The following is a 144,179-nucleotide window of genomic DNA, read 5'->3' as shown; positions in this document are numbered from 1 at the left end:
AAACTTTGTCTCTGTAACTCCTTCCACAGGTATTTTTTATTTTAACCACTACTTGAGATTTTGTACCATCTAATCACACTTCTAGACAGACGCAAACATATATACATATATGCATGGATACACATCACTCTTGGTGCTGTAAGAAAATTCATGATAATTCATTTTCTTCATTTAAAAAGACTCTGGGGTAATGATCTGAAAGCAGAACCAAACTGAGGTTGACTGATTAAACAGATGTTTGCAATGAAAAGCAAATATCTAGCGCTAGACATTAAGCATATTTTTTTAAAAAAATGGGAAATTTTGATAGCTTGTGGTCGAAGAAAGACTTAGAAGAGGGATGTCTAATTGGAATCTGATTTTATCTTCAAATGTGGAAATCATTTATAAAATACAAAGTGAAAGTAATTGTATGGTGAGTGCAAATGTACTTCCATCACGTTTCCCTAATCAAATCATTGCCTTCCTTCACTCTAATTTCCTCTACATCTCTCATTAATGAGTTATTTTAAAGCACTGAACTTCATACAATTTCATTCACAAATATTGTAGAAGCTACTAAAAATTATGAGTTCAAAATATATCTTAAATGGCAAGTAGTCATGATGCCATATTATAATTTTAAGAACAGTGATTTCTGTTTCTTGTCATCCTATAATTTTATTTACATAAAAAATGAAGGGAACATTTTAAACACAAGCATTAATTCTTTCCATATAGTAACATGTGAAGCCAAGTTGCGAAGGTCTAGTCAATGAAGCCATTGGTATTCATACAGGTCACAAAACTCCACATGCAGGTGGTACAGACAGCAAGGCAGTTTCCACAATCCATGTCTGTTGCTAAGAGTGGTTGTCACTGTTGACCTTGTGAAACAAGCTATATTTCCCAAGGCTTTCAGCAGTACTGCCTATCATAATTGTGGCTTCCTGAAAGAAGAAGGAGCAGAGCAGCTCCCAGATGCAGGAATTGTGATTGATGAGGCATAGCCAGCAGGCTCTTTTCCATGTTGTGACATTACTTGATCATGTATGATCTTCACAAGTGCATCGTATTGTCCTGCTCATGTTATGTGGGGTATTTCCTCACACTTTCCTCTAACTTGCTCTTCACATTCTTTTTACAAACATTTACAGATCATTCCAATCTGCCAGAAAGTAAATAAAGGCTGCTCTCCTTCAAATGGGGAGGATGCTGCCCATCTTGTCCCTGGTGTAACTGGTCCATGGAAGAGAAACTTGTGGCTCTGCCTCAGAACCACAACCTGTATCTGTCAGGTGAGAAGTGGTTTCCAAATGTATTCTGCATCTTCTGCATGCACTTACACTGGACATAACTTGTTTATAATTGTGCTGTACGATTGTCTGTTTTCTGTGATTCTACTTAGGGCCATCTCCCATGATTGCCTCATTTCTATGTAAATGATAAGCCATGTCCTTTCCCTTCCTACTTACTGCTATCCCTAGTAATAATTTGTTTATAGGTATATTTTAATTATGTATATGAGTGTGTGTGTGTGTGTGTGTGTGTGTGTGTGTCAGTATATATCCACATATGCGTGTGAGTATTCACAAAGGGCAGAAAAGGGTGTCTAGTCACTGGAACTGGATTTACAGGTTGTAAGCTGTCTGACATGAGTGTGTGGGTCCTCTAATAATACAGCAAGTGCTTTAACTACTTAACCATTCTGCCATTCTCCCAACTAATTTCTTATACCATTATCACCATCATTGATTTTGAAGAAGATTCAAGCATGGCTCAAACACTCATATGAGCTAATAACGCCTCTAAGATTTTTAATATTTTTATTCATAAGAATTTTATTAACTTGCTTTTCATTTAAAGAAAGAAGCCAATCCTCTTTCACCTTTCAAATAACAGCCCAAATCTAACAAACTTGCTGTGTCATTTGGAGCACTAGTAACACACTTTGGTGGAATAAAACAATTATAGTACAAAAAGGCAATGTTAAAATTAAAAAAATAGAAAATTAAAGATATGAATACTTTCTAGTTCATCTAGAAACACTTTCTTATAAAAATAAATGTATATAATCAAAAAGAAAGTCTTAAAATATGTCTGTATACCATATTTGCATTATAAATTGGCAAAGTATTTCACTCAAAAGATATAATATTTAGACAGATTTGTGGTTTTGAAGTTGGCACTTAAATATTTTACTTACCACTTCGAAAGTATATTAACAGAGCACCATATGCAGTGTTAGACAGTTCTTACTTAATCTACTGAGCTAACCGTTCACCCTAGGCCATTCTGCTCCATTTCACAGCGTTGCTGGGTGCAGTTTTCTCTCCATTCAGGAAGTTCATCAGACTTGGCTGGAGCTTACTGATGATCCCTGCTTCCTTTAACGGCTGAAGCAGTGTGTAGAGATGATAGAATATTAAAACTGAGGTGCAAGCAAAAAACAAACAAACAAACTTGCAAACTAAATCCAAGACTACATGAGGAACATTATCTGCCATGATTAAGTAGCTTTCATTCCAGGAATGCAGGAGTGGTTCAATATACAAAAATCCATCAAAGTAATCAAAACATTAAAAAACTAAAAGAAGAAACAAAACAAAACAAAACACAAAACTAGAGAGGATCCTGGATGGCTTGCTTCTTCCGATGGAAAAATTTCTCTTCCTTCTTATAATGCCTCCCTATTCCTTTTTTTTTTTTTTACTTAATTTTTAAAATTAGGCATTATCTTCATTTATATTTCAAATGCTATCCCAAAAGTCCCCCATACCCTCCCTCCCCACTCCCCTCCCCACCCACTCCCACTTCTTGGCCCTGGTGTTCCCCTGTACTGAGGCATATAAAGTTTGCAAGACCAAGGGGCATCTCTTCCCAATGATGGCCGACTAGGACATCTTCTCCTACATTTGCAGCTAGAGACACAAGCTCTGGGGGTACTGGTTAGTTCATATTGTTGTTCCACCTATAGGGTTGCAGACCCCTTTAGCTCCTTGGGTACTTTCTCTAGCTCCTCCATTGGGGGCCCCGTGTTCCATCCAATAGCTGACTGTGAGCATCCACTTCTGTGTTTGCCAGGCACCGGCATAGCCTCAAAAGAGTCAGCTATATCAGGGTCCTTTCAACAAATTCTTGCTAGCTTATTCGATGGTGTCTGTGTTTGGAGGCTGATTATGGGATGAATGCCTGGGAGGGGCAGTCTCTAGATGCTCCATCCTTTCATCTCAGCTCCAAACTTTGTCTCTGTCACTCCTTCCATGGGTGTTTTGCTCCCAATTCTAAGAAGGGGCAAAGTGTCCACACTTTGGTCTTCCTTCTACTTCAGTTTAATGTGTTTTGCAACTTGTAACTTGGGTATTCTAAGTTTCTGGGCTAATATCCAGTTATCAGTGAGTCCATATCATGTGAGTTCTTTTGTGATTGTGTTACTTCACTCAGGATGATACCCTCCAGGTCCATCCATTTGCCTAGGAATTTCATGAATTCATTCTTTTTAATAGCTGAGTAGTACTCCATTGTGTAAATGTACCACATTTTCTGTATCCATTCCTCTGTTGAGGGACATCTGGGTTCTTTCCAGCTTCTGGCTATTATAAATAAGGCTGCTATGAACATAGTGGAGCATGTGTCCTTCTTACCAGTTGGAACATCTTCTGGATATATGCCCAGGAGGGATATTGAGGGATCCTTCGGTAGTACTATGTCCAATTTTCTGAGGAACTGCCAGACTGATTTCCAGAGTGGTTGTACAAGCTTGCAATCCCACCAACAATAGAGGAGTGTTCCTCTTTCTCTACATCCTCGCCAGCATCTGCTATCACCTGAATTTTTTTATCTTAGCCATTCTGACTGGTGTGAAGTGGAATCTCAGGGTTGTTTTGACTTGCATTTCCCTGATGATTAAGGATGCTGAACATTTTTTCAGGTGCTTCTCAGCCATTTGGTATTCCTCAGGTGAGAATTCTTTGTTTAGCCCTGAGCCCCATATTTTAATGGGGTTATTTGATTTTCTGGAGTCCACCTTCTTGAGTTCTTTATATATATTGGATATTAGTCCCTTATCTGATTTAGGATTGGTAAAGATCCTTTCCCAATCTGTTGGTGGCCTTTTTCTCTTATTGACAGTGTCTTTTGCCTTACAGGAGCTTTGCAATTTTATGAGGTCCCATTTGTCGATTCTCGATCTTATAGCACAAGCTATTGCTGTTCTATTCAGGAAAATTTCCCCTGTGCCCATATGGTCAAGGCTTTTCCCCACTTTCTCCTCTATAAGTTTCAGTATCTCTGGTTTTATGTGGAGTTCCTTGATCCACTTAGATTTGACCTTAGTACAAGGAGATAAGAATGGATCTATTCGAATTCTTCTACAAGATAACCATTAATTGTGCCAGCACCATTTGTTGAAAATGAGGACTTTTTTTCCACTGGATGGTTTTAGCTCCCTTTTCAAAGATCAAGTCACCATAGGTGTGTGGGTTCATTTCCGGGTCTTCAATTCTATTCCATTGGTCTACTTGTCTGTCGCTATACCAGCACCATGCAGTTTTTATCACAGTTGCTCTGTAGTACAGCTTTAGGTCAGGCATGGTGATTCCACCAGAGATTCTTTTATCATTGAGAAGAGTTTTTGCTATCCTAGGTTTTTTGTTATTCCAGATGAATTTGCAAATTGTCCTTTTTAATTAATTCGTTGGAGAATTGAGTTGGAATTTTGATGGGTATTGCATTGAATCTGTAGATTGCTTTTGGCTAGATAGCCATTTTTAGTATAGTGATCCTGCCAATCCATGAACATGGGAGATCTTTCCATCTTCTGAGATCTTCTTTGATTTCTTTTTTCAGAGACTGGAAGTTCTTATCATACAGATCTTTCACTTCCTTAAATAGAGTCACGCCAAGGTATTTTATATTATTTGTGACTATTGTGAAGGGTGTTGTTTCCTTAATTTCTTTCTCAGCCTTTTATCCTTTGTGTAGAGAAAGGCCATCGACTTGTTTGAGTTAATTTTATATCCAGCTACTTCAATGAAGCTGTTTATCAGGTTTAGGAGTTCTCTTGTGGAATTTTTAGGGTCACTTATATATACTATCATATCATCTGCAAAAAGTGATATTTTGACTTCTTCCTTTCCAATTTGTATCCCCTTGATCGCCTTTTGTTGTCGAATTGCTCTGGCTAGGACTTCAAATACTATGTTGACTAGGTAGGGAGAAAGTGGACATCCTTGTCTAGTCCCTGATTTTAGTAGAATTGCTTCCAGCTTCTCACCTTTTAGTTTGAGGTTGGCTACTGGTTTGCTGTAGATTGCTTTTATCATGTTTAGGTGTGGGCCTTGAATTCCTGATCTTTCCAAGACTTTTATCATGAATGGTGTTGGATTTTGTGAAATGCTTTCTCCGCATCTAACGAGATGATCATGTTTTTTTTTTTTTTCTTTGAGTTTGCTTATATAGTGGATTACGTTGATGGATTTCCATATATTAAACCATCACTGCATCCCTGGAATGAAACTTACTTGGTCAGGGTGGATGATAGTTTTGATGTGTTCTTGGATTCGGTTAGCAAGAATTTTATTGAGGATTTTTGCATTGATATTCATAAGGGAAATTGGTCTGAAGTTTCTGTGGTTTAGGTATCAGAGTAATTGTGGCTTCATAGAATGATTTGGATAGAGATCCTTCTGTTTCTATTTTGTCGAATAGTTTGAGAATAACTGGAATTGGATCTTCTTTGAAGGTCTGATAGAATTCTGCACTAAACCCATCTGGTCCTGGGCTTTTTTTGGTTGGTAGACTATTAATGTTTGCTTCTATTTCTTTATGGGATATAGGAATGTTTCGGTCATTAGTCTGATCCTGATTTAACTTTGGTACCTGGTATCTGTCTAGAAATTTGTCCATTTCATCCAGGTTTTCCAGTCTTGTTGAGTATAGTCTTTTGCAGAAGGATCTGATGGTGTTTTGGATTTCTTCAAGATCTCCCTTTTCATTTCTGATTTTGTTAATTAGGATGCTGTCTCTGTGCCCTCTAGTGAGTTTGGCTAATGGTTTCTAGCAGAAGATTGCCTAGTTGGCCATCACTGGCAAGAGAGGCCCCTTGGTATTGCAAACTTTATATGCCCCAGTACAGGGAAATGCCAGGGCCAAGAAGCAGGAGTGGGTGAGTAGGGGAGCAAGGTGGATGGAGGGTATAGGGAACTTTCAGGATAGCATTTGAAATGTATATAAATAAAATATTTAATAAAAAAAATAATAATAGAAAAAAGAAATTCCTCACTGATATCTTAGTAGTTCCTTCAATAAATTTCTATGTTCGAGTCAGCTCACAGACCTTTTAACTACATTGTAAGCATACCAGAACTCTCCCAGGCTATATGTGTATGAAGGACATTTAAAGTGCAGCTTTGAAAATGTAGCTAAGTGACGTCATCAAGCTGGCACAATGGAGCTGTCCAGAACTCACCTACTTGCAGAAACATTAAACTGAAAATCCACCCATGTTAAAAATAACAAAACAAAACACCTTCATAATAGTTGAAGAATCCAAGGGAGAACAAACCGTTCTTAGATATGTCACAGAAGTAAGAAAAGATTAAAGAAAGCAAGTTTCACCTTGTCCATGTGAATTTCCCATAGGCCTCAGCTACATGATATAGAGTCAACCTTTTCTTTCTCTTTCTTTCTTCCTTCCTTCCTTCCTTTCTTTCTTTCTTTCTTTCTTTCTTTCTTTCTTTCTTTCTTTCTTTCTTTCTTTCTTTTTTATTTTTTTGAGAACAAATAGTGAATTTATCACCAGAACCTGCTATAAATCTTCCAAGTTGAGTTTTCTACCAATAAAACTGAATCTAAGACTGACACCCATGGCCTCAGGTTCTAGATGAGTATTTGTAAATCAAGCCTATAGGTTCACCCAATGCCAGAGGTGCTTGACTGATACCAAGCTACAAGTTACCCAAGATTAACTACTGGCATGTTCCAGGTTCAAGGCCTACCACACTGAAGGCTATTTCCCATAGACTAAGCTGCCTCACATGGGCTCAAAGACAACATCTGTTGACTAAGTTATCGTAAATTCCTATTCATACCTGCCCCTGTAGACTCAGCCTTTAGGTTTGACCCAGTAAACAGTTGACCCCTGAGCACCTAGTTAGGATAAGATAGAGGGAATGTATCGAAAGAAAAACTACAGAAATCAATGTATAGTGATTAAATAACACATTCTCAAATAAGCAACAGATCATTGAAGATATCAGCTATATATAACAAATTTATAGTCAAGATTATACTTACTAAATGAGAAAAACATGAGAGCATTTCCTTTGAAATCTGGGCCAAAAGAAGGGGATCTGTTATCTTCACTATTACTCAATAGCACTAAAATTGTAGTCAGAGAACTAAGATAAATAAATCAAAGGGAAACAAATAGGGAAGGAAGAATTTACATTGCCCCAAGTTGCAGACAATGTAACCTAATACTTAAAGGTTCTAAGGACCTATAGAAACAGAACAAAACAAAACAACCCCCAAAAACCTCTTAGATCTTTTATACACTTATAGTAAAGTAGCAGAATACAAAATTAACATACAAAACCAGTTTTCCTATATCCCAATAATACATTTGCCAAGGACCTATACACATACGTTCATGCAGAATCTCTTGGCCTTTCTTGAGGGATTGTTTGGTTTGTTATTGCCTTACATTTGCATTCTTGGCTTTGCTAATGGCAGTCTTTGCTTTTACTTTGTCTGTGACAGACATTTCCCCAGAATCAAAGAAAGAAAGCTCAGACTATGCTCCTTTCTTGTTTTTCTCTGAGGATCATGGGAATGGAACGGGTCACTACTTCTCTGTTTGTTAATGGCAATGGGGTTGAGTCAACACAAGGCCCTGGTCTGGGTACACCAGCCAATTTCCAGATGGTCTTTTTGAAAGAACAATTAGTTCTATGAACAGTTTGTCCACCAACGTGTTCCAAACCACAGCTAGATGATAATCATATGGTTAGGAAGGCCTTGCATGATCTGTTGGTTCCAATACCTGATAGGAACACTCAAAAGTGAGCCAAGCAAGGATGAAAAACTGAGTCAGGTTACCAATTTGATGAGAGCCCTGGGCATTAGAGGAATTAGATCTCTGGGTTAGGATATGGGAAAATGCTTGGTGCCAGTTATTATATCAGAATTTCCTGGGTATGTACTCAATCAGCTCTCTATACTGTAACTGCAGTTACTACCAACCATGATCACTTGGTTATGTAAAAATGTGCTGGGTTAGATATTAAGAACTGCTTGCCGAAGCTGTGTTTCCTCTGTCTTGATACAGTTCATGGGTTAGCAGGAAACCATGGAGATTGAGGAGGAGAAGGAAGGGGAAGAAGTGCAATGTGCACATTATTGTTCAATGTAGGAAGTTCTTCAAAGGGATTGTACTCGAGAAAATGAGAAAATGAATGTAAACCTTTTCAGCTGTAAAAAAAAAAAAAAAAAAAAAAAAAAAAAATAGAAGTATGAATAAAGGTGGCCTGAGTTGTCACAGGGCCAGCATGTGTAATCTGCACTTCTTGGTGAAGGTTTTCTTCCTCTGATTTCACATATCTTCCTTTGGATTCTGAGTCCCACTTGGCATTTGGTTTCTAGCCTGTATTTTATAAAAACAGGTAATACATAAACATATGACTATGAAAATAAAGGATACACACAGTCAAAATATTTTTAAAAGTAATTTGTTTTAATTTTATTTCCTTTTCTTTCTTTTCACTTTTTTCCTTTCTTTTCTTTCTTTCTTACTTTTTTTTTTTTTTTTTTTGTGGTGCTAGGGATTGAACACAGAGCATCACACATTCAGGCAAGTGCTCTGCCACTAAGCCACACCTCCAACCCCTGTGTCAGTTTCTATAAAGTGTGAAAATTCCATGTCATCCCATTTTATTATTTACTTATTCATTTTGGTTAATATTTTTGCATAGACACCAATCTCCAAACTCAGTAGCTTTTGCTTTCCCAGAGGTGTTGAATGAGTGTGAATGGCCAAGTCAAGGGTTTCAGCTAGAAGGTTCTGGAAGTGTTATAGCTACTAGGGGAAAATCTTCCCCAACAGAGGCTTTATAGCTCTGTGAGAAAACTCTTCCCCAGTGGAGGCATCAGAGCTCTGAATGGAAGCTTTCTCAGATGGAAGTTTTATAGCTCTGAGGGGGAAGGTGCACTGGAAGCCATGAGCCAAGGAATACCACAAGGTAACGCTGCACAACAAACCTCACACAAAGGATTTATTGGGAGAACCCCAAGAAGATGGTTGTCTCTGGTTGGGTGAGAAGCAGCAGGAAATTGGGTAAGATGCAGGTTTATATAGGTTTTTTTTTTTTTTTTTTGCAGTGGAGGATTTTTTCTAGAATGGTGATTTCAAGAATAAGGACTGGCAAGATTTCAAGTCCCGAGCTTGAAGCACGTCCAGGGATTGGTGGAATCTTCTGCTCAGGAATTGGTGGGTTTTCATGGTGAGGCATTGGTGGCTTTCATGCTCAGGGATTGGTGGGTTTGGGTAATGTTTTTTTTTTTTTTTTTTTTTTCATGCAGAAGTGGGCTGAGACCTTTTACCCTCCATATTCACCTGCTCCAGCTTGAGTGTGTGTGAGTGTTCAGTTGTGTTTGTCATTTCCCTTGGTGCGCTGTAGACTGTTCTTCATAGTACCTATACAGTTGCAAAAGACTGACACCACTCCTGTGGATATTGTCCAAATCTTTGCATCCATTATACTTGTCAAAATCCCATTGATCAAATCAAGTGATCTGATTAAGTTGAGTTGATATAAAAGGTTACCCTCTTTCCACAGTTGAAGGCCTTATACAATTATTTGGTAAATGGCACAGGAAGAAGTGAAGACTTATTTACCATCCTGAGTTAGGTTCTACGCTCATTCATGGAGAACACCATAGTACACAAAGCAGGAAAGATCATTGATTTGGAAATTGAAGAAATCTGATGTCTTCCATTTATTTGCTCTCTCTTCTACTCTAAAACGGTGTTGTATAACAGTCTCCTCTCAATTGGAATATCCTTTCATGGAAGGGATGGGGAGGCTCCAGAGACTTGGCAAGTAAACAAACTTCACATGTCTGAGAAAGCTGAAGTTTACAAGATATCCTTTGAGGTTAAGGAAGCAATAAACAGTCACTGGGGAAGGAGACAGACCTGCCAAATTGCTAGGAGGAGATTCTCAGCCTTGTTAAGCTGTCTGTGAGCCACGCAAAGTGCTTCAGGGATGGGTTCTCATCAGGTGGGCTTTTTGGTGATGCAGTTGCTTTTGAGTCTTCTGCTCCTGTAAGAAATTTCTCATTGGCACTCCTGTTGAGATGCTAAACATCATGTTTAGAGGATACATTTTCTGTGTTTGGCTTGTAAAAATAAAATTGTTTTTAGCTTGCATAAGCCATAAGGAAGTTGCTCCTACCTTAAATGTACCCTGTCATCAGGAATACTAACATGGACAACTTCCTGTTACAGTTGGGCTATTCTCTGTCTCTTCTCTCTGTCTCTGTCTCTCTCTCTGTCTTTCTCACTCTTTCCTTCTTTCTTCCTTTACATATTTTTTTTTATTAGTCTGTCATAGCTCAACTGTAGCCTCCCTTACCACTGCTTCTCTTAGGTCTTCCCTGTATCCACTCCTCCTTCAAGGAAAGGGCAAGCCTCCCAGGGTTATGAACCAAACAAGGCTTATAGAGTTCCAATAAGACTAGGCATCTCTCCTCATATCAAGGCTGGATGAAGCAACCCAGTATGAGGTAAAGGATGCCAAATGTAGGCAAAAGTATCAGAAAACAGTCCCCGTTCCCTCTGTTAGGAGTTCCACAAAACACCATCTATACCACTGTAACATATATGTAGAGGGCCTAGGTTAGAGCCATAGAGGTTACACCCTAATTGTTGGTTCAGTCTCAGTGAGGTCCTATGATGAATCCAGGTTAGTTTATTCTGTGGGTCTTCTTGTGACATTCTTGACTCCCTCTGGCTCCTACAAGCCTTCTTTCCCTTCTTCGCTAGGATTCACAGTTCTACCTTATGTTTGATCATGGATCTATACATCTGTACCAGTTGCTGGATGCAGCTTCTCTGATGATGATTATGCCAGGTACCTGTCTATGAATATAGCAGAATATAATTTCTTTACTTTGATTATTTATTTATTTATTTATTTATTTATTTATTTATTTATTATTTATTTATTTATTGTGCCAGTGCTAGGTCTCTGGGCCATCTGTCCTCTGGTTTCTGGTCCTCCAGGCCATGTCAAGGGTGAGCTGCCTCTTGTGAAATGGATCTCAAGCTGATCCAGTTATTGATTGGCTAGCCACTTTCACAATTTCTGTACCACCTTTACCCCAGGACATCATGTTGGCAGGGAAAATGGTAGGTCAAGGTTTTATGTCTGGGTTGGAGGCCAATCCCTCCACTGAAGTCTTGCCTCATAACAGGAGATGAGCCCCTGCCATGTCCCAGAGATTTTATGCAATCCTAAATTCATACTACCACTATACCCAAATGTTGTGTGAGACTAATGAGACAAAGTCTTATGTTTACTCTCCATAAGCAGAGAACTCATGAAAGCCCCAAGTAACGAGTCTACCATATCCCCCATTACTAGGAGTCTTTGGTAGGATCATCTTAACAGATGATCGTAGGTTTCTACCTTTCCTCCAATTGTCCTCCAATTTCAGTCATCTCTCTCATCTTTCTCCCTCCATCCTCCTCACAACCTGATTACTTCCGTTCCTGTCCCCTACCCACCCCTAGTCCACCTGGTGCACTTGGTCTATTCTAAAATAATTGTTGATTGTTTCTAAACATTTCATTGCTTCGCTATTTCTATAAGGTAATGAGTCACAGGATTAAGCAGGCTCGCTAAGTTCTGCTTTTGTATGAAATGCTTGCGTGGGTGGCTGAGGCAGGTTGTCTGTTACAAAATCACGTCTTGCCTGTACCTAGGCAGGATATGAGTTAATTTGGCTACCTGAAATGTTACAAATTTGTTGTTTTGGCCTTTGTAATCCTTGAGTTAATAATAGCCAGGGCCTTACCTAGAAAATTCTCTCTGGTTTGGTCCTGGCCAGTCTCTTCTAAAATAAAAAGCCTCTAATTTACTCAGACCAAATTTAAGTCATAAGCAAAGTTGAGTCATACTGATGAATCTCTGAATGACAACAGTAGTAACTCATCACACTGAACTTTGGTGACCTCATTGCTTTGGTCTGTCACGGGTTCTCTGCTTGTGGTGAATAGATGTATACGTGTTGACTCATTAATAATGCTCACACAACCTATGGGTTTAGTGGTATATGCATTGAAGACTGCACAAAATTCTTGAGACCTGGAAGGGGCTATGTGAGCCCTAGATCTCTTCTTTTGTAAATTGGTTTTTTCTTTATATATTTTTTTCATCCTGCTTCACAAGGCTCTTGTTTATCATGCTTATAATCTCTGTCATTAAAGAACCTCCAATCTGTTATTGTTCCTTGACATGAATCAGATACCTACAGGGACTCCTTTAATTCTACAAAAGGGAAACAAAGGAGAGCTGCTTCTGCCATCACACCTCCCAGGAGCAATTCCTTCAATTATTTTCAAAACATGTTCATTGAAATTCCTGATATGAGCGTTTCTGACAGAACAGGAGTCTAAATTGGGCTAAGATAGATTTGTGGATTTCTAATGAAAAGTTGCATAACTAAAAATAAACATGAATTACAGACACACCACGATGATCTCTGAACCTCTGAAGACTGAATTCTAAAATACCAGGATGGTTCATGCTGGCAGTGCATGAGGTGAGGTGTTGGAAGCCAAACTGACATTAGATGGAAATAGATCACAGTAGAATTATCAAATTGAAAACATCACTCTTTAGAAGGAATATTTGAAATACTGAAGAGTATAGGCTCTTGAACTATGAAAAGATGTTATTTTCTAAGTTATTTGGAATGGAACAATGGTGTCAAATGAAAGTTTATTTAAGGTGAAAATAACAAAAACTGGGTAGCTCCCCCATCCCCAGCCTCCAACTCTGTCTATTTCTACCTTATGTCTTTGAGACAGGTTCTCTCTGAACTTAGGCTGATTGTAGCCTCCAGTGGACACAGGTTACTGGGCTCCTGAAAGGAAAGCTGGGGATGGATGGGAAGGACGGTAAGAGAAATAACGAGCCAAGACAAAGTTCTCTGATCTCTTACACGCGTTCTCGCGACCGGCCAGGAAGAACGCAACAAACCGGAATCTTCTGCGGCAAAGCTTTATTGCTTACATCTTCAGGAGCCAGAGAGCAAGAGAGCAAGAGAGCAAGAGAGCAAGAGAGCAAGAGAGCAAGAGAGCAAGAGAGCAAGAGAGAGAATGGCGAAACCCCGTCCCTTTTAAGGAGAATTATCCTCCGCCTAGGACGTTGCTGTGGCCGCCAGCAGCTCGCAACGTGAACGGTTCGACTGAGAAGGCCACTCGAGCTGTAAGAGAGGAATCTAGTCGGGGCGAAAAAAGAAACGGAGCTAAGACAAATTCATTCTGATCAAAGCTCAAATTTTATTGTTGGGACACTAGTTATGAAGGAAGGGGGAGGGGACCCGATTCCCGCCGAATAATCTCGGGTCCAGTAGAAAGGTGCATGTGTGTGGCTCCTCAGGTTCCAGCAGTGGGCGTGGCAGAACGAATGAGCAGGAAGCTCCACCCCGAGCAAGCAGGTTTCAGGCTGGGGGAGGGGAGACTACAGGACGTGTCACTCCCTGATTGGCTGCAGCCCATCGGCCGAGTTGTCGTCACAGGGAAGGCAGAGCACATGGAGTGGAGAACTACCCTTGACACATGCGCAGATTATTTGTTTACCACTTAGAACACAGGATGTCAGCGCCATCTTGCAACAGCGAATGTGAGGGCGGCTCCCCACACTGATCAAGGCTCAATGTTTAATTCTAAGGTCTGAAATTTAAATGGGGGGGGCCATCCCCCACTTTGCCAGTATCTTGTCCATTTGTCAGGAACTCCTCAGGAAGACAAGCTTAGCTACTCAGCAGGTAGTGGCTTCTTGCTGGAGGCTGCAGATGTGGCAGAACAATAGACTTCACCTCGGTCAGAAGACTCCATCCTAGGTGAGCTAGCCGACCGTGGTAAAACAAGGTCTGCACTAACCTGCTCAAGGCTGGGGGGAGGGCACAGCTGATGGCCAGCAATCTCCGGCAATTCTTTTCTGTTTCTTGAGTCTCACAGTCCTAGGGTTACAAGTGTAGTTCACCACACCCAGCCTTTTATGTGGCTGCTGGTATCCAGGCTCAGTATGCTATGCTCACACAGCAAATGCTTTCACCCACTAAACCAAGTAAAGTTACCCAAAGTCAGAAAGAACAAAACCATATGTTCACTTTCATATGTAGATTCAGCCTGTAATGTATACATGTATGTTTATGAGTGGGTATGTATAATGCTTATAAAACTAGAAAGGACATAAAGAAAAGGATTAAAAAGATCCTAGGAAAATGGGGAGGGTAAAAAGGCACATGTGATATAAATCAGAGTAGAGACTGGGGGCAAGGGCGGGGCGGGGGTGGAGAGTGGTGTTTACCAGGGGGAGGTCTGAGAGGTCAGGAGGATGAGGAAGGTGTAGTGGGAGAAGAGTGTACTAAAACGTACTGTTGGAAAATGTCATAATGATATCTAATGTCTTATATGTAATTCTAAAAATGAAAAGTGTGCAATTGATACAAACAGAGAAATGGGTCATTATTAATCTCTCTGATGCCTGCAAACTTTTCTCCTCCTCATCTCTGAAAGGAGGGACCTGATGGAGACCTTCAACTTAGGTACTCTCTGCATACATAATGTCTGTCTGTGAGTTTATACACCTGCTCCCATCTGCTGCTGGAGGAAGCCTCTTTGATGGTGACTAGACAAGGCACTGATCTATGAGTGTAGAAGGATATCATCAGGAATCATTTTGTTATTCTATTTATTTATGTATTTATTTATTGCCAGTCAATTGAAGTGCAAGCATGGGGCTTTCATGGGTCTGCACCAGGTCCTCCATGTCTGCTTTAGGACTACTAGCGTGGTATTTTTGTGGAACTCCTAATTGTGGGAGTGGGTGTATCTATGACTTTTGTCTGCTCTTGGCTTGCTTTTTCTCCTGGTGGGTTACCTTGTCCAGCTTTTGTCTTGTTGTATCTTGTTTTGTAGTATTTGGATGTAATCTCTTGGAAGTGCTCTCTTTCCTGAGAGGAAATGGAGGGGGAGTGGGTCATGGGAGAGCAGAGCTGAGGGGGAGCTTTGAGGAGTGGAAGGAGAAGAAACTGTGGTCAGAACTATCATATGAAAAAAGGTCTGTTTTCAACAAAACTGTAAGAAAAAAAAGAAGAAAGTAAACCTGTTTCTTAAATAACAAATGGGTAATTGAATAAATCATGGCACAGTCACAGCATGGCCATCATGATCATTTAAAATATGAACGACACGAGTGTAAATATTTATTACCTTGTATAGTACAGGTGTCGAGTTATCAGACTGGATGCTGGTTAATAAGATTCTAGAACTTTCTGATAGTGTCAGACATAGCTCCCTCAAGTTGTCCAGGTGCTATAGCCAAGGGAAATTTGCTAGGGGCTAACAGCAAGACAGCTGTCATTTTCAAACACCAGGGAAACTTCAATATCTTATTAACTGAAATGGTTTACTGTGCCTTCTGGTAGAACACCATCTTGTATGTGAACTCAAAATGACAGGATACAAAATTGCGAATGTAATGCTATCTCATTAAATTATATGCATACAGAGAAAAACTACTGAAAATGACATCATGCTTTCTTCTTTATTTCTGCCCACAGGGTAGGCTATGTGTTCTTTCACTAGGGGAGTCATTAAGTTAACTCCAGAGAAACTACAAAAATTATTTTCTAATATCTCCTTATTGCTTTTCCTTCTGCTTTTGAAATTCCTGTCATTAACTTTTACTACCTCAGTCTCATCAATGATAATTCAGTTTCCATCTCTTCGTCTTTCTTCTAATAGTTGTGTGCTACCTCTTCTTGTTTAATCAAGACAGTTTCTAACATTCTTAGAATTCACCAGTTGTGCTTTTATCAACTTAAGTTTTAAATCTGATAATTCTAATTTTGCTTTTAATTATGCATTTCAAAATTATGATTTTTTGCATTCTGAATTTATTTCTTTACATGCACATAAATATCATACTTACTATAAAATGTTTGGACCTTCATTCTAGGAATTTCTATTTTATTTTGAATGATATATTCTTCCATTTTTATGGCACTCCTTAAGTCTCTATTTTGAGTTGTGAGTCTTCAACTCTCTAGGAGGTTAGCAACTTTTCTGACAACATAGTTTGAGCTTAATAAGAAGAAAAGTGAGGCACTGCAGGTAGCAGAGCTCCTTGAATCTCTAATCTGGCTGGTTCTTCCTTTGCCTTTTAGTTTATCACCATTTTGCTTTTTTATTTTTGTGAGATTTTTGTTTTGAGGAACAGCACTTACAATGTGTCATTTTTTAGTGTCTCTTCATTAATTTAATGCTTACAAAATATTTGTCACCCTTAGATAATTTCTAACATTTTCTGTAACTACAATGACAAATATTCCCAATCCTTTAATCGTCTTGGGGTTTTGGGCCACCATTTATTGATTCCAGCTTTGGCCAGCAGTTGGAGATGGATAACTGAAGGTTCTTTTGAGCATTGGTTTGCCAAAGCGGCATCAATTATATTTTATTCCCTAATAGCACATAATTAGAAAAAAATTAATAGGGCTCAGAATGTATAATTACTGCTTCATTTGAACACTATATGCTTGTTTTTGAGAGATGAACACAACTAATCAATGGCCTTCAGTACTTCCTGTCTTGTTCTACTGGGTTGACACAACAGTGGAAAATGTTTCAGTGCAGAAATAATGTGAAATATACCAATTACTGTGGGGAGGAGAAAGCTGGGCATTTGAGTACAAATAAGAGCCTTTTAAAATACCAAGAATTCTGATTATATGGGAAGATTAGAACTCCGAGTTACAGTATTTGTAAGAAACTGTCTCCCAAAATGGCTACATTGTTTTGCATTCCTAAAAGTAACAGATGAGAGTCATTGCTGCTTCATCTCCTTGGGAGAATTTGATGTTTCAATGGCTTTCAGTGGTTAGTGGTATCTCTGTTTTCATTTCATGTACTCTAATGATTGATGACAATCAGATGCTTTCTATGCTCATTTACCATTTATATATGATTGAACATATATGTTTGTGCCTAAAGCCCCAATTATATAAACATAATACTTAAATGTATGTCATAGCTGTTTTCTCATTGTTTGGAGAAACAAGAAAGGAAGGGATTATTCTGGCTTCGGTTTTTGGGGCTACATTCCTTGATGGAAAACATAGCCATAAGGACTGGTGAAATTGCATCCCCTCTCAGAGATCAGAAAGTACTACTCACACTCAGCTCACTTTCGTTCATTCTAGGACTCCACTCATTGAATGGTACTGGCCACCTTTAGTGTGGATCTTCTTACCTCATTTAACTAGGACCCCACTCAAGGAATGGTCCTGGCCACCTTTAGTGTGGATCTTTTTACCTCATTTAACTAGGACCCCACTCAAGGAATGGTACTGGCCACCTTTAGTGTGGATCGTCTTACCTCATTTAACTTAATCTAAACATTCAGTTCTTCCTAGGCATGCTCAGAGGCCTGTCCTCTTTATTTATTCCAGACTGTGCCATGTTGGCAATCAATATTAACCATCAGAACAAACTAAGAGTTGTGAAAACTTTATCTTCAATGAGGCTTAACACTGAATCACTTATAATGGCCAAAGAATGGTTACCTGTTAAATTCTAGTGATAAGGCAATTTTTAGAGAGGAAAAAATATGGGCATTGTATGTATGTACTTCTTCATGAAAAATATGTAAAAGATGGTAAGTAAAAAAACTACAAAACAATGCATCATGGATTATCATAGGGTATTGTGGGATGAACCAATTTATCTTAAAAAGTAATTAGAATGAAAATTTCTGTCCCAAAGATTTTATTGAAAATATTTTAAACAAATGCCTTCAATATATAAAAATAATTTCTTTTAAACATGAACATATACATTATTCAGGTCTGAAATTTGCACTATCCCATTTTTATATAATGAGGTTGTGAGAGCATCAGTTAAAATTCACATCAAGGATTTAAAAGAGCTGTCTCCCCACAAAGAAGGAATTGTACTTCCTTTCGGTCATTGTTCTTGAAAAGATAAATAAAAATCACATGAATTTTACTTTTCTGTCCTACATAAAACAACCTGAGTCATAAAGACCATTCCTCTATTGGTAAAACATTATGGAAGTGTTGGCTGATTTGGTGTGAGTCATGACATCCTTGGGCACAGAAATCATATGTGAATGAGACAGCTAGGAAGACCATTTAACTTGGGGCTTTCCAGCTGCTGTTGTAGCAAAGTCCTATCAAAAAAGAGGATTGAAATTATATATATATAATTGATTGAAATTATATATATATATAATTTCATGGTTTTGAATTGTTCTAGACTTCTGGTACTTTACCAGCTATCACTGGTCTTGTGGCTTGTAACTGCACCTAGATGTCCATCTTTATCACCACAGCATCCTTCTTTCCATGTCTGCATCTCTGTTACTCCTAAGACATGAGCTTTGCCATCTGCTAATTTAGTGTGAGCTAGTGTTAACTTTGTAATATCTTTAGGGTCTCTATTTCAGAGGAGATAGAACTTAATATCCCTTTGTGAGGGAGCAAAATTCAATTTGTAACTTTCATACACTTCAAAAAAGGCTAAGCAACTTACTGATAAGGTAAGGACCTTAAGATTTATTGTTCATGGAAAAAGAGCAGGCTGACATGAAAACATGGCCCTAAGTGTGTATAAAAGTAGCACTTTATACTTACATGATTGTGGCGAGCATATCCAGAGTTAACTTTGGCTGATGTCTTACTTGTGATTAATCATGAATGAATCTGCTGACACCTTTGTTTTCAATTCCTGCCAAGTTTCTCCACTTACTTATACGTCCTTGAGATAGTGTCCAAGCTTGAAGGAAATAGCCTTATTCAAATGTACTGTGTACCGTGAACTTGCCATGTACGCATTTGTGGTCATTGTTCATGGAATTGTTCATGCTTTCTGCTGTTTGCCTTTAAGAGACATTGGGGGGAAAAAACACTCACTGCTGTCATGGTACTGACCACCAGCCCTCTCATATCTGTCTTTTGCATCTTCTTTCTGTCTTTCCTATGATCATCCTCACCCCTCCCCAACCCCATCAAGATTTTCATGTTGACTGAGCAGCAGGCTCGAGGATCTATTATCTGTATCATTTTATTCTGTACGTATGTTTATATCTCTGTAGATGCCATTTAAGATCATTATTCAAATTACTTAAGGGGATGCACATCGTATATGGGAATAAAGAATAAAATTTTATACAATTTTCATATTAAAATATCTTCTACTGCAAATGTTATCTTACTGACACAAATTTTCAATTATCAAAGGAAAAAAATGTTCACTAAAGAACAATTGAAGGACCAAGAGCTAGAAAGGTTTTTACACTGTTTTAAAGTATCTTCACTCTAATTAACTCAAACAATGTGGGCAAGTTATTAGTGGCTTGTGACACTTGTCACTTAAAAAAACAATCTATAAACACCATTTGTATAGATTGCAAGGAAGAGGGAGAAGGAGGAGAAGAAAGAGGAGAAAGAGGAGGAAGGGAACGGGGAGGAGGGAGGGTAGAAGAAGCAAAAGAGGAGCAGCAGTAATAATATCGGACCAACTTCTTTTCAGGTCCTGGAAACAGCCAGTCATATGCAGGAGGGATCAGAAAAAGTTGAATTTGTAGGCTATTTTTTTAAAAAAATGTTATTTGAGAAGTTTGTACATGCATATTATATATATCAGTTACATCCATCTCTTTTCTAATGTTTCCCATGTTCTGCCTTGAATTCATGAACTGTTCTATAATTATTTTAAACATATATTATACATAATGAGGTACATATATAATGTGCACACAAAGATAGAGATACTAGCTAGATGAGAGATAGATAGATGATAGATAGATAGATAGATAGATAGATAGATAGATAGATAGATAGATGTCTATTAAGTTCATTTAGCACTGCCCAATTTTCATGAGGTTAGTGCTGATGATTTAGGATTAAGGACTCCTAGAATAATTTCTTTCCTGTCATTTATGCTGCTATTGAGCCTCTATTGGAACATTGTCAGATGTCTAGCAGAGCAGTCTTCTGTTTATTGACTGACATTCTTTGTCTCCAGGAGCCTTTACTGGTAGTATTGCATTCTATGAGCTGGATATGTGAGAGGGATCTAGAAGCAAGACAGAGATAACTTGTATTTAGTCATCTAAGAGTTAGCATTTTAAATTTTCTCTTGATTATTAATGTATACATGCATGCACCTACTTGTTTGTGTATATACCACATATGTGCAGAGCCAGCAAAAGTCACAAGCAGCCATTGGATCTCCTAGAACTAGAGTACAGGAAGTTGTGAGCTGCCCCATGTGGGGGCTGGGAACCACACCCAGGTCTTTTGCAAGAGCAGCAAGTGCTCTTAACTTCTGAGCCATCCATCTCTCCAACTCTAAGATGTACTAGGTATTAACCAGGCTGCTGGGTACATGCAGTTCTGAGTTCTCCAGCTTAAGAGCAATGAGCAATGGCTATGTTGATCTCCCCATTCACTGACCTTAGATCAGGGCCAACAAACTTCCAAACTGTGCTCAATTGATGAGATCCACTTCAGGGCATTGGGAGTTGAACTATTTCTTACAGTGCCTGTGCCAGACCTTGTAATTTGCACTTATCAGCTTGTCTGACTGTCTTACTCTCAATAGCTACATCCTGGGGCTGTCTCTTGCCTTGGGGCTGTGCCAGGCTATCTCCAGATCTCTTAAGGCTTGGATGTTTTTTGTTTTCAGATGTCAAGGGCAGCTCAAAATTTTAAAAATTAAAGTATAATTACATAATTTTTATCCCCCACCTTACCCATTTACTCCCCCCAATTGTTCACTATCAAATAATGTTCTTTTTTCCTTTAGTTGTAATTGTACACACATGCACACACACAATGTGTGTGTGTGTGTGTGTGTGTGTGTGTGTGTGTGTGTGTGTGTGTGTGTGTGTGTATGTATGTATGTATAATATGTATGCTGAAGGCTTCTGGTTGGCATCACTGAATGCAGTTGGTGTTTTGAAGGGGGAGATCTTCACAGCCCTGAGATCCTTCACTTTTCCAGTTCTATCACAGCAGATCTTTACAATCATTTGCAGAGAGAGTAGTGGAAAGTTTGACGCTCAGCTATGTCCATTGTATTATGGTACTCAGATTAAGGCAATCAATATCACCCCCATCTGTGACTACAGCCAGTCAGCACCCAGGCTTTTCTTTCTCACATGGCTTTGCCTTAGATCAGTTGGTGGAGGAGGAGCAAAACACTTTACTGAAGCAGCACTGATGAGTATATTCTGTTATTTTAACCTGAGGCTCAGACAATGAAGATTTATGTTAAATATTTTTCCACTTTAACTTCTGACTGCTGTGCTTCCCTCTATGGAGTGGGAATCAAAAATAATGCATAATAAAATTGACATTTGACAGAGAGGGGTAGTCCGTCTAGTATTATTTTGGGGATTCTTGGAACTGTGGTCTTATTTCACATCAAGGGACCAATGACATCAAGCTCTCAGAATAGCTTTAGTTTTGCTAGGAATAATTTTGGTCTTTTGCCTCAGAAATGGTTCATAATTAATTTAAAAAATTCCAAGATTCATAGTCTATTGCATTGGAGAATTTTTCAGTAAATACCTCATACTGTCACAAATACATCTTTCTGTCCCCAGAACCCGGGAATACATTATTTCAGTAAATACCTCATACTGCCCCAAATACATCTTTCTGTCCCCAGAAACTGGGAATATACATTCATGGCAAAAGAGAATGGAGAGGTGATTAAAATTTGGAAAATTATCCTGGATTCTCTGGCTAGATTTTGTATAACCACACAGGTTCTGATGAGACAAATTAAGAAAACAAAACAAAGCAAAACAAAAATGTAGAGTAGATAGATGTGTGACAGATGCTGAGGTTGGACAAAGAAAGAGACTTATGAGCCAAGAAATGGAGATGGTGTCTGATTGGGAGTGATCATGAGACTCCAAAAAAGAATGCAATTTTGTTGGCAATTTGCTTTTACCCCAACAAGATCTATTTTTGACCCTTCTCTACCATACCAATAAATAAACAAAAAGTGGGTCATTTTGAGTTGCTTTGTTACTGCAGCAATAGAAAACCGAGCACCATATGAAAATAGAGGGGCAATCAGAACTTTTTTAGTGCTAATGTGATGCACATCTTGTGATGATAAATGGCTGCTCTCAGGAGCTGAAGCCTGGAGGACGACCTTCCTTCCTTGCCCTCCCTTCAGTTGCCCATGGTACATGAAAACACGTCTGATCTGATGATCATTTGTTTTAGCTGACCTCATATTGGCAGAACAGACCCACCCCACCCCCAAAAAAGACTCAGCCCTCTTTTGTTCCTGTTTCAACATTCCTTTTGAGAGCAGAAATTAAACAGTACAGTTCTCCAATAACCATAGGGGCAACAAAGAGCAAAAGGTCACACAGCAATATGGAAAATCGGTGTGTTGATCAAAATAAGTCAGCAACTTCATAAAGAAAACGGCCTCATAGCTCTGCTGTCAACCTGTCCACCCAGGACTCTGAAGTGTAGGCCTGTGCACAATTGGGCTGTGATCTTCAATGCTCAGAGTAGGACCAGCAGCCAAAGTCAGTCAAAGAATACAAAATAATTTTTCCTTTTATTGAAATTATACTTTTTTCATATGATATATTCTGATTATGGTTTCCCCTCTCTCTGTCCCTCCTAGTTGTCCCCCCACATCTTCTGCTCTCTAGATCCACTCCTTTCTGTCTCTCCTTAGAAAACAAACAGGCTTCTTGGGGAATATGATATGATTATATGATATGATAAAATTATAGAACAAAAATTAACATATTGGGATACTACAAAACAAACAGTGAAAAGAGCCCAAGAAAAGTCACAAGAAACACATAAAGGTGCAGAGACCCACTCATTCATACACTCAGAAATCTCATAAAAATACTAAACTGGAAACCATAATACATATGCAAAGGGCAAAAAAGAGAAAAAATAAAAATATATAAATAAGAAATAAGATTTAAAAAGGAGCCCTGAATGACATTGTGAGGCTAGGAACCTCCAAAGATATTGAGTTTGGTTTCTTTTGGCCATCTGCAGCTGGGCAAGTTTGTTTCCTCAGTGAGATTCCCTGGGAGAAAATTAAATTTTCATTTGCAAGTGTTTTTCAGTTGGAGACCGTTTCTGGGTTAGGGATAAGGGCTTGTCTGTTTTTCCTTTCAGTTACAGTACTCCATCTGAATCCATGCCGTTGCTATGCATGCTTCTTCAGTCTCTGAGAGTTTATATGAATGCTAACCTTGGTGAGTGAGAGGTACAGTACGGTGTCCTCCAGTCCCTCTGGCTCTTACACTCTTCCTGCCTCCTCTTCTATGGGGTTCCCTGAGTCATGTGAGAGATTTGATGGAGATATCTTATTTAGTGCTGATTGTTCCAGGTTTGACACTACCCACTTTATTGGTTGCCTATCAACCTCTAAATAATTATATAAACAGGTGTTGTGATCTAGAGGTGCGATTGGGTCTTGTAGCTGCAAAGCCATTTGTTTTCCAGAAAGAACACATTAAAACATATGCCATATTCTGTATAAAACCACAGTGTCCTTGTGATTCTTATCTGTTACTCTGAGATGAAAAATCTTATTTTACTCAGATTATGTTCTTTTTAGAAGGATAGTAGTGCACAAAGATAGAACTAGGCAGTCTATACCGTCTGGCTTAACAGAAATTGGACATTGGTTCAGGTTGTTATAATTTTTCACAGATATGCATCCTAGTCATGTTATGATTGAAAACTCATGGGTTCTCTTTTTTAACTTACTATTAGGTACTTTCTAACTTGCAAAAATATTTCCAAAGTAATTCAAATAGGTCCATGTAGGATTGATTCACTTACCAGTTCTCTGTCTGCCTGTCTGCCTGTCTGCCTGTCTGCCTGTCTGCCTGCCTGCCTGCTTGCCTGCCTGCCTGCCTGCCTGCCTGTCTTTGTGTGTGTGTGTAGAAACTCATTTATACCTTTTGTATTTTATTTATTAATATATAACTAATATAATATATATTTTTCTTCCTTCTGAACTACTCCAGCATGAGATTGACATTCTATTCCCTTTACTTACCTATGTTGACTGCATTATATGAGTCTTAAAAACAAAAAATAGTCCTTACAGAACTATTTTTGATTGTCTGTCTATTGCTATACAGCAGGCCAATTTAAACTCACTGGTATAAAACAAGTTACTCTGTACCTCTTGTGGGCTCTGTGAATTAGGAATTTGGAATGAAGACACTGAAGTGAGCTGCTTCTGCTTCAGGCTACCTAGAAAAAGACACCAACATCAGGTGTTTCAAATACCTGGACTTCATTAATATTTGTGGTCTTCTTCCTTCAAATAGTTGATGTCTGGACTAAGATCAGGGCTGGGTCTGGCCTTTATGTCAGAGCATGTACCTTCTCCATGTGTCTTTGGTTTCCCCTGGTATAGAATCCTCAGTGTCATTGAGTTTCTACCATACCACCCAGGGCAGCAAGCACAAGATCTTCTGTGAATAAGCAAAAACTTCAGTTTATTATTACTATTACTACTACTACTACTACTACTACTATTATTATTATTATTATTATTATTATATTATTATTTGACAGCCTCTGAATATAAATATAACTTGTCACATGTGACTTACATAGTCATTTTAAGAATAAAGCCTGTGATACTAAGAATACAATTAATCCTGAATTAAGGTATCTTTGCATGTAAGTAAGTGTGGGCACATGACTGACCACTGCAGTGTCATGGTAGCTCAAATGAAGAATCTTGAGGGTTATGTGGGCTTTGACAACCTCCCAAATCACATATGCAGAGAACCAGTAAAAAGAGGGTTTGAATTCACACTTAAGGTGTAGTAGGTGAATCTAGATTGGCAATGTCATAATTAATCAACTCAGTGTTCTTCACAGATTTGTATTATTTACACTATCCAGTGCCTTCTCATAGAATCAAAAAGACTGTACATGCTGAACAGTCCAATTTTAATCCAGGGAAGCAGTGCTCAGTTGCTGCTAATGATAGTTGGTCCACCAGGATTTGGAGATGTAGCAAGAGTCTCTCCTTAAACTCTGAATTTTAGATGGGGTAATGAATGGGTTTGGGGTAAAACAGGGAATTAAATACTAACTACTACAGCAGATATATTAGTTTTTAAGCTCTACCATATGTCTACAGTACAGTAAATAAGTTCCAGAGTTCTTTAGACTTCAGTGTGCTAAGAAATCAGTATAATATATGCTTAGGGAATGATTTGGCAATCAAAATATAAAGCAGATTTAATTAACTCTACAATGCTTGAGAAAACAATAAACATTTACAAGCTTTTACAATAATACTAAATCTATGAGTTTCCAAGGAAGGTGTTTAACATTTTTACATTTTTTTCATTTCTATCTGGTACATTCTCAATTCTAGGTTTTATTTCATCATTGTATTTTAATTCTCCTAACTAATTTCTCTATGAATTGATAGATGCCATTCAACATATATTTTAAAACGCAATACCATTGTCTCTCTAGTCTCTTTTTAACTAACTTCTCTATTTTCTCCTGAGCATGCTAGTGATGATAGGCCACATTAAGAAGCATCACTTCTCACGCTGAGCAAGGCCAGGGAAGACAAACTATTCTAGAACATGATTTGGGAGAAGTGAAGGAGATCATCGTTTTATGGCATCATGCCATCATCTAAACGCACAGCTGATATCTCACAGGTGAAGATGTAAGAAACCATGGCATCTCAGCAGCTGAAAACAAACTTTTGATGGTCATTGCAACTCTTCTTTTATGTTTGTGTGTTTGCTTTTAGTTTGTTCTTTTTCTTTTGCTCATTCCATATACCCACAGAAGTTCAACAGAGGCTCATGTTAGTGACCAAGGGACATGGAATGATCGAGCCTCTGCCATCTCAACGAGAACTAGGAATGGGGAACTATGGGTGAATCTTCTTGTCGACTCTGTCCAGAAGTTACATTACAACACACACACTCCACATTTCAGAAAAAAGAATGGCTGTTATTTTATCTTCTTCTTCTTCTTCTTCTTATTATTTTGCTTTTACCTGCAGAAACTGGTTGTCAGATAGGTTTATTTGTGATTAAATAGCCACTCAGGATTTGTTATCAATGTTGAGGTTTTAGGCTTGTATTTTGTATGTACACTTGTGTGCGAGTGTGTCTGTGTTAGTATATATATGGGTACATCTGAATAGAAGCTGGAGGTGGACAATGGATATCTTCCTCTGTTGCTCGACATGAGAGTCTCTCACTGAGTCTTGAGCTACTGATTCAGTCACTCCGACTAGCTAGCAAGTTCCCAAAATCCTTCGGTCTGGATTACAGATGTGAGTTCCACCATAGTTTGCTTCTTTCTGTGAGTGCTACCGATCTCAATTCAGGAACTCGCATTTGGGTGGCAAGCGCTTCGATGACTGAGCAATTTCCTCAGCTCCTCGGCTTGATTTCTTTTCAGTTTCAATTTAAATTTTTTACTTATTCACTTTACATCCTGCCTACTGCCCTCTTCAGGTCACTCCCTCCCACAATTCTTCTCCCAATCTCTCCTCCCCTTCTCTTCTGAGTGGGTGAGGGCCCCCCTGTAGTAGCCCCCAACCCTGGCACTTCAAGTCTCTACAAGGCTAGAAGCTTCCTCTCTCAAAAGGCAGCCCAGCTAGAAGAACTTATCCCATGTACAAGTAATAGCTTTTGGGATAACCACATTGCCAGACTCCAATTGTTCAGAACCCACATGAAGACCAAACTGCACACCTGCTACTTATGAGTGGGGAGGCATAGATCCAGCCTGTGTATATTCTTTGGTAGGTGGTTCAGACTCTGAGAGTCCCAAGGGTCCAGGTTAGTTGATGCTGTTGTTCTTCCTGTGGAGTTCTTATTCCTTTCAGGGCTCACAATCCTTCCTCCTATTTTTCCATAAGAGTCCCCAAGCCATCCACTGTTTGGCTATGGATATCTGCATCTGTCAGAGTCAGCTGCTGGGTGGAGCCTCTTGGAGGACAGCCTGTGCTAGAATCCTGTCTGCAAGCGTAACAGAGAATCATGAATGATGTCATGGGATTGGTGCTTGCTCAAGTTTCTCTGGTTATTCACTGGCCACTCCCTCAGTCTCTGCCCCATTCCCCAGCCCTGCATCTCTTGTAGAGAGGATAAATTTTGGGTGGAAATTTTGTGGGAGGGTTGGTGTCCCTATGGATCCATTGGAGTTCCTGCCTGGCTATAGGAGGTGGCCTCTTTATGTTCCATATCCCCACTGCTGTGAGGCACAGCTAAGGTTACCCCCATTCATTCTTGGCCACCTCCCTTGTCCTAGGTCTCTCTCCCTCTCTCTTTCTGGAAATGCTTCCACTTCCCCACCACCATCAGTTACAGATTTCCACTCATTCTCATGGCTAACTGACCATCTCTGCTGTCCCTCCACACACCTGATCCTGCATCTCCCCCCCCCCAAATTCCCTTCCTATCTCCTCTCCCAACCAGGTCCCTCCCTTCAACTTCCTCTAATGTCTGTTTTATTCCCCTTCTAAGTGAGATTCAAGCATCCTTGCTTGTGCCTTCCTTCAGGTTTAGATTCCTTGGGTCTGTGGAGTGTAGCATGGGTATCCTATATTTTATGACTAATATCTACCTTTAAGTGAGCACATATCAGGCACATCCTTTTGGAACTGTGTTACCTCATTCAAGATGATATTTTCAAGATTCATCCATTTGCCTGCAAAATTCATGATGTCTTTGTTTTAATAGTTGAATAGTATTCCATTGTACAGATGTACCACATTTTCTTTATCTATTCTTCAGTTGAAGGACATCTAAGTTGTTTCAAGTTTCTGGCTATTATGAACAAAGCTGTTATGAATATAGTTGAGTAAGTATTTTTTGTGGGAAGTTGGAACATCTTTTGGGTATATTCCCAGGAGTGGTATAGCTGGGTCTTGAGGTAGATCTATCTATTCCCAGTTTTCTATGAAACTGCCAAATTGATTTCCAAAGTGGCTGTACAAGTTTGCACTCCCACCAGCAATGGAGGAGTATTCTCCGTACTCCACATCCTCACCTACATGTGCTATCTTTTGAGTTTTTGATCTTAGCCATGCTGATGGGTGTAAGATGGAACCTCCCAGTTGTTTTGATTTACATTTCCCTGGTAACTAAGGACTCTGAGCATTTCTTTAAGAATCCTGTTGAGATTTCTGTTTAGCTTTATACCTGTTTTTTTTTTAAATATGTTTATTATTTAAATGCATTTTATACATCAAACATATTAATAATATTATTTTGAGAATCAAATAATACATAAAAAATTTGTTCAACTTATATTTTCATATCCTAAAAGTGTCATTTCATAGCTGAGGATCCTATATCTAATGTCAAATACTAAATTGTTCCAAAACATACAGAATATGCTTAGGGAGCTAAGCATAATAAAAGAGCATAAAATATTAAAAATGAATCATTAAGAAATATATTCAAAAGCCCTTATATGATACCACATGACATAGTGAGAGTATTTAAAACACATTTTACATCTGTTATAGCCGGGTTTTAATTGGGTTATTTGAGTTGTTGGTGTCTACCTTCTTGAGTCTAGGCTTGATTTTTAAATTCAACTGTTTAGTATAACATTTTTTAAATTTATTATTTTTTCTTTTTTTTTTTTCTTTTTTTTTTTTTTTGAGAAAGGGTTTCTCTGTATCGCCCTGGCTGTCCTGGAACTCACTCTGTAGTCCAGGCTGGCCTCGAACTCAGAAATCTGGCTGCCTCTGCCTCCCAAGTGCTGGGATTAAAATTGTGTGCCACCATGCCCGGCTCTTAAAATTTCTTTATGACATTATTTGTGTATATAACATTTAATAGTCACTCACTGCTTCCAACTATGTACAATGCTGGTTTAAGTATATCCTCAGAACCTCTATATTAACCACCAAGCTCATCTTTGTTATGTGCATGATTACAAACTTAACTCTTGTGACTTTGAAGGAATTTAGGATTTATATGGAAACAATGAATGATACAAGAGAGGCTCACAAATTTAGCTAAAAATGGCCAAACATGCCTCACATGAGTAAATCCAGACCAGGGAGGCCTTTGTCATCCACGCTGTCAGCCTATGTACACAGCAGAATTAACTATCTGTTCTCACAAAGAAGGCAAAAATGAATTTTCATATCTAGTTAAAAAATGCATGCCATTTGGATAAAATCTAGATTACACAAGCAAAGAGACCAAAACAAACAAACAAACAAACAAAACCCTTACTCTTATCTTTTAACAATACTTATTTTCTCAGTCATTATTCTTTTAGGCATGATTTTATTTCATTTAAATCATTTTTGGTTTGTTTGAGGAAAGGTCTTACTATATAACTGAAGCTGATCTTGAACCTCCAACCCTCTTGCCTCTATCTCCCAAGTGACGTGGTTACAGGTATGCACCACAGTGACTACATAAAAGTCATTTATATACATGGAGAAATTTCACAGTATGGTTTTAAGTTTTTATTAAAAGTGTTCCTTAAAGCTTTAAAAAAAAGATATCAGTGACCTCATACTGTGCTATCATCTGCTGTGACCATAATTTATTATTGGATATTTAAGATCTGTCATTGTTTGCTATTATAAATAATGTTGTGATAAACATCCTTCTATATAAATCTCTGAATGACTTTCTGCATACCATCTGTCCCCTGGAGCCCCTTGATTGGTGACATCTACCTTCACTATCTGACAGTGGACATGTGGAGCTAAGGCTGTTGCAGCCAGAACTTGTCAAGAAGACAAATAGGGATGCATCGACCTGACTCACATGCATAAACAGACTGGGGACAACTCTGATCTTGCAGGCCATTTGTTTGGTTAGAAGTCGGATGCTTACAGTATATTCCAAAAGAACAAAGGTGACCTTAGAGGAAACCAGCCATTTGGAATCCAATTAATCAAGCGTCAGGGCAGTTTGGCATCCAAGAGCTAGAATCATCACAATCTGACAGCTTCTCATGGAGGAGTAGCATTCAGATAAGGATATGGAAGAGGTGTTACCTTGTGGACGATCTCTTGGGAACAACAGAGAATTTCAACTTTCAAAGCTAAGCAGATTTGAGCGTTGCAGAAGTCCTTTGTAGAAAGGGAAGGAAAAAAAAAACCTACCTAAAATGTCATATTTACTGAAGATTGAAAAAGCAACCCTTTGTCAGGCTGAAACACCATGCCACTAGAGTACTTGAAATTTGAGATCATGTGCCTTCAGTGACTCTGATCCTAACAAAATTTAACAGTCGGGGAGGTCACTTATTTTGTCAGCATATTACAGTCAACAGACTCAAAATCTATATTTAAAAAGAACCGATCTAATTTTCAGCCACCCAGGCAACACACACAGATGCTTAGCACTCATCTTCATTAGCCTCAGAGGAGAAACTTCTTACCTTTGACCTAGAATTTATTTAATCTTTTAGGACAGAGCCGGAGACTCCCAATCTAAATTCCAGGTATTTAATATGCTCGGCTGCTGCTCTCTGCTTCCTGGTGATAATTTTATTAGTAGCTCTTAACACCTATTGTACTAAATTGCCATATTAATATTAATATCAGAGTGTGAAGAATTCAACTGATAAATGGTATGCAAATTAGCTTAATGCAGACTTTAATGGGTTAGAGCACTAAAAAGTTCTTGGAGACAAAGTAACCAAAGAGCTAAAGGATCAACTTGTCCTCACTGAAAGGAAAAAGTTACAAGGAAAAGAGAAATACTTTAAAGTACGTGTGAGTCATTTTTAATCAAAATAATAATTATTGCTGGCCCGATCTTTGATTATACTACGGACAACAAATAGGAAATACTTTTAAAAGGTTTGTCCTTATTTTTAATGATCCGTATACATGTGTGTCTCTGTGCAAGTTTGTACACGTGAATATAGGTGCCCGAAGGAGTCCCAGAAGAGGGTGAGTTGGATCTAGGCATTTGCAAAAAGAAGAGTTGGTCAGGGTTATGATAGAAACCATGCATCCCCAAACCAAAGAATATCAAGGACTGCTGGCAATTACTGGAAGCCAGAAGAGGAAGGATTCCTCATGCCCAGCCATTCTTGAAAGCATCTTGCTTTCAATACTAAACAGGAAGTGCTCTGAGCTCGCGGAAGGAAGGGGGAAATGCGTTGACATGGATCAGTATTTTCAGGACCCTCTTAGAAACCCCACCACCAACAGCAGAGCTGACATTCCACAGCACATGCCAGGCCCTTACTCTTAGGTCGTAGAGAAGTGGCCTCCAAAGCAGCAGTGTTGATGAGGATGACTCTAAGTCGACCCCAATGGAGCGCGGTTTTTCCAAGGAAACAGAAACAGAAAGTCTTTTTCAGAAGCCTTTGCTGGTTTAGCTGAATGCTCCTGACCACAGCTTCCAGCTAACTTTGAAACACTTCTGACCACAGCTGTAGCACTTCCACTCTCTGAGCAGCTGCTCCTCACCACAGGTCCCGGTGTAACACCACAAGTGATTGCAGCTGGCTTCTGTTCTCTACTGTCCAAGGCAGCCAGTCACTTTCTTTTTATGAAAACTGATCTTTCTCTCCACAGAGAATGGCTGTGTTCAGTGGTTTCTTGCAGTACCTGCTTACTCTTAACTGTAGGTGGCCCCTGCCTCACAAATGACTCCTTTGGTGGCTTTGGTAGTGGCTTGGAGGTGGGGAAGAGATTTTTTTTAGTATCTTCCTTTTTTTTCACCCAGAAGAGAGGTGTAAGACCCCCTTTTGGGGACCCCCACTCTAGTCTCGGGAGAGAGAGAGCACAAAAAGAAACACGAGAATCCTTTCTTGCTGTAAACACAGGAGGCAGTTTAATGGCAGAGCTCCAGGTGGAAACATATCTCATGCAGGAGACAGTGGATTCCACCCCGAGGCTCGAAAGCTAGGGGTTTTTATGGGGTAAGGGGTTTAGGGGTGTGGAATTCAGCATAGTGACACACTATTGGCTTATTCAAACATCAGCAGAAAAATTACATGTACGTGCAGGATGTCAGAGTTTTGTGAGCTATTGACTCAGTTCAGATAGCCCTGTTATGTCTTCACATTCCTCTTTATCTCTATGGTCAAGCTGTTCCCAGGAATGTTTTAACTATGGGGCATGCCCCGGTTTGTTTTTCTTTTTTTCTCAGCCCCAGGCAGCCTCTAGGCTCACAAACAACCAGCAATTTCTGAGTACTTTATATGACTTACAGGTCTTGAAATTTCACCTTTCTTTCAGAGGAAGGGATTAAATGACCACTATGAATGTTGTATGTAGATTCCTGGGGGACCATCTCCCCTCCCCCATGGGGTTCCTTTCCTCTCTGAGATCTGTTTTGTAGGGGAGAGCAGCCAAGTCAGCTTTGGAGAAAGCTTCTTGACTCTTACTTTGGGATGTGGTCCTATTTAACAGATCTTATTCTTGAATTGTCTCAGGAAGCCTGAGGGTAGGAGGCATACAAGCTTTCTCTACTCTCAGTGCCAGAAGTCCATGGGTGGCTTGCGTGGGAGGATGATGGACCAGTGAATCCTAGAGGAGATGCCAACTCAACTCTAATTACACTAGGAAAATATGTTTTCTCAGGGCCTTTCCTGCTCATTTTTTTCTCATTTTGTATTACAAGATCTTTATGATGTTGTCAAGGATTTAGGATTAACGAGAGGAGGAAGGGCTGCATTTAATATGCAAAATGCAGGAAGATTTCTACCAGGTGGCTGTGGCTCGTGGCCTGAAGTGGGTGTCCACCCCCCACTCCCCTGCATTGGAGACTTACAGAAGCAGCGTCTACACATCCCTGTGTAGGGTGAGGAAGGAGAAGGAAGACCCTAAGGTTTTGACATCAACTATAAGATCAGGGTCAGCTGTGTTGTGTGTGATTCATCTCAAAACTAGGCATTCTTAAAAGAATGCGGTGGTTGCCAGCAGTACCTCCTAGGACCCGGATCAGTCCCTGCTACACTGTGCAAACTGAGAAGTGGTTTGTGAAATGAATACACGAAAGTTGGGTATTTGTGACGTTTATTATGGACTCTCTGGCTTTCTGTCTGTTCTGTTGAAAAAATGCTATGGATTTTTATTACTTTTAATTGTGACAATAGTGTTTCTCACTGGCTTCAAAGGTCCTCTGATGTCTCTATGTACTTTGTGCAATGTGAGACAGTTTGCTCAATTGATAAAGGCATTTTGACTCAGAAATGTGACACAGGACAACAGATGCTGGCATTAGATAGGGGATGATCAAACGGCAGAGGGGGTGGAAGAGTAACAGTATGACAACGAACGACACAAGAGAATTTTGCCCAGCAATTTATGACTATGCCAGTTTACTCTACGTATAATGACTTACAAATTTTTTTAGATTATACAAAGTAATAGTTTTTTATTATGACATCCCTGAACATATGTATCATTATACTGCATTCCCATCCAGTTTCCTCACTTCTTGTGCATTGTTTTTGAATAGTAAATTCACTTATCACTAGGCACGCTAATCTGGGCACCTCCCAGGGTTCAGTATTTCCACCTTTATGTTTGCACACCTCACCGCTCCCAGCGTACAGATGTTTACTGTTTTCTCACGCATCGATGACCCTATCTTTACACAGTAGAGTTGGTTTTCATCCTTGGAGCACTGTGGGGGCAACAGGCAGACACAGTTGGAAGTGTGGGCTTCAAGGGAAGAGACAGTGTGAGGCACCACAGACAATCATTTGGAGCCCGGTGTTACTTAACCCTTCTCCATAGGACTCGGTTCCTTGATGGCGATTAGTAGAAAGCTGAAACTAGAGTGAAGTCCCAAAGTACCCAACAGTTGCTGCATGGTGAGATAAAAATTTGAGGCAGTAGAATACTCTCTCCTAACCTAGCAAGATTCCAGAACTGGGCCCCTGTGATCCCTGATGGGCCTTATGGCCCACATCCAACCAGGATGTGAGCTATCTCTCTCATTCACTATGTTCACACCATTCGTCCAAGGCCTGTGATTGGTCCTTTTCTCTGGGCACTTCTTATTAACATTACAGTTTTTATTTATTAGCTATGAACACTGAAACAATACGTTATGCCATGCATTTTGCATACTTTATTGAATCCTTACAAGTCCATGACCTATCCTGCAGCGTTTGTCAGGGATCAAACAGTAGATGTTAGGGACAGGTATTTTATTAAGTGACCCACAAACTTCAGCATGTTGACATAACCCTACATAATATTTACTCATTTTATACTAGAATATTACTTGGTTGTAATATTCTGTGGCCTGTAATTTTAATAAGCAGTTAATTTGGGTGATTCTCCTATGAGGGCTGCTTTTGGATGCACCTTATTTCTGCATAATTCACACAAATCTTGTGTTCAGGAAATGGCCTTCCTGCTTTATTTTGTGTGTGTGCCTGTGTCTGTGTCTCTGGTTGTGTGTGTATGTGTGTGTGTAGGTGACAGAGGCAGTCATCAGATGTCTTCTTGGATTACTCTCTACCTTATCTTACAGAGGCAGAATGTCTTGTTGAACTTGGAATGTGCCTACTTTAGTTAGTCTGTAGCCAACTGGAGAAGGTAAGAGTTCTGGGAAAATATCATTCATTGTCAGAAAGGATGCAGCTGGAGAAGACCAAAGGATTGTTCTACCTTGCTTAAGAAGCCAGTTCTTTCCTGATTTGCTATGGTTCCATCACCACTATTTTTGTGTCATTGTGCACCGAGCCTGTTTATTTTCAACACCTAAGGGACATTCCCATCCCGTCTAACAATGATTCCTTTAACACTTGGCCCTCACACTTTCACCATTACAAAATCCATCTCAGTTCTCACACAGCTCTGTATTAAAGTGAGTCATGCAAGAACTGTCTAATGTGAGTTCTCTAAGGACGGTGAACAATCTGAAAGGAACAAAGAGCCCTTTATGTTCAATCCCCTCACCAGACTGTACGAGAACTTCCATAGGTGGGATGCTAAATGGTTTGTTGCTGAATGAATTTCCCCTTCCTGTTGGTTGGTTGGTAGTGGATATTTCTGTAATTCAGACAGAACATTTTATATCCATAAAAATAGGCTCCCTAAGGGAGCCATTTCTTTTCTAAATTTTGAAAAGAGAATGCCCAATTACTTTGATATTCCACTTTGTATTCTTTTTTTCCCCCTTAAATTCATCTTTGATAGAGAAGGGAAAGAGTAGCAAAGGGCAGAATGTAATCACCAGCATAGTTTAAGCAAGATGGCATTCAATTCAACTTAACATTACTAGGGCCACAACTTGCTGTGAATGGGTTGGGTATGAAATACATTTCTAAATTTCTCTTTCTTTGTAAGTGTACTGGTGTATGCTCCTTAATCGTTCTACTTCTAGCATAGTTCTCTGTGATGCTGACTTTGGAGAGATTAAAGACTAGTGGAGACATAATCAGCTATTTTCTGATTGGATTTGAGTCTTCATCCACAGGAGGTACAACATGTCTGGTGCTCTAAGACTGGTTAAAAACCTATAGTCAGGGAGCTCACAGGCTCTAGGAGCTGTGTGTGTGTGTGTGTGTGTGTGTGTGTGTGAGAGAGAGAGAGAGAGAGAGAGAGAGAGAGAGTGTGTGTGTGTGAGTGTGTGTGTGAGTTTGTGTGTGAGTGTGTGTGTGAGTTTGTGTGTGAGTGTGTGTGTGTGTGAGTTTGTGTGTGAGTGTGTGTGTGAGTTTGTGTGTGAGTGTGTGTGTGAGTGTGTGTTAGAGTGTGTGTGTTTGTGTATGAGTGTGTGTGTATGTGAGTGTGTGTGTGAGTTTGTGTGTGAGTATGTATGTGAGTGTGTGTGTGTGTGTGTGTGTGAGTGTGTGTGTGAGTGAGTGTGTGTCTGTGTGTGAGTGTGTGTGTGTGTGAGAGTGTGTCTCTGTGTGTGTGTGTGAGTGGGTGTGTGTGTGTGTGTGTGAGTGGGTGTGTGTGTGTGTTGCCCCTGCTGTTATTGTTCTGTTAAGCGGACATATTGTCAAAGTGCCTTTTACATATTGATGTTTACACCTATAGATTAATGCTACTTTCAACCTTGGTTCAAAAACTTTTTTTTCCCTTTGGCTATGGGCAATCAATGTAGAGACTAATAGTTGGTGAAAGTGCAGAGAGTAGGAGACTCTGAATCCCCAGCCCTAAATAGGACATTTATATAATCCCACCCATCCAGAAGGCTCAGGGACCATCGAAGAGGAGAGGATGCTAAAGGATTCAAAAACCAGAGGATGGAGAGGAATGCTGTGAGATGACTGTCTTCTGAGAATGACATGGCTACTTATGCACTCAGAGCAGCAGTAGGTACCCATGGAAGACCTGCGTGAAACAAGCCAGTCAAGAGGAAGAGGGGCTCATGAGATACAGAGCTATTGAAAAGTGATGCCTGCTGGGGAAATGGAATCATTTTTCTTCTTGGGTGTGGCTATTGGTACGCTGTCGATGCTCAGGTGGATGGCCCCAGAACCAGTAAGTATACTCCGGAGTATTTAAGGATATTGATGGTGATGATGGTGACGAGGAGGAGGAAGAGGAGGAAGAGGAGGAGGAGGAGGAAAAAGAAACACAGAGGCAGGAGAGGGAAGTGCTGGGAGTATTATAAGGGGAGTAGGGATGGGAGGTTTGGCTTGGATATGATGACAGTACATGTATATATTACAAAGTTGTCAAAGGATAAATAAAATGATAAATATAATACTTTTTGTGGCTAATAATTTCTTTAAAGAAAGTGTTTTTTAGTTACTTGACTATGTGCAAAACCCAAATTATTCTTTTAATTATATAAGTAAATATTTTATTAAGAATTACTAATATGTTAAGTTGATAACCACAAAAATTTCACCAATTTGAGCAATACTGAAAAAAGTGTTAGAACTTTTTAGTATTTCTTTTAAAAATGAACTTGTGTTTGGAGAATCTGTGGGCACTTACTGAAGAGACATGTAAAACATTGGTGAAGTTGTGTTGCAGCAATTATCTCTAAGTCATACAGATTTGGAAAGAATAATTCATGAAAAAAATAGCAAAACAAAATCTTTTAAAAGGGAGAATTCCATAAAGGCCTTCTGTATTGCAAGGAAGAAAGCAAGATGACTCTAAACATCTCTGTACATCCTGACTTACTCAGCAAAGTGAGAGGCCATTTAAAAAAAATTATCTGGCTGTCCAAAATACTTTAATTAATAATTGATTGATTGATTAATTTTGTATGACAGATTTTTGAGACAGAGTAAGCCCTTGGGAGCCCTGGTCTGGAAATCACTGTGTAGCCCTGGCTGGTCCTGAACTCATCAAATCCACCTGAATGTGCTTTTCCAGTCCTAGGATCGCAGGTTTGAGCTCCCATGTTGAGCTCTCTCTCTATTAATGACAATAATATCTTTGTACTACAGTTTCCAGTGAAATATGTTCGTATGGAAATAGAGGAAGGATCCTGGATAACACTTACAGGTTTTTCTCTACCACAAAATACTACTTCTGAGAGAGGAGCTAGGTGGTTGATGTTTTTGGCCAAATAGCTAAAATATAGATTCTAGAGATTTTATCTATATGAGATCTCACAGTAACTAGAGCTGGGTGACATGTGAGACAAGCTCCTGCTTTCTGTCTCTTGTGTGGAATTGCCCTGTTTAGCTGTGGCATGGAGGTTGAAGACTGAGGTATTTTATTCTACATGAAGGCTCCATCAGATGGCCTGTGCTCTATGAGGCCACATCTTTGCTCCATTATGGGAAGAGCTTGTGGCCTGGCAAAGATGATGATTTTGGTCCTCAGTTTTAAATGGATCAAGAAGAGTATGGACTTGGGTAAGATGGTTCTTCTTCTCTCAGAGATGAAGAGCCTTGGACCAGGATCTTGAAAAGGAATACTTACAAACCTGAGGTGGCTTTAGATGGAACAACCACACAGGTTTCCACTGGATGCTTTATTTCCAAGTTTCAGAATCACTTCTTGAAAATGTGTCACAAGAGGAATCTGGATGCCCATTTGATCTGTTAAATCTAATCTCTAACCATTTTTGTAAATTGTATGAAATGGCCCACTTTAGGGGCAGACGTTTTCCTGGCATAGATGCAGTGCTGTGAAGACTGCTTCCTTTCAGTTCACACATGATGCGAAGAGCACTCCACTTAGGGAGGATGGAGTTGTGATGCTGCATCTTACGGATGATTGATAGGTTATAAAGGAGTGACGATGACCAGTCTTGGCAAAGGTGTCAGTGGGTGAATAGCATATATGATAAAGTTGAAAATATTGTCACAAAAACACTTCTGGAAAGTAGGCTAATGCATAGTATCGGTTAACATTTTATACTTTAAAAATAGTGTTTATGGAGAGGATCTGGATGGAGTTTGGGGAAGGGAAGAATATGATATAAGAATGTTGTAAGGAATTGTCAATATATAAAGAAAGAAAACATCATTAAATATTATTTACTTTTAAGTTCCATTTTTTAAAACATATGTTAAAGAAATAATTTTAGATTAACAGAACCCTTTGTGATATATTTATCTGTCATAACACTGCTCATAATACAAATGTATCAGGGAGAAGTGAACCTAATTAAATATTGGATAAATGATTTATATTTAATATTTTCACACAGATTTTTATAGATATTTAACTTTATGTGACAATAATATCAGAACATGAAAAAGTTATATTTATGTCATGCTATATTAAATGAACATATCAATTTGTAAAACATTATATAAAATATGTTTCCATTTTATCTTTTATGTATGTTTATTGTACGTAGGGCAATACCTGAGATGTGTGAGGTACCAGGAACAATTTTTTTAGTGAAGTTGATTGTCTTTATAGTGGCCCAAATGAGAATATCAGTACAATATGGATAGTTCAATTACAAGCAATTTTGAGCAAATAGTCCTTTCTGGCCAATTGGAATTATTTACTCCCTAAGCTGTGCCCTGAGTATGGATGACATCTTTGGATGACAAATGACATTGTACACATGGGTCACATGTTTCTTGTGGACATCTTGTTAACCTCACAGATAGGAAGAGAAACAGTAGAAAGTAAAGATTGTTCCATAGGTGAAAACCAGTACTTGAGTCCAGTGGGACCCTGAACTTGGGCTCAGAATGTCTGATTGAGTAGTACTGCCAGTCCTCAAAAGTGCCAGTCACTGATAGAGGAATTAAAGAAATTTAAGGAAAATATTTTAGCATTTGGCATTACATTGAACCCCAATCTGACCTAAATAGCGCTCTTGGATCAATTGAGTATGAACAAAAGGAAAAATCAGATAATTCTCATGAAGATTCTTCAACTGGGCTATGGAGGGCACTACTTGAAGCTGCTGAGCAGAACGGTGTTCCTCTTACTGCTCTGCAGTGGTTCTCAATCTTCCTAATGCTGTGACCCTTTCATATAGTTCCTCACAGTGTGGTGATCTCCAACCCCCAAATTATTTCCCTTGCTACTTCATAACTGTAATTTTGCTACTGTTATAATCATAATGAAAATATCTCTGTTTCCTGAGGTCTTAGGCAACCCCTGTGAAAGGGTCATTTGACCCAGGAAAAGGTCATGACTCATACATTGAAAACTGCTGTCTTATTGGGATCTAAGGATAACACTGAGTACATGGGCATAGGAAAGGGCAGGAAAGATTTATTTTACCTGAATCGTTAAAGTAGTTACTTTTAGTTTATGGTTGGTTATCTTCCATCTTTTCTGTTTAGATCATGAAAATTTTAACAAAGTAAACACATTTTGATTAAAGTCAGGTTATATAAAGTCATTATACACACACACACACACATATATATATATATATGATGCATAAATGCAGAGGAAATATGCCATATGATCTGAGTAGAACAGAGTGAGAGCATTTCTAGCATTTGGCTTACCTGAACAGTTTTCCCAGTCATAGCAGGTGTTGTATCCACAGGACACTCTCTTTGTGCTATTCACTGCAAGTTTTAGCCTCTCAAGGCCCCATTCTAACTGTAGGCCTTCTTGGCAGGAACCAGAATGGACAAAGTGGGACTGGGTGTTGTTTAAACATTTTCCAGCCAAAAATTTGCAAGCGGATGAAGTGAAATACTGGCTGGATCCCCCATCAAATATACAGAGATCTTCTGAATAAGCACTGTCGGAGGATGGGAAGCAAGTGTTAGGTCGGAGGGCAGATAGAACATGCAGATGACATGTCCAGGCGACTGGCCACTCAGGTTTTCTCCACCAGGTTTTTGCACTGACAGTTTCTCTCCTTCCACCCGCCCCTCCCACTTCCATCTGGTATGCCTCTGCAACTCATCTTCTTGAACTTCTATCTTAATCTTGCAAATGCTTGCAAATCAATTCAAGTTGGAGTCTGATCAACTGAATAAACAATATTTTTCTTTGATTAACTGCAACCAAGTGACCTGTTTTATTTTCCCACCCCACTAAGTCCCTCTTCATTGTTGGCAATGGTATCAATTAAATTTCTAAACTCATAAGATTGTTTTCTTGCTAACACCCACCAGCATGGCATCCTTTTTATTTTCTACCGATATTAAGTGTAGTTTCAGGTTATCCTGATCAACATAGCCCAGGATCTTTTTGCAACTCCAAAATACTAATTAATTGCTGCAATGGTTCAGCACATGCCATACAATATTTATATTGCTATATAATGTTTTAAGTGTGTCCGAGCTGTGATTTGGAGCATGAGGCTTTAATTCATTCCTTGACTGACAAGCTTCATTTCCACAGATAAAAGAATGAATCCTGTTGCTATGTATGTAACACAAAGCCAGTTTTTCTCTAGGTGGAGGTGACAAATTTCTTTGAGTACTTTAAATTTGAGCTCTTCCTGTAATGTCTACTCCAGAGTTAACAGTCAGTGCACCAGTGTGTAAAGTTATTTCCAGAAAGTAGGGCTTATCCCCTAGAACAAAAGACTGCTTTCTCTATTCGGAAGAAATAAGCTGTGGGCTAGCTACCCCTAACACCTTTACTCTGTATAAAGGGAACAGATGGGTAGAGGAAGGGCTGGAGTGTGTAGCCCAGCACTGATGAACTCTTGAGGGGCGTGTGTATGTTTAAGACTTGGTATTGCACAGACCCAGAAAGATGATTCCTCTGTTAAAAGAACAGTGTGGATACAGTGAATAGTTTCTAGAAATCTTCTGGTGATCGGACCCCTAAAGGAAGAAATCATTTGTGGAAACATCCAAGGAGTCTGATATATGCTGGTGGGCTTACAGAGAAAAAAGGCCCACTGTGCTCACCAGATGATGGAGACCCAGTGCTTACAAGTGTTTGTTCATATTTGCACAGAGGGGTCTGGGGGCTAATGAGTGTTAAAAGTGACACATTCACAATGGTGTGTAGTCTGTTGACTTCCTCTTGCAACATCTCATTTTATTCAGAGAATGTTAACACGATAAAACAGAAGGTGAATTTCCAGGAAACAGAACTAAACAAAGCAAGGATATTTCCACTTGTGGGCTGTGTATTGTGTGGTGTGTTATGTTTGTGTGTGGGATGAGTATGTATATGTTTGTGTATTATGTGTGTGTGTATGTGTGGTATATGTTTGTGGGTGGTGTATTTGTATGGTGTGAATGGTATGTGTGTGTGTGTTGTATATATATGTTTATATAGTATGTGTGTGTATGTGGTGTGCGAGTGGTGTATGCATGTATATTTGTATGGTGTTTGTGCATGTATGGTGTGTGTTTGTGTGCGTGTGTGGTATATGTGTATGTGTGTGTGATATAGGTATGTTTGTATGTGTGTGTGTGGTGTAGCTGTGTGTGACATGTGTATATCTCTGTGTGTGGTGTATGTATGTGTGTGTGTGTATTCCATACTCAAAATACTTTCTTTATTACAACTTATTGGAGTTCCTACTTTCAACTATAGTCAGTAAGAAGGGAAGGTTTTGACAGAGTTGAGTTTGAAAGTTTTAAATGGACAAGAATAATTTTTAACACAAAAATTGGACTGCTTATATAGACAAATGCAATATGAGTGTAGGGAGTCAGGATAAGACATAATTAAAAACAACCCTTGCTCTCAGGAAGGGAATATGAGAAGGTTTGGAGGGAGAAAATGAAGTGGGAAATGACATAGTTATAATCTCAAAAATAAAATAATTAAAAAGAGCTTGCTCCCCAATAGGAAGAGTCTAATTCAACTGAATGTAGGAGTTTCAGCTATGTGAAAATTAATGTTGCATGTTTGTGTGTCAACATCAGCTTCTCCATCAAACTGGCCACACCAGATTGGTTTTCTCAATTTGCAAACCCACTTCAGAGTGTTTCATACCTACAGTCTTCTTCTGGGGACATACAAATACACTTGGATCCAGATTGTTTTTGTCCTGGTGGACAAAGGTCCTTTGATTTTGTCAGAATAGCTGAAACAGAAGAAAAGAGAGAGAGAGAAAAGCAGAGGTCTTTGAACTTGGGAGGACAGGGTGTGGTGAAGGGATACAGCGTATCCATTATCTGTTGGATTAGCGCATTCATCATGGCCTGTTTAAATAAGTTGTTGTGAAACATTCCATCTGAAAAATCCTTCCCAGCTCACTCCCTTCGCTGCTTTCCAAACTAAAACTGCTGTCCAGCTCAGAAAGCTAAAACAAAAACTGGAGATGGAGAGAGTTTTGGTCACTTGTCTTCTAGATCCTTATGGATCATTCGTGATTCTCTGAGGGCCCTGCTAGGCTCTGGGACTGACTGAGAAAACTGTGTCTCACAATCTGTACCTGGTGGGGAAAGACAGATGTTGGTCAGACAAACACAATAATACATAGAGAGTTGCTAACAATATTAGTGATTTTAAAAAGAATGTGTGCAATCAGAAAGAAAAATTGATGTTCCCAGGAAGGTTGGGAACAGTGACCTGTGTGTGGCAGGGAGGGGATGTGGGGACAGTTGGAAGCAGAGGGAACATCACATATGAAAACATTCTGAAAGGAGACAGCGTGTGACTTTCCTGGAACTGAGAGGAGGCCAGTGTGGCTGAGCTCAGAAGGACAAAAAGCACACAATGCAGTGTAGCTACAGTTGCACATGATGGGAATTAAGGCTGTTCCCCTTTATTTCCCAAGCAGTACATCTTTGATGGTTTCTAAGCAAGGAAGCACGTGGCAACAGCAGGTCTAGATTTTGAAAATGAGATAGGCTCCGACTTCTGCAGAAAACTCATTTTGGAAAGATATAGGGAAGAGGACTGTGGTACATAATCTATGGTGTTATTATAGTGATTTCAGGTACAAAGAAATGCTAATTTAAAACAAGGGCCAGATGTGAAAGAAGAGAAATGTAGATAAATTGTATTTGGGTATGTGGTGAACTAGAATGAAATATATTTGTATGTGTGTTAGTTGGGTTAATATTGTGGTAAGTTATGCTAGGAATCAAGTTTAATTCTTATTGTCTGGTTTACCTACAGAAAGGTACTGGGACCTTTTCTGAAAGAGAAAGTATCATAGGATGGTTCATTTCAGGAAGGGAAAGATGAACCAAGATCTCTTCCTACTCATACTGAGTTTGTGGTATCCTTAGCCAAGTAAAGTAGACTTAGAGGAATTTGGCTATTCCTGTTTAGAACTCTGAAGTAATATGTATAGTAAAACCTTTATGTCTGGATTTAAATGCAATTCACAGTAAAGCCTTTATGTCTGTCTTTGAGTGAAATATTTCAGCAAAGCATTTGCCATGTTTGGGTCAATCACTGGCGGCTGAGAAATTGTTGTGAGACGTTTGAACCTTGAAGAAATGCTGTCTCTAGATAATCTGTTCTCCGTGTTATGTGAGAACATGCAGCTGCACCAACCTTGGTCCTCAGACACTCCTGGCAAGCCTGGAGTTCTTACTTTTGATTATGGCTGGCCATGGTCAAAAGGGACTGAGATTCCTATGTGCCGTCTTCTCTCATGGGTAGCAAGGGCAAGATAACTTCAGAAGCTGGAACCTTTTCAAGCCCCAATTAACCTTGTATAATGTTTAACTATAGTAACTGGAGTGACTTAGATGAGTGTCAGTCTTTTCTTAGAAGTCTGAACCCCTCTGCTCCTTTGGAAAATGAAGGCTTAGCATCTTGGTGACCTTCTCTGTCTGCTGCTGCACCTATGCCCAACATCAATCAATAGAACTCAGCAAAGAAATCTGTGCTAAGGATTAAATTCATTAAATCTGTTAGGAAACTGTTAAGGCTACCACTGTGAGTTGAATTCCCTGGCATAAGACTGCAGAGAGAATGAGGTGATTTGGCAGACCTTAGTCTAAGACAAGAACCTGTGTATCCCGTCCCGCGGGATTCAGTTATTCGTGGGTGCGAGGGGGACCGCGAACCTGGAAGGAAATGGGAGGAAAAGAAAGAGAGCCGGAGGACCAAGTAGATTAAACCTATCAAGGTCTCATTTATTAAGCTGAGGTGCTTTCCTTATAAAGCATACATCGCGGAAAATAGGGGAGGGGTCGAGGGAGAGTTGTACAAAGAACAAGGGAAAGGACGACTGCTGACATGGGGGCTGAAGTCAGGCGCCAAGCAGCAGGCACTTTGCATCTTATCTCCAGAGCCTTGATCCTCCTCAACAGCCTTGGGAGTCAAGCTGGGCTCAGGCACAGCTCATGTCCTTGGATGTCATGGGAACTCGGAAAGAGATAGGGAAGAGGGGACTGTTATTCAAATTTTACAGTCTTAGGTGTTAGGAAGGGAATAAGGAGGAAGGGGGTGGCAACCAGCTCTTAGTTCAAGGCCCTTTGACTTGTTAAGGAGATTGTGAAGGGATCACTTTCTCACGGATGGTCTCTGACACCTGTGAAAAACAAGAAAACTGCTAGTGAGGTAGGCACTAAACAAAATGACTTGTTTACCAGGTGTTAATGGTGTGTGCCTTTAATTTCAGCACTCAGGAGGCAGAGGCAAGCACATTTTGGGTCTACAGAGTGAGTTCCAGGATAGCTAGGGCTATACAGAGAAACCCTGTCTAAAAAAAAAACCAAAAAAACAAACAAACAAAAAAAAAAAACAAAAACAAAAATAAAAATCAAAAGTCAAAACCAACCAACCAACCTACCAACCAACCAAACAAACAAAAAAAACCCACCAACTGTGATGGTCTGAATATCTTTGGCCCAAGGAGTGGCACTATTAGGAGGTGTGTCCTTGTTGGAGTAAGTGTGTCACTTTGGTGGTTGGCTTTGAGACCCTTTCCTAGCTTCCTGGAAGACAGTCTTCTCCTGGTTGCATTTGGAACAAGATGTAGAACTCTCTGCTTCTTCTACAGTACCATGTCTGACTGCACACTACCATGCTTACTGCTATAATGATAATGGACTGAACCTCTAAAATTGTAAGCCAATCCCAATTAAATGTTGGGCTTTATAAGAGTTGCTTTGGTCAAAGGGTCTCTTCACAGGAATGAAAACCTTAAGACACCAATCAAATCTAAAACCCAAACTGCCACCTTCAACAACAAATTAATGAGTCTTGGAACAGATGTAGAGAAAGTCAGCATAGTTGACACCTGCAGAAAGGTCAAAGAATACAAGGACACACATAAAGTCACCTAACGTCTGTGAGACATAGCTCTATGGGCATTAACTATGAGACGTGAGAAATTTGGTGGTGGTGGTGGGAGTAATGACTTGAAAGTCTGATTTTCAAGATGAATGAATGTAACAGCTGATCCATGTACATATTATATATGAGGATTTCATGGTTAGCAAAACAGGAAGGACGGAAGGAAGGAAGGAAGGAAGGAAGGAAGGAAGGAAGGAAGGGTGGGAGGGAGGAAAAGAACAAGGAAGGAGAAATCTCAATGAAAACAGGAAGGAAGAGACAGCATTATTTTGAAGAATCTAAAAGGGGTTTGGTTTGTTCGTAATTCAGGAGAAAGGGGACAGCAATTTGGACCAAGATACCAGACAAAACTGGAGAGAAGTAGATACATTCAAGACATTTAATTCATGTGCATAAAATAATATAACAATGGACTTAGAATTGAAAGTAAGGTCAATCTCTTAAACGGCAACATGGATTCAGGAAACCCGTATACCATACTCATCTCAACTGGGAAAAATAAGGAAGGATCCCCAAAGAAGTATGCTTGAGCGAAGATAAAGAGCTGAATAGTGTCCACATAAAGGAAGGGGACTAACATGGAAGAAGACAGAGTGCATCCTCTGTAAGGAGAAGCCTGGGTTGTCTTTGTTTCCAGTGAAGTCTATGCAGAGGATGTTTAGCATCCTCTAAATCTGACATCCCAACCATGTGGGATGAGTCAAACATCCCTGAGCTGGATCTGATTCATCAGCATCCACAGGACAAGAATGCCTCTGTGAACAAGCTAATTGTCAAGAGAGAAAATAAATAGCCATACGCTGATATTCCTTAAATTATGAAGCAGAACAGGGGATTGGGTTCACAGGGTCTCACTTAGCCTATTGCGGACAAGAGTTGAGAAAGCAAGGTTTTCATTAAAGACACAATGGAATACTGAAAACAATGGCAAATCTTTTTTCATTTGCTATTATTTCTGTCTCCCACCATCATCACTTTTGAACCCTCATTTCAACTGTGGAGATGTGACCAGGAACCTAGGTAGGGAGGGGTTGTAGCTCTAGTGTGATCAGTCGTAAGAATATCAGAAGAGATTGAAAGGAAATAAAACTGTAATTCATGTAATGTATGTTAAATAGCCCAAAGAGTTGTTTGTGAGCTTTGAAACCTGGGGCTGAGAACACAGCAGAACAGACCAGGACATGCCCGGGCAAGCCCATCGCCTCCCTAGCTCCCACCCCTCTGACCTAAGTTAAATGTTACAGGCTGCTGATGTTTAAATGGACCAATCATGTGAAACCGCGCCAATTCCTTCCCCAGCCCCACTCCTTTTCTATAAAAACCCCTAGCTTCCAAGCCTCGTGGTCGAATCCACTGTCTCCTGTTGTGTGAGATACGTTTCGACCCGGAGCTCCGCCATTAAAAAACCTCTTGTTGTTACATCAAGGTGTTGTGTTCTATTCGCGATTCTTGGGTGCACGCCGAATCGGGAGCTGAGTGGGGGTTTCCCCACTGAGTTCTTTCAAGATGGGTGAGGTCCACTGCAGCTCTGCAGATGTACGCTGATGTGGAAGAGGTTTCCATTGTTTCTTACATAATTGTTTTCTATCCGTTCTCACACAGGCTAGAGGAGGCTCAGAGCTATGCGTTGTCTGCAGTGAGAGATGGACTTTCACGTGCTGTGGAACACTGTCTAGCCCCTGCCAGTTTGAAGTGCTCATTGACCACACAGGGGCTTTTCATCCTCTTTGATCCTTTGTGAGGAACCTGGTGCTGGGACTGAGTACGACAGAAGGCCAAACTCAGGAGCAGCATAATGAGAATACTTTTTAATCTTTGAAATGCTGAGAGCGGGAGGATTTCCTGAGGTGTATGTAAGGGGTTGGTCCTAAAAGGAAGGAAGAACATGGCTGTAGAGGGAAGTAATGATAAAAACACCTTTTTACAAGGAAAGAGCAAAGAGTCTGTCTTTGCTAGTAAAAGTCTGAAAGTGTCTCTACCTTACTTGGACTTATTTATTTATTTACTTTTTAAATCTTTTTCTTTCTTTTGACTAGAATCTATTACTGTCACATAAGATATTGCATATCAGGTATTTTAGTTCCTTTATCTTTTTTTTTTGTTGTTGTTGTTGTTGTTTTTTTCGAGACAGGGTCTCTCTGCATAGCCCTGGCTGTCCTGGAACTCACTTTGTAGATCAGGCTGGCCTCGAACTCAGAAATCTGCCTGCCTCTGCCTCCCGAGTGCTGAGATTAAAAGCGTGTGCCACCACGCCTGGCTTACTTCCTTTATCTAGATGGAATCCATCTCATGTTTCTTTATTTCCTTATTATTTAAATTTCCAAAGACAGAGTTGGCTATGTACATATATGTGCATGTATGTATGTATGTATGTATCTAGCCACATATACTCTTATGAACAAAATGCTCCTCAGAATATCTTAACTTTGGAAGCCTGAAATGTCCAACCACACCTCTTCTGATATTCATATTACTTATTATTATTATGATTAGGAGCCTGTGATCCAAGATACAACATTCACCTGAAGTCCTCACTGGTTCCCACAGGATTTACTTAAGGTTAGTTGATAGGTTAACTTTCTCCATTTCCTTCAAATATTGTGAGATCCCAGAAGAGAAGAAAGGACAGGGCAGCAAGGCACATGGGGAGTTAGCAGAGCTGATGCATACACTTGGTCTAATTTCCCCTCTCTGTGTCTCTGTTCCTTTTCAAAGTGAAATTAGCCTAATAGCTTATCTCAGATGCATCCTCAAGAATTCCGATTAAAAGTGAGACAGTGTTCAAAAGTACAAATGTCAGATGCTTCCTCTCATTGGAAGAGAGTGGGCACACAAGAGGGTAGTGACCAGATGAAAGACAGATAATAATATATTTCTTTCATATGCAGGATTTAGATTTATCTATACCTATGAATATGAAAGAGGAATACATGGGAGGAAGAAGAACAAGAGGGAGAAAAAGAGAGAGAAGGGGGATAATGGGGGTGGAAAGTGGGGACAGATATGAACCAGAAACATTGATGCACATAAATGAGAATATTGTAATGAAAACCATTATTTTCTACATAAACTGCAAAAGTCAGTTTAAGGAAAGCTGAAAAATGTAAGGCTGGGGACATGCTCAGTTGGTAGAGTGCTCGCCACACAAGCGGGAGGATCTGAGTTGGGATGGCAAGGTATTCCTGTATTCCCAGCACTGGGGACGTGGAACCATGCAACTTGCAGATCCCTGGATCTCTCTGCTCAGTGAGCTAAATGGTAACCAAATAGATGAGCTACAGGTGTACTGAGAAATCCCTTCTTTAAAAAAAAATAATGAGGTGGGCAGTGATGGAAGAAAGCATCAGTTTCAACCTCCAGCCTCCATATATGTGGACATCCATGTGCGTGAACACCCACTTATGTACATTCATGTTGAAGTATACACCACAATAATCTCATAATCTCTCTCTCTGTCTCCAAAAAGTAATTAGATATTTTTTTACAAAGCCAGCTACCATTGTTATTATATAGATTCAATATATAAACTGTCAAAATGAAAAATAGACTTGCTTTTAAAACAAAGGTTTTAAACAGTCAAATTAAAGCAATTTCCAAAGCCCATTTTAAAATTAGTTGTGGATGAAACCAGTTAGAAGATTTAGGGAAATATGAAAATTTATACTGTTCTCTAGTGAGTTGTCTCAAAGATATGCCTATAGTTTCTTCTCTTCAAAACAATTGATTTCAGCTCCAGAGATGCAGTACTCACCAGGGGAGGGCTCTTAAAATTTTATATTGATTAAAAATTTTTAAAATTGGTACATAATGTATCTTCATAGTTGTGGTATTCCATAAGATATTTGGTACAAATTTGTGTGCAAATCAAGGTTAAAAGATCTATTTCTTTTGTAATAAAAAATACTTAAATTTCTCTCTAGCTGGGACAAATACCAGACACCAATTTCTTTCTGGTTCAATAACATCAATGTTAGGAAGGTGGGACTTGGGCAGAATTTAAAAGGATGTAAGTAGCATAAAAATACATCATTTAGAGGAGCTGATATAAGGAGAATCAGATGGCAGACTAAGAGAATTAGAAAACTTCAGATATAGGTAATGATTACAATGCCTAATTATAGGTTTCCCACTATTTTCTACTGGAACCATAACTTTCAGCTATTATCAGTTCTGTCTTGTTAGATGAGAGATCTTGGACTCCCTGTAACTCTTGAAGTTTTCTATTGGAAAGGGAAATTGAACACATCGTCTAAGATGTAAACACTTACTTGGCTAATAAGGTATTATCTCATCATCTGCACAGGGTAAACTAAGCTTCCCTTTTCATTCTAAAATCGATCTGAGCAGAGCAATGCTTTGGATGCTGAATTACGGATCCTGTGGAGCCAAACCTTTGGAATCACAGATTTGCTCACCTTGTTCACAGGTCAATGAATTTGAAATGGGAGGTGTCCAGGAGTCTTCCTTGCATGTATACCTTGATGGTCCAGCAACAACAAAGCCTCTGGGGCATGTCAGCTCAATGGATTCCCCAATCTGATACACTCTCTGAAATGGGGAGATGGTCAGGACATCCTGAACAACGGGCTTGAGGCACGAGGTCCCTGCAGGGAGAACAATATCTCAGATGTGCTCAGTGGAGCAGAAGGGTCAACAAATACACTCAGACGATGATGTGTGACCAAAGAAGTGATGCTAGTGACACTTACTGTGTTTGCTCAGCTGTGGTACCTCCTTTTAATCAGTGAAATTTGTAGTTAAAAATCTCTAGCTTCTCAGTAGCCCCACTAAAACAAATCCTTTAATCCTGATAACAAAGGATTATTTGCTGAGGAGCTGGCCCCACACTCACCTTTTGTTAAATCTTTTGAATATTTTTTCTGTCAAGAAATAATTTCCTTTATTTTTCTACCTCTTGAGTTTTCCATCCTTTTAAAGAATTTATTTATTTTTTATTTTATCTGTATGTGTATTTGCCCATGTGTGTGTGTGTGTGTGTGTGTGTGTGTGTGTGTGTGTGTGTGTGTGTGTGTGTGGTGTATCACAGGTGTGCCTGATATCATGCCTAAGGAGTCAGAAGAGGATGTCCATCTCCTGAAACTGTATATATAGATGGTTGTGAGCTGCCATGGGGTTCTTGGAATCAAAGTTGCATCCTCTGCATGAGTAGCAAGTGCTCTTAACTACTGAACCATCCCTCTACCTTCCTTTTGTGTTTTACTTAAGGGAAGTCACTACACTGTGAATGACAGACACAGATCATTTTAGTTGAGAGTGCTCGCAGCTCTACATAAGTGATTCCAGAGGTGTTTGAGGTACCTTTTCTGAGTCTTGTTTGAATCTGTTTTTACCTTCCAACAGCATGGATAGCCACAGAAAACACATATTTGACTCAGTCTTTTCTGGTGAAGGATGTAATTGAACCCTCCAAAAAATAGTGGTTTGTAGATTATGGTATCTTATACAAAATTCCAAATCTGAGTATTGCACTTTTGAGATTTATCCATTTGTTTCAATTTTTACATCACCCAAGGCAGATACCCATGATTAGATAAGTTTTCTGGCTCCATAAATTTCTTTTTAGAGGCATACTTTATAGTGTTATGTGTATGAGGTTAATATGCAAGGGCAGGAGAGCTGAAATCTGGTATTATGAAATATAACGTTAGCAAATGAGCCCCATTCACTGCTTCACTAAGTCTTTTCACCACTGTTGCTAACAAATCCGTAAGATGAACCGAACTGACTCTGCTCTATTTGTATTGGCATCCATTCTGCTCGGGAGTCATGCAAATGCTTGTGTTTGCCTCATGCTTACTTTGGCATTCCACATCTCCTTGACTCCAGGTTCTGTCTGGTAAACATCTCAAGTACTGGAATCCAACAGCTGTGAATCCAGTAAGACATGAAATTTCAACTTCCTCCCCAACTGAGTACAGTTTCTTCTCATTCTAGAATTAAAAGAGAAATAAGAAATCATGAATGTGATGAATTATCTCTGGATACCTTAGGCCTTCCTGGATTCTGCCCAGTGCATACTCTTGGTATCTACACAACTGTCTTCTTAAGATTCTGCTCCTAAATTCAGTCCCAATGTCTTTTCATTCCTCCTCCTCCTCTTTTTCCTCCTCCTCATTTTTGTTCTTGGATAACTTTTTAGCTTTTCATTCTCTGAATTCATTTTTCTGCCTTAAACTAATTATACTTTTTGTACTGGAATTTCCTTCTGCTTTTGAGTATGATAGTACATGCCTTTAATCACAGTATTTTGGAGGCAGAGGTAGTAGAACTCTATGTGTTTAAATCCAGCCAAGACTACACAATGGGACTAGTATGCCTTACACGTTACAGACAGGTTGCACTTTCTACCCGAGCTTTTTGTGCTTCTGGGGTCTGTGGAGAGCTGAGCAAGCCTTCTTGGGCTCTTGCACCCATGGACAAAACCAAAACCAAACAGATGGCAAAACTTCCTCCTTAGGGCTTGCTGTGTAAGCACATCGACCTGATTTTCAATCTTCCCCAGCAATGTAAAATCCAGATGTGGTGACAACATCTGTAACTTGAGCATTGGTGGTGGGCAGAGACAGGAGAATTTCTGGGGCTTTCTGGGCACTCAGTCTAGCCACTGAGTCTAGTCTAGTCTAGTCTAGTCTAGTCTAGTCTAGTCTAGTCTAGTCTAGTCTCAGTCCTGGTTGAGTGAGAGATCTTGTCTCAAAAACAATGAAGAAGAAAGCAACAGAAGAGGGCATTTAAAGTTGTCGTCAGGCCCCCATGCACACCTGTATATACACATGCACAAATGTGCACATAGATATAAAATACACAAACACACACACACACACACACACACACACACACACACACTCAACCAAACAAAACCCTATGTGATGATGCCTCCTGTTATGGGTTGACTGTGAGACATTCCTTGCAGGTTTATGTGTTTGAACACTTGTTTCCTATACAGTGGTACTGGGATGGGAGGTTCAGAAACCTTAAAGAAATGGAGTGTAGTGGGAGGAAGTGTGCTCCTGGGGTTCAGGCCTTAGACCTTATAGCCGGTTCACACTTTCCACCTGGGCTCTGTGTGCTTCCTAGTCTGTGGAGATGTGAGCAGGCCTCCTCAGGACCTTGCCACCACGGACAGGGTCTTCCCTCACTGTTGCTTATTCAGCTACAACATTCCCATCTGTAACCACGAGCCAAAATATATCCTCCCAGAGTTAATTCTGTAAGTAATTGTTTAAGGATTTAGTCATATTTGATTTTCTCCATTCACATGTTTGCTAGAACACGGGCCACAACAATGAGACATGACACAAATACCCAATGTTGCTAGAAAAGAAAAGCTTTATGCTCATAGTGTCATGTCTGTTCATTGCATGACCATCTTACATTTATAAGAAGCATGTGCCAATCCTAGAAGCTTATTAGTCATTATATATTTCCTAGATAATGGATAAGGCATTGTTTTATGGGGAGTCACTAAAAATTTCAAGATAAAAATTGGATCTTGCACTTCTTAAACTATTAGTTAAAACTAACTCACGCTATTATCCTTACCTCCTGTCATTTTGTTTCTGAAATAAGTCACTGCTTTGAACTCTTGTCTCCATTTTTCCCAGGAAGCAATAACTTATACAAATATGTTGCAATTATTGAGATCAGAGGGCAGAGAGATTCTCAAACACTTTTATTCCCCAAATTCCACAATTGTCTGTTAAACTACTACTTTGTTTGTTTGCTTGGTTTTATTTTTTTGAGACAGGATCTCACTGCATGGTCCTGCCTCGCCTGTAAATCACTATGAATATCAAGCTGGCCTTGAACTCACATAGATCCATTTGTCTCTGCCTTCTGAGTGTTGGGATTAAAGATGTACTCCATTACACCAGGTTTAAATAACTCTTCCTAATACATAAATTGATCTAGTCTATGGGACTTGATTACAACATCAGGGAATGGAGCAAGGGACATAATCTAATGTTATAAAAAGATCCATAAGCATAATGAATTTCTGTTTAAAGCCTCATTGGGTTTTTAAAATTAAATAACAAAAAATTTAAAAGTTTTAGTGTTCAGCTGGTATAAACATGTTAAACATTATTTAGTCAGCTGGATATGACAATATATAATTTTTGACATCGATCTTCTAAAGCAGGAACTAGAAAATATTTTTCTATAAAGGGCTTGCATTAGTCAGTTGCTGGTCATAAAAGCACCTGTCACAGTTGTTCATATTTTCTACTATTTCATGGGAGCAGTTATAAGTAATATGTAAACAAATTAATATGGCTGTGTTGTAATTTTTTTTTAAAGTAACAAACTAGATTGATCCCTGAGGCTGTACTTTGGTGATGCCTGTTCTAAAGGATCGCTCCCTGCTCTGTGACTTCCACAGTGTGGACATTTGTGGATATTAGCACAGTGTGGACATTTGTGGATATTAGCACAGTGTGGACATTTGTGGATATTAGCACAGTGTGGACATTTGTGGATATTAGCACAGTGTGGACATTTGTGGATATTAGCACAGTGTGGACATTTGTGGATATTAGCACAGTGTGGACATTTGTGGATATTAGCACAGTGTGGACATTTGTGGATATTAGCACAGTGTGGACATTTGTGGATATTAGCACAGTGTGGACATTTGTGGATATTAGCACAGTGTGGACATTTGTGGATATTGTCTTTTTGAGGCAGCACTTGAGAGCTTGTGAACCAGATTGTGGGAATGGAAGTGCCTGCTCTGTGTTTAACATGCCTTCCATTGCATTGGTGAGACCAAGACCTCTACCCTGGAATAAAGACTGAAATGATCTCCTTCCAAAATGCCTCTTCTTATGACCATAAGGCAAGGTACACGCGGCATGGGCTATCGGTCATGGATATCTATGATGGTGATGTTGGGGATTTGTATGATACTGAGTTTTGATAATAAATATACTATTGGAAAAAAGATGAATTTAAAATTTTTATTCATTTAAAAAATGTAAAATGGCCAGAGAGCAAACCTTTTGTGATCAATTTTAATGTTATATATCTCCTAAAGAATTCAGTCTAAAGCCACAGACTCATGTGACAAGACTCACATCTTATAAAAAGCATAGAAACATATTGTGACTTAATGAAAAGGACAGAATTTAAAAGATGTTAGAATTGTTTTGACTGCTCAAGGGTCTACAAATTTCTAACCTAACCAATCAATGAAGGTTCAGCTCTAATGCTTATGTCCAAGTCACCTTTATGTCTCGGGGAATATGCCTTAGAGTCCGAAGGAAACAGCCAGGTCTTAGTTGGAAACTGTTACAGCCACCCAAAGCTACTCTGTGTTGAACCTTCATTCTTCACTCAGTCTGCCACGTTCTTATGGCTGGAGTGGTACAAAGGAAAACATCACCTGGTTCTTCCTTGACTGACAGATGGGAAGATACCCCAGGGTATTCAAGATTAAAGGGTGTGCCAGCATTTCTGGATGTTCCCTTGTACTTTTGAGTCGGCATATTATTAAAGTAGGAAAATAACAACTCTAATGAAAAGAAAACCTTCTTTTGGACTTGCTTTCAAGTCCTCTTTTTGAACTTCAAACCAAGAGTTACATTCAGGACACTCACCCAGGTAAATGCGTTTTCTGGGAGAGGTGGTTGAGAACACCCTGATTCTGCTTCTGGCTCAGCAAGGTCTACTTCTTTCATTTCTTCATCATCATTGATACATGGTTGTCCACTAAAAGGGAAAGAAATAAATGTGTGCATGTGCACACACATACATACATTCATGCATGCATATATTAAAGCAACATGGCCAGTCTGTCTAACATATTCATCATATACTGATACTGATTAAATAGGGAACCTGCTACTTAGTGAGTTAAGGGTAGTAGCAGATTTTGTGCTTCATTAGTATATTGTGTAGGCAGATCTAAAATTCTAAGCATTTCTCAACTAACAGCGGTAAATGCAAACCAGTGATCCTTTGCTCCCTCACACCCGACCTTACACATTTTCCATTATTGAGACTGTACAGTCTTCTTCTTGCTGATCCTTGCCACCACAGCTTTGTCCTCCTCGCTGTGGCGCAGGGTTATTACACTCTCGGGTTCTTGATCTCCTATAAGCAGCATTGCACGCACTCCAGGAAGACCAGCAGCCCCAGTTTCCATCCACTGCATCTGTAACAGAGGAAGACCCATAGCCATCCTGGTTTGAAGAAAATCTGGGCTTTGAGACTTGGGCAACATGGTCTCCTCACATTGACTCCATGACATGCTTTGTGGGATGTTGCAGCTTTGCAGTGAGGGCTGCAAGGAGCCATGATGGCAGGGGTCTGATACAACGTCTGATTATTTTTCCAGTTCTCACAGACATGAATAAAATGGCAACAGAGAGAAATCATTTAAATTATCAATAAATATATATGTACCAAAATAAAAATCTTCTGAACAATATTGGGGTTTGAGTAAGAATGGACTCCATAGCCTCATATATTTGAATGCCTGATGATCAGGGAGTGGTACTACCAGAGAGGTATTAGGAGTGTGACCTTATCGAAGGAAGTGTGTCATTAGGAGTATGCTTTGAAGTTTTAAAAGCCCAAGCCAGGCCCAGAATCTCTCCTTGCTGCATTAGGATCTGGGTGTAGAACTCTTAGCTTCAGTGTCTGCCCTCCATGCTCCCCTTATGTTAATAATGGACTAACTCTCTAGAACTATACGCAAGCCCCAATTAAATCCTTCCATTCTTAGAGTTGTCATGGGCATGATGTATCTTCACAGCAATAGAACACTGACAGAAGTGTATATCACATTTACACTCTTATAGTTATTAGAACATATTCTTAATCATAGGCCTCATTTCTTCTCTAAGAAAATCTGAGTTAATTTATTTAGCCATTCATGAAAACTTTGCATATTGCTTAATTTATTCTTTATTATGAAATATCATGCTTATACATTATAACACACATATTAATATACTTCTCTGGTAACATGGTGGTTTGAAAAATAAATGTGCCCCATAGTTCCTGGCATTTGAATATTTGATTTCTAGTTGGTATCCTTGGATTTGGGGAGGCTTAGGAGGTGTGGCTTTGCTGGGAGAAGTGTGTTACTGGGGGTGGACTTCAAAGTTTCAAAAGCTGTGCACTGTTTCTAGTGTTCTCTCTCTGCTTCCTTTTCCCATAACATTCCAACCCTCTGGAAATGCAATCCCCAGGAAACCCTTTCTTCTCTCAGCTGCCTTGTTCATGATGTTGTGTCACAGCAATAAAAGAAAAACTATAACACACTATCATGCATTTATTTTATAATGTCTAATTTTAAAATTTTACTATGAATCCTTTATATATGCTTTAGAACATAACTAAAAACACACATCTGTGTACACACCCCCCACACCCCTCATCCCTCAAGTAATAACAGGATTAGCCCCATCTTTATTGATCAGGATCTTGTAACTTGGAGAGGTTAGATAATTTTTCTAGAGTTATTCAGCTCATAGATTACAGCAGAGTTTGGCATTGGTTTGTCTTTGGCATCTAATATTTGGGAGCTTGTTCACAACACGAGGTTCACTTGTGAGTTTTATTTTGTCAAATTCATCAACCTATAATTATATATTTTAAAGGAAAAAATACTGACCTGACAATCATTTCCTGACACTTACCAGATTTGTAACCTGGGGACCTGCGCTCACAGTTCTCACCGTAGGTGCCGCTCTGGCACACACACAGGCATTCCGTGCCTGAGAGCCTGGGGCGGCCATTATTGGGACATGGAGCACACTGGCAAGGGTCAAACTTGGCTGCATACTCTTGAAGCGCTCTCCTGAGGTTGTTCCGTTTTGTCACTGCACATGGGATGTTTCTGACCAAGTCTGTAATTGGGGCAAGCTGCGAACAGGTGACAGAGACAACTCTGGTCCTTTCGACTCTGGAAGTCAGTGTTTTGTCAGCACTACCTAGTTCTCATCAAATCAATGCTTAACAAAAACATCAAACAAACAAACAAACAAACAAACAAAACCACATTCCCAAGGTATTATTAGAGAAACCAGTGTAGTCAGCTGGCTGTTGAGCCAGGAGGGAAAAGCCTAGTGCCCTAGGGCAGGAACAAACTGTAGAATTAACCGTCCCTGCAGGTCTGCTGTGAAGGAAGCTACACATGTTGTTTATTTAGGCTTGCATCATGTTATTTATGAAGCATCAAACATAAGCAGCAAAAGTGCTAAGCTAGGCCACCAAGAACTACCAAAGCTCATTAGTGCTCTGCAGTTAGCTCATTAACCTTGACTCAGGCAGGAAGCCTGGAGAGGGTGAGGGGAGGTTCCCTCCCTCTCTGTCTATGGACGCACACTGGCTTTTGTTGGAGTAAGATGAGAAAATGCCCTGTGGGAGGAAATGGAGTGGTGAACTTGCTATTCACGTGAGTGGGAGGATTGTAACAAATAAAGCAAGCAACAGCTGTAAGAGGGGAAAACTTACTTGCTCTGTAACCTTTCTATAAAGCCCAAAGAAACAGCCACCTAGGGCTGTATGTGCTACAGTGTTGTTCATCTGGACAGCTGACCTCGTTCCTACCATAACTGCTGGAGTACACATGTTTTTCTGCTGCATGTAAATAATCCCGTGTTCATAATGATCCAATGTTCTATCTCTATTTAGATGAAGGCAACAGAATAGCTTTGGGGTGCCTTTTAAAATGCAGTTATGCCATAGGCAAATCTGACTTTAGATGAGGTGATATTATACAAAGGATTCCATGAGTGACAGAACTCACCCTTTGGTCTAATTATAACAAATACAAAATTGGAAAATTGAATCGAGGGTGATGGAGGCTGGAAACCAAATGGATCTAAAATTTTCCTCATATGCTCACAAGGTAGAGTTGCATGAAACCCCCAAACCTGAACGTTACTGTTCCGCAGTGAGATGAAGCGTGCTTGCTAGTCCCCGGCAAGTGTGAACAATTTTACTAACCAAATATCCCTTCTCAGTATTTCATGTATGCTAGCAATTCTAGAACACTCACTTAAATTATAAAAGCCATAGATGTGCAATTTAAGACTTTTTCTAAGTGTGTATCACGACTGTATATTGAAAGCAGACATTCTGTCTATCATTTAAAGAGGAAACGGAAAAGGGAATGGTGTGGCATGCACTTTGGGCTGATGGCCTGTGGAGCCCCCTTACCCACAGAACTCTTCAGTCTCACCTTATAATCAACTACAGCAGGGTTTTCCTTCACCGATTCTAGCCACTCAGAATAGACATTCTCCTCTGGACCAGAGGTGCCCTTCTCCCAAGCCAAGGCTGCTGCCTGCTGACTCCTCCCGCCCTGGACCAGGGAAATGGATTTCTCTGATCCCTGCAAAAAGGAACCTGCAAGATGATTCAAGAAAATGATCCATTTAATTTTATTGAAAATTCATACTTCAAAGACAAGTCAATTTTCTCAGGAGGGCAATGTAGATAGCACAGTCAGGTCCTGCCAAGAAGTAAGCTCGGAGGAAAATGTGAGAGAGCATTTTTTAAAATCTCTACAGGGGGATTAATAACTCAAATTACAGTAACGATGCCAACGGTGCCATTTAGTCAGCACAGGGTACACACCAGGCTCTTTACACACATTATCCTACATAATTGTCAGGGCGATGCTAAGTAGATATTACTGCCACTGCGGATACTGAAGCTGCAAGCAATTTGTTTTGAAATGCATAGTTAGCAACAGGCAGCAGTGGAATGTACACGTACCCTATTTTCCAACTGCTCTTCTCTTGATTTGAAGCAGACCTAGCTTTGGATTTATACTCCCCTATGTTTGGAGTCTGTGGAGTAACACAAACCATGTACCTTTTACTGCTATGCTAGAAACTTAGAAATTCCAGACCAAGAAAAAACATGATGGAATGTTTATAGACTTAAAATTACCAACATGGATGGGGAATGAAATAGACCGAATGACAACCAGAGATATGACTGAGAGTCAGTAGCATTACCCAGGTCTCTACAGATTTTCAACCTTTGGGTCATGCCCTTTGGGCATCGAATGACCCTTTCAGAGGGATTGCCTAAGATCATAAAAAAAAAAAACCCACAGATATTCACATTACAATTCATAACAGCAGCAAAATTGCAGTTATGAAGTGACAAAAGTAATTTTATGCCTGGGAGTCACCACAACATGAAGAACTCTATTAGAGGGTCACAGCATTATGAAGCCTGAGAGCCACTGCTCTAGACTTCCAGTAAAATTTAGGCATGTCATTACTGTCAGAAATTCTCAAGTGAGATGGTATAGAATAGGAGAAATACTTGCATATGAAGAAAGAATTCTCAACCTTTTGAAAGGGATAGTATAAGAAAAATTCTTTCAAATGTTTTTGTATTTATCTTTGTTGAACATCAGGATCCAGGAATTTAAATTGATATCTGATCTTATGTTGATGTTGTATTGATTGACAGGACAGTGACTGCCATGCAGTGAATATTTGGTTTGATGCCACATATTTCACAGATACATTAATCGCGAGAAGTTATATATGCTAGGGCCGGTGGTCTTAAGGAATGAAAATCATTAATAAAATACTATTAACTGGCTTTTAAAGGAATTCAATTTCAATATACTCAGGGCCCTCTGCTTGCTAGGCAAGCACTCTACCATGAAGTTATATCTTTAGCAGCCTTTTGTCTTGTGTCCTATGGTCAACTACAAAGTCAGTGACTACAAATGCAGTGTTTAATAGAAGGCAGATGTTGTTCTTCTCACTTAATGAGATTCTTAAGATACGCACACAAAGTAAATACTACTATTATTTTCATTTCATGTGTGTGTGAAAAACCATAGACAAAGGAAAGATTAAGCTCTTGATGTTGGTCACATAGTGAATCTATACTGGAGACAAAGTTTGAATTCAGGCAGTGGGCAAGCAAGGGTATTGCTTAGTGTTTTCAGTGTATGTCATAACTAGGAAAACATTCCTTTGAAATGTTTCTTTTAAATTAATCAATTAGTCAATTAATTAATTAACTTTACATACACAACAAAATAGTGCCTGGGATATAGGAAGATCTTGAAAAGTGTTGAAACCCTTCCGTCTTGCTCTTCCTCCTTTTTTCTTCCCTCATTCTCTCTTTCTGCCTGTCATGTGTATTTGTAATTCCTTAAGTATAGAGAGCTTAGAGATGGTGACAGAGTCCTAGATTATCTTAAAAGTTAATAAAAGAGAAGAAGTAAACACGCACAGTGTGACGGATGCTGAGATAGCATGGGTGCAGGCTGCAGTGTGAACCCGTGGGAAAGCATGATGGATGTGGTGGTCAGGAAGAGCCTCCTAGACTGCCTCCTGAAAATTATAACTTCAATATTGGGTGACCTCAAAGTAAAAAAAAAATCACATTGTTAGCATAGTAAACATTTAAGCAATTCAGAAATAACTCCTCATACCCTTTCCTCGGTGGCTTTACATGCGGGATGATTCTGTTCTCAGGGCTTCCTTGGGCACACTGTCTCTACCCTTGAGTTCTATACTTACTCGCTGGGTTAAACTCTTGATATTAATTATTTTGCTTGTGCTCCTAAACTCCATTTTCCCCAGTCCTCTCCTTACTCATGCTACATCATGGTCTTCACATATGAATAAACCTGGGTTGGAGAGAATAGGAAGCATGGCTTTTTGAGTGCTCAAGTACACTTGTCCAAATCTGGGAATCATACTTTGGAAGGCAATAATTATCACCTAGTTGGACCGGTATCCTGAGGGAAAAAAGCAATTGTCCAGCTCTTAATATTTAAATGAAAAAAATCAAAAGCCAAGCTTCTTATGACTTAAGTTAAGATATTAATTATAGAATGATAGAAATGTACAATGACTTGGGCCATTTTCCTTTTCAAAGGACAAAATGTTTTGAGCAGTAGGATGAATGGAGATTTAGATTTGATGTATTCCACAGTAGAGATCTTACTTTGAGTTGAATTTTGGTGGGCTTAGTTTACTAGATAAATCTGATCGAACTAAATTTGTATCTCATTTTTCTCTAGTTGTATGTGAATGGGTACTTTCATCTAATGTTGCATGCATGTTAGTGCTAATTTCTTTGAAAAGTCATTTATAGTTATCTGCTATGTATATAACATAGCTTGGTCTTCCCTGAACCTAGAGGAAGATGATGAAATCTTCATAGCTTTATAGACTGAAGCTGTGTAGATACAACCTGTTTATACATGACTCTGGGTTCAACAATCACAGGCCTAGGGATGATCATCAACACTAGACAAGGTCCTGTGTATGACAACAGTGGCCAGAGCAGGTAGATAGTACATGAGAGGAAATGCAAGGGCAACAAGCTCACAAGGATGCCAGAGTGCCCCAATGTTCCCTCAACAAGTGTGCATGTACTCACATGCACAGACAACTCCATAATAAAACTAGCCCAGGGAATCACCAAACAGGAACAGTTAGAGTCCTATATCTGACTCAAAAATAAAAGTTTAAACCCAGAGAGATGGATTTATATTTCACTGATAATTATATATTTTTCTGCTATTTAGACGGAATGGGAATTTGAGAGATATGTTGGGTTCTGTTTAGGGCAGAGGAAATCATACCCATGGACGTGTGAATTATTCCATGTACTGGCTGGTTTGTGTGTCAACCTGACACAGGCTGGAGTTATCACAGAGAAGGGAGCCTCCCTAGAGGAAATGCCTCCATGAGATCCAGCTGTAAGGCATTTTCGCAATTAGTGGTCAAGCGGGGAGGGCCTAACCCATTGTGGGTTCTATAAGAAAGCAAGCTGAGCAAGCCAGAGGAAGCAAGCCAGTAAGGAACATCCCTCCATGACCTCTGCATCAGCTCCTGCTTCCTGACCTGCTTGAGTTCCAGTCCTGACTTCCTTTGGTGATCAACAGAAATGTGGAAAGTGTAAGCTGAATAAACCCTTTCCTCCCCAACTTGCTTCTTGGTCATGATGTTTAGCAGGAATAGAAACCCTGACTATGACATTTCATTTATTCTTCAATTGAAAAAATGGTTGACAGTTTTATACATTTACATAATCACTTTTAGTAGTTTCACCTCCAATTTCTCTCTTATATCTTCCTCTGGACCACTGGTATCCAGAGGTATTGCTCTTCTATGTTCATGTCTTTTGTGTGTGTGTGTGTGTGCACAGCACACTAAAGCCATATTAAAGTCAGTTTCTGAGTATGTGTGTGAAGTTGATCAGTGGAGCCAATTGAGGAAAATAATTCCCAGCTTTGCCCACAGGTCAATCTTGTAGCGGTGTTTTTTTTCAACTCAGGTTCCCAATTCCAAAATGATTCTAGCTATGTCAAGTTGACATAAAACTACCCAGCACACTATTGATTTTTCAAAAGTTTATATTATGAGAGGACTGGTCTCTATTACATACTATTTTCCATGTTACATTTTTGGAGGGTAGAATATAGTGTAAATGCAGTTGCCACGTTTATTATTTTTATTTTGATTATGCTTAACACACACACACACACACACACACACATACACACACCCTGATATGTTCTAATACTATATTTAGAATTTTCTATTAATTATTGCAACAAAACACTTGTATTTTCTTCTCAGATGTATTCCTTGTGAGAATGAAAATTTCAAATTTGGGTGTCTCTATGATGTAGCATCTGTGTGTTCAGAGCAGAATGTATAACATTCAATGAGGCTGTTAAGTGAAGAGAAGAATTTTATAGTAGAGGTTAATTATAATTTCAAGGCATAGGAGAGAACATGAGTTATTTAGATAATTGGAAAAGTTTGGCTCTGTAGAGAAAGAGGTAAGGCCTTAGGCTCACATCTGGGTGGGACCAGGGCATACTTGCTTCTGGTCTTAAAATGCTTTCAGGCCTCTTTTGTTCTCTTTTCTCCATTAAGACATTTGTGGCCTCTTAAGGGCACATTTTGGTGTAGTCAGTTCAGTTTGACTTCTTTCAGAGCTATAACTGTTGGAATGGGTGGCACGAGCTTCATTCCTCATGATGGCCTCTTGAGAGAATGTTCTAAAAAATTGCTCTAACTGTCCTTATACGTTTCTGGAAAAGAAAAAGTAGCCTTTTGCTTTCTTCCCAGTTCTACTGAGAACAGATGCCTGTTGCATTCCAAACCTCAATTAAGGTGAATATATAAAGAATTGTGGCTTTCTCTGTATTCTCTTTCCCTCTAACTTTTTCCCCAGACAAGATGGCTCACTGTACAAGGTCATTGAACTCTCTGTTATTTTGGACAACTCTTATTAGAATCTAGTATTCTCTATAACTCTCATACGCTTATGAGGCAAGGAAATTAATTTGTAAGAACCTTTAAAAATCCAGTAGCAATAAAGCCCTCCTAAGTCCTAAGAGCCAACAAAAACTTTATATCTAATAAATCCCCCTGTAAAAAGTTATCCTTTTATCCAGAGAAACTTGGCTCTCATCCCTCATCAAAGAAGCTTCCTTTTGCAACAGATAGAGGCTAATACATAGCCCCACAACTGGCCAAAAAGAGAGTAAGTGGCTGTGACAAGCCCAGCCCCAACCCCTACATCAAATGGAATCCTACACTAAGGCTGAGGGAATACTGGTGAAAAGAGGCCAGAGAGGTTCCAAAAGCCAGCGAACCAGCATGCCTGCTGCTGGATACTATCTTCTACACACGCCAGGGAAGTTGAATCCATAAAGTCTCAGTATGGTTGAGGAAACAAGAGTTTAGAATGATAACACCAGTCAGCATGCTGGGTAGGTGGGGCATTTTACAAGGCTCAGTCTCTAGATGAAGAATTATAGGCAATTGGTACTGAGAAGGAAGAATTAGTATTCTTTAAGGTTGAGTGTCCACCTATGTTGTATAATCCCAAGTAGTTAGCACTAAACACATGGATATATGAGCAATACTATATGGACTCAGTAGGCTTTATGTACAAATGCATATATATATATGTATGTAATAATAGTTATAGAAGAAGAGAGGTCATGAATTTGAGAGAGGGTGGAGAAGGGGCATGGGAGGAGTTGGGAGGAATACAAAAGGGTAGAAATATTGTAAATACAGTGCTTTTGTATGAAATTCTATAACTCCCCCAATTAAATAAAAACAGAACAAAACTTTATAGTTTAACAATATATGAAAAAGTGACTTAATTAGTCACAGTATGTAATGAAGATAATTTAGGCATTATGATGTGGAATTAGATCAAACAAACCCAGATGTGTTTTGCCTTAGCAGAGGGGCAATCAAGATCAAACTATTGCTGATTAATCAATAATGACTTTGAGAAAATAATTCTGGGATAAGAGCAGAAATTGCCAGAATCAAAATGTTTATACTATGCATAGTAGCACTAGTCTCTAATCCTCCAATTTAGGAAGTTAAAAGAGTAGGTTAACGAGTTAGAAGACAGCCTGGGGTCAATAGGGAGACCTTTTCTAAAGGCTAGAAACAAGAATGGACTCTTTCATATCAGTCTTTTAAAGACAAGCTAAAGCTAAGAGGTTCAGGAAAAAGGGTTTTCAGACATGGATACCTGACAATAACTAAATGTTTTCTAATCTTGTCTTCTATTTTTATTCCATTTATAATAATTGCTTCAGACATAGAGGTGCTTAAAATCACATTAAGTAATAAGTGTATGTGTTTGCTTCTACATGCAAAATTATGCCAGAGAATTGCCTTTCAGAGAATTGCCTTTCAGGTAAGAAGCTATGGTGAGCCAGGCGTGGTGGCACACACCTTTAATCCCAGCACTCGGGAGGCAGAGGCAGGCGGATTTCTGAGTTCAAGGCCAGCCTGGTCTACAGGGTGAGTTCCAGGACAGCCAGGGCTATACAGAGAAACCCTGTCTCGAAAAACAAACAAAAATCCAACCAACCAAACAAAAAGAAGCTATGGTGGCTCTCAACAAGTTGCACAGTTTCAGGATGCCATCCATGGTACATTACAAATCTTATAAATACGAGATAATGGTAGGTAGCAAGGGACAAGACCACAGGGCCCCTTCCATGGTTTTTATATTATAAAGATGCTTCTGTAAGATGGAACATTATAAAAAGGAGTCAGCGCACACTCGTTTTTAACATTACACTGTCAATGACTAGTGTGTTCTGAGTTAAGCTCCCATTCTACCTTTCAGCCCAGATACCCCAGACAGAATCCATGCTTGAATCAGGCAAACTCTAACTAAACTCAGTGTTCCTAGAAGGGTCTGAGTCCAGATATTCAGAAAATGAGGGAATAGTGCAAGGAATGATAACAGCAGACATCCACAAGTCATAGAGACGTGGATGATCATATGACCAAAAGCTGGGTCTGAATATGGCATGATTGACTCCTCTTAGAGTTGCTGTACCCATTTCCCTCATCCTTATACATTTTGCTGGTGAGGTGTAATACAGCTTTCAACAACATGTCAGTCTTTTCCCTTTTCAAATCATAGGTCTCAATAAAGTAGAAATTAAAGACTCAATTCCTGTCTCTGCACATGTGCCATTGTGGGGACAGGTGGCATGAATTGCAGCATTCTCATTACAAATCTAGCGTTTTAATGCTTAGTTACCTACATATATTTGCTTTCTAAGTTTCTTAGTGGGGATGTCTGGTTTTTAGTCAAGCCTACTTTTCAATGCCTGATAAAGAATTCTACTTATGAGAAAAATCAATATACTGTTCATTGAATTGAACAGCGAAAGAATAAGAAAAAGAACACCTTAGCAATGCCTACTTCTTAAGCAGTGCTGATGATAATTTTTAATTTATACCTCCTCTCATAGCACATGGTGTTTTGAGGCTGAAAATAATATAAACGAAAACACAGAAGTCATGTACAATATGGTTAAATGACAGGCAGCCTCAGGACATACTGGATAAAGTGCCCAGAGAACAGTTACCTCCATATTTTTCAGACAGCTTGTTTTTGGTGCACGTGTCTTCCTTGTGTATTTCCATATAAAGAAACTTAAGTTTCTTTGTTTCATACTGGACACAGTTTTGAGCTTCTTCTTCTGTTAAACCTGAAAAATATAAACCCAAGCAAACTCCCATGAAAATGCACCGTTGAGAATTCAAGGAAGTGGACCACACAGCTCTAGCTACTTTCGGGGGCCGGATATGATCACCGGCTTTTGTCCTGCTTAGCTCTCATAGGTTGATTTGCTCCAAGATTCAGCCCCACATGGCTCCGGAGGAAATCGCAAATGAAAGAGATTCTGTGAATCTTCACTTTTGATGCATCTGTGACCACTGTAGCGCATCCCATAGGACTCTTGTTGTCTCTCCTAGCCTGCCATTTTTGTCACAGAACACAATGAATCACATGAATTATCCTTACCACTGTGCACTGTTTCTGCCCTGGACATCAAGTCTGCTTCTCACTGTGATGCACATTTTAGACTTGTAACTGCTTTTGTGAGACATACACCATTTGGCTTGCACACCATCTCAAGTGTGAATCTTGGCCACTTGTCTGTTACCACTCACTATTTATTTGGGCTTCCTTCCCATGACTTGGTTACTCATTCTGTCCCACTCCCCAAACCTTTTTATTATAATAGAAATTCTAAATTATTGACCAATGAGCTCTTCAGACTCTGATGACTGTTTGGTCTCCTTATCTTAATTCAAATCTATATTTGATGTAATTTTCTTGTTAGCTCAAGGGAGGCAGCACTACCTAATTCCTGTCTGTTCATGATGGAAGATGGAATTAACATCTTACAGGATCCCCAGAAATACTTTCATTAGGTGGCTCTCTGCTATCTTATACATCATGTGAAAACTGTAATGCTCTGAGGTTAAAGCCATTCCATTAGAACACCTTTACCAACCCCAAACCCTTTACCAATTTCTTATCATCCATTGTTAAAGCTTTTGACACCTGAATGCCCAAATCACTTTCATTACAAAGCCTGTAAGCATGCTCACTGACTTCTTAGTCTATGAGGCTGGAACAGCACAGACAGGACTAGTGTACTTAAAGGTAGAGTTGTACTACTTGTCTGGGATAATGTGAAGGAAATTGATGCTTTCTATTTCCTTCACAGCGTTCCCTTTAAAGCAAAGACTTTATCAAGTTATGGCACGTATGGTTGCAGGATTTAATGTTCAGGGACATGTATTGTGAAAGCTTAGGCAGACATCAGATCAGGTCTGATGCCAAAATGAAGACAAGAAGACACAGATTTCTCAGGGGAGATGTGGGCAGATGTGAGATAGGTCAATATTCTTCAATTTTCTTTTACTTTTTATGTTTTAAGTCTGACCCATTTGAACGTACCTGTTATTAGGAGTAAAAAATTAGTTTTGAAGCCCCTGTATATACATTCTCAACTCTAACAAATAAAAAAGGATGATTATTTCATTCAGTCTTGAAGAGTAAGTGTGGATATCTGACAACATTGGTTTTATAAGTCAAAATTTGGAGCAGTTGTACTGCTTTGCTGCAACTACAGTGTAGAGTTGTTTTTCTTATCCTTTCATTTGCTTTTTAAAGTTTATAAGTCAGAATTAAGTTTTACATGACAAATTGATTATAACACAACAATTTACATAAGGGCAAAGTTAACTTCATATATTTGACGGCCACATATGAATCTTTAAAGAAGTGAAGGATGACTCTGGCCCATGGTGTTAGCAGTACTGTGATTAATGAATCAAGGTCTCTTTGGTGACTTTCTATGTGTTTCTGATTACCCCCATACATAGTAGCCTGTGTGGTCTCTGCACATATTAACTGGGGATCTCCCAGACACCTGACTGTCTGTATGCTATGGTAGAGGGATGAGTTGTTTCTGTTGCTTGTCAGCCTGTTCTGAATGAGCAAGTTGGCAGGACTCGTCAAACTACTATGTTCAGATTGTTTTAACTAAGGGTTTTTTTTTTTCTTTTCCAATACACAGTAAAGACTTATAAATAAAAGAAAAAACCATTGGTGAAAAATAGTGAGGTGTTTGTTTTTTTCTCAAATTCAGAGCAGACAATGACTTCCTTACGAAAGACTTTAAGGAACAACATTATGAACTAACCAGTACTCCGGAGCTCTTGACTCTGGCTGCATATGTATCAAAAGATGGCCTAGTCGGCCATCACTGGAAAGAGAGGCCCATTGGACACGCAAACTTTATATGCCCCAGTACAGGGGAACGCCAGGGGAGTGGGTGGGTAGGGGAGTGGGGGTGGGTGGCTATGGGGGACTTTTGGTATAGCATTGGAAATGTAAATGAGCTAAATACCTAATAAAAAATGGAAAAGGAAAAAAAAATACCAAACACGAAAAAAAAAAATTACCTTCTTGTTTAGAATATCGCCACTGTTTGCCATCCACACTATAACGCTGACATTCTTTCACTGTGTACAGTGAAGTACCACCTACTTTCCTGTAAGGTGCTAGCATACTGAGGGGGCACTGACCAACAGAGGGATGAAACAGCCATGTGAGCAAGCAAACAAAATTTGGTTTAATTGTGTTCTTCTTGAGGAAGAGAAACCACTATGGAACATCCAAGCTATTTTAAAGAACAATGACAAGAGGTATAGTTGCTATTAAAGAAAGTCTAATGATGCCTTCAGTCTACAGCCTGCTTTTAATCTCATTTATAGGTAAGGACAAAAGGAAAAGAAGGTCTATTTAGCGAGGGTATAAAAGTGGGGGAGGCTGTTCTTTGGAGGATTTCATCCATTTAAGATTTGTTCTGACCCAGTGTGTTTCACTCTAATCACAATTAAGATTGCACAGCAATACTAGTGAAGCTCAAAACTTTTCTTAATGAAAAATATCCAAATTATAAGAATATTGAGGCAGGTCAGCTCACAGACTGCAAAGGGTGAGCAAGCAGACTGCAGAAGTGACACAGCTTCTGGGACAGGCAGAAGCAACACAGCTTCTTGGACAGACCCCATTTTGGGCTCCAGACATCTGGGCACCTTCTCTGCCAGAGGAGAGGTGTCTGCCCTGGAGGGCTCAGACGGAGCAGGTAAGGGAGCCATCTTGGCTCCTGGATCCCTCAGAGACTAGTCTGCGCAGGTGAGATTGCAGATTACGGAAGTGACATAGCTTCTGGGACAGGCAGAAGTAACACAGCTTCTGGGACAGACCCTGTTTCAGGCTCCAGATATCTGGGAACCTTTCCCACCAGAGGATAGGTGTCACCTGGGAGGGCTCTTTCAGAAACAACTCTGGAGATAGAAACCCTAGGAAAGAAATCAGGAACCATAGATGCAAGCATCAGCAACAGAATACAAGAGATGGAAGAGAGAATCTCAGGTGCAGAAGATTCCATAGATAATATCAGCACAACAATCAAAGAAAATACAAATGCACAAAGATCCTAACTCAAAACATCCAGGAAATCCAGGAAACAATGAGAAGACTCCTACGGAGTTGTCTCACGTTTGGTTTTCTTTATTGTTTGTATTTCCCTTTTTAGGTCTTGGATGATTTTGTTCAATTCCATCACCTGTTTGGTTGTGTTTTCCTGTATTTCTTTAAGGACTTCTACCTCTTTAGCAGTGTTCTCCTGTATTTCTTTAATTGAGTTATTAAGGCCCTTCTTGATGTCCTCTACCAGCATCATGATATATGATTTTTAAATCTGAGTCTTGATTTTTGGGTGTATTGGGGTAGTACGGAAGTAGGAGTAGGTGAGAATGAAGATTTTCAAATTAAAGGGCCAGGAAATATGTTCAACAAAATTATAGAAGAAAAATTCCCAAACCTAAAGAAAGAGATGCCCATGAACATACAATAAGCCTACAGAACTCCAAATAGATGGGAACAGAAAAGAAATTCCTCCCGACACATAATAATCAGAACAACAAATGCACTAAATAAAGATAGAATATTAAAAGCAGTAAGGGAAAAAGGTCAAGTAACATATAAAGGCAGGCCTATTAGAATTTCACCAGACTTCTCACCAGAGACTATGAAAGCCAGAAGATCCTGGACAGATGTTATGCAGACCCTAAGAGAACCCAAATGCCAGCCCAGGCTACTATACCCAGCAAAACTCTCAATTACCCTATATGGAAAAACCAAAGTATTCCATGACAAAACCAAATTCACACAATATCTTTCCATGAATCTAGCCCTTCAAAGGATAATAATGGGAAAACAACAATACAAGGATGGAAACTATGCCCTAGAAAAAGCAAGAAAGTAATCCTTCAACAAACCTAAAGGGAGACAGCCGCAAGAACAGAATCCCAACTTTAACAACAAAAATAACAGGAAGCAATAATTACTTTTCTTCAATTTCTCTTAACATCAATGGAATCAATTCTCCAATAAAGAGACATGGACTAAGAGACTGGCTACACAAACAGGACCCAACATTTTGTTTCTTACAGGAAACAAATCTCAGGGAAAAGGACAGACACTACCTCAGAGTAAAAGGCCGGAAAACAATTTTCCAAGCAAATGGTCCGAAGAAACAAGCTGAAGTAGCCATTCTAATATTGAACAAAATTAACTGCCAACCGAAAGTTATCAAAAAAGATAAGGAGGGGCATTTCATACTCATCAAAGGTAAAAATCTACCAAGATGAACTCGCAATTCTGAATATCTATGCTCCAAATACAAGGGCAGTCACATTCACTAAAGAAACTTTAGTAAAGTGCAAAGCACACATTGCACCTCACACTATAATAGTGGGAGACTTCAACACCAGACTCTCACCAATGGACAGATACTGGAAACAGAAACTAAACAGAGACACATGGACACTAACTGAAGTTATTAAACAAATGGATTTAATACATATCTACAGAACATTTTATCCTAAAACAAAGGATATACCTTCCTCAGCGCCACATGGCACATCCTCCAAAATTGGTCTCCATAATTGGTCACAAAACAGGCCTCCACAGATACAAAAATATTGAAATTATCCCATGCATCCTATCTGATCACCATGGACTAAGGCTGATCTTCAATAACAACATAAATAGTAGAAAGCCAACATTCACGTGGAAACTGAATAACACTCTACTCAGTGATTCCTTGGTCAAGGATGAAATAAAGAAAGAAATTAAAGACATTTTAGAGTTTAATGAAAATGAAGCCACAACATACCCAAACTTATGTGACACAATGATGGTAGTCCTAAGAGGAAAACTCATAGCCATGAGTGCCTACAAAAAGAAACTGGAGAGAGCATACATTAGCAGACTGACAGCATACCTAGAAGCTCTAGAACTAAAGGGAGCAAATTCACCCAAGAGGAGTAGATGGCAGGAAATAATCAATCTCAGGGGTGAAATCAAGCAAGTGGAAACAAGAAGAACTATTCAAAGATTTAACCAAACGAGGAGCTGGTTCTTTGAGAAAATCAACAAGATAGATAAACACTTAGCCAGACTCACTAGAGGACACAGGGACAGTATCCTAATTAACAAAATCAAAAATGAAAAAGGAGACAGAACCTGAGGAAATTCAAAACATCATCAGATCCTACTACAAAAGGCCATACTCAACAAAACTAGAAAACCTGGATGAAATGGACAACTTTCTAGACAGATACCAGGTACCAAAGTTAAATCAGGATCAGATTAACGATCTAAACAGTCCCATTTCCCCTAAAGAAATAGTAGCAGTCGTCAATAGTCTCCCAACCAAAAAAAGCCCAGGACCAGATGGGTTGAGTGCAGAGTTCTATCAGACCTTCAAAGAAGACCTAATTCCAACTCTTCTCAAACTATTCCACAACATAGAAACAGAAGGTATTCTACCCATTTCATTATATGAAGTCACAATTACTCTGATACCTAAATCACACAAAGAATCAACAAAGAACAAGAACTTCAGACCAATATCCCTTATGAATATCGATGCAAAAATACTCAATAAAATCTTTGCAAACAGAATCTAAGAGCACATCAAAACGATTCTCCAGATCTTGGTCCGGGACCCACCGAACTTAGGAAATTAGTCTGAACAGGTGAGAGGGTGCGCCAGAGAACCTGACAGCTTCTGGAACAGGCGGAAGCACAGAGGCACTGAGGCACCCTTTGTGGGCCGGGGACAGCCAGCCACCGTCCGGACCGGAGGACAGGTGCCCGCCCGGCTGGGGAGGCGGCCTAAGCCACAGCAGCAGCGGTCGCCATCTTGGTCCGGGACCCACCGAACTTAGGAAATTAGTCTGAACAGGTGAGAGGGTGTGCCAGAGAACCTGACAGCCTCTGGAACAGGCAGAAGCACAGAGGGGCTGAGGCAGCACCCTGTGTGGGCCGGGGACAGCCGGCCACCTTCCGGACCGGAGGACAGGTGCCCGCCCGGCTGGGGAGGCGACCTAGGCCACAGCAGCAGCGGTCGCCATCTTGGTCCGGGACCCGCCGAACTTAGGAAATTAGTCTGAACAGGTGAGAGGGTGCGCCAGAGAACCTGACAGCTTCTGGAACAGGCGGAAGCACAGAGGCGCTGAGGCAGCACCCTGCGTGGGCCGGGGACAGCCGGCCACCTTCCGGACCAGAGGACAGGTGCCCACCCGGCTGGGGAGGCGGCCTAAGCCACAGCAGCAGCGGTCGCCATCTTGGTCCGGGACCCACCGAACTTAGGAAATTAGTCTGAACAGGTGAGAGGGTGCGCCAGAGAACCTGACAGCTTCTGGAACAGGCAGAAGCACAGAGGCGCTGAGGCAGCACCCTGTGTGGGCCGGGGACAGCCGGCCACCTTCCGGACCAGAGGACAGGTGCCCGCCCGGCTGGGGAGGCGACCTAAGCCACAGCAGCAGCGGTCGCCATCTTGGTCCCGGGACTCCAAGGAACTTAGGAATTTAGTCTGCTTAGGTGAGAGTCTGTACCACCTGGGAACTGCCAAAGCAACACAGTGTCTGAGAAAGGTCCTGTTTTGGGCCTTCTTCTTCGGCCAGGAGGAGGTCCAAATACAAGATATCTGCGCACCTTCCCTGTAAGAGAGCTTGCCAGCAGAGAGTGCTCTGAGCACTGAAACTCAGAGGAGAGAATCTGTCTCCCAGGTCTGCTGATAGACGGTAACAGAATCACCAGAAGAACAATCTCTAAACAGAGTCAACTATAACTACTAACTCCAGAGATTACCAGATGGCGAAAGGTAAACGGAGGAATCTGACTAACAGGAACCAAGACCACTCACCATCACCAGAACCCAGCACACCCACTTCGCCCAGTCCAGGGAACCCCAACACACCTGAGAACCTAGACCTAGATTTAAAAGCATATCTCATGATGATGGTAGAGGACATCAAGAAGGACTTTAATAAATCACTTAAAGAAATACAGGAGAACACTGCTAAAGAGTTACAAGTCCTTAAAGAAAAACAGGAAAACACAATCAAACAGGTAGAAGTCCTTACAGAAAAAGAGGAAAAAACATACAAACAGGTGATGGAAATGAACAAAACCATACTAGACCTAAAAAGGGAAGTAGACACAATAAAGAAAACTCAAAGCGAGGCAACACTAGAGATAGAAACCCTAGGAAAGAAATCTGGAACCATAGATTTGAGCATCAGCAACAGAATACAAGAGATGGAAGAGAGAATCTCAGGTGCAGAAGATTCCATAGAGAACATCGGCACAACAATCAAAGAAAATGGAAAATGCAAAAAGATCCTAACTCAAAATATCCAGGAAATCCAGGACACAATAAGAAGACCAAACGTACGGATAATAGGAGTGGATGAGAATGAAGATTTTCAACTCAAAGGTCCAGCAAACATCTTCAACAAAATTATTGAAGAAAACTTCCCAAATCTAAAGAATGAGATGCATATGAACATACAAGAAGCCTACAGAACTCCAAATAGACTGGACCAGAAAAGAAATTCCTCCCGACACATAATAATCAGAACATCAAATGCACTAAATAAAGATAGAATACTAAAAGCAGTAAGGGAAAAAGGTCAAGTAACATATAAAGGCAAGCCTATCAGAATTACACCAGATTTTTCACCAGAGACTATGAAAGCCAGAAGAGCCTGGACAGATGTTATACAGACACTAAGAGAACACAAACTGCAGCCCAGGCTACTATACCCAGCCAAACTCTCAATTATCATAGAGGGAGAAACCAAAGTATTCCACGACAAAACCAAATTCACGCATTATCTCTCCACGAATCCAGCCCTTCAAAGGATAATAACAGAAAAAAACCAATACAAGAACGGGAACAACGCCCTAGAAAAAACAAGAAGGTAATCCCTCAACAAACCTAAAAGAAGACAGCCACAAGAACAGAATGCCACCTTTAACAACTAAAATAACAGGAAGCAACAATTACTTTTCCTTAATATCTCTTAACATCAATGGTCTCAACTCGCCAATAAAAAGACATAGACTAACAAACTGGCTACACAAACAAGACCCAACATTTTGCTGCTTACAGGAAACTCATCTCAGAGAAAAAGATAGACACTACCTCAGAATGAAAGGCTGGAAAACAATTTTCCAAGCAAATGGTATGAAGAAACAAGCAGGAGTAGCCATCCTAATATCTGATAAGATTGACTTCCAACCCAAAGTCATCAAAAAAGACAAGGAGGGACACTTCATTCTCATCAAAGGTAAAATCCTCCAAGAGGAACTCTCAATTCTGAATATCTATGCTCCAAATACAAGAGCAGCCACATTCACTAAAGAAACTTTAGTAAAGCTCAAAGCACACATTGCGCCTCACACAATAATAGTGGGAGACTTCAACACACCACTTTCACCAATGGACAGATCATGGAAACAGAAACTAAACAGGGACACACTGAAACTAACAGAAGTGATGAAACAAATGGATCTGACAGATATCTACAGAACATTTTACCCTAAAACAAAAGGATATACCTTCTTCTCAGCACCTCATGGTACCTTCTCCAAAATTGACCACATAATAGGTCACAAATCAGGCCTCAACAGATTCAAAAATATTGAAATTGCCCCATGTATCCTATCAGATCACCATGCACTAAGGCTGATCTTCAATAACAAAATAAATAACAGAAAGCCAACATTCACATGGAAACTGAACAACACTCTTCTCAATGATACCTTGGTCAAGGAAGGAATAAAGAAAGAAATTAAAGACTTTTTAGAGTTTAATGAAAATGAAGCCACAACGTACCCAAACCTTTGGGACACAATGAAAGCATTTCTAAGAGGGAAACTCATAGCTATGAGTGCCTTCAAGAAAAAACGGGAGAGAGCACATACTAGCAGCTTGACAACACATCTAAAAGCTCTAGAAAAAAAGGAAGCAAATTCACCCAAGAGGAGTAGACGGCAGGAAATAATCAAACTCAGGGGTGAAATCAACCAAGTGGAAACAAGAAGAACTATTCAAAGAATTAACCAAACGAGGAGTTGGTTCTTTGAGAAAATCAACAAGATAGATAAACCCTTAGCTAGACTCACTAAAGGGCACAGGGACAAAATCCTAATTAACAAAATCAGAAATGAAAAGGGAGACATAACAACAGATCCTGAAGAAATCCAAAACACCATCAGATCCTTCTACAAAAGGCTATACTCAACAAAACTGGAAAACCTGGACGAAATGGACAAATTTCTGGACAGATACCAGGTACCAAAGTTGAATCAGGATCAAGTTGACCTTCTAAACAGTCCCATATCCCCTAAAGAAATAGAAGCAGTTATTAATAGTCTCCCAGCCAAAAAAAGCCCAGGACCAGACGGGTTTAGTGCAGAGTTCTATCAGACCTTCAAAGAAGATCTAACTCCAGTTCTGCACAAACTTTTTCACAAGATAGAAGTAGAAGGTATTCTACCCAACTCATTTTATGAAGCCACTATTACTCTGATACCTAAACCACAGAAAGATCCAACAAAGATAGAGAACTTCAGACCAATTTCTCTTATGAACATCGATGCAAAAATCCTTAATAAAATTCTCGCTAACCGAATCCAAGAACACATTAAAGCAATCATCCATCCTGACCAAGTAGGTTTTATTCCAGGGATGCAGGGATGGTTTAATATACGAAAATCCATCAATGTAATCCATTATATAAACAAACTCAAAGACAAAAACCACATGATCATCTCGTTAGATGCAGAAAAAGCATTTGACAAGATCCAACACCCATTCATGATAAAAGTTCTGGAAAGATCAGGAATTCAAGGCCAATACCTAAACATGATAAAAGCAATCTACAGCAAACCAGTAGCCAACATCAAAGTAAATGGAGAGAAGCTGGAAGCAATCCCACTAAAATCAGGGACTAGACAAGGCTGCCCACTTTCTCCCTACCTTTTCAACATAGTACTTGAAGTATTAGCCAGAGCAATTCGACAACAAAAGGAGATCAAGGGGATACAAATTGGAAAAGAGGAAGTCAAAATATCACTTTTTGCAGATGATATGATAGTATATATAAGTGACCCTAAAAATTCCAACAGAGAACTCCTAAACCTGATAAACAGCTTCGGTGAAGTAGCTGGATATAAAATTAACTCAAACAAGTCAATGGCCTTTCTCTACACAAAGAATAAACAGGCTGAGAAAGAAATTAGGGAAACAACACCCTTCTCAATAGCCACAAATAATATAAAATATCTCGGCGTGACTCTAACGAAGGAAGTGAAAGATCTGTATGATAAAAACTTCAAGTCCCTGAAGAAAGAAATTAAAGAAGATCTCAGAAGATGGAAAGATCTCCCATGCTCATGGATTGGCAGGACCAACATTGTAAAAATGGCTATCTTGCCAAAAGCAATCTACAGATTCAATGCAATCCCCATTAAAATTCCAACTCAATTCTTCAACGAATTAGAAGGAGCAATTTGCAAATTCATCTGGAATAACAAAAAACCGAGGATAGCAAAAACTCTTCTCAAGGATAAAAGAACCTCTGGTGGAATCACCATGCCTGACCTAAAGCTTTACTACAGAGCAATTGTGATAAAAACTGCATGGTACTGGTATAGAGACAGACAAGTGGACCAATGGAATAGAATTGAAGACCCAGAAATGAACCCACACACCTATGGTCACTTGATCTTCGACAAGGGAGCCAAAACCATCCAGTGGAAGAAAGACAGCATTTTCAACAATTGGTGCTGGCACAACTGGTTGTTATCATGTAGAAGAATGCGAATCGATCCATACTTATCTCCTTGTACTAAGGTCAAATCTAAGTGGATCAAGGAACTTCACATAAAACCAGAGACACTGAAACTTATAGAGGAGAAAGTGGGGAAAAGCCTTGAAGATATGGGCACAGGGGAAAAATTCCTGAACAGAACAGCAATGGCTTGTGCTGTAAGATCGAGAATTGACAAATGGGACCTAATGAAACTCCAAAGTTTCTGCAAGGCAAAAGACACTGTCTATAAGACAAAAAGACCACCAACAGACTGGGAAAGGATCTTTACCTATCCTAAATCAGATAGGGGACTAATATCCAACATATATAAAGAACTCAAGAAGGTGGACCTCAGAAAATCAAATAACCCCCTTAAAAAATGGGGCTCAGAACTGAACAAAGAATTCTCACCTGAGGAATACCGAATGGCAGAGAAGCACCTGAAAAAATGTTCAACATCCTTAATCATCAGGGAAATGCAAATCAAAACAACCCTGAGATTCCACCTCACACCAGTGAGAATGGCTAAGATCAAAAATTCAGGTGACAGCAGATGCTGGCGAGGATGTGGAGAAAGAGGAACACTCCTCCATTGTTGGTGGGATTGCAGGCTTGTACAACCACTCTGGAAATCAGTCTGGCGGTTCCTCAGAAAATTGGACATAGTACTACCGGAGGATCCAGCAATACCTCTCCTGGGCATATATCCAGAAGAAGCCCCAACTGGTAAGAAGGACACATGCTCCACTATGTTCATAGCAGCCTTATTTATAATAGCCAGAAACTGGAAAGAACCCAGATGCCCCTCAACAGAGGAATGGATACAGAAAATGTGGTACATCTACACAATGGAGTACTACTCAGCTATTAAAAAGAATGAATTTATGAAATTCCTAGCCAAATGGATGGACCTGGAGAGCATCATCCTGAGTGAGGTAACACAATCACAAAGGAACTCACACAATATGTACTCACTGATAAGTGGATACTAGTCCAAAACCTAGGATACCCACGATATAAGATACAATTTCCTAAACACATGAAACTCAAGAAAAATGAAGACTGAAGTGTGGACACTATGCCCCTCCTTAGAAGTGGGAACAAAACACCCATGGAAGGAGTTACAGAAACAAAGTTTGGAGCTGAGATGAAAGGATGGACCATGTAGAGACTGCCATATCCAGGGATCCACCCCATAATCAGCATCCAAACGCTGACACCATTGCATATACTAGCAAGATTTTATCGAAAGGACCCAGATGTAGCTGTCTCTTGTGAGACTATGCCGGGGCCTAGCAAACACAGAAGTGGATGCTCACAGTCAGCTAATGGATGGATCACAGGGCTCCCAATGGAGGAGCTAGAGAAAGTACCCAAGGAGCTAAAGGGATCTTCAACCCTATAGGTGGAACAACATTATGAACTAACCAGTACCCCTGAGCTCTTGACTCTAGCTGCATATGTATCAAAAGATGGCCTAGTCGGCCATCACTGGAAAGAGAGGCCCATTGGACACGCAGACTTTGTGTGCCCCGGTACAGGGGAACGCCAGGGCCAAAGGGGGGGAGTGGGTGGGTAGGGGAGTGGGGGTGGGTGGGTAAGGGGGACTTTTGGTATAGCATTGGAAATGTAAATGAGCTAAATACCTAATAAAAAATGGAAAAAAAAATAAAAAAAAAAAAAAAAAAAAAAAAAAAAAAAACGATTCTCCATCATGACCAAGTAGGCTTCATCCCAGGAATGCACAGATGGTTTAATATATGGAAATCCATGAACATAATCCACTATTTAAACAAATTCAAAGAGAAAAACCACATGATCATCTCGTTAGATTCTGAGAAAGCATTTTACAAAATCCAACACCCTTTCCTGATAAAAGTCTTGGAAAGATCAGGAATCCAAGGCCCATACCTAATCATAATAAAAGCAATCTACAGCAAACCAGTAGCCAACATCAAGCTAAATGGAGAGAAACTTGAAGCAATCCCACTAAAATCAGGAACTAGACAAGGTGGCCCACTCGAAGTTCTAGCCAGAACAATTCAACAACAAAAGCACATCAAGGGTATACAAATTGGTAAGAAAGAAGTCAAAATGTCACTTTTTCTAGATGATATGATAGTATATATAAGTGACCCCAAAAATTCCACCAGAGAACTCCTAAACCTGATAAACAGTTTCAGTGCAGTAGCTGGATATAAAATGAACTCAAACAAATATGTAGCCTTTCTCTATACAAAGGATAAATGGACTGAGAAAGAAATTAGGGAAACAACACCCTTCACAATAGTCACAAAGAATATAAGATACCTTGGTGTGACTCTAACTAAGGAAATGAAAGATCTGTATGACAAGATCTTCAAGACTCTGAAGAAAGAAATTGAAGATCTTAGAAGATGGAAAGATCTCCCATGCTCGTGGATTGGCAGGATTAATATAGTAAAAATGGCTAACTTGTCAAAAGCAATCTATAGATTCAATGCAATCCCCATCAAAATTCCAACTCAATTCTTAACTGAGATAGAAAGGGAAAATTGCAAATTTAACTGGAATAATAAAAAAAAAACCTAGGATATCAAAAATATTCTCAACAATAAAAGCACCTCTCTTGGAATCACCATGCCTGGCATTAAGCTGTACTACTGAGCAATTGTGAAAAAACTGCATGGTACTGGTTCAGTGACACACAGGTAGATCAGTAGAATAGAATTGAAGACCCAGAAATGAATCCACACACCTATGGTCACTTGATCTTTGATAAGGGAGCTAAAACCATCCCGTAGAAAAAAGACAGCATTTTCAACAAATGGTGCTGGCTCAACTGGCAGTTACCATGTAGAAGAATATGAATTGATCCATTCTTATCTCCTTGTACAAAGCTCAAGTTTAAGTGAATCAAAGACCTCCACATAAAACCAGACACACTGAACTTAATAGAGGAGAAAGTGGGGGAAAGCCTCGAAGATATGGGCATAGGGGAAAAATTTCTAAACAGAACAGCAATGGCTTGTGCTGTAAGATCAAGAATTGACAAATGGGACCTCATAAAATTGCAAATCTTCTGTAAGGCAAAAGACACTGTCAATAAGATTAAAAGGCCACCAACAGATTGGAAAAGGATTTTTACAAATCCTAAGTCTGATAGGGGACTAACATCCAATATATACACAGAGCTCAAAAGCTGGACTCCAGAAATTCAAATAACCCCATTAAAAATGGGGTACAGAGCTAAACAAAGAATTTTTAACTGAGGAATAGCAAATGGTTGAGAATCAACTGAAACATGTTCAACATCCTTAATCATCAGGGAAATGCAAATCAAAACAACTTGAGATACCACCTCACACCAGTCAGAATGGCTAAGATCAAAAATTCAGGTGACAGCAGATGCTGGCGAGGATGTGGAGAAAGAGGAACACTCCTCCATTGTTGGTGGGATTGCAGGCTTGTACAACCACTCTGGAAGTCAGTCTAGAGGATCCTCAGAAAATTGGACCTAATACTACCAGAAGTTCCAGCAGTACCTCTCCTGGGCATATACCCAGAAGAAGTTCCAACTGGTAATAAGAACACATGTTCCAGTATACTCATAGCAGCCTTATTTATAATAGCCAGAAGCTGGAAAGAACCCAGATGTCCCTCAACAGAAGATTGGATACAGAAAATGTGGTACATTTACACAATGGAGTACTACTCAGCTATTAAAAACAATGGATTTATGAAATTCTTGGACAAATGGATGTATCTGAAGGATATCATCCTTACTGAGGTAACCCAATCACAAAAGAAGTCATTAGATATGCACTCACTGATGAGTGGATATTAGCCCAGAAACATAGAACACCCAAAATACAATTTACAATATATAAGAAATCAAGAAGAAGGAAGACCAATGGGTTGATACTTTGTTCCTCCTTATAATAGGGAACAAAATATCCATGAAAGGAGTTAAAGAGACAAAGTTTGGAGCTAAAACTAAAGGATGGACTATCCAGAGACTACCCAACCCAGGGATCCATCCCATAATCAGCCGCCAAACCCAGACACTATTGCATATGCCAGCAAGATTTTGATGAGGCTATACCAGTGCCTGACAAATACAGAAGTGGATGCTCACAGTCACTTATAAGATGGAACAAGGGCCTCCAATGGAGTAGGTAGAGAAAGCACCCAAGGATCTGAAGAGGTCTGCAACCCTGTAGGTGGAACAACAATATGAACTAACCCATACCCTCAGAGCTCGTATGTCTAGCTGCATGTGTAGCAGAAGATGGCTTAGTCGACCATCACTGGGAAGAGAGGCCCCTTGGTATTGCAAACTTTATATGCCCCAGTACAGGGTAATGCCAGGGCCAAGAAGCGGGAGTGGGTGGGTACGGGAGCAAGGCTGGGGGAGCATATAGGGAACTTTCGGGATAGCATTTGAAAATTTAAATGTATATAAAGAAAATATGTCATAAAATAATGTTGAACACAATGTTATTAGATATATGGAATATATCTACATGCACATGAATGCTGTAAATACTATACATAGTGAATATATATAATATCTGGTGTATATAATGTCTATATATACATATATATGAATATATACATATTAATTCTATATTTATTTTTAGTTTCCTATCATATCTCAACCTTTTTTGTTTCTGTCTACAACTGGCAATCTCTACCTCTGTTTATATAGGAAAAGATTGAAGGTGAGAATATTTTTGGAGGAAAGCAGAGCCTATAACTTCTCCATTTTGGTTACAAACCTTTGACTTGTGAAATACTGGGTAGTTGTTTCAAGACTCATCAATGTACTGATGGGGGCCCAGACCAACATAGGAATGAAAAGGTGAAGAGAGCAAGCAAACACAGTTTGGCTTAATTGTGTTCTTAGATCTAGTCTCTAAGCATTAAGAGGCTTTGCTCTGAAGTCATAATGAGAGCAGTCATCAAATTGGAACCCACTGCCTATAGTACTGTAGCAGTGGCCAGAATAATTTCATCTCCAGGCCAGATGAAGTCAAGGCAAGGGCATGGGGTTTATTCTAACCATTTGTGCACAGTGATAATGTTGATGCCATTTTTTAGTTATGCAATACACCCAATACATCATGAAAGCCGTGATTCAATAGAAAGAATGGTTAACATATAACACAGTGGACAGGCACTATAGACAGCATGTCATGATGCCTTGTTTGTACCATAGCTTTATACCAGATCAGTTTTAAAACTGTTTTACTGAAAACTTGCAATGCCATTTGTTTCATCCCCTTTATTACGAAGCAGATCAAGAGAGAGCTCATGGTTTAGAAGAACTCAGAGCAGGGCATATTACACATCAGAATTTTCTATAATGAGACGTAAGAACCAATGGCTACTAACCCCAGTGCTGGTCTGCTACTGTCTCTTAAAATGAATGTCTATATATTTTTGTACAGAAACTTGGTGACGAATAATGTTTTTCTTACTTGGGTGAATGTAGGAGTTGTCTGGTTACCGTTATTTCCCAGGTTTTATCTCAAGGGGCACATGAGAAACCATCACAAGGGGATTGTCTAATTTCACACAAGTGTCTGAAAGCAAAGTAACCCAAAGATCTTATGCATATAATAATCGCGATAATTAGTATTTGAAATTTGAGATGAAACGCAAGACACCAACATGCTTAATATATTGTAGTTTTGTATAAAAGCTCAAATATTTGCTCTGTTCCTTAGGACATAACACTGAAAACTTTCTTAAAATAAAATACTTCAAACTTGTTTGCAGGTTTTAATAGTTACGAATATTTGGCCTATATTAACTTAGTCTCTTGACAAATCTCTGATTATTCTTTTATCTTATACCACTGGTCTGTACTTAAAATCGTCAAAAGAGAATAATTGATAATGAATTTGCTGTAAATTATTATAGTAATTTCCTATAAAATATTATATATAGATTATATAAAATTTAAGGAACTCTGTTCTTGTTTTGGTATTGGCTAGCATATCCCTTCTTAGTGACCATAACTGATATTGGACCACAGAGATCAAACATAATTTTCCTCTTTTTTTTTTCTTATTTACTATTTTTATTTTATTTAGATGTGTTTGCTTTGTATTATTCTTCATCTCACTTTTGGCAATAGTCACAGCAAAAGATCTAAATGAAGTAAGAGTAGAGCCATTAGAATGAGAGAGTAGAGTCAAGAGCTCCGGGGTTCTGGTTAGTTCATAATGTTGTTGCACCTACAGGGTTGCAGATCTCTTTAGCTCCTTGGATACTTTCTCTAGCTCCTCCATTGGGGGCCCTGTGATCCATCCAATAGCTGACTGTGAGCATCCACTTCTGTGTTTGCTAGGCCCCGGCATAGTCTCACAAGAGACAGCTATATCAGGGTCCTTTCAGCAAACGCTTGCTAGTGTATGCAATGATGTCATCGTTTGGAGGCTAATTATGGGATGGATCCCTGGATATGGCAGTCTCTACATGGTCCATCCTTTCGTCTCAGCTCCAAACTTTGTCTCTGTAACTCCCTCCATGGGTGATTGTTTCCAATTCTAAGAAGGGGCAAAGTGTCCACACTTTGGTCTTCGTTCTTCTTCAGTTTCATGTGTTTTACAAATTGTCTCTTATATCTCGGGTATACTAAGTTTCTGGGCTAATATCCACTTATCAGTGAGTACATATCATTTGAGTTCTTTTGTGATTGTGTTACCTCACTCAGGATGATGCCCTCCAGGTCCAACCATTTGCCTAGGAATTTCATAAATTCATTCTTTTTAATAGCTGAGTAGTACTCCATTTTGTAAATGTACCACATTTTTTGTATCCATTCCTCTGTTGAGGGGCATCTGGGTTCTTTCCAGCTTCTGGCTATTATAAATAAGGCTGCTATGAACATAGTGGAGCATGTGTCCTTCTTACCGGTTGGGACATCTTCTGGATCACTGGAAAGAGAGGCCCATTGGACACGCAAACTTTATATGCCCCAATACAGGGGAACGCCAGGGCCAAAAAGTGGGAATGGGTGGGTCGGGGAGTGGGGGGAGGGTATGGGGCACTTTTGGGATAGCATTGGAAATGTAATTGAGGAAAATACGTAATAATAAATAAATAAATAAATAAATAAGTAAAAAAAAAATAAAAAGTCAAAAAAAAAAAATGAGGGAGTAGGAGAAAAGAGGCATTCCCAGTTATTATCGGGCCAAATTAACCGAAGCGCACACACCTGAGTTCTGTAGCTCCTGGCGGCTGAATTGGTAGATAAGGTCATACTTGCCCCCAAGGGAGCCTGAGGTGAAGTAGTGGGTCCCGAAGTCATCAAATATCCGGCTGTACACAGCAGAGTTGTATTCTAAAGGCAGGTGGACAAGGGCTTTCAGGAAGACATCTGAAAGCTGTAGGTCTGTTGCTTTCATTGTGAAGTTTAAGACTTTTATCAGCTTATGGATCCTGATAAAGCTAGAATCCTAAATAAAAAGGGCAAAAGCATAAGAAGGAAAATAATGAAATGGAGATGGAGATTAAGAGGTTCTTTAAATATCATTAACTTCTCATTAGCCCCATTCCTACTGCAGGATGTAAAATAATTCAACTCTATTTTGTGTTCCCATACATGCAGTCTTCAGGCTGCACTCCAGTATCTTTTCCCCTCGATGTTCAAAGGACTAAACAGATGAGACCACCTTAATAATGTCTACTGCACGCCTCTGTTATGAATTCTCTAGCAAGGAAGAGATCAGTGGTCAGACACACTAGTCTTTCCGACTGTTAGTGCATAGCTGGACCACCAGTGAGGTTTAATTTGCAATGCCCTAATGCAAATAAACAAGAGTAAAAATGATGACACAAAGATTCAACTGAAGCGTTAAGGCAATATTAACTAACCACAAAGAAGCATTAAATTCTGTAGACTTTAGTTATCTACTGCCAGACTGAGGTGACATTTCATACTCTTAAAGCCAAAGGACACTACATTCTTCATCACTAAGTAATGAAATTAAACCAATTCTTTATATTCTTACTCTGAAACCCATATGCAGAAGTGTGAAGGTTTTTTTATTCTTGGCTTTTTTTTTTTTTTTGCAAACACATCCGCTTGTTTTTTTTCACTTTTATTATGTAGGTTAATTCAAGGTCAAACAATTGATACTGTGTTGTGATTTCATTCCTGTGCATTCTCTCACATAACTACTGGCATTTATGAGCATACTCAGGTATACTGTGTTTACAAGTTATGCATTTCATCTGCTCTCCTGCTTCTAACAAATTGTGTTATACAAGCAATGGTTCCAGAATAACTACCAGGCTTTAGCAGAAGGATTTTATTGTAACTGCTAATTATGAAACAGCCATTTTCCTGCATGTTATAATTACAAAATCAAAACACTGCTAATGCAAAAACCAAAAACATTGCAAAGTTAGAAAGAAGCCATCATTTCTTCTCTTCCCCGCTCTGCTTTCTTCCTGTCCTATGTTCTGGTCTTCAATTTAAATTTATTCAGCTGTGTCAGATGCACTTGTTATAGAAGCGAACAAAACAGAGAAAGTTTGTTGCTTTGAGAAGTTTATGTTTCTTTGGATGCTTGTGAATTCTACTTCTGAAATTTAACACTTGAATTTTTATCAAACAGCCTTCAAATTTGGAGTATCTCTGTGCTTTTATTAAGAAACATGTACCCTTATTGTAAGCTTTTGGAGGTTCAATATTTATAGCTTTTCCAACAGACGAAATCATTGGAAACACACATGCGACTTTGATAGCTCAACATAGCAGAAGCCCGGGCTTGATACGTTACTACTGTACAATGGCTGGAACTGGCAATTTTGGACCAAGAAGTTACATTATACCAGGGTCTTAAGCAACATTCACACATTTCATCAATTTGTGAGATCTTGCTGTGCTGTGCTGTGCTTGAATTGTATTTTACGGTTTTGGATTTGTAACATAAATGAGGTAACCACCAAGCCTCACAGGATTATTATTCTGCTCTGAAGAGATTCTCTGCCCAATGAATGTTTATTCAGATCTGAGACTAACAAAAGAAAACAACACATATTAGGCTAAGCTGAATGGCCTGCACCAATTCCCAAGTCTTTGGTGTGTCTCAGTATCTGCAGACTAAGAAAGGTCACAGTAGCATTTTCTCCATAGATGGGCCAGAATAAGGAATCCTCTATTCAAATGGATCCTATCTTCTACATCCATCTTGATACTGTCCTGAGCTATACAAGAGTGACAATTCTAAGGCAGAATGGTTGAAAAGTAGGACTTTCATATACTTTAATCTCTTAATAGCCCCAAATGTTTTGACTTTGGGAAAGGCTATTAAGATAAAAATTAGCTCTTTATCCATAGAAAAGAGTTTGTATGTGTGCTCTCTAGTATGTTTAAAACATTTATATATTACTCTGTGAGATTTGTCTCAAAGTCAGCTCACTACTTGCATGTAACCTACACGTTCTCAGCATCTTCATCTCCTTCCCTGTCTATTCTATACTTTTAGACAATTATGTATAGCCATGATCTGGGGATTTTATCAAAGACCAGATCCCAAGATAATCTATGTCTAGAGAAAGTCTGAAACAGATCGCATAAAAAGACAAAGTTATTATATGTCCTGTGTAAGAAACATGTTCAGTTAGTTAAGGCAAGCCTGACAACCTGAGGGTGAACCCCGGGACTCATATAATAGAAATAGAGAATCAAATCTAACAAGTGATGCTCTGACTTCCATAGACATATTGTAGGGTGTGTACATTCGCACACAAGGACACACACACTAAATGCATTTTTTTTAAAAAAAGTTTCTTTAAACATGATGGGGAAATTTCAACCCACGAAGTCTCAACAATATGGTTACCTAAACAAGATCTGCATAATGGCTAGGTACATCAGTAAACATGCCAAAGTGAAGGGGATAAATTTCACAAGATCCTAACCCTGGGCAAAGATGTCCAGGCAATCAATGGCTGCTGAGGAGGTAACGAATCACCCAATAGATTACAAAATCTCAAGGTGTCAGCTCTAAACACATGTGTATGTGAGCAAATGTACTAAATGGACTCAGTAAGTTAAATATGTGTGTGTGTGTATATATATAACAATACTAAATAATGAAGAAAAGGTATTAAATTTCAGAGAGAATGGAGGGGCAAAGAAGGAGTTAGGACAGAAAAAAAAGGTAGAAATAATATAAATCTTCAATGCTCATATATAAAAGTCTCAAAAGATTTTTAAAATTAAAAAAAATACATTAACGTCACAAGCAGTCTAAAAACTATCTCCATCATTGGCAGCATCATAATGAAACCTTTTACTTTGTATAGCTTCCAAATGCTTAGAAAGATAGCTCTCTTTGGGGCTTGAGAGACCAATCATCAGTTAAGTTACTTGATTATTCTTCTAGAGGACCTGGGCTTGGTCCCTGCACCCACATCTAGCAGCTCACAATTATTTGTAATTCCAGTTTGAAGGGATCTCACACCTTCTTCTGGGTCTGTGGGTATGCACTCACGTGGCATATACTTATTCACACAGATATACACAGTAAATGAAAATAAAAAACAAGCCTTAAAATTTATTGAAAACAATCCATATTGACCACAACCTGGGAGAGAAAACTGAAAATAAGACAAGAACAACTCCATGCAGCACATCTTTAATACTACATTGAGAATTATGAAAAGAGTCTATTTGAGCATCTTTTAGAAATCCTACTGATACAGAAATGTTCTGCTTCTTGTTGCTTGATTGCTTTGTTAGTTATTCATTTTGAAGAAAGAGTGAATCATCACCTATTTCCTTACCTTCTTGTGGGAAGCTTTAATGACTTTGTTGAAGGCAGAGCTATAATGGGAATGTTCATTTTTCTCTGAGAAATGGAAAATTGGTATAGGGAAAAATTTTGTCCTTTCATCCACTGAAAGACTGTCTTCATTTTTATTTTTTTCAAAAGAGATTAAATTCTTGTAGAATTCTGTTTTCAAGTCATCTTCTATAGTTTGTACCTGACCAAAAAAGTGCGTAAGAAATAAGACATAACTTGGGGAATACACAGCAGAGCTACTTGCTGTCGTCTTGCACAATGATCATTCATCCATTCAGCAGTCAACAAGTAGTCCTTACCCATCTCATATCACTGGAGAGCAAGAGAATCTGTTAATCTTTACACTCAGAGACTTAGTAGTTTAGTTAGGGGGAGAATACAGTGTGGTGGATGCAGTACTCATGGGATAACAGATCAACATAGAGCCAGAGAGACTATATTTCAAGAATCTCAACTAAGGAGAGAACACAAAACCAGAGACTTGAAAGATAATAAGCAGCGAGGGCTACCCTCATAATGTTATATGTATAAGCATTTTGTTTGTGTGTATGTCTGCACACGGCTTGTGTGCCTGATGCCTGCAGAAACAAGTCATGAGCTATTGTTGTGGGAAATATTAAATAATGCACCATCCCGTGCTAGCACTGGCTACCCTCTTGCCCCAGCGGTCTTGCCGCATCCATAACTAACCTGTTGCAGCCAACGCCCATCTGGCAGTTCTCTTGCTGTGGATCCTGCTCACATTCCCAGCCATCTACCCCCTGTGGTCAGTGGTCACAAATCTCAGTAACCCGGTAAAATCAAAACTCTAGAGGCTTGTAATTTATCAGTCAGATTTATATCAGTAAATTCTCAACCCACAAAACGCCCACACAATGAACAAAAAAACTCAATTGAAATAAACACAAGCTACACAGCTAGATGGGGAAACCCACCCCACTTATTATTTAATCATCTATCTAAGAAATTCCCCATACTTATGGCTCCCAGGCCTGTGTGGTTCTGCCTCCTCTTCCTCTCTGATAGGTTCCATCTTATCTCTTTCTCTCCTTCTCTTTTTCTCCTCTATCTGTCTCTCCTCAGCTCTAAAATTCTCAGTCTTCCTTTTCCACTGTCCAATCACAGGCCTCTTGTTGTATTAATATTTAAATTAAGTGGGGAAAAATTCTGCTACAAGCTATCAAGTGTCACTGGGAAACAAATTTAACTTCCCTACAGGAGCAGCTAGTGCTCTTAATTATACAAAGTAAAACATTTCTTTATGATATTGCCAGTGATAAAGTCAATTTTTAAGACTGCTAATGACTTTAATGTATTGAGATTTGATTTAAGTTATATTTCAGAGATCTACTACTGAGACAAAAGAGGATGGGGTATGACCCTAGCTGGACTCTCTCTCTCTCTCTCTCTCTCTTTTAAAAATCATCTATTGGTTATGCCTCTGAGATGCAGGACAGCTTTGAAACCCACTTGAGCAAAGAGTAAAACTGGGTCATGTCTCAGGACCTTAAGCCTCTGCTATTGTCACAACAGTAAGGACAATATTGATTAAAATCACTCAGAATGGATGAGATCTATTTGGTCTGGTCAGCAATAGAAAAAACAAAAATACAAACAAACAAACAAAAAACCCAAACCACTCATCCATTGAAAGACAAATCATATGTTGTGTTAAACAACTTTCAAAATTAACCTAGAAAAGAGAGAAACCTAACCCTGCTGCAAAAAAATGACTGTTCAATGATGGTGATATAACCAACATCTCAGTGTTGCTTTCAGAAACCACAGAATGCAATGGTTAGCAACTAAAATGCTCGCATAATGAACCTCTTAGTCAGTTACAAAATAGTAAGGCCATGCTATTAGAGAATATATGCATATAAACATAGCTGTGTAGATTTATTCACAGGTTCTTAAAAAAGAAGCCTAGACTGTATTTTTTTTTTTTTTTTACTCTGTATGAGTTTAAAGAATAAGATATTAGGGGCCAGCAAGATGGCTTAATAGGTTTGTGGAGGTTTGAATTAGAATGAGCCCCAAAGGCTTATATATTTGAATGCTTGGTTATTAGAGAGTGGCCTTACTTGACAGGGATTGGGAAGTGTGGCCATATGGGAATAGGTGTGCTTTGCTGGATGAAATGTGTCATGGGCTGGGCTGGGCTGGGCTGGGCTTTGGGTATTCAAATGTTCAACACAGGCCGGGTGTCTGTCTCTTCCTGCTGCCTGCTGATACAGATGTAGAAGTCTCAGCTCCCTGTCAGGTACCATGTCTGCCTAGATGCCCCCATGCTTCCCACCATGATGGCAATGTTCTAAACCTCTGAACTGTGAGTCCGCTCACATTAAATGCCTTTCTTTATGAGTTGCCCTAGTCATGGAGTCTCTTCACAGCAACAGGACACTGATTAAAACAGGATTTAAGTCCGAAGACCCACAAGGTGGAATTATGAAAGTTGTCCTCTATCACAACTTGTGGTGTGTACATTGTCTTCTTCTTACACACACACACACACACACACACACACACACACACACACACACACACACACACAGAAGCATGAATAAACAAGTAGATAATAAAAATAATTTATTGAAGGCAGATGTCAGATGTTGGCAGGCAAGAGGGGGGTGGTGGTTAGATGTCCTGAACAGAAGCTTAGAGAAGATTCTTGCCAAATGTGTTAGCTGGGAAGGAGACAGATTTATAAGTGACCAGTGACAAAAAATTATATTAGACAGGGAAATTGGAATGAGGTCTAGTAAACATTTTTCTTACAAATTCATATTCCTTGATAAAAGCACTATTTTAATTATACATTATTAATAAATACCAAGTGTATGAATAAAATGTTTAATATCAATCACATTTGTATTTTGGGAAGGGCATTTAGAAGGTAAACCAACACTCATTATAAAAATAAATGTAGAGAACTCAAGCAGTCAGAGATGGAATGAAGGATCATGGGAATGCTGTTCTGTAAACTGTGTGAAGTAGATTCCTGCTGAGAGTACTGGGGGGTGTGGTTGTTTGTGAAAATTGTATTTTTGAAAGCAAGCTTCTGGACTCCTTGTTTGGAAGCTAGAAAATGCCTTCAGCAGAATATCACATGTAAACACAGGTATGTTTCTTTCTTCAAAGTTCATTCAATATTGTATACCCTGAAAATATTGTCATTGGTGTTCCAGGGGTATTAGAATATGCTGTTGGACTCTCAAGTTACTTTCTAAACCCAGATGTATATCTTATATGTTTTAAAATGGAGTACATTAGATTGGAAAGTGCCTGTATTTACATGTATGGAGGTGTCATAATTTTAAACGATTACATTTATATATTTATTCATTTATTCTGTGTTTATATGCACGGGCAGACTCATGATAGAGTGCACATTTAGGTGTCTGAGGATAGCGTACAGGAGTCTGTTCTCTCCTTCCCACAGTGTAAGTTCTGTGGGTTCAAATTAAGTCTTTGAACTTGGCAATAAGCCCATTTACCTATGAGTGCTGTAAAGAAATGTTGAGCGAATTCTTATTGAGTATCTACTATCATAAAGAAGGTCTCACGAACTGTTAGATTTCAAAAATATCTTGGGCAGTATAGTCTGTATGCAAGAACGTGACTATTAAAACCATAAAAATTAAAGGAAAGGCTTTGCTCTCTGTCTTTCTTACTGTTCTGTTGATGTGAAGAGACACCTGGTAAAGGCAACTCTTATAAAAGAAGGCATTTAATTGGGGGCTTATAGTTTCAAAGGCTTAATCCATTATCATCAGGCCAGTGTGTTGTTGGAGAAGTAGCTGAGAGCTACATCCTGATCTACAAAACAGTAGACCTTGCCTGGGCTTTTAAAACATTAAAGCCTACACCGTATGACACACTTCCTCCAGCAAGGCCATGTCTTCTAATCCTTTTAATCCTTGCAAACAGTTCCACTCCCTGGTGACTGAACTTTGAGCCTATCTTATTCAGATCCCCATCTCCCCCCACCATTCACTTTAGTGCAACAAGAATGGAGCACTTATTTTTTGATTACTAGGTTATTCTCCAGCACTGCACTGTGCTGCTTATTACTATACAGGAAAACAATCAAATCAATAAAATTTTTACTTTATTAAGAGCGGTAAGCCAACATGTTTTATATTCAGACTCATCATGATTTTTTGTTTGTTTTTTGTTTTTATTGTTGTTTTGTAGGAACTTTGAGACTATTCTGTCTCATGTAAAAAGCTATGATAAGAGAACATTCTGAATAATTAAAATTTCTTGGCATGGATATGTTTTAAAGTTCTATGTTCATGGAGAAAAGATGAGCAGTCAAGGAAATGTGGGCTTAAGTCTATAACTTACTACTACTTCCTACTTTGTTTTATGCTGGGTAAATGACTCATCCTTTTTTCCCCTTCCTCTAGTTTAAAAAAAAAAATGAAGATAATCTTGACCTCATTGGGTTTTGGTAGGATTAAATAGAAACATAAAATGTGTGATTGAAATTGTTCATTATTCTTTCACTCAGCTTCATCATGCATCAAAATTGCCACTGGAAACTTATCTTATAATCATTATCAGTGTGGGAGTGACCACCACGCCACACTGTCATACCTCAAAGTTGACATTTTCCAGATTGGCTGAAACACGGTATGGATTACTGGCTCGACTGGTCTTGACAAGTTTACATATTCCTCCAGTGAAAGAGTTGTCAAGAACTTCTCCTCTGGGCTCTCCTGCCAGAAAATGAAACCTGGAAACAAAGCAATTTTGAAGAATTCAGTGGACATAGAGCAAACTTTAAAATTTATCTTACTTATATGGAAGACATTCCTTTTTCTAGACATTCTTGACTTCTGACAAATGACTCCAGAGGAAGGCTCATTTTTTCCTACTCTGTAATGAGACATGCATAAAGGACTGGATATCCTAAACCCAGCCCTATTGACTCAGAAAGATCTGGGAGCTCAACGTGGGATAAAATTGGAGCTTATAATTTTTATCATTTACAATGTTGATAGAGATATCAGAAGCACATTACAATAAAGTAAGAGAACATTGATAGAAAGTAAATTATAAAATAGCAATAGCAACGTTTTAATAGTATTGTAATAATAGTCCTATATTGTGATATAGTTACATTTAAAATGTATTTTGTTTACTAAATGATTATCATTAGCATTCTATAAACTAAAAAGTAGTAAGTGTTTTATAAATATTAAGGGATTTAACGCTTAATAGATATATATTTTTGATAAAATTGTTTATACTTATTTTTACAAACAAAGAAATTGAGGCAGAAATATTAGCCTGTTTAAATTCATATATTCAAAAAATTGTTAGCAACTTGAGGAAAATTTCATTCACCTCATATAGTCTTCCAGTTTCTTAGAGACTGTGGTGCATATTCTCTAAGAAAAGAAGTTTTTTTTTTTTTTTTAATCAAACGTTTGGTAATTTTGCATTTACCAAATTTATTATAGATGATAAAATTGTCTTTATTAAGATTACGCTAGACTTTTTAAAAATATAGTCAATTTCTACATATACTTGACCAGTTAACTTTGTTTTCCATAGGCATATTTCAGTTTTAGGAAATATTCAGAAGTTCCATGTAGTAGGAGTGTTCTCCTCCACCCTGCCTCACTCATGATGCACACGTCCATTCTGATCATGCTCAGGTGCTCACGTGGGCATGCACATCCTCAGGAAAACCATGCATCACTTATGTTCGTGTGCTTCTGTTATCTGTCGCCCTATAGTGTTAGTTTAGAAAATACGTGGTGTCTACATGGCTTCACCTTTCTCAGAGGCTGCACTGCTAACTTCCTACACAGCTAAGCAAAGACAAACAGATCCATTTCTCTGGGAAAGCATCATGAAGCAGTTCAATATGTGAATTTGGGTAGTCTGCTGCTAGACATTTGGACTTACATTATAGAATTAATTATTCAGACATTTAGCTCTAACCTGTTGGCACAGTGTCCTTAGAGGAAGGCAAACAATGGGAGGAAGAAGAAGAGAAGGTGAATGGGGTGGGATGGGAACTGAGTGTAGTGATGTGAACACTGCAGCAATACAGCTGCATGGACATGGAAGTGTCAGAATAATAAATTACTAAGAAAGCTAAGAGAGGAGCAGGAATAATTAGAAAGTTAGAAAATAAAGTTAGAACTTTAAAAGTAAATACTTGGCTAGTATAAATAGCTGTTATTTTTCTACCAACATGAATGTAGAACATACAATTTTAAACCATATGCAGCTGTTGTCTCCCATTAAAAGATGGAGGTAACAGTCACTGCCTTCAGGTAGTTTGGGAAGTTAATAATGGTTACCACAAGATTAGCCTGTTAGCCTGCCCTGCAAGATGGAATAGTGCATTTTAGTTTTCCTAATTTTCTAATGGAGAGAGTGGACTTTAGTTCCGTTAAGTGAGATCACATTAACTTCAAGAGTTTTTTCTTGTAGTATCCAAGACCAATGGACAAAGGTCAACCATGTAATGAAGGCAAACCCAAAATGCAATTAAAGATGATCTTTCTTCAGTTAGACTGGCAATTACTCAAAAGATAACAATACGATATGTGGGCAGAGAACAAAAAGGGGACAGTGGAAATGTTAGCCAGTATATTTACTGTGGAAAAACACCATAAAGACTCCTGAAATACACTATGACTGTTCCATGATATAGCATCCTTACTATTGGATACATATTCAAAGGAGTAGAAATTCTGTATGTCAAAGAAACATCTATACTCATTTTACTAGAGAACTATTCATAATAGTGAAGATTTGGAATTAATCTAAATGCATAGTGACTAACTAGTATACGAAGAAAATACATCATCACCGACATGAACAGTGGAGGATACTATACTGAATGGGGCAAGTATGCACAGAAAGGCAAATGCCACATGTTCTCATTTAGATGTGGAAGCTAAGTAACTTCAGAGACATGTAGAAAAATGGCTACTAATGTCTTGGAAGGAATAGAAAGAGGATAAATAATGGATACACAGGTAAAGTTATAAAGAAGGAAACCCTCTATGTCTATCGCACAGTAGGGTTTGTAAATTTGGCCACATTTAATTGAATTAATTGAATATTTCAAAATAGGTAGTAGAAAGTATTTTCAGTGTTCTCAACAGAAAGAAATGAAGTGTTTGGATGACAGATATGTCAATTTCTCTGATTTGATAAATACACACTGTACACACGTACTTAAATGCTACACTGTAATTCACAGATATTCATGACTACTATGTGCTGATTAAAATAGATTCAAGATGTTGAATGGTACAAATAAAATTCATTTTCTACTCAAAATAACATTAAGAAAACAATTTAATTTATAATGACATTTATAAGAAATGTTTTAGAAACATACTGCAAAAAAATAATCTATGACCCATATCCTGAAACATAAAAATTGTTGGAAGAGTAAATAGAGGGTCAATGAATCAAAAGACATCCATCTTCATGGACTGGGAGCACTTCCTTTATTCATGTGGTAGTATTTTCCAAACTGACATTTGGATATTGAACAACCCTATCAAACTCTCTTATGGTATAGATTGGAAGTGTCCTCCCAGCTGGTCCATGTGGTGAAGGTTGGTACCCAGTTGTAAAGTTGAGACCTTAGAAGATTCTAGAATATTTAGGAGGTAGGGACTGATAGGAGAATGATTATTTGAGTTTTGTAGCTGTGTCTTGTCTTGGGTCTCTCGATGTCTATCTCTTTGTCTTCCAACTATGAGCTGAGTGATCTCTGAACATGTACAATGGTGCTCTTTCTCATTATTGATTTGGGATAAACAGCCAAGGACTAGAGACTGAACTTTCAGAAACTATGGGAAAGATCTGAAAACAAATTTTCCTTTAGTTATGTCTATCAGATATTCTGTTACAACAATGAAAATTGTAACATAAAATCTAAGCTGACATTTTCTTCATAAAAATTGGCAAACAGATTCCAAAAGTCATCTGGAAATAGCCAAAAAGAATCTTGAAAAACAAGAACAAAATCAGAAGAATCCCAGTTTTTGTTATGAAAGATAGTTAAAGCCTGAGTGATCAAGACAATGTAGGACTATACAACTAAATCTTTATGATCTTATATAGGCAAAATCTTCTGAGATGAGATGCTGAAAGCACCCAACACACACACACACACACACACACACACACACACACACACACACACACACACACACACACACTTCTTCATATATGTATGTATATATTAGAGTTTATTGGAATTAAGAATTTATACTTTAGGTATGGAGAAGATGTAGCTTAGTCTTTTAAGGGCACTTACTACTCCTGCAGAGGACATAGATTTGATTTCCAGACCCATATAGCATCTTACAGCCATCTATACATTCCTCTCCTATGAGATGTGATACCTTTTCAGGACTCTGCAGGCTCCTACATGCCTGTAGTGGACATAAATGCATGAAGGTGCTCACACATACTCAGAAAAAATAAACCCACCAATGTCTTTAAAAATTTTACACTTCTAGGGACACCTAGAACATTACAACAACCCAATGGAGAAAATATTTATAAATAAATTACCTATCTGTTGAGGAACTTACATCTAGAATATACAAAGGATACTTATAACCCAATAATATAAAGAATATCTTAGTCCACAGTCTGTAAGTGATCAAAATATCTGAATAGACATTTCTTTATAGAACAAATGGAAGCAAGTAACAAACACGCAAAAAGTTGTTCAACATTGTGAACCATTCAGGAAATAAAAACTAAAACCACAATGAGCTGTCCTTTTATACCCACTAGGATAGACAGCCTTAATGGAAAGGGGCATTCGAAACAACTGTTGGAAAATAGGGAGATAGCTCAGAGGGGAAATGTGTTTGTTAGTGAGCCCGATGACCTGGTGGCCTGAGTGTGATCCTTGCAACATGTCAAAAAGCTCTATGAGGTGGTACACATCTGTAATCCCAGTGCCCTAAAAGTGAGGCAGGAAGTACAGACAGAGGAATTAGCCTGAAGCTTGTGATACAATGGTCTGCAGTACAGCATCAGAAACAATAAGAGAAGATGTTGCTTCAAAACAGGGTGAAACAAGAAAACTAATTCCAGAAAATGTGCCTTCTGATGTTCTTATGTAACCTGTGGTTCATAGATGCCCATTTTCATACACACACACACACACACACACACACACACACACACACACACACACACCATAAATAAATAAATAAATAAATAAATAAATAAATAAATAAATAAAATTTTTGTTAGTAACTTACTTCCAACACTTACCAGTAATTAAAAGTTTGCTCCATAAAAGGCAAACTAAAGGGAGACTAATTTTTCAATCAAACAAAACAATGAAAACATAAAATGTTGCAGCTGCTCTGAAAAACAATTTGTATAAAATGTTCTAAAATTATATTCATGTGGTGGCTATATAAATCTGTGAATATACAAAGAAACTATAGATTTGCAAACTGTTTTGAAATAGAACCATGCTGAGTAGCACAATCCAGCTTGCAAACCATGATCCTTTTGCTCAACCTCCAATATGCTTGCTTCGAATGGCCAGATTGTATAGTGAATGTGAGTATAGCTCTGTAATACTGTTCTGAGGGGAAATGGGTTCGATGAGTTCTTTAAGAAGCACTGCTTTTGGGCTAATATCCATTCATCATCTATGTCCTTTTGGGTATGTACTCACTGATAAGCTCAGAATACATACGATGCAACTCACAAACCATATGAAACTTAATAAGAAGGAAGCCAAAGTGTGGATGCCTCAAACCCACTTAGAAGGGAGAACAAAATAATCATGGAGGGCAGAAGGAGGGAGAGACCTGGGTGGGGAAGGAGAGGGGGAAGAAAAAAGGGGATGTGCAGGACCAGGCATGGGAAGAGATAGGAGAGAAGTCCAGGGAGCCAACAGAATGAGTAGAAATAAGTAGCAGCCGGGGGCGGGGAACTTGGGGTACCACTAGAAAGTCCCAGATGCCAGGGATTCAAGAGGCTCCCAGGATCCAGTGGGGACAATATTAGCCTAAATACCCAACATCAGGGAGATAGAACCTGAAGAGACCACCTCCAGCAGATAATCATGGTCCCCAGTGGACGGACAGAATCAACCATTCACCTAAAAAAATTTAACCCAGAATTATCACTGTCTAAAGGAAACGCAGGGACAAAAACGGAGCAGAGGCTGAAGGAAAGGCTGTCTAGAGATCTCCCCACCCTGCGATCCATTCCATCTGCAGTCACCAAACCCTGTCACTATTGCTGATGCCAAGATGTGCTTGCAGACAGGAGCCTGCTATGGTTTTGCTCTGCCAGCAACAGATGCAGATACTTAAGCCAACCATTGGACTGAGCCCTGGGACCCCAGTGGAAGAGTTAGGGGAAGGACTGAAGGAGATGACAACCCCATAGGAAGAACAACAGTTAACCAGACCACTCACAGCTCCCAGGGACCAAACCACCAACCAAAGAGTATACATGGTCTGGTCCATATGTAGCCGAGGACTGCCTTATCTGGCATCAGTGAGAGGGGAGGTGCTTGGTCCCGTGGAGGTTTGATGCCCCAGAGAAGAGAGATGCTAGAGGGATGAGGCGAAAATGAGTGGGTGGAGGGAACACCCTCTTAGAGGCAAAAGAGAGGGAGATGGGGGGTGGTTCTTGGAGGGAGACTGGGAAGGGGGAAAACATTTGAAATGTAAACAAATAAAATTATTCATAAAAAGCACCACATACTCAAATAGCTCCAAGTACAACTTGAGATTTGTGTCCACTCACGTTTCAATTTATATCAGCCAGTATCTGAATGACGCACTACTGTAAGTTGATCTGGGAAGAGCTTTCTGAAGTTTTCAACAGGAGATGCACAAGTAAGCGTGAGACTCACGTGTTTGCATTCTCTAAGAGGGATGGATGAAGGGTAAAGGATGGTTCTTATAGGACTACTTTGTACTGTGTACCTGCATTTGTAACAAATGAGAAGGAGCTTCAGAAGAGAAACCTAACTCCCTGGTCTCAAGGAATCTGTACCGCTGCTTGCAGAGTTCAAAGACAAGTTTTTTTTGTGAAGGTTACTCTCTCAGAGCTCCTGTGGGGAAACTTTTAGAGCTTGTCACTCACGTACGGTTAGCTTTGGCTGGAGATTTGACCCAAACCTAGAATTATCTGGAAAGAGGAAATCTCAACTGAAAACTTTCCCAGGCCGAATTGGCTGATGTCTGTGTGGCATTTTCTTAATTAAGAAATGATACAGAAGGGTCCAGCCCACTGTGGGCAGTGCCGTGCAGCTGAGTGAGCTGGAGAAAGCAGGGCCTCTGCGATTTCTGCTTCAGTTCCTGCCTCCAGGTTTTTGCCTTTAGCTCCTGTCCTGGATTCCCTCAGTGATGGAACATAACCTATTAACTAGATTAAACCCTTTCTCTTCAAAGTCACTTTTTGGTCAGAGCTAAACCAACTACGCACAAGATCTTACCTCTTATATTTTCAGTCGCTGTTGAAACGTTTATTGAACTCATATTGTTGTGTTTCAATATATACTGATACTAAATACTTTAGCTTTCTAAATTGATTTTTATCACATTTGCTTTATATTTCATCCTGTTTTGTTTTTGTTTTTGTGTTTTTTTTTTTTCTGTGCTGAGGAACTGGAGTTTCACACATATTGGGTAAATGGCCTTGTACTAGCTACAAACAAATAAATTAAAAGAGATGCATGCGCATGCATATATGTATATACATGTGGCCAAAATTTTTGCACATCCACCTTGGCTGAGCCTGATAAGAAAATAAACCACACATGTTCATCTTGTCTGATACTTGCTGTAGGTATGGGACTTAGTGATTGATGTTGGGAATATTGTATTGTTAATTTTCTTTCTCAGAAAGATATAATTTTAAAAAACAGCCAGATGTCTAAAATATATCTTTTGTGGGCAGAAAAATACTGGAAGCCTGAGGGAGGAGGCTGAGACACTTAGGCCAGCTGATTAGAAAGAAATTATAGTAAATCTCAAGTCTCCCTCGGGGGAGAACAGAGAGGACTGGCTGTCCTTGAGGCGGCAGCCTCTGTTCATTTCTAAGAAGCCCAGAGACAACAATTCTGGTTGTCAGAAGGCCACACAGTTTGCCTGCCAAAGTAATGTTCCTTCCATTAGTCGGAACATAACAAACTCTTGAAAATCAGAGCATCAGGAACACTGTGATCATCAGTGGGCATTTGGGGACTGGGATTTTCTTGCAGGGAAAAGATGACAGGGAGATATTTCTACCCATTGATTAAAAAAATAAAATAAAATAAAATAAAATAAAGACATCAAAACACTCTCCTGGGAGTGGGAAGCAGTTAGAAAGTCTTAGGGCCGAACGACAGATCAGTTTGTAGTCACACGGGATACATATGGGGAAACTGAGGCCCATGATATTAAATAACTTGGTTGTGATAGTTAATGCAGAAATACGTTCAGAAGCCAACTCCCCTTACTTCAGGCTAATGTCTTTTGTATTTCACAAGTGTTCTGGAGCTGGGTCCAGTGGTTACTGGTTTTCGTTATAAATCAAATGAGTCTATAATTGCATTGCTGATAGCCTTTCAGATGCAGAATTCTGTGTTATGCAACTGTGGCAAAAAAAATAATGTTGAAAACATCACTGTGGGATTTTTTATTATTATTACATATTTTGCTCAATTACATTTCCAATGCTATCCCAAATCCCCCACATCCTCCCCCTCCACTCCCCTACCCACTCACTCCCACTTTTTGGCCCCAGCATTCCCCTGTACTGGGGCATATAAACTTTGCCTATCCAATGGGCATCTCTTTCCAGTAATGGCCAACTAGGCCATCTTTTAATACATATGCAGCTAGAGTCAAGAGCTCCGGGGTAATGGTTAGTTCATACTGTTGTTGCACCTACAGGGTTACAGATCTCTTTAGCTCCTTGGATACTTTCTCTAGCTCCTCCATTGGGGGCCCTGTGATCCATCCAATAGCTGACTGTGAGCATCCACTTCTGTGTTTGCTAGGCCCCGGCCTAGTCTCACAAGAGACAGCTATATCAAAGTCCCTGGAACAAACGCTTGCTAGTGTATGCAATGGTGTCATCTTTGGAGGCTAATTATGGGATGGATCCATGGATATGGCAGTCTCTAGATGGCCCATCCTTTTGTCTCAGCTCCAAACTTTGTCTCTGTAACTCCTTCAATGGGTGATTGTTTCCAATTCTAAGAAGGGGCAAAGTGTCCACACTTTGGTCTTCGTTCTTCTTCAGTTTCATGTGTTTTGCAAATTGTACCTTATATCTCACTATACTAAGTTTCTGGGCTAATATCCACTTATCAGTGAGTAAATATCATTTGAGTTCTTTTGTGATTGTGGTACCTCACTCAGGATGATGCCCTCCAGGTCCAACCATTTGCCTAGGAATTTCATAAATTCATTCTTTTTAATAGCTGAGTAGTACTCCATTGTGTAAATGTACCACATTTTTTGTATCCATTCCTCTGTTGAAGGGCATCTGGGTTCTTTCCAGCTTCTGGCTATTATAAGTAAGACTGCTATGAACATAGTGGAGCATGTGTCCTTCTTATCCGTTGGGACATCTTCTGGATATATGCCCAGGAGAGGTATTGCGGGATCCTCCGGTAGAACTATGTCCAATTTTCTGAGGAACCGCCAGACTGATTTCCAGAGTGGTTGTACAAGCTTGCAATCCCACCAACAATGGAGGAGTGTGCCTCTTTCTCCACATCCACGCCAGCATCTGCTGTCACCTGAATTTTTGATCTTAGCCATTCTGACTGGTGTGAGGTGGAATCTCAGGGTTGTTTTGATTTGCATTTCTCTGATGATTAAGGATGTTGAACATTTTTTTCAGGTGCTTCTCAGCCATTCGGTATTCCTCAGGTAAGAATTCTTTGTTTAGCTCTGAGCCCCATCTTTTAAGGGGGTTATTTGATTTTCTGGAGTTCACCCTCTTGAGTTCTTTATATATATTGGATATTAGTCCCCTATGTGATTTAAGATAGGTAAAGATCCTTTCCCAATCTGTTGGTGGCCTTTTTGTCTTATTGACAGTGTCTTTTGCCTTACAGAAGCTTTGGAGTTTCATGAGGTCCCATTTGTTGATTCTCGATCTTACAGCACCAGCCATTGCTGTTCTATTCAGGAATTTTCCCCTGTGCCCATATCTTCGAGGCTTTTTCCCACTTTCTCCTCTATAGTTTCAGTGTCTCTGGTTTTATGTGAAGTTCCTTGATCCACTTAGATTTGACCTTAGTACAAGGAGATAAGAATGGATCAATTCACATTCTTCTACATGATAACCACAAGTTGTGCTAGCACCATTTGTTGAAAATGCTGTCTTTCTTCCACTGGATGGATTTAGCTCCCTTTTCAAAGATCAAGTGACCATAGGTGTGTGGGTTCAATTCTGGGTCTTCAATTATATTCCATTGGTCTACTTCTCTGTCACTATACCAGTACCATGCAGTTTTTATCACAATTGCTCTGTAGTAAAGCTTTAGGTCCGGCATGGTGATTCCACCAGAGGTTCTTTTATCCTTGAGAAGAGTTTTTGCTATCCTAGGTTTTTTGTTATTCCAGATGAATTTGCAGATTGCTCTTTCTAATTCGTTGAAGAATTGAGTTGGAATTTTGATGGGAATTGCATTGAATCTGTATATTGCTTTTGGCAAGATAGCCATTTTTATAATGTTGATCCTGCCAATCCATGAGCATGGGAGATCTTTCCATCTTCTGAGATCTTTAATTTCTTTCTTCAGAGACTTGAAGTTTTTATCATACAGATCTTTAACTTCCTTAGTTAGAGTCACACCAAGATATTTTATGTTATTTGTGACTATTGAGAAGGGTGTTGTTTCCCTAATTTCTTTCTCAGCCTGTTTATTCTTTGTGTAGAAAAAGGCCATTGACTTGTTTGAGTTAAATTTATATCCAGCTACTTCACCGAAGCTGTTTATCAGGTTTAGAAGTTCTCTGGTGGAATTTTTAGGGTCACTTATATATATACTATCATATCATCTGGAAAAAGTGATATTTTGACTTCTTCCTTTCCAGTTTGTATCCCCTTGATCTCCTTTTGTTGTCTAATTGCTCTGGCTAGAACTTCAAGCACTATGTTGAAGAGGTAAGGAGAAAGTGGGCAGCCTTATCTAGTCCCTGATTTTAGTGGGATTGCTTGAAGCTTCTCACCATTTACTTTGATGTTGGTTACTGGTTTGCTGTAGATTGCTTTTATCATGTTTAGGTATGGGCCTTGAATTCCTGATTTTTCCAAGACTTTTATCATGAGTGGGTGTTGAATCTTGTCGAATGCTTTTTCTGCATTTAACGAGACGATCATGTGGTTTTTGTCTTTGCGTTTGTTTATATAATGGATTACATTGATGGATTTTCATATGTTAAACCATTCCTGCATCCCTGGAATAAAACCTACTTGGTCAGGATGGATGATTGCTTTAATGTGTTTTTGGATTCAGTTAGGGAGAATTTTATTGAGTATTTTTGCATTGATATTCATAAGGGAAATTGGTCTGAAGTTCTCTATCTTTGTTGGATCTTTCTGTGGTTTAGGTATCAGAGTAATTGTGGCTTCATAGAATGAGTTGGGTAGATTTCCCTCTACTTCTATTTTGTGGAATAGTTTGTGCAGAACTGGAATTAGAATTCTTTGAAGGTCTGGTAGAACTCTGCACTAAACCCATCTATCTGGTCCTGGGCTTTTTTTGGCTGTGAAACTATTAATGACTGCTTCTATTTCTTTAGGGGATATGGGACTGTACTCTACAAATCTTGGGTGAAATTTCTTTCTTTTTTTCTAGAGCTTTTAGATGTGTTGTCAAGCTGCTAGTATGTGCTCTCTCCAGTTTCTTCTTGGAGGCACTCAGAGCTATGAGTTTCCCTCTTAGAAATGCTTTCATTGTGTCCCATAGGTTTGGGTATGTTGTGGCTTCATTTTCATTAAACTCTAAAAAGTCTTTAATTTCTTTCTTTATTCCTTTCTTGACCAAGGTATCATTGAGAAGAGTGTTTTTCAGTTTCCACGTGAATGTTGGCTTTCCCTTATTTATGTTGTTATTGAAGATTAGCCTTACGCCATGGTGGTCTGATAGGATGCATGGGACAATTTCAATATTTTTGTATCTGTTGAGGCCTGTTTTGTGATCAATTATATGGTCAATTTTGGAGAAGGTCCCGTGAGGTGCTGAGAAGAAGGTATATCCTTTTGTTTTAGGATAAAATGTTCTGTAGATATATGTCAGATCCATTTGTTTCATAACTTCTGTTAGTTTCACTCTGTCCCTGTTTAGTTTCTGTTTCCATGATCTGTCCATTGATGAAAGTGGTGTGTTGACGTCTCCCACTATTATTGTGTGAGGTGCAATGTGTGCTTTGAGGTTTACTAAAGTGTCTTTAATGAATGTGGCTTCCCTTGCATTTGGAGCATTGATATTCAGAATTGAGAGTTCTTCTTGGAGGATTTTACCTTTGATGAGTATGAAGTGTCCCTCCTTGTCTTTTTTGATAACTTTGGGTTGGAAGTCGATTTTATTAGATATTAGAATGGCTACTCCAGCTTGTTTCTTCAGACCATTTGCTTGGAAAATTGTTTTCCAGCCTTTCACTCTGAGGTAGTGTCTGTCTTTTTCCCTGAGATGGGTTTCCTGTAAGCAGCAGAATGTTGGGTCCTGTTTGTGTAGCCAGTCTGTTAGTCTATGTCTTTTTATTGGGGAATTGAGTCCATTGATATTAAGAGATATTAAGGAAAATTAATTGTTGCTTCCTTTTATTTTTGTTGTTAGAGTTGGCATTCTGTTCTTGTGGCTGTCTTCTTTTGGTTTGTTGAGGGATTACTTTCTTGCTTTTTCTAGGGCGTGATTTCCGTCCTTGTATTGGTTTTTTTCTGTTATTATCCTTTGAAGGGCTGGATTTTTGGAAAATAAAGTGTGAATTTGGTTTTGTCGTGAAATACTTTGGTTTCTCCATCTATGGTAATTGAGAGTTTGGCCGGGTATAGTAGCCTGGGCTGGCATTTGGGCTCTCTTAGGGTCTGCATAACATCTGTCCAGGCTCTTCTGGCTTTCATAGTTTCTGGTGAAAAATCTGGTATAATTCTGATAGTCCTTCCTTTATATGTTACTTGACCTTTCTCCCTTACTGCTTTCAATATTCTCTCTTTATTTAGTGCATTTGTTGTTCTGATTATTATGTGTCGGGAGGAATTTCTTTTCTGGTCCAGTCTATTTGAAGTTCTGTAGGCTTCTTGTATGTTCATGGGCATGTCATTCTTTAGGTTTGGGAAGTTTTCTTCTATAATTTTGTTGAAGATATTTGATGGCCCTTTAAGTTGAAAATCTTCATTCTCATCAACTCCTATTATCCGTAGGTTTGGTCTTCTCATTGTGTCCTGGATTTCCTGGATGTTTTGAGTTAGGATCTTTTGGTGTTTTGTATTATCTTTGATTGTTGTGCCCATGTTCTCTATGGAATCTTCTGCACCTGAGATTCTCTCTTCCATCTCTTGTATTCTGTTGCTGATGCTCGAATCTATGGTTCCAGATTTCTTTCCTAGGGTTTCTATCTCCAGCGTTGCCTCACTTTGGGTTTTCTTCATTGTGTCTACTTCCCTTTTTAGGTTTAGTATGGTTTTGTTCATTTCCATCACCTGTTTGGATGTGTTTTCCTGTTTTTCTATAAGGACTTCTACCTGTTTGGTTGTGTTTTCCTGTTTTTCTTTAAGGACTTGTAACTCTTTAGCAGTGTTCTCCTGTATTTCTTTAAGTGAGTTATTAAAGTCCTTCTTGATGTCCTCTACCATCATCATGAGATATGATTTTAAATCCGGGTCTATGTTTTCGGGTGTGTTGGGGTGCCCAGGACTAGGTGGGGTGGGAGTGCTGCGTTCTGATGATGGTGAGTGGTCTTGATTTCTGTTAGTAAGATTCTTATTTTTGCCTTTCGCCATCTGATATTCTCTGGAGCTAGTTGTTATAGTTGTCTCTGGTTAGAGCTTGTTCCTCAGGTGATTATGTTAGCCTTTATCAGCAGACCTGGGAGACTGCTCTATCCTTAGTTTCAGTGGTCAGAGTACTCTCTGTAGGCAAGCTCTCCTCTTGCAGGGAAGGTGCCCAGATATCTGGTGTTTGAACCTGCCTCCTGACAGAAGTTGTGTTCCACTCATCAGAGGTCTTAGGATCCCTGACGGATCCTGTGTGGTTCCTTGCTGGTGTCCAGAGACTCCCTGGGCCAGGGACCCTGGTGCTGCAGTGGGCCAGAAGGGCAGGATTTTTTTTAAATTAAATTTTAAGACTTAGAAACTTCATTTTGCACTTGTGCACAGTGGCATGCTATGGCATACACGTGTGAGTCAGAGGACAAGTTTAAGGGTTCACTTTGCTCTTCCTCTGTTTTTGAGACTGGGTCTTTCTTGTTGGTTATTCTGCATTGCAAACTCCAAAGTATTTGGCTTGTAACCATATAGCAGTCTCCTGCCTCTGACATACCCAAATCTTACATGTGTTCTCAGGGTCTAAACTCAGGTGACCAGGCTTGGGCAGCAATTACTTTTACACACTGAGTCATTTCTCCAGTCCAAGATGAGTTAAATGTTTTAAAATTCCAGTATCAAGCAATAGAACCTGACAGCTAATTGGTGTCCTGACCCCAAATTAAAGCAGTGGGTTCATCATGGGAATAGAGGACAAGGAAGATTATCTTTATAAATTTTCTCTTATGTTTCAAACTGAGGTTCAGTTACTTTTCCTTTGACTCCTTTTATAGTCTTTAAATTATTTGAAAACATAGGCACAACTTAAAGATTTTAGATCCCCTTGCTAAACTGTAGGTGCCCTCCTGAAATAGCAACATGAGGATTTTTGAGTCCCAGTCAACAAGGGCTGCCAGGTCTCAGATTTCTTTCATAGTTTCTCTAAGGGGTGCTGCTGTGAGGTTATAGAAACAAATTTGGTGGATAAATCTCTCCTTGAGTTCTAGTCCCACCATTCACAACTTGGCATACTTAATTAAACCTCCTGAAGTTCACTTTCTCATTTTTAAGGTAAGACCAGAAGGTTGTTCTGTCTGAGAAGCAATGACCTATCCATAAATCATAATGTCTATGGGAGGGAATCTCAGGCCACAATGACACACATCTTATTCTACATCTTCACTTGGTCATAATAATTCTTTATTTCTATGACTGCTTAGCTCCTCTTACTCCCTTTTTTCTCCCCCCATCCCTCCTTTCTTTCTTCTTGTTTCTGTTTAGAATACTTAAATATCAGAATTGAACAAAACAAAACAATCCTCACAACCTTGTTGTTAGGAGAGGAGGAGGGGGAGGGGATTTTTTTCTTCCTTAGACAGGAAAAGTAGAGAAGGAAGCAGTCATTAGATAGCAGCAGAGAGGGAGGGGGGAGAGAGAAAGAAGAAAGAAGAAGGAGGAGGAGGAGGAGGAGGAGGGAGAGAGAAAGGGAGGGAAGGAGAGAGAGAGTGAAACTAGGTGGGAGAGGGAGAAAGAACTATGGGAGTGGGGGACAACAGAAGGCACACGCTTCCCAGTAGGAACTCTAACTCTTTGCCACATGATTAACTACATGATCAAGCTAGGCTTAGGTATTGATGAAGATGAAGTGACATTGGAGGAGCCCAGTGCTGTTCCTAATGAGAGTCTCCCACTTGAAGGTGATGAGGAGATCTCTCTCTGTCTCTCTGTCTGTTTCTGTCTCTTTCTCTCTATCTCTTTGTCTCTCTCTGCTCCTCTCTCCCTCCCTCCTTCCCCCCATTTTCTTCTCCCATCCTCCCTCCATTATTTACCCTGTCCTACCCTCTCGTGCCAAAACCAGATGGATTTTCCTTTTGGGATGTTGGCTTATAAATACAACCATAAGCAATGTTCTCTTTTTCCTGATCAATTTCTTCAGTGATCCGAACAGCATTCAACAGCGAGTTGCTTACTTTTCATGACTTTGTGTACTTTCTATAGTTCTATTGTTGACATACCTCCCACTATTTCCAAGATACCCTTTCTTTCCAAAATTATAAAAAGATGTTACATACCCAGTGCCCATCAGCTGCACACTAGGGATGGGAGTGTATATCCGTGTGCACACTGGCTTTGTCCTCCCACAGTTCCTTTCATCTGAATTGTCTCCACAGTCATTCTCTCCATTGCATTCTAACTTGCTGGGAATACAGCGCCCTGGTCAAGAAAGCACACCACAGCATCACCAATGTGTTATTACTCAGGAAAGCATTTATTCAGGTGAGACACAAATGTTTAAAATGTCAAGAGAATGTTGTGGGTAAGGTATAAGGGATATATGAAGTGAAGTGATAAACTGATATCACCTTTAGGGCTTGAGTGTCTAAGAGTTACTATAAGATTATTTAGTTGCATTTGGTATATTTTCAAGAAGAGAATTTTCTTCTTTTTCTCCAAAGAGAATTTTAAAATTACATTCTAGTGAGCTTTCTACAGAGATATTGGTTTGAAGAAAGTTAGTAGTAACAGGTCCAGAATTTTGTTTTGATTTCTAGGTAGAGTCTACATTATTTTTGTTTTAAAACAATTACTTTTGGAATCTACTTGTGCAAACAATACATCTCCAAATCTCTAAAAGTTTATGTTGCGTGGAAGAAGCCAGACATCTAATCTTCATCTCATATACATCTTCCTGGAGACTACCAGTTTGAGAAGCTGTGTCAAGTGATTCCCTTACACTGTGTACCACCAATTAGACTAAATCATGCTCGGCATGGGGACTTGAGTATTTGCTGAATTAAATTTCTTATTACTACAAAGGACTTCTGCAAACACTTAGTTTCACTGAGTTTGGTTAATAATTTCTAGTTAGAAGGCATATTCAAAATTAACTGTCTTCTTTAGATGATTCAAGACCTTATCTTATGTTCAGACAGCTATTATAATCATGGCTATGATCATAATCATACAGAACTAAAAGATGGGATTGGATTTCTGTCAATTTTAAGATATAGACCAGAAGAAGTTACTTTTATGAAACTGTACATTATAGTGTAATGTATAAAGTCTAGGGTTTTGTTTTTATGTATTTTTAATCTTGTTTTTGCTAAAGAGAAAAGAACAGGTTATTTAATTTGAAACAGAGGGGCGTGCCATTCTGACTTATGATGCATTTTTAAAGTACTGCTCTTGGTGCTAACATATTGAAGAAAAAAATCCAGTTTGGGGTAGTGTTTCCTTTTAGAGAGGCATTATATTTTCTTAGCTAGCTCTAAGGATACTCATGGAAAACACATGTTTTTGTTTGTTTGTTTTTGTTTTTTTTAACCATGCTTTGACACTTCCAGATATTGGAAGGGATATGTCAACAAGTGCTGAGATGAAAGAAGCAAAATACCTTTGGAGTAGTGTTCAGTAATAGAGGACAAGGGTTACATAGGCAAGGTGGGACACAGCTGAGAATGACCGTAGGCAATACCATCTCAACGGAATAAGAAGCAGGAAGGAGGTGACATTATGAGCTATGAGTGAAGCCTATACCAAAGTGGGGGATGGAAAGTTGAAGAGCAGTTTGAATGCTGCAGAATTTATTAAGGTCAGTGAATACATATGCAGTAGTCCTCCTTACCTGTGAGGGACAATTCACAAGACTGTTCCATGTCTAAGACTTTAGGGAGCACAAAGTCCTGTAATTCATGTCTTAAGTTTCCATCATACATTTTGTCCCAAACCCCTGTAGTTTGAGATGAGACAGCTATGCTAGTCTAGTTTATTTTCCCTTCTTTACAAGTGCACAGACACTAGCTTTTTTCCTACCCTGGGTCTTAGCCTCCTCAGTATACATTTTCTTAAGTTCTTTAAGTCAAAACTTTCACCTTGACACTTCATGCTTCTTTTGGGCTCACATGAATTGATATCACCACAGCCCTTATACTTAGGGACCATTTATAAGTAAAATAAATGTTGATGATCAGGTGTGCTGCTACAGCTGACAGTGATCTTATAACTGACACAATAGGCAGGTAGTGAATGTTGTGGAATGCAATACAAAGGGGTGATCAATAGCATGGGAAAGACATGGTGGGGTGGCACACGGTTTCCTTGCTCTACTCTGACATAGAATTTAAAAGATAAAATTATTTATTTCTGGACTTTTTTTGTTCAAAATATCAGACTGTAGCTGACCATGAGTGACTGTAATCACAAAATTGAAATTGTGGATAAAACAGATCGCTAGTTGGAGTCAGGTAGTCATTTAGACATTATACACCTTTGTTTTTAAATTAGACTGACTGTGTTATTGTGATTGCATATTATTTTTATAAATTCCTGAAAGACTAGATAATTTTTTTATTCAATGTTTAAAATTAGAACCCCAGGGGGTAAACTGGCATACTCTATTACATCTAGTGTCATGGTAAGGCTCAAAATTCCATACAAATATTAAAATGATATTGTAGCCTTGAGGATTCTGAGAAGACTGAAAGGCAAGATTGAGTCTGTTTACAACAGGACAATGGCTTTGTTAAGTCAGGGACTAAATATCATCTCGCTTCAAATCACTCAATCAGAAAAGATGGCAACTATATTGTCGCCAGGGATGTGTCATTTGGTAGCTGGAGCTGGGTCATGGAGACAATGGTGGTGGTAGGGGGCGGTAGTGGGCGAGGTATTTTCGAAAGCACAGAGCTCAGGGACACAACAGCTTACCAACAACTACATTGTGATAATTTGCATGTTTTAAGTATTAATTTTATTATAATACTTAATTAGTTTTTATTGGAGGGACGATGGTGCAACAGCCATGGGTAGTGGGGTACATGAGAATGGAAGACAATTTGCAGGACTTGGTTCTCTCTCTACCATGTAATTCTCAGAGAATGAATTCTGGTTGCTCATCAGGATGCTGAACCATCTTGTCATTCCAGTCTTTAAACAGTGGCTGTGGACATAATGCTGTTGACCTGGAATCCAACAGCTGCAGTTGCAGACTTGCCTTAAATTTGCCATAGTGTATTAGTGATCACTATGTGACTCTAAGGCTTTTGTAGGCTCATGAACATTTTATCTACATAGACCTTTTCTATATCCCATTTCATAGGCTTGTCGTCTGCTGAATAAAGTCTCTCAGTTGTTCACTATAATAACTGCACTTAAAACCTGTAAGAGCTGCACTTCAGTTGTAAATTTTGATTTTAGGATTTTGGATGTAATGTTCAAGTCTGGATTATTCTCAGCCAATTCCATCAAAATTTTTATTATCTTCTCTTAAGTTAATTTGTGATGTGACCTCATCAGAAGGTACAAGGTCTATCTCTGAACCCAAAATGTACCCTCATTTTCTAGGTTAGGAAAAAACCCTGACACTAACACTTTCATCTGTATTTAGAAGAAGCTGGCAGAGACTAAGGTCAAGAGCATAGCGTAAGAAAGGGAGAATTTTAGTTCTGAGCTCTTAAGACAACTATCTATAAAATCTAAAACTTCCTAGTTACTATTAAATAAAATTTTGCTAGCATAGAGAAGCGATCTGGGGCTTATCCATCTAAAATTTCTTTCTTTTTTATAACTACAAATTGGTTATTTATGTAGGAGATCAAAGAACTATGGCTCAGATCCCAAAACTGACCTGCGTTCATTTTTGTAAATAGGATTCACTGGCCTACATGCTTGCACATACTCTCTCTCTCTCTCTCTCACACACACACACACATGAGTTGATACAAGCACATATATTGATGTAGGAGGGTTGACAGTTGAATGATAGCAAGATAGACCAGACAATTGTAACACCGACCTTGGCCATTAGGATGTTTGCTGAAGCATTGTAGAAATTACATTTAAACTGTTCAAAGTGGTAGGAGTTAGTGAGCTAGTAATCAACAGATGAGTCCCTATGATTAAAGTATTTAAGACTTGACTGTATTCTAATGTAACTTAACTATCAGTTTTTACAAATCTTAGGATACATTATACTTAATGTTGATAACATTTAAACCAACATGATTTTTAATTATTGTGGGGGACAACCTTTGGGGACCAATCATGAAAATTTATTTAAGATTCACATGACATAAAAATATCTCATCAGTCTTGTTTCAACAGTTAAAAAATGTCTGTCACTTATGATTTAAACTGGTTTTGCATTGATTCATTTATTATTTATTTGTGTGCTTGTTTATTTTATGTAGAGTGTGTGTATGTGTTTTTGTGTGTGCGCACATGCACATGTACATGCCATATGGACATGATCAGAGTAACTATCAACAGTTCTCTATAACGGAGGCGCTTGGAGTGGAATTCATGTTATGAGGCTGGCTGCAAGCTACTTCATCCACTGAGCCATTTTCCTGTCCCCCACCCCCACCCCTGTCTCATCACTTTTGGGTAATCCTCATTATAAATTTGTGTGTATTAATATATATTTGTTAAACAATCTGCTACTGTCTTTTCCTTTGTCCTCTTCTTTCCCTCTCCACCGCTATAAAAAAGTAGGGCTTTGAACACTATTACTTAAGCAAATGTATCAGGGAATTGGTCAAGATTATTAAGTCTTGAAAGCTAATTTCACACCTGAGTGCCTGGGTAATTTGTAACATAACAACAGTCCCCTGAATGCTTACAATGGGGAAGGACTTTTCTTTCATAGCTTTTCCTGGAAGTCAGTATTTTTAGTGGAGACTGAATTTTTTATCAGAATATATTACCACTGTCACAGAGGAACTTATTCTTGCAGTTAGTCTCTTCAATTTTGCAGAGCTTGGAGGGGACACATGGTTGAAAGGTCACCAGGGGCTCTGTGCATGGTTGCCCCCCAAACTGACTTGGGCGCAGGACAGATTTAACTTTAACCTGAAAGAGAAGTAAGGGTGAGTGAATAATTTCAAAGCAAGGCCAAAGTCAAAGTAAAAATCCATCCTAGGATGTCCTTGTCAGTCACAGTTGTAATCTTTCCCATAGTGACAGTACCTGGACTGTACTAATACTTTCCCTCAATTTCATTATAGTGCATCTATTTAGTAAATCAGCACTTGATATGCCTCAGTTTCCCAGAATGAAAAATGAGAAGGCTTTTCCTCACTCTGAAATCATATGGTTTCTAAGTTACACCAACAGCAAATGCAAAAGTGTTTACTGTGGGTCTCCTGTGTGCAGGCAATAAAACAGCCCTTTTATATCTCTGACAGTGAGTGCCAAGTGACAAATGGGAAAGGTTCTTGAGGTTTTTTTTTTTTTTTTTTTTTTTTTTTTTGCATCAGAAAGTCACTATGGAAACTGATTTGACATATTCGCCACACTTTGACACATTTTGATGAGGAGGAAAATGGAGAGTGAGGGTAGAAATATAACAGAATTAGCCAGTACTGACTTAAATTTCAGGAAAGCCTGAGTTCAAAATACAGATCTTGTATTAATTAATGGTACATTCTTGGTCAAAATACTTAGTCCCCTAAGGAGCTGGAGCATACGCTGTATACAAACATAAACTAGGATGTGGTTTTCATGATTGACTTAAGGGAACCAGCACAGTTCTCAGAGTTTGTCTTCCACAAATGAAGTTTCTTCTTCCTCTGTAATGTGTAGCTGTTGGGAACACAGGACTCTGACTGAGGTTAATGTTGGTCATGTGATGTGGCCTTTACAGGAATGCCTAAGAGCTGGGTAAATACTGCAGCTGGAAGAAATAAGCAAGTTCAGGGACTTTCTCAAGGGTAAACAGAGTTTAGAGGAGGAACAAAGGGTCAGGATCTTGACTTATTTCCCTTATTTCTGTTTAGTTTTAAGCACTGGATAAAAGCAGAAGTTTTTAGCATTTATTTTTGCTTTCAGAAGTCTCAGGAGAAGTCAGTGGGGTTCAGATATGGATAAGTGTGGTATGACCAGAGGTGGACTTTCCTTTTGGTGTTCATATGTCCAAAGTTCATGTAAAAGAACCCTATCACCATCGCCACTGCCACCACCACCACCACCACCACCACCACCACCACCACCACCACCACCACCACCACCACGACCACCATCACCACTAAACACAATTTCCTCTAATGAAAATTAAGACAGTTTATTTTCAAAACTTCAATGTTTCTTATACTGAATCTGTTATGGGATACTGACACTTACTTGGGATTATCTGGGCATGTCTGTGGCTCACATACCTGTTTTTCAGTACAAGGGTCACAGTCTGACCATGTCCCATAGTCTCCTAGGACACAGTTGATGGGACATGTCTGCAAGTTGCACTCTCTGGTCTCCTGCTTGATACAAAGCTTATCGCATAAGTTTTTCCAATAGTAATCGTTCACTACTACTTGTCTGTAACAGTGAGAAAAAGTTACTCAAAGTCAGTGTTTCCACAGTGCCTTCACATCAATAATAAAATATTGTGTGACATTACCTATCAAGAATAAGAATATAACATTTCATAGGCATCAGGAAGGATGGTGCATGGATAGTCTGCACAAGAGCTCAAGATCATAATGAAAAGGAGAGTCAAAAGTGGAGAATTTCAAGACAGTGATGGCCAATCATTAAGCCACACAGGAATCCCTTCTAAGTATAAAGGCTGTTCATGAATTACTCTATGTTTGAAAGATGCTGACAGAAAATGTAATGTTTGAGTTGGATTAGGATATTGACATCAGGGAGAAAATTCACAATACTGATGTAAATTCCCTAAGTAGAAATGGAAAGGCATACACTGCTATATGAAAGCAGTGAAAACTAAAGATTGAAGGGAGCTTGAGAACCCAGGGAGGAGCTTGACAGCGCGCAGCTGAGAGGGATGGACTACATCTCTTTCTCTCTGGAAGGCAGTTGAGAATGCTAGAATGACTCTTGGAGAATGAAGTTTCTTTGCATACTTCATGGACTGTTTATTGGAAGTCAATTGGTAAATTTAATGAGATACAGAAAAGTACTTTTTAAAAATAATTCTCTAAAAGAAGTATAATAGTAAACAATGTGAACTATGTGTTTTTTCTCTTAAGTCATGTAGTGCAAGTGATTTTTATTCGCCTGATGTAATTGTCTCGGAGGCTTACTGATGAATAAGATCACTCTTTCTAGTTCTTCCTGAATTTTGGCTGGTTGGTTCAACTTGGCTGCTCTGGTTAAATACTCCTCCCCAGGTGGACTGATTTAATATGGCTTTTCTCATTTTTTAAAAAAATGAATTTCTCTGCTTGGCTGCAAACTGACTCTAGCAGTTTGTTCTACTCTTCTGGCTCATTATTCTCTGGCTTCAACTGCCTCTGTCGACCTGCACTGCACTGCATGATCTCATGAATGGACTCAACTCCACTGCACTGCACTCACTGCACTGATTCCCAACTGCCTGATTCTCTGTGCTCTTAAATAGCTTCTCTTTTCTGTGTTACTCTCACGAGAGATAGGCATATCCTATCACTGACTTATTCTGTCAAATGGTTCTCTGATTCGTCACGTTGTCTGCCCTTCAATTAGACACCACTTTCAAACATGGCTTCTTCCTTCTACAAACTAATTTTACCTTAAAGGTGTGTACTAAGGGCATGTGTGTAGTATTACAGGCAGAGGGATTCAAGGTGTGTGGCATGTCTGCATTTCATCCAGATCTCACAGATCTAGGTCTTCGTGTGTGATCTCTTGCCAGAATAGCCATATTTCTGGATTAAAATTTATCTAAGTCATGTGAGCAAATCAAGAAAGAGTACAGAAAAATCTAATGGATACAAGCAAGATGTATAGTTGAGGAGTCTGAATTGTGAAAAGACTGAATTATTAAATATTGGTATAAGTAAGCACAATTTTCTTGCTATATCAACTGTACCAACAATCAAGCAAATAGCAGTGTTATTCAGTTGATGTCCAGTTTGGATTTGTTTAATGACTATAAATTCTGTATAATTAACTCATTGACTGTAGGCAAGCAGAGAGCTATGTGATGCTTTAAAAAATTAAAGCTAAACACCCTGTATAGATTCTTAATCATTTTTACGAAGCCCTTTAATTTTGCAGAAAGAACAAAAGTAGAAACTTCATTTCAACTTCATGTGAAATAGAACTCAAATCCTGACTGATATACTAAGTTCTTAGTTGAAATATAATTGTTCTTCATTTCACAGTAAGATCTATTTGATATTGCTTATCCCATCCTTGATATCCTTCAGAATATACTGAATATCTCACACCCACCTCTGTCTGCTCTGGGTTCCAGAATTGCAGGACTTAGAACAGCTGGACCAGTGAGTCCATGGGTAGTGGTCACAGAAACAGGCTTCACTCTTGTCAATCAGCATGACCAGCAAAATGAAACACAAGGTGAGATGTCTGGTCATGCTTCCACAATCTCCAGACCCTGAAATAGAATGCCCTGATAGATAAGCAATGAGAGTTACTTATCTTTCATTCCTCTAGGTTTCACATGACAAGTTAATCTATAAATTCATACGTAAATTCATATAAGTGTGATTTTAAAAAAGACTTTTTAGGATAAAAATTAACAGAGTGATAACCTTCATATATATTTCATATAGTTTATTATCACTAGTGATAATAAACAAGATAAATCATGTAGTATGTATTTGGAAGACATTTAATTCATGAAAATATTGAAAATTTTATAGTATATTTCTCAGTATAGCCACTCATTTTATGCTGTGCTAGCTTGAGTACACTCAGTTTTTCATACTTTCTGGAGACTTGGGGAGCAGTCTAGGCTACTCTGTAGGGAGCTCTAGCTGGAGTTCACTGCCTTGGTCCTTTATAGATGGTTCATAGAAAGTTAGAGCTGTGATACACATTAGAGTCCTCTAGGATAAGAAATATGGTAGATAGTTATGAATGGGAGAGAAGGGGAGACAGGAATGAGAGGGTCAAACAGAGAGGGGAAGGGAAGCAGGCAAGGGAGGGATTATGGGAAGGGAAAACAAGGGGGTAGTTGATGAGTCATAAGGAAACTGAATGCAGGAGAATCTTCCTAAAATATATAGATATATGAAGGTGATGTACATTAAATTGCCAAATAATGGGGAGGGGGGCAACAGAAGCCCAGCTGGAAATCTCTCATCGCCAAATGAAATTTCCAGTATCTGAAATATCTAATTAAGGTGTTGGTTAATGGGGTACCATAGGAATTCCTAAACAACCCAGGTACTGCCAAGGCTATTGGTGACTTTCCACAAAATGACATTAAAGCCCTATTTCTGAAGACAACACCTACACACTCATTGAACATGGAGAACTTGAGCTAGTGCCTAGAGCCTTCAGTCCTGAGGACTAGAATTCATAAGTCCTAATGAAATTCTGCTATATTCATAGCATCTCTTGTGTTTTCTTTGGTTCTTTTACTTGTTTGCTTTGTCATATTTTAATTAATTAATCAATTAGTTAATTAATTCTGTTTTAATCTATTTTGTTATTATTCCAAAGGTGGATGTTTGTTTTCTGAAGAGAGACAGAAAGGGTGTGGACCTGAATGGGAGTGGAGGCAGGAACTGGGAGGGGTAGGGGAAAAGGAAATCTAGATTAGAAAATAATCTATTTTTTCAATTTAAAAAAAGAGAGAAAGAACCATACTTCTCTATATCACTGACAGTGAAGTTCAAGGAGGTACAATTGAGGCAGCATGCTATGAGCTGATTCAAAATGCTTGACCCTTGAATGAAGTGCATCCTTTTGCCAATTTTCTAGCAACACTAATTATCAGATTACTGGAGCATTGGGATGTTCAGAGTTATACTACCCTGAGTACAAGAAAGGTTTACATGACTCATGCTTGAATAAAAATCAGGATGTGTGTGTTCTCTTGGTGTGCTGTGGGAGCACCTGGAGTTATTTAAAACTCACCACTAGTTCCTGACATTCACAATTTGATATCACATGCTCTAATAATGAATACAATATCTATACAATGCTCTTGCAGTTAATATAGTAACTTTCATCTAAAACAAAAAAATGACATTCACTTACCTTCATTATGTCTCAGTTTATTTATTTCTAACAAAAACTAATAGTTACATGTCTTGTTATATGTCAATAAAAATATATGGACACACCCTAGCTATATGTATGCACACACAGCAGAGGAAGTCATATTATGCTGCTTAGGTTTTTCAAGACATAATGTCTTTCCTATTAATAGGGAAATATTTATGTCCTTAATTTTTGTTTTGTTTTCTGGTACTATAAATTAAACCAATGCATGTTAAACAAATATTCTACCATTATCTATGTCTCCAGATCTCTTTTGATATGCTATTTAGAGATAAGGTCTTGCCAATTCACCCATTCTAGCCTTGAACTCACTTAATTAGCTCAATTTGATCTGAAACTTCCTATCCTCTTGCCTCAGACTTCTTATGGCTAGAATTACAGACTTAGGCCCCAAAGCTGACTATTTCTATTCACTGTTGTTGGTTACATAGTTTTATCCCCAATTGTGTTTAACAATTATCATCATTGTGAAAATTCAGTATAAGCAATTGCCACAACTCTGTAATTAAGTGTTAGTACACTTTAGATGCATATCCATGAAGACAGCAAGTATGTTGCAAACATACAAGTTTTAATATTGCCCAATTATCCTACTGAATTATAGTTCTTTTAACTATCTCAGAGGATTATTTTCTGATTATATTTTAATGTAATGAGCTTACATTTCTTATTTGTGATAAAAGGATATGTCAGCAACAGTACGATGGGACAATGGATTTTATTTTAAGCCAAGGGTGGGTGTCAGAATTGTTTCTCTAATGGACTCAGAAATGAGGACTTTCTTGCTAGATTTTTTATCTTATCTGACAGATCAGAGGAAAGGGCTAGAATAAAAGCCACCAGATCCACTGCCACATGTTGAATACAGTCTTCAATGTTAATGGCATTCTACCTGCATCTGTGTATCTGATCCTGGTGGGCTGTGAACATGATACAGAGAAATAGAAGCCATTGTCTCTGTCAGCAAAGGGTAGGCAGATGTTGAAGATCTTCCTCATGCTTTTTGGCTAGTCTCTTTTAATCCAACTCATAAGCATCTGTAGTCCTAGTTTATTTTGATAGTAAAATCAGGTCTCCTTTACAGATCACTCAACTTGCCTATTCACTGTTGTTCCCTGGTAATTCATATTTCCTGTTTTGTTTGTTTTTGCCTCAGCATCTTAAAAGCACAGGGATGAGAGAGATCAGAGAAAATATGGGTGATTTAATCCAGGTAAACGCTTGCAAGTCTTAAAGAATCATTCTTTGCAGAGACATATACTATCTAAAATCTCCCTACACATATTAGAAAGAAAACAAACCCTTAATTTTGTATACCTGGTATGGGAATGGTTGGGATAATTGGCAATGCGTGACATCACTAGGCCTCAGTTCTTTGCAAATCTGCTTTGATTTGTAGATGTTTGAAATCAGAGGTGGATTGTCTTCACAATTATCATCAACATTTTTAGGACAGAGCTTGCATAAAATATTCTGATCTATTATTTGATCATACATCTGCTAGGAGAAATTTGGACACGAATATAAAAAAGATGGTGACTCTGAACTTATTTGATGATGCTAGTTACAAAACTGGCTGTCAACTTCTCCTTTTATAACAGCTTTGTTTTGATGAAAAGTTATTGGGTTTGCATGTCAATTAGTGCCACGGCATCTGACTGCTTGTCTTGCATGTATGTACAAGGTCCTGAGTGTGTTTCCTGGGTACTATGATAAATAAATTAGGGGAAAAAAGGGTGATTTTATTGTTGTTTTTAAAAGAGGAATTCTCATACAAACAAAGAAAAGTGTCTCTTTAATTTAATGTTATCATCATTCAACATATATTACCATATAGTTCCTTGTTTGCTGATTCTCAATTTCTTTAAACACTTTAAGGGTAGCTAATAGTCAATGTAAATATTTGACTCACTGGCACATATTTTTTAATGGAAATATCAATTAACAAATGTTCGGTAGGATTGATTGGAGAGAGAGAGAGAGAGAGAGAGAGAGAGAGAGAGAGAGAGAGAGAGAGAGAGAATTATTGAGAATAGTTGAGAAACAACTTCTAATCTGGGCTCACAGTAGAAGGACAGCTGTTTTTGCAGTTTTCTGGTAATTGCTCTACCCTCTTGACCTCTCCAGAAGTCAACAGTCTCACTGAACCATTAAAGATGGCTTTGTGACCATTAGAGAATCCTGGTTAAGAAGGAAGTTCACAGTTTCCCATCACCTTTAGGAACACATTACTCTCATAAACAACATATCTGCAGGGCAGTTCAGTGCACCTGGCCTGACAGATCTCAGCAGATGCTACAGTTTATCTTTCCTTTTTCATCTGTTTGCAGACTTCTTGAACCTCTTATAGCTCACATTTTATCTTATGGGTGTCCCAGAGGCTCTAAAAAGGATACTTACCACTGCTAATTGTAGGCTGGGAGTCCAGACACATAGCTAACCTTGGCTGAAGCATGTGTCTGCTCTTCCTTTTACTGCGGTTTAACTACAAGAGGTTCAAAGTCTATGAACCTTTGGTTATTTTGAGATTTAAGCAAAGTAGATATTTCTTAATTCAAAAGAAAGACAAAAAAACACTGATAGTCTGAGAAGTATACTTTCTCTCTTGACACGGGGAGTCTCTTGGAAACATGATCTACAATTTTGAAGTATTAAAATTGAAATAGAAATCATTAGATCACTTACCTTCAAATCGACCTAGTTGTGCTCAGGAACCTGAATGGATGTAGAAACCAAAGACACGCACGCTAAGCAGGGGTTTGTGTGAGCATCCAAAGCGTCCTTCATACTACTGGGAAACACAAGTACAGTCCCAAAACCCTAACGGTGACCTAAACTGTTGACAGAATAAATATTGTGTCGAAACTCCGACTTTTGAAATAATTAGCTTAGATAAGCAGAAATCCCGAAATTCTAAGTATAGCAGTTTCTATGGTCTTGAGTTATTTGCAGTGATTTCCACATTGAGAGTTGTTGCAATAGCTCTTGTGGCTGCAGAGAAGTCTTTAGAAAGTAGGTGTGGTTCCACTTGTCCTGTGGAGTGAGAGGTAATTCTAGAGATAAGGATAAAAACCTGTGCATAGGTCTTCTTCTAAGTGTACAATAAATTTATTTGGACACTAGCTACTGAGGAACCAATGTACTAAGAAATTAACTTTCTTCGGGGTTTTGGCAATCATGGGGCTTCCAAGGTATTGACAGGGGCCTGAGAACCAAGATCACATAAAATGCCCTATATTTTTATAATATGTAAAATTGCTGGCAATTGATTAGTGAGAAAACTTGTGAGTGTAACAGAACAGAATGGAAGCAAAGGAAATTAAGAATTAAAATGAAACCGTTATTCTTTTTTTCAGGAGCGTTTGTATTCAGTTAGGAACCATTTTTTTTCTCTCCTAGTGACAATAGATTCAAAACCAAGTGATTCTGCCAAGAAAATCCCAAGTCAAAGGCAACCAACTGTGGAAAACCTGAGTCTGTCTACTAGGTCTTCCACATGTCCTGTATCCACACGCCACCTGACCATTCTTGCAGACAAATACTGCAGGTTCTCATTAGGAAAATGCTAATCAGTCTCAAATGCAGTAAATGTACTTTGTTAGTCAGTATGGGAGTAGACTAAGAGGAGTGACAAGTTGCACTGTTTGGCTTAGGAAACGATAGATGAAAACTCTTACACACAGAAGAAATAGGAATGTGTTGGGCTATCATGGTCTTCTCCTTTTTTGTGTTACTTTAAAAATGACTAGAAATTGAGTTTAAATCGATTGTGTTTAATGTCCCCACCTCCTGCTCACACAATCTTCTCTAAGTGATTGACACTATCAGCCTGTGTGCCATTTCCTTTTTTATTAGATATTTTCTTCATTTACATTTCAAATGCTATTCCAAAAGTCCCCTATACCCTCCCCCCCCCACTCCCCTACCCACCCACTCCCACTTCTTGGCCCTGGCATTCCCCTGTACTGAGGCATATAAAGTTTGCAATACTAAGGGGTCTCTCTTCCCAATGATGGCCAATGAGGCCATCTTCTGCTACATATGCAGCTAGAGACACGAGCTCTGGGGGTACTGATTAGTTCATAGTGTTGTTTCACCTATAGGGTTGCAGACCCCTTCAGCTCCTTGGGTGCTTTCTCTAGCTCCTCCATTGGGGACCCTGTGTTCCATCCTATAGACGACTGTGAGCATCCACTCTGAATTTGCCAGGAACTGGCATAGCCTCACAAGAGACAGCTATATCAGGGTATTCTTTCAGCAGAATCTTGCTGGCATATGCAATAGTTTCTGCATTTGGTGGCTGATTATGGGATGGACCCCCGGGTGGGGCAGTCTCTAGATGGTCCATCCTTTCATATTAGTTCCAAACTTTGTCTCTGTAACTCCTTCCTTGGGTATTTTGTTACCTACTCTAGGGAGGAATGAAGTATTTCCTTCTTCTTGATTTTTTTGTGTGAATTTGCAAATTGTATCTTGGGTATTCTAAGTTTCTGGGCTAATATCCACTTATCAGTGAGTGCAATAGCCTCCACTGTTTACATTACCAACTGTAGCATCCTCTCCTTGATCCACTGTGTTTCCTGGACCTGGCACAAAGCCGGCATTTTACTGGATACTTGAGAAGCTAGAATGTATTGTGTATCTATTATTTTAAACATTTTTATCAATTCTTTGAGAATTTCATATATTTTGAAAAACTTCACCTCCTCTCCAACTCCTTCCTTGAGCTCCCTCCCATTCTTTCCCATACAACTTTGATATTCCTTCCTTCCTTCGTTTGTTTGTTTAATCAGCTAGTCTTCAAGCCTTGGCATGTGGTTGATCTACCATGTATGATATCATTAAAGACAACTGGTTTTCCTTCTTCCAGAGCCTATAAAATGTCAAAAGCTGCTTGGCTTGTGATGTATGTCCACCTTCCACACTTTTTGCCTGGATTTTATCTGGCTGGAGCTTGCACAGGTTTGCATGTGCTTTCACAATCACCATGAGTCTATATTGGCAAACTGCCCTGCTGTGTCTGTTTTCTTGATGGTTTCCACTACCTCTAGTTCTTGCCTTGTTTCTTCCCTTTCTTCCAAGAAGATCTCTGAGCCATGTGAGGATGAGTGGGATATAGATGTCCCAGAAAGGGCTGAGCACTTCACAGCCTTTTCTTCTCTGTACATTGATCAGTTGAAGATCTTTGTTTATTCTAAAATACCTCAAGAAGAAACTTCTCAGATGAGAGCTGAAAGATGTTTGGATCTATGGCTATTGCAATAAGTCATTAGGAGTCATTTTAATTCAATATTCACATAGCAGAATAACACTAGTCATTTCTCACATAGAGAACATGATCTATCTGGTTATAGTTCTTGGTCTTTTCAATGGTACTAGGTCGGGTCTTATGGAATGAGCCTTAGATACAAACAGAAAGTGGTTACTCTTATAGTATTCATGGCATTACTTTATTATAAGCATACCTTATCAGGCTAATGTATTTCTTTTTGATGGACCATTTCTTTTTTTTTTTAATTTTTTTATTAGGTATTTTTCTCATTTACATTTCCAATGCTATCCCAAAAGTCCCCAATACCCTCCCCACCACTCCCCTACCACCCATTCCCACTTCTTGGCCCTGGCGTTCCCCTGTACTGAGGCATATAAAGTTTGTACGACCAATGGGCCTCTCTTTCCAGTGATGGCCAATTAGGCCATCTTCTGATACATATGCAGCTAGAGACATGAGCTCCAGGGAGTATTGGTTAGTTCATATTTTTGTTCCAACTATAGGGTTGCAGACCCCTTTAGCTCCTTGGGTCCTTTCTCTAGCTCCTCCATTGGGGGCCCTGTGATCCATCCAATAGCTGACTGTGAGCATCCACTTATGTGTTTGCTAGGCTCCGGCATAGTCTCACAAGAGACAGCTATATCAGGGTCCTTTCAGCAAAATCTTGCTAGTGTATGCAATGGTGTCAGCGTTTGGAGGCTGATTATGGGATGGATCCCCGGATATGGCAGTCTCTAAATGGTCCATCCTTTTGTCTCAGGTCCAAACTTTGTCTCTGTAACTCCTTCCATCGGTGTTTTGTTCCCAGTTGTAAGAAGGGGCAAAGTGTCCACACTTTGGTCTTCATTCTTCTTGAGTTTCATGTATTTCACAAAATGTATCTTATATCTTGGGTATTCTAAGTTTCTGGGCTAATATCCACTTATCAGTGAGTACATATCATGTGAGTTCTTTTGTGATTGGGTTACCTCACTCAGGATGATGCCCTCCAGGTCCATCCATTTGCCTAGAAATTTCATAAATTCATTCTTTTTACTAGCTAAGTAGTACTCCATTGTGTAAATGTACCACATTTTCTGCATCCATTCCTCTGTTGAAGGGAATCTGGGTTCTTTCTAGCTTCTGGCTATTATAAATAAGGCTGTTATGAACATAGTGGAGCATGTGTCTTTCTTACCAGTTGGAACATCTTCTGGATATATGTCCAGGAGAGGTATTGCGGGATCCTCTGGTAGTACTATGTCCAATTTTCTGAGGAACCACCAGACTGATTTCCAGAGTGGTTGTACAAGCTTGCAATCCCACCAACAATGGAGGAGTGTTCCTCTTTCTCCACCTCCTCACCAGCATTTGCTCTCACCTGATTTTTTGATCTTAGCCATTCTGACTGGTGTGAGATGGAATCTCAGGGTTGTTTTGATTTGCATTTCCCTGATGATTAAGGATGCTGAACATTTTTTCAGGTGCTTCTCAGCCATTCAGTATTCTTCAGGTGAGAATTCTTTGTTCAGTTCTGAGCCCCATTTTTTAAATAGGGTTATTTGATTTTCTGGAGTCCACCTTCTTGAGTTCTTTATATATATTGGATATTAGTCCCCTGTCTGATTTAGATAGGTAAAGATCCTTTCCCAATCTTTTGTTGGCCTTTTTGTCTTATTGACAGTGTCTTTTGCCTTACAGAAGCTTTGCAGTTTCATGAGGTCCCATTTGTCGATTCTCGATCTTACAGCACCAGCCATTGCTGTTCTGTTCAGGAATTTTCCCCCTGTGCCCATACCTTTGAGGCTTTTCCCCACTTTCTCCTCTATAAGTCATTGTCTCTGGTTTTATGTGGAGTTCCTTGATCCACTTAGATTTGACCTTCGTGTACAAGGAATGGATCAATTCACATTCTTCTACATGATAACCACCAGTTGTGCCACCACCATTTGTTGAAAATGCTCTTTTTTTCCACTGGATGGTTTTAGCTCCCTTGTCAAAGATCAAGTGACCATAGGTGTGTGGGTTCATTTCTGGGTCTTCAATTCTATTCCATTGGTCTACTTGTCTGTCACTATACCAGTACCATGCAGTTTTTTATCACAATTGCTCTGTAGTAAAGCTTTAGGTCAGGCATGGTGATTCCATTGATGGACCATTTTACATGTGTTTCTTTCTTACACCTTTCTGTATTTCATAATCACCATTGTTGTATAAATAAAATACCACATTTTCTCATCCTTTAAACTGGTATGTCTTTTTAGAATATTTCTTATGAAACACACTGAATATTGTGAATTATTATGACCACTAGAAGCTTTTCTACTTACTACTTTCTTTCACTCCACTGCAGAAAACACTAGTCCCTTAAAGGCCAGGTCTGAATAGTGATTATTTTTATATTTGACTAAAATAGACATCTAATAATGTTGATTGAATTAAGCATAACAAATTATAAGAAAATTTCTCAGTTTTTTATTATATGTATACATATATACCCACATATAGATTCCACTAAGTAAGCTTTCCTAAATTTGGCATATGATGCAACAATCTTTTCTATATAAATATAATATAAGGATTATTTTTATTTGCACAGTTGTTGAGATTTGAACAATGAATAGTATATTAATGGAATTAGTCAACACTTTCACAATTCTTTAAAATAAAAAAGAAAATATTGCCATATAGGCTTTTCCTTTTTTATGTAACCTTCCATTTCTGTATCAAATATATGAAGCAAGTGATAACAAGAGATAGTTTACTTAGAATTTACTAATGACTGATTATTCTTTAGACTTGGGCATTAAGTGAAGGAATACATCTCAACAGGAGCATGCATAGTGAAATAAAACGACTGATTGCAAGGGCCAGGAGTGAGGAGAGAGAGAGAGAGAGAGAGAGAGAGAGAGATCTATCTTTCCTGATAATTGCAGCTTAGAACCAAGCATCTAACATACAGGCTCTTGGGAAATGTTATTCATCTAAATGGTACTAAACTTCTAATCTAAAACTGGTTTCATATAGCAACTGTGGTTGTTTCAATGAGAATGTCCCCCATAGGCACACATATTTGAATAACTGGTCTCTAGTTGGGGATCACTCTTTGGAGACATTATGTAACTTTTAGGACACAGAAACTTACAGAAGGAAGTGCATCTCTGGGGGAAGGCTTTGAGAGTTTATAGAATCCCCCCACTTGCAGTGGTTAAAGATATGATCTTTCAGCCTCCTGCTCCAGCCATCCACTGCCATGCCTTCCCCGTGATTATAGACTCTCCTTCTGGAGCAATAAACCAATATAAAGTCTTCAGAACTCACTTTTGGTTGAGGTGTTTTACCACAGTAAGGCAAAGAAACCAATACAGTGATAAAAATATAGATTGACATAAAACAAGTTAAAGTTATAGTTTTATTCCTTCTAGGATATTAGAAAACATGGACTAGATAATAACCAACTCAGAACCTTGTGGGAAGAAAACATTGATTGAAGTAGATAGGTCTTGGCAAACTCTTGGGTCAGCTTTCAGGTTTGAGTTTTGGCCTCCAGTGTCTCAAGTATCTTGAATACTGTTGCTGAAGACGTATCTCTGAAATCTCACACTTGTGATTATGCCATCTAACATTCATGAGTCGTCTATACCTTTCAGCATGCTATAGTCTTATCTTGATTTATCCATTTGACTCAATGCATTCACATTCTTCCACTAGGTCTCAGGTATACACTGGGGCTAAATATTCAAAAGTGAATCATTTTGCTTGGTTCTCTCAACAATGTAATTGCCAAATGGTAAATAGTAAAATAAACCGAAGCAAGAAATATTGAAAATCATAACAATAAATACAATATATTTTCTGTGTAATCAGTCACTTATTTTCTTACCCTTAGGAGAACTATATTTATTAACATTATCAATTTCTAAAGCATTTTATTAACTCATTTTACAAAATTTCACTTCTGGACCTGTTTCATCCCCTTAAATAGTATAAAAAAAAGCAAAACAAAACAAAAAACCAAAAAAGACAGATCAAAACAAAACACCAAAATATTAGTGAAAAAGCCTGCCTTCATAGTTACAATCTGTTATAGTAGAGAAGGAAAAAATGAAAAAGAGGAAAATTATAACGTTTAGAAACATTTCTTTAATATTTATTTTAAAATGTTTTCTAAAACCAAAAAACATTTATTATTATTATTATTATTATTATTATTATTATTATTAATAGATTTAGCTAGCATGTAAAGGACTACTTTCAATCCCGAACACTTTTGTGTGTGACTTGGGTGTAGAGAAAGAGTGGGGGGTCTAGACTTATGCTCTTTGGGCTTGAAAGGATGTTGAAAATTTTGGTGTGACTGTCCCTGCTTTTCTGCCAAACTTAATAAGGGATAATTTATGGCCCAAGCACTTAAGAAATTAGCCAAGGTAATACAATAAATAATAGATAGGAGAGGAATTAGAAGTCTTTGGCTTCTAAGAAAGTTTGCTTTATTTTGTCCTCTACTGTCTTTAAGTATTCCCTGGCCATACCATAATACCAGCCTATTGTGCTGTTTTCCTTCAATAGACTTAAAACATACTGTGTGGAACCAGAATCAGGCTCTTATATAAGCTAGGCAAAAAGAATAAGTCTAACATGCATCCTGAGGAGATTGAATTTTATATTTTAAAAGATATTGTCTTTACTTTATTAAAATATCTACATAGGTAGGCAACAGAGCAAAACAAAACAAAACAAAACCCCCAAAACCCCAAAAAACAAAACAAAACAAAACAAAACAACAACAACAACAACAAAAAGAAATGAAAAAAACAAAACCAACAAATCAAACAGAAATGGAGACTTAAAGTAGCAAATAACTACAACTGTTATTTCAAATTTTTCTACCACTTCGGTTTTTCTCCCTATGTGAAATAAGAGCCATAGTTTTTGTTTGTTTGCTTGTCTTTCTCTGCATTTTTTAGAACTTGATAACATGTTTATTTATCTTGCTTCCATGTTTTTTTGGCCCTCCCCCCCTTTTTATGACAACACCATAATATGCTGTTGTACTTTATAATGGTTGTTCTTGGCTGTCAACTTGACTACATCTGGAGTTAACTAAAACCCTGAACAACTGGGTACATATTTGAGGGATATCTTTGTCTCTTAACTAAATTTGAATTTGAAAGACCCACTTTCAATCTATATCTTTTGAGGTAGGAATACCCACGGTTAATCTGGGACACACTTTCTGGTCGCAGCCTATATGAAGGCTTATAAAAAGCAAGCTTTTGGCCTTTGCCTGATTGCTTTCATTCTCACTAGCAAGTCCATTCCTCCACTGACTAGCATATACTGAATATCAGCTGAGACATTTTGCCTAATGGACTGATCAACTTCTGGATTCTTGGACCTTCTACTAGTAGAGGGCTAGATAATAAAATACTTTCTCCTAAGTTGCCAAATATAAACAGATTAAATTTTTATAAATGTAACTTTTACTTGATAATTTTCATAATGATTTCATAATTGTGCCTAGGGTATATTGTTTATTTTTATAAAAGAAAGAACTTTTTTTGTTTTAATCAGACAAAAAAAAGGGGGGGCAATTGTTGAGGTTTACTCTATTGCTATGTATTTTAATGCTAAATTCTATACCAGAAGGTCTAGACCTACACATGACTTCTCATGTTTACAAGTTTTTGTTGTGCAAAACTTGTTCCTTGAGTTAAAACTATTGGTTAAATAAAATTGGCTATAGCCAGTTACTGGAGGGATTAGAGGTAGGTGGATTTAGAGTCACCTGGTTGGAGGATGAGAGAGGAAGGTGAAGTAGGGGGAACAAGGGAAGGGGAGGAGGCAGCCATGAAGAGAGAGGAACCTAGAGGACATGGTCAGGAGAGACAGCAAGTATCTGGGGTATACTAATGGGCAGGTAGCCGGGCTTACAGTTAGAAGAGTAGATTTGGGGTCACCCCCAGTAATTTTCCAAGCCAAATAAAATAGCCATAGTCTGAGTCTCATTTATTTGTAAGCTAGTCAGGGATACATTTAAATTGTTTGTACTATACTTTTCCTTGCATAAGACCTTAGGGTTGGAGAAGCTGCTGCTCAGTTGGATGAAATAAATACGATGGGCTTAATTGAGCCCCTAAGTAGCAGGGGACAGATGGCAGCAGTGTTGAATCATCAAGGCAAGGTAATCATAGTTATCATAGTGAGCCACATAGACAAAGCAATGTCCTTGATGGCCTGATCTATAAATTGGCAGCACAGGCAAAGTAGTTTTTATAGTGGTATGAGTCATAGGGACCTTTGGTACTGGCTAATCAATCATGTTTTTTTCCAAGCATGAAATGATAAGAGGTTTACTTCATTTTTTGTTGCTCTGTGTAAGTCTCGGTAAAATTCTCAAAAAGTGAAAGAAAGGCTATGTTGGGTTGTGCCAAGAGGGAATCTTGGCCAGTGAAATAATTTCCAGACTTTAGCCAGTTTGCAGATCCAGAAGACCTTGAATAAAGGGAAGTTCAGGACAATCTGAACTTTGCTAAAGTATGTGAGTTTTACCATTAGCCTTTCTCTAGTCCTTCCCCAAGAGACCTAAGGCTTTTTAAGGGTAAATATACACGTGGGGACAGGAAAAATTGAGACGTTTCAGGGTTTATTGGACACTGATTCTGAATTGATGCTCATTCCTCTACATCCTAAGAAAGATTGTGGCCCTCCAGTTAAATTAGGGACTTATGGAGTCAGGTGATTAATGGAATTTTGTCGGAAGTTTGACTCCCAGTAGATCCATCACATCTCTGAACTCATTTTATGGCTGTTTTCCAAGTCCCAGAATATATAATTGGGGTAGATATAATTAGTTGGCAGAATTTTCACATTGGTTCCCTGACCTTTAGACTGAGGGTTGTTAAGGTTGGAGAGGCTAAATGGAAGCCATTAGAATTGCCTCTGCCAGGGAAAATGGTGAATCAAAAACAGTGTGGAACTGCAGAAACTAGTGCTACCATCTAGGACTTAAAAGAGGCCAAGGTGAAAGTTCTCTATAGATCTCCTATCTGGCCAGTGCAGTAGACAAATGGATAATGAAATTGACTATCCCAAAACTCAACCATACATGCATATATATATATATATATATATATATATATATATATATATACACATGTATATGAAAAACACAGTCAAGTAGACTCTGATGACACTGCCTGTCCTAGATGTGATGTCCTTACTTGTGTAGATTAGTACATCTCCTGGTACATGGTATGCAGCTATTGAATTAGCAAATGGTATCTGTACATAAGAACCACCAGGAGTAATTTGCTTTCAATTAGCAGAGTTAGTAGTATACCTTTACAGTTTTATCTCAAAGGTATTTTAGCTGTCCATCTCTATGTCATAACTTAGTTAGAAGTGATCTTGATAATCAGTTTCTTCCACAAAGTGTCACATTGGTGCACATTAGTGATGACATATGGTCTTTAGATCAAGTGAACAGGAGGTAGCAACCACCCTGAACTTGTTGGTAACACATCAGAGGATGGAAAATAAATCCAACAAAAATCCAAGGACCTTCTTCCTCAGGGAAATTCTTAGGAGTCCAGTGGTATGAGGCATGCATAGATATTCCTTCTAAGGTAAAGGATAAGTTATGGCACCTGGCCTGCCATACCATCAAAAAAGGAGCACAGTATTAGTGGGCCTATTTAGATTCTAGAGACAGTTTACTTCTCACTTATACCAAGTGACTCAGAAGGTGGCTAGCTTTGAGAGGGGCCTAGAACAGGAGAAGCCTCTTCAACAGGCCCTGACTGCTGTGTGGGCTGCCCTATTATTTGGATCGTATGATCCATCATACCTGATAGTATTTAAGATGTCAGTGGCAGATGGGAATACTGTTTGGAGCCTTCGGCATGACCCTATAGATGAATCACAGCATGGATTTATGGGATTATAGAGGAAGGCTCTATCATCTACAAAACTTCCAAACAAACAACACCAAAACCCAACCCAACCCAAACCAAACCAAAACCCATTTTCCCTTTGACAGCTCTTTGCCTGCTATTGGGTCTTAATGGTAACTGAATGCTTGACCGTGGACCACCAATTATCATGAGACCTGAGCTTCCCATCATGAGCTGAGTGTTATGTGTCTCACTACATTATAAAGTGGGATGTGCTCAACAGAAATTTATTACTAAATGGAAGTGGCATATTTGTGATCCAGCCCAAGCAGGTCCTGAAGGCATAAGCAAGTAAAAAAGTTGCCTAAGTGCCTATGTTTTCCCCTTCCATTAATGTGCTGTTTATTACCAAGCATGGACCTGTAGCCTTATGGGTGTTCCTTATGATTGGTTGACTGAGGAAAAGAAAAGGGCCTGGTTCATTGATGATTTTGCATTTTATTTAGGTATCACACATGAGTAGACCACTACAGCATTATAACACCCTTTTTTTGGCATAGCCCTGAAATACTCTGGCAAAGGGAAAATCTTGACAGTGGCCAGAGCTTCGGGCAGTACACACTGTTATACATTTTATTTGGAAGGAGAAATGGCAAGATGGGTGATTGTTCACTGATTCATGGGCTATAGCCAATGGGTTGTCTAAATGGTCAGGGACTTGGAAAGAGTATGATTGGAAAACTGGGTAGAAGTATGTGGATAGATCTCTCTATGGGCCAGGGATGTAAAGACACCTGTGATCCCTTTAAATGTTCATAAAAAGTGACTTCAACTGAGGAGGAGTTCAATAACAAAGTAGATAGGATGACCTGTTCTATGGATAGTCAACCTCTTTCCCCAGCCATTCCTCTCTTTGCCCAATGGGAAAACAGTAATTAGGAAATTTGCAAACACTCCTCAGGGAATAATGAAGGTTGAAAGTTGATTTTAACTATTTTATGTGTCTGTTAAAAATTAACAAGAGCAATTGTTTATATTTATAAATTTTTAAAAATGGTTTCTGGTGTTCTTCACTATGTGGGTAAGATCTGATTTTCCAAGCATGGCATTTACTGCTGGAATAAGATAATTGCCTATTTGAGTCAGGTGACCTGGTCCTTGGCCTCAGCAGCAAGCAGGCAAAAACTGACTCCATCTCAGTACTCACCTTTTAACATATATCTTCCTATACCCTATACATAAGTCGCCAGATAGCATTATTCACTTGCTTTTTACTCTCTAAAAGTTTAGGACCATGTAAACAGGATTTCCTGCATTCTCTTTGTCCTTCAGGTAGGTAGCACTTTTTTTTTTCCTGTTCTATTACAACAGGAGATTGATGTACATGAGCTCATGTGTTCAGCTACCATATTAACCAGAGATTCTTGCAGCCTTTAAATGGGAATGAATTTAATCTCTTAACTATGTCCACTTAAGCAGAAACACCTCATCTCCCTCTCTGATCCTACGTCACTTTCATATGGCTAGATTATTTTGGCCCTGAATTGCTCTGAATTGGCCATGATAATATCCTTTGATCAAAAGATACACACACACACAAAAGGCACACAAAATTTATGCTACTTGGGGGGAAAGATACACACTTGTCCTGAAGCTGAACATTCTTCAGGCACTACTGTAATTAACAAAAGCTTTGGTTTCTCTATTTTTTGTTTTTTTGTCTTTTTTTTTTTTCTGTAGCTGACATTTAGTGATTAGCAGGTACTATTGCCACATTGGGCACTGGGGAAGAATATGTCAGAGGAGGCAGAAAAGAGAAGGAAGCACAAGAGAATTAGAGCCACAGAACTGTGATTTCAGTATTCTACAAGAACTGTATGGTTGAATGAAAATGTCCCTGAATAAAAATGCCTTTTTGTTTTCATCTTGGGAGTATTTCAAGAGAATAGCAACAGGGAAAACCAATTATACAATAGACTGGGTGCATGAGTGCAGAAGCTGATAGACAGCTCATCATGCAAAATTCACATGATGATTTGGACGTAGTATATTCATATCCCTGTCACGTGGTAAGGGAGGCCTGGAGTTTCCTTTTCTTGACAGTATGAAATATGCTTAGCATGGACTTGCACATGATTAGATTGCCTTACAGTTTTCCACCTGGCAAGCTGAAGGTAAACGTGATTAGTTTACATTAGTGTAATCCTTGTGTTCTCTTAGGCTTGGAAGTCATAGGCAAATACTTCTAGTGGCCCTTGTTTTGGAATAAACTGCACAAGGCTTCAACAGAAAGCACACAAAACTGTCTTATTCTTGTTAAATGACAAATAATCAGACTGAAGCTCAAGAGGAAGGAAGATCAAAGTGTGGATACTTTGCTCATTCTTAGAAAGGGGGAACAAAATACCAATGGGAGGAGATACAGAGACAAAGTGTGGAACAGAGACTGAAGGAAAGGCCATCCAGAGACGGCCCCACCTGGGGATCCATCTCATATACAGCTACAAGACCAGACACTATTGTGGAAGCCAACAAGTGCTTGCAGAGAGGAGCCTGATACAGCTGTCTCCTGAGAGGCTCTGACAGTGCCTGACAAATACAGAGATCGATGTTCTCAGCCAACCATTGGACTGAGCATGAGCCTGACCCCCCCCCCCCCCCAGTGAAGGAGCTAGATAAAGGACCAAAGCAGCTGAAAGGGTTTGCAGCCCCATAGGAGGAACATCAATATGAACCAACCAGTATCCCCAGAGCTCCCAGGGACAAAGCCACCAACCAAAGAGTACACATAGTGGGATTCATGACTCCAGCTGCATATGTAGCAGAGGATGGCCTTGTTGGACATCAATGGCAGGAGACACCCTTGGTCCTTTGAAGGCTTGATGTCCCAGTGTAGGGGAATGCCAGGACAGGGAAGCGGGAGTGGGTGGGTTGATGAGCAGGGAGAGGAAAGATGGGATAGGGGATCTTCATAGGGAGAAACGAGGAATGGGGATAATGTTTGAAACGTAAATAAAGAAAGTATCTAAAAAAAAAAAAAAAAAAAAAAAAAAAGAGCTCTGCTGCAGAGCACCTGGGGGAGCCATGTTGGGTCCCGGAACCCTCAGTGACTAGTCTGTGCAGATGACAGTGCAGACTACAGAAGCTACACAGCTTCTGGGACAGGAACTGTTTTGGGCCTACATCTTCATCCAGGAGGCAGGTCTGAACGCCAGATATATGTGCAACTTCCCTGCAAGAGGAGAGCTTGCCTGCAGAGAGTACTCTGATCACTGAAACTCAGAAGAGAGCTACACTCCCAGGTCTGCTGACAGAGGCTAACAGAATCACAGGAGGAACAAGCTCCAACCAGAGAAAACTGTAACAACTAACTCCAGAGATTACCAGATGGTCAAAGGCCAACATAAGAATCTTACTAACAGAAACCAAGAGCACTCACCATTATCAAAACCCAGCACTCCCACCTCAGCCAGTCCTGGAACCCCAACACACCCGAAAAGCAAGACTCAGATTTAAAAATCATATATCATGATGTTGGTAGAGGACATCAAGAAGGGCCTTAATAACCCAATTAAAGAAATACAGGAGAACACTGCTAAAGAGGTAGAAGTCCTTAAAGAAAAACAGGAAAGCACAACGAAACAGGTGATGGAATTGAACAAAACCACACAAGACCTAAAAAGGGAAATAGACACAATAAAGAAAATGTAAAGTAAGACAATGCTGGAGATAGAAACCCTAGGAAAGAAATCTGGAACCATAGATGCAAGAATCAGCAACAGAATACAAGAGATGGAAGAGAGAATCTCAGGTGCCGAAGATTCCATAGAGAACATGGGCACAACAATCAAAGAAAATGGAAAATGCAAAACGACCCTAACTCAAAACATCCAGGAAATCCAGAACACAATGAGAAGACCAAACCTACTGATAATAGGAGCAGATGAGAATGAAAATTTTCAAGTTAAAGGGCCAGAAAATATGTTCAACAAAATTATAGAAGAAAACTCCCCAAACCTAAAAAAAGAGATGCCCATGAACATACAAGAAGCCTACAGAACTTCAAATAGACTGGACCAGAAAGAAATTCCTCCCGACACATAATAATCAGAACAACAAATGCACTAAATAAAGATATAATATTAAAAGCAGTAAGGGAAAAAATCAAGTAACATATAAAGGCAAGCCTATTAGAATTATACCAGATTTGTCACTAGTTACTATGAAAGCCAGAAGACCCTGGACAGATGTTATGCAGACCCTAAGAGAACACAAATGCCAGCCCAGGCTACTATACCCAGCAAAACTCTCGATTACCATAGGCAGAGAAACCAAAGTATTCCATGATAAAACCGAATTCACACAATATCTTTCCACGAATCCAGATCTTCAAAGGATAATAAATGGAAAACACCAACACAAGGATGGAAACTACACCCTAAAAAAAGCAAGAAAGTAATCCTGCAACAAACCTGAAAGAAGACAGCTGAAAGAACAGAATCCCAACTTTAACAACAAAAATAACAGGAAGCAACAATTACTTTTCTTTAATTACTCTTAACATCAATGAATTCAATTCCCCAATAAAAAGACATGAACTAATAGACTGGCTATACAAACAGGACCCAACATTTTTTTGCTTACAGGAAACCACCTCAGGGAAAAAAAACAGACACTAACTCAGAGTGAAAGGCTGAGAAACAATTTTCCAAGCAAATGGTCCAAAGAAACAAGCTGGAGTAGCCATGCGAATATCGAATAAAATTACTTCCAAACCAAAGTTATCCAAAAAGACAAGGAGGGGCACTTCATACTCATCAAAGGTAAAATCTACCAAGATAAACTCTCAATTCGGAATATCTATGCTCCAAATACCAGGGCAGCCACATTCATTAAAGAAATTTTAGTAAACCTCAAAGCACACATTGCACCTCACACAATAATAATGGTAGACTTCAACACCCCACTCTCACCAATGGACAGATCTTGGAGACAGAAACTAAACAGAGACACATGGATACTAACCAAAGTTATGAAACAAATGGATTTAATTGATATCTACAGAACATTTTATCCTAAAGAAAAGGATATACCTTCTTCTCAGCGCCTCCACAACTGACCATATAATTGGTCACAAAACAGGCCTCAACAGATACAAAAATATTGAAATTATCCCATGCATCCTATATGATGATGACGGACTAAGGCTGATCTTCAGTAACAACATAAATAATAGAAAGTCAACATTTACGTGGAAACTGAACAACAGTCTACTCAATGATTCCTTGGTCACGGATGAAATAAAGAAAGAAATTAAAGACTTTTTAGAGTTTAATGAAAATGAAGCCACAACATACCCAAATTTATGGGATACAATGAAGGCAGTCCTAAGAAGAAAACCACATAGCCCTGAGTGCCTCAAAAAAGAAACTAGAGAGAGCATCCTTTAGCAGCCAGAGAGCATACCTAGAAGCTCTAGAACTAAAGGAAGCAAACTCACCCAAGAGGAGTAGACTGCAGGAAATAATCAAACTCGGGGCTGAAATCAACCAAGTTGAAACAAAAAGAACTATTCAAAGAATCAACCAAACCAGGAGTTGGTTCTTTGAGAAAATCAACAGGATAGATAAACCCTTAGTCAGACTCACTAGAGGGACAGGGACAGTATGCTAATTAACAAAACCAAAAATGAGAACGGAGACAGAACCTGAGGAAATTCAAAACATCATCAGATCCTACTACAAAAGGCAATACACAACAAAACTAGAAAACCTGGATGAAATGGACAACTTCCTAGACAGATACCAGGTACCAAAGTTAAATCAGGATCAGATTAATGATCTAAACAGTCCCATTTCCCCTAAAGAAATAGAAGTAGTTATCAATATTGTCCCAACCAAAAAAAAAAAAAAAAAAGCCCAGGACCAGGTTTAGTGCCGAGTACTATCAGACCTTCATAGAAGACCCAATTCCAACTCTTCTCAAACTATTCCACAAAATAGAATCAGAAGTTATTCTACCCAATTCATTCTATGAAGCCACAATTACTCTGATACCTAAACCACACAAAGATCCAACGAAGAAAGAGAAATTCAGACCAATTTCCCTTATGAATATCAATGCAAAAATACTCAATAAAATTCTCTCTAACAGAATCCAAGAACACATTAAAGCAATCATCCATCCTGAACAAGTAGGTTTTATTCCAAGGATGCAGGGATGGTTTATATACGAAAATCCATCAACATAATCCATTATATAAACAAACTCAAAGACAAAAACCACGTGATCATCTCATTAGATGCGGCGAAAGCATTTGACAAGATCCAACACCCATTCATGATAAAAGTCTTGGAAATATCAGGATTTCAAGGCCCATACCTAAACATGATAAAAGCAATCTACAGCAAACCAGTAGCCAACATCAAAGTAAATGGTGAGAAGCTGGAAGCAATCCCACTAAAATCAGGGACTAGACAAGGCTGCCCACTTTCTCCCTACCTCTTGAATATAGTACTTGAAGTCCTAGCCAGAGCAATTTGACAACAAAAGGAGACCAAGAGGATACAAATTGGAAAAGAGGAAGTCAAAATATCACTTTTTGCAGATGATATGATAGTATATATAAGTGACCCTAAAAATTCCACCAGAGAACTCCCAAACCTGATAAACAGCTTCGGTGAAGTAGCTGGATATAAAATAAACTCAAACAAGTCAATGGCCTTTCTCTACACAAAGAATAAACAGACTGAGAAAGAAATAAGGAAACAACATCCTTCTCAATAGTCACAAATAATTTAAAATATCTTGGTGTGACTCTAACTAAGGAAGTTAAAGATCTGTATGATAAAAACGTCAAGTCTCTGAAGTAAGAAATTAAAGAAGATCTCAGAAGATGGAAAGATCTCCCATGTTCATGGATTGGCAGGATCAACATTGTAAAAATGGCTATCTTGCCAAAAGCAATATACAGATTCAATACAATCCCCACCAAAATTCCAACTCAATTCTTCAACGAACTAGAAAGAGCAATCTGCAAATTTATCTGGAATAGCAAAAAACCTAGGATAGCAAAAACTCTTCTCAAGCATAAAAGAAACTCTTGTGGAATCACCATGCCTGAGTTTATTACAGAGCAATTGTGATAAAAAACTGCATGGTACTGGTATAGTGACAGAGAAGTAGATCAATGGGATAGAATCGAAGACCCAGAAATGAACCCACACACCTATGGTCACTTGATCTTCGACGAGGGAGCCAAAACCATCCAGTGGAAGAAAGACAGCATTTTCAACAATTGGTGCTGGCACAACTGGTGGTTATCATGTAGAAGAATTCAAATTGATCCATTCCTATCTCCTTGTACTAAGGTCAAATCTAAGTGGATCAAGGAAGTCCACATAAAACCAGAGACACTGAAACTTATAGAGGAGAAAGTGGGGGAAAAGACTCAAAGATATGGGCCTAGGGGAAAAATTCCTGAATAGAACAGCAATGGCTTGTGCTGTAAGATCGAGAATTGACAAATGGGACCTCATGAATCTGCAAAGCTTCTGCAAGACAAAAGACACCATCAATAAGACAAAAAGGCCACCAACAGATTGGGAAAGGATCTTTACCTATCCTAAATCAGATAGGGGCCTAATATCCAATATATATAAAGAACTCAAGAAGGTGGACTCCAGAAAACCAAATAACCCCATTGAAAAATGGGACTCAGAGCTAAACACAGAATTCTTACTTGAGGAATACCGAATGACTGAGAAGCACCTGAAAAAATGTTCAGCATCCTTAATCATCAGAGAAATGCAAATCAAAACAACCCTGAGATTCCATCTCACACCAGTCAGAATGGCTAAGATAAAAAATTCAGGGGAGAGCAGATGCTGGTGAGGATGTGGAGAAAGAGGAACACTCCTCCATTTTTGGTGGGATTGCAAGCTTGTACAACCACTCTGGAAATCAGTCTGGTGGTTCCTCAGAAAATTGGACATAGTACTACCAGAGGATCCCATAATACCTCTCCTGGGCATATATCCAGAAGATGTCCCAACCGGTAAGAAGGACACATGCTCCACTATGTTCATAGCAGCCTTATTTATAATAGCCAGAAGCTGGAAAGAACCCAGATGCCCCTCAACAGAGGAATGGATACAAAAAATGTGGTACATTCACACAATGAAGTACTACTCAGCTATTAAAAAGAATGAATTTATGAAATTCCTAGGCAAATGGTTGGACCTGGAGGGCATCATCCTGAGTGAGGTAACACAATCACAAAAGAACTCAAATGATATGTACTCACTGATAAGTGGATATTAGTCCAGAAACTTAGTCTACCCAAGATATAAGAGACAATTTGTAAAACACATGAAACTGAAGAAGAACGAAGACCAAAGTGTGGACACTTTGTCCCTTCTTAGAATTGGAAACAATTACCCATGGAAGGAGTAACAGAGACAAAGTTTGGAGCTGAGACAAAAGGATGGACCATCTAGAGACTGCCATATCCAGGGATCCATCTCATAATTAGCCTCCAAATGATGACACCATTGCATACACTAGCAAGCGTTTGCTGAAAGGACCCTGATATAGCTGTCTCTTGTGAGACTATGCCGAAGCCTAGCAAACACATAATTGGATGCTCACAGTCAGATATTGGATGGATCACAGGGCCCCCAATAGAGGAGCTAGAGAAAGTAACCAAGGAGCTAAAGAGATCTGCAACCCTGTAGGTGCAACAACATTATGAACTAACCAGTACCCCGGAGCTCTTGACTCTAGCTGCATATGTATCAAAAGATGGCCTAGTAAGCCATCACTGGAAAGAGAGGCCCATTGGACAGGCAAACTTTATATGCCCCAGTACAGGGGAATGCCAGGGCCAAAAAGTGGGAATGGGTGGGTAGGGGAGTGGTGGGGAGGGTATGGGGGACTATTGGGTTAGCATTGGAAATGTAATTGAAGAAAATACATAATAATAAAAAAAACTATCCTCCATCATGACCAAGTAGGCTCCATCCCAGGGATGCACAGATGGTTTAATATATGGAAATCCATGAACATAATCCACTATTTAAACAAACTCAAAAACAAAAACCAACTGATCATCTCGTTAGATGCTGAGAAAGCATTTGACAAAATCCAACACCCCTTCATGATAAAAGTCTTGGAAATATCAGGAAATCAAGGCCCATACCTAAACATGATAAAAGCATTCTACAGCAAACCAGTAGCCAACATCAAACTAAATGGAGAGAAAATTGAAGCAATCCCACTAAAATCAGGGACTAGACAAGGTGGCTTCATTTCTCCCTACCAATTCAATATAGTACTTGAAGTTCTAGCCAGAACAATTCAACAACAAAAGGACATCAAGGGGATACAAATTGAAAAGGAAGATATCAAAATATCACTATTTGCAGAGATATGATAGTATATATACGTGACCCCCAAAAATCCGCCAGAGAACTCCTAAACCCGACTAACAGTTTCAGTGCAGTAGCTGGCTATAAAATTAACTCAAACAATTCAATGGCCTTCCTCTATACAAAGGATAAACAGACTGAGAAAGAAATTAGGGAAACAACACCTTTCACAATAGTCACAAATAGTATAAAATACCTTGGTATGACTCTAACTAAGGAAGTGAAAGATCTTTATGATAAGGACTTCAAGTCTCTGAAGAAAGAAATTGAAGAAGACCCCAGAAGATGGAAAGATCTTCTATGGACATGGATTGGCAGGATTAATATAGTAAAAATGGCTATCCTGCTGAAAGCAATCTACAGATTCAATGCAATCCCTCATCAAAATTCCAACTCAATTCTTCACTTAGTAAGAAAAGGCAATTTGCAATTTTATCTGTAAAAATAAAAAACCTAGGATAGCAAAACCTGTTCTCAACAATAAAAGAAACTCTGGTGGAATCACCATGCCTGACCTTAAGCTGTACTACAGAGCAGTTGTGATAAAAACTGCATGGTACTGGTATAGTAACAGACAGGTAGATCAATGGAATAGAATTGAAGGCACAGAAATGAACCCACACACCTATGGTCACTTGATCTTTGACAAGGGAGCTAAAACCATCCAGTGGAAAAAAAGACAGCATTTTCAACAAATGGTGCTGGCACAACTGGTGGTTATCATGTAGGAGAATGTGAATTGATCAATTCTTATCTCCTTGTACAAAGCTCAAGTCTAAGTGGATCAAAGACCTCCACATAAGACCAGGGACACTGAATTTAATAGAGGTGAAAGTGGGGAAAAGCCTCTAAGATATGGCACAGGGGAAAAATTCCTAAACAGAACAGCAATGGTTTGCGCAGTAAGGTCAAGAATTGACAAATGGGACCTCACAAAATTGTAAAGCTTCTGTAAGGTAAAAGACACTGTTAATAAGACAAAAAGGCCACCAACAGATTGGGAAAGGATTTTTACGAATCCTAAATCTGATAGGGGACTAATATCCAATAAATGCAAAGAGCTCAAGAAGCTGGACTCCAGAAATTCAAATAACCCCATTTAAAAATTGGGTTTAGAGCTAAATAAAGAATTCTCAACTGAGGAATACCAAATGGCTGAGAAGCACCTGAAAAAATATTCAACATCCTTAATTATCAGGGAAATGCAAATTAAAACAACACTGAGATTCCACCTCACACCAGTCAGAATGCCTAATATCAAAAATTCAGGTGACAGCAGATGTTGGCAAGGATGTGGAGAAAGAGGAACACTCCTCCACTGCTGGTGGGATTGTAAGCCTGTACAACCACTTTGGAAGTCAGTCTGGAGTGCCCTCAGAAAATTGGACATAATACTACCAGAAGATCCAGCAATACCTCTCCTGGGCATATACCCAGAAGAAGTTCCAACTGGCAATAAGAACACATGCTCCACTATGCTCATAGCAGCCTTATTTATAATGGCTAGAAACTGGAAAGAACCCAGATGTCCCTCAACAGAAGAATGGATACAGAAAATGTGGTACATTTACACAATGGAGTACTACTCAGCTATTAAAAACAATGGATTTATGAAATTCTTGGACAAATGTTTGTATCTGGAGGATATCGTCCTTAGTGAGGTAACCCAACCACAAAAGAAGTCATTAGATGTGCACTCACTGATAAGTGGATATTAACCCAGAAACATAGAAAACCCAAGATACAATTTGCAAAACACAAGAAAATCAAGAACAGCGAAGACCAGTGGGTAGGTACTTCATTCCTCCTTAGAATAGGGAACAGAATACCTATGAATGAGTTACAGAGACAAAGTTTGGAGCTGAGATGTAAGGATGGATTATCCAGGGAGTACCACAACTGGGAATCCATCCCATAATCAGCCACCAAACCCAGACACTATTGCCTATGCCAGCAACATTTTGCTGAAGGGACCCTGTTATAGCTGTCTCATATGAGGCTATGCCAGTGCCTGGCGAACACAGATGTGGATGCTGACAGTCATCTATAAGATGGAACACAGGGCCCCCAATGGAGAAGCTAGAGAAAGCACCCAAGGATCTGAAGGGGTCTGCAACCCTCTAGGTGGAACAACAGTATGAACTAACCAATACCCCTAGAGCTCATGTCTCTAGCTGCATATGTAGCAGAAGATGGCCTAGTCAGCCATCATTAGGATGAGAGGCCCCTTGGTCTTGCAAACTTTATTTGCCCCAGTACAGGGGGATGCCAGGGCCAAGAATTGGGAGTGGGTGGGTAGGGGAGGAGGGCAGAGGGAGGGTATAGGGAACTTTCAGGAGAGCATTTGAAATGTAAATAAAGAAAATATGTAATAAAATATAAATAAAATAAGGGAAAAGAAAGAAAGAAAGGAAGGAAGGAAGGAAGGAAGGAAGGAAGGAAGAAAGGAAGAAAGGAAGAAAGGAAGAAAGGAAGAAAGGAAGAAAGGAAGAAAGGAAGAAAGAAGGAAAGTAAACAGATCACCAAACGAAGCACTTTGCCTCTGTAACCTTTTGAGAACAGATTGTCTTCCTCCTGATTCAGGTAACAAGGAAGCCCTTTTGACTTGAGTTTATACTGAGAAGTAACTTCGAGTAAGTGAGCATTCATGTTTTCACTTCCCTCTCCCTATGACCACCCTCGTTCTGCTGTCACTCATAATCACGCCTGGAGAATAGGGTTGGCTCCAATCTGAAAGCAAAGTGAAGCTCATGAGACCCACAATTCAATTTGTAATTTTTCCATTGATAAATGTGTCAAAAATAGCAAAGATAAGTTCTACTGTTAGAATATTACAGCTCACCAGTCAACTCTTTGTGAAAGGATGATATAAACCCCATTTCTCTCCATGTAAGGACCAGGATTGATTTAAAAAAGA

General features: G+C 39.1%; 1 protein-coding gene across 4 annotated transcripts; it reads right to left on the bottom strand.

Annotated features, from left to right (window-relative positions):
* Positions 1-44,645: 44,645 nt before the first annotated feature.
* Positions 44,646-121,624, bottom strand: C6 (complement component 6). 4 transcript variants are annotated; one of them, NM_016704.2, is made up of 16 exons: positions 121,374-121,481; positions 116,889-117,051; positions 114,872-115,028; positions 113,423-113,567; positions 108,791-108,932; positions 93,312-93,450; positions 88,690-88,890; positions 85,109-85,349; positions 66,729-66,851; positions 59,046-59,212; positions 57,499-57,724; positions 55,835-56,006; positions 55,450-55,561; positions 51,654-51,786; positions 50,251-50,439; positions 44,646-45,068 (listed from the first exon to the last, which is right to left on the bottom strand). In NM_016704.2, the coding sequence occupies exons 2-16, from the start codon at positions 117,029-117,031 to the stop codon at positions 45,049-45,051; spliced, it is 2,310 nt and encodes a 769-aa protein (NP_057913.2). In that variant the 5' UTR covers positions 117,032-117,051; positions 121,374-121,481; the 3' UTR covers positions 44,646-45,048. The 4 variants fall into 4 exon arrangements, with proteins under 4 accessions (NP_057913.2, XP_006520021.1, XP_006520020.1 ...); XM_006519958.1 differs by lacking the exon at positions 44,646-45,068 and adding an exon at positions 47,270-47,702 and having other exon boundaries at positions 116,889-117,066; positions 121,374-121,620; XM_006519957.3 differs by lacking the exon at positions 44,646-45,068 and adding an exon at positions 47,270-47,702 and having other exon boundaries at positions 121,374-121,620.
* Between the last annotated feature and the right edge of the window lie 22,555 nt (positions 121,625-144,179).

The sequence above is a fragment of the Mus musculus genome, chromosome 15 (assembly GCF_000001635.26).
Source record: "Mus musculus strain C57BL/6J chromosome 15, GRCm38.p6 C57BL/6J".
Lineage (NCBI taxonomy): Eukaryota > Metazoa > Chordata > Mammalia > Rodentia > Muridae > Mus > Mus musculus.
Note: the sequence above shows the minus strand (reverse complement) of the source record. Positions and strands in the feature narration are given on the sequence as shown.

Coding starts and splice junctions, on each gene's coding strand:
- C6 (XM_006519958.1), bottom strand. CDS start 117,031: ATGACCAGACATCTCACCTTGTGTTTCATTTTGCTGGTCATGCTGATT. Junction 113,568..114,871: donor ACCCTTGTACTGAAAAACAG/GTATGTGAGCCA, acceptor CTTCTCTTTCAG/GTTAAAGTTAAATCTGTCCT. Junction 88,891..93,311: donor TGGAAAATGTCAACTTTGAG/GTATGACAGTGT, acceptor TTTTTTGGTCAG/GTACAAACTATAGAAGATGA.